We start from the raw sequence: 144,179 nt of genomic DNA, 5'->3' as shown, positions 1-144,179 counted from the left end.
TTCGCCAAGTGGCGTTTTTTTAATTTTGTCTTCTGTTAACCAGTGTTCAGTAATACAGAGAACATCTAAGTGTGGCTTTGTTTTTAGGAAGAGATCTATTTCTAGTAACTTATTAAACATTGACTGCACATTATGGTGTAATATTTTAAAGGATGATAGTGACTGTTTCCCAATGGAATGTTTTTTGACACCACTCACCGGGTTTTCTTGTAGTTTTGGTTCATGAAGATTTTGCTCTGCACCTGTTTTCCTTTGGTTTGCTGCTAGCAGGGAGCTACTGGTGTTCTTGCCCATAAAAAATCCTGGCTGTAGGCTGGAGGTCTGCGTTTTCGTGTTGAAGATCTTGTCACAGTTTCCAGTGGTACTGATTTGGAGTGTGGCTGCACATTTTTTGCTGTTTCCACTTGGATGTCGTGGGCTAACTGATTTGTGGCACTTGACGAGATATTTGCATAGGATGTTGGTGGTGACTTAGTGCTGACTGTGGATACCTTCTTCTTTTCTAAAACTGTTTCTGGTGTTTTCCTTGATGACCCTGACCGCATATTCACTTTTGTTGTTGTTACTGATGGCTCTTCAGCTCCTGGTGTTGCTGTTGGTTCAGCTGCAGTATTGCTCATTCTTCTGAGATTGTCCACCAATTTAGCTTCATTTGACCACAAATATGTTTGATGTCCTGGTGTAACACGTTTTATGGCACTTCTTGTTACCAGTGGGCTTTTGATGGCATTCAGCAGATTAAGACACAGTTTCTTTTTCCCATTTTTATGTAAGTGAAACCCATGCCTGGTGAAGTCTTTCCGTTGGAGGAAGCTATTTACATCTAAAACTCTGATGTGTTCACTGTAAGATGCCTTCTGCATCAAGTAACTGTTCATTTGGTAGATCTTGCAGTTTTCATTTGGCATGTCATATCTATACGGTATTGTACATAGAATTAGTTGTGTGTGACTAGTTTTTGCGATCGTTTCATCTAGTGATGTCATAAAACCACGTTTTGATCCATTAATATCGTTTGCACCAGCTAAGACGACAACATAATCATTTTGTCCTAGACTAGACGTTTTGTTTTGTATATTGCATGTTGTTTCTTTGAATATAGCATTTGGCTTTATCAAAGACGTACATTTATAGCTGGTTGTTGAAATTTCGTTCAGTACCTTTGCACAGTTCCTACCGTGGCTATCTGAAAGTAACAGTACCTGTTTTTTGTTATTTGTAAGCTGACTCATGTTCGTGTTTGTTTTCAACTTACTGCAGTCATTTTTCTTAACTATTTTTAAATTACACGAGAAGTGTTTAGAAGCTCTTTGTAGGTTGCCTGTATTTACTGTTTCACATTTTTCGTGTTCACTGTTACCTTTGTTTACTGTTTTACATTCATTTCTTTTGTTAGTACAAATATTTAAAACAACATCACTGTACAAATTTCGAACTTTTTCCTTATGTGGCGGTTCAGAAAGGTTTTTGATCATGCTTTCCAGTAGCAGAGCATGTTGTCTTGTGGCTTGAAGTTCTTTCTGCAGTGTTTCTAATACATTGGTTTCGCGATTTTCACGATACATTCCAGTCGCATCTAGATAACCGTTGCACTTTGTTCCACAAGCACACGATATGTTTTCGAGATTTACTTTCTCAAAGCAGTGTGGATGATACCACATATGCATCACTGGGCAAGTTCTAATACCTGTATAAATCCCTAGATTTAAGCAAATACTGTGATGAACAACATTTTGAGGTGTGTGGCATTGAGTTAACAGCAGATAGTGCAACTGTTATTGTTCTGGCTGTTTACAGGGCACCTGCTGGAAATCTAAATGTTTTTCTAAGACAAACTGAATCACTTCTGGCCCACCTATGTAGGAAAACTAAATCTATCATTGTTATGGGTGACTTCAATGTGGACCTTTTAACAGAAAATAGAAACAAGACAGATTTTGAACATTTAATGTACTGTTACAATTTAGTACCACTTGTGAACACTCCAACTAGAGTAACTGCCAGCTCTAGCACTTTAATAGATAATGTATTTGTAGATAAGGATATTTGCAATAATTTAACCATGAAAAATATTATAAATGGTCTCTCTGATCATGAAGGGCAATTCCTCACTCTAAACCAAATGAATGTACAAAGAAAAGAAAATTTCATTTGGAAAACATTTAGGATTATAAACAGACACACCACTGAAACCTTTAATCAGCAATTACGGCTTGTGGACTGGTCTCCTGTATATGCTACAGTCGATGTTAATTCAAAATTTAATATATTTATCAATGAAGTTACAAGCCTTTTTGAAGAAGCATTTCCTAAAAAAATCAGTGAGAGAAAACCTGTGCAAATCTGGAAACAAGCCTTGGATTACTAAAGGCATCAAAATCTCTTGTAAAACAAGAAGAGAACTATATGCTGCAGCCAGGAGTTCAAATGATAACAGTAGGATTACACGCTATAAAATCTACAATAAAGTTCTGAATAAGACAATTCAGGCAGCAAAGAACATGTGCTTGAAGGCAGAAATTGACAACTCGAGCAATAAAGTAAAAACTATCTGGAAATTTGTAAAGAAGGAAACGGGGAAAAATGCAGTTTGTAGTGAAAATATCCAAATCAAAAGTGAGGGTAATCTTGTTAGCGATCCAAAAACAGTTGCAGACACATTCAACTACAATTTTTTAACAGTAACAGAAAAAATAGGTTTACAAGGGTCCATGAAGCAAGCCATCAATCTTTTGAAAGCTAGAGTACCTGGTTTAGTGCAACACATGAAGGTAAAAACAGTCACTGTTCAAGAAATTGAAAGAGTTATTAAATCCCTGAAAAGTGAAAACTCTGCTGGAATTGACAACATTTCTAACAAATTATTAAAATACTGCTCCAGCCATGTAAGTAAAGCCCTTTGCCACATTTTTGATGCATCACTTAAGCAAGGAATAGTTCCTGAGAGGCTTAAGTATGCAGTTGTAAAACCGCTGTATAAGAAGGGGGATAAGACGGATACTGCTAACTATAGGCCAATATCACTACTGACAAGCTTTTCAAAAGTTTTAGAGAAACTAATGCATGCCAGGATAGTTAAGCATCTCAGTGAACACAATAGCTTCAGCAAAAGTCAGTTTGGATTTCAGAAAGGTTTGTCAACAGAAGATGCAATATTTGCATTTACTGGCAAACTCTTGGAATCTATCAACAAACAACTGAAAGTGATTGGCATATTTTGTGACCTAACAAAAGCATTTGACTGTGTAAATCACCAAATTCTTTTACAAAAAGCTGCACATCTCGGTATAAGTGGTGCAGCAGGAAAATGGCTCGACTCATATCTGTCAAACAGAAAACAAAAAGTTGTAGTAGATAGTCAAGATGGTGTCCCTATATCTTCAGAATGGGGTACCATCACATGTGGAGTACCGCAGGGCTCAGTTCTGAGCCCCCTACTTTTTATTATACACTCCTGGAAATTGAAATAAGAACACCATGAATTCATTGTCCCAGGAAGGGGAAACTTTATTGACACATTCCTGGGGTCAGATACATCACATGATCACACTGACAGAACCACAGGCACATAGACACAGGCAACAGAGCATGCACAATGTCGGCACTAGTACAGTGTATATCCACCTTTCGCAGCAATGCAGGCTGCTATTCTCCCATGGAGACGATCGTAGAGATGCTGGATGTAGTCCTGTGGAACGGCTTGCCATGCCATTTCCACCTGGCACCTCAGTTGGGCCAGCGTTCGTGCTGGACGTGCAGACCGCGTGAGACGACGCTTCATCCAGTCCCAAACATGCTCAATGGGGGACAGATCCGGAGATCTTGCTGGCCAGGATAGTTGACTTACACCTTCTAGAGCACATTGGGTGGCACGGGATACATGCGGACGTGCATTGTCCTGTTGGAACAGCAAGTTCCCTTGCCGGTCTAGGAATGGTAGAACGATGGGTTCGATGACGGTTTGGATGTACCGTGCACTATTCAGTGTCCCCTTGACGATCACCAGTGGTGTACGGCCAGTGTAGGAGATCGCTCCCCACACCATGATGCCGGGTGTTGGCCCTGTGTGCCTCGGTCGTATGCAGTCCTGATTGTGGCGCTCACCTGCACGGCGCCAAACACACATACGACCATCATTGGTACCAAGGCAGAAGCGACTCTCATCGCTGAAGACGACACGTCTCCATTCGTCCCTCCATTCACGCCTGTCGCGACACCACTGGAAGCGGGCTGCACGATGATGGGGCGTGAGCGGAAGACGACCTAACGGTGTGCGGGACCGTAGCCCAGCTTCATGGAGATGGTTGCGAATGGTCCTCGCCGATACCCCAGGAGCAACAGTGTCCCTAATTTGCTTGGAAGTGGCGGTGCGGTCCCCTACGGCACTGCGTAGGATCCTACGGTCTTGGCGTGCATCCGTGCGTCGCTGCGGTCCGGTCCCAGGTCGACGGGCACGTGCACCTTCCGCCGACCACTGGCGACAACATCGATGTACTGTGGAGACCTCACGCCCCACGTATTGAGCAATTCAGCGGTACGTCCACCCGGCCTCCCGCATGCCCACTATACGCCCTCGCTCAAAGTCCGTCAACTGCACATACGGTTCACGTCCACGCTGTCGCGGCATGCTACCAGTGTTAAAGACTGCGATGGAGCTCCGTATGCCACGGCAAACTGGCTGACACTGACGGCGGCGGTGCACAAATGCTGCGCAGCTAGCGCCATTCGACGGCCAACACCGCGGTTCCTGGTGTGTCCGCTGTGCCGTGCGTGTGATCATTGCTTGTACAGCCCTCTCGCAGTGTCCGGAGCAAGTATGGTGGGTCTGACACACCGGTGTCAATGTGTTCTTTTTTCCATTTCCAGGAGTGTATTTATAAATGATCTTCCTCTCTCTACGGAATATTGTAGATTCACCATTTTCGCAGATGACACTACACTACTTATTGATAATTCGGAAGATAAGCTTGAGGTAACTGCAAATAAGGTTTTAAATGAAACGGTGAACTGGTTCAACATTAATGGTCTTATTTTAAATTACTGTAAAACAAACTACATTCAGTTCCACAAAACATCCAAAGATGAGGAAATATTTGTAAACGTAGGTGAGCAGACAATAAACAGGGTAGATTCCTCAAAATACCTAGGCTTGCATATTGATAGCAAACTGAATTGGTCCAGCCACATCGTGGATCTGTGCAAAAGACTAAGTTCAGCAACATATGCATTGCGCATTGTTTCTTCTTATAGAAATATGGAAACCATGAAGTCAGCATATTATGGTTACTTTCATGCAATTATGGCTAAAAAAGTACTGTGTGTACAAGAAAGAGCCATAAGGATCATGTGTGGAGTCCATCCTAGAGCCACATGCAGGAATCTTTTTAAGAAGCTTGAAATACTTACATCCACTGCGCAATATATATTCTCATTGATGTGCTTCATAAGGAAAGAAAAATCCATCTTTAAGCTGAATAGTGCATATCACAGTCACAATAGTAGAAGGAAACATGATATCCACTATGAACAGCCAAATCTAAGTATGGTGCAGAAAGGAGTCCATTTCAGTGGCTGTAAGATTTTTAATGCCCTCCCTTCAAGAATTAAGTGTTTGATAGATGATGATCTGTTTAAAAAAAACCTTAAGGCAGTTCCTATTGCAGGGATCATTTTATACATTAGAAGAGTTCCTGAACTACAGTGTTTAACATCTCTTGTATTGTAAATTGCAAATGTATGCCCAAATTTGTATTTGTAATACCGAATATTTTTATTGTGAACATATATTTTGCAATATTTATTTCTTTGTAACACTTATTATTTTGTAATCTTTATCTCTCTCTAAAATGTATTTTTGAAGTGGGACCTAAGTTACTGTTCACTGTTTTTTGTTTTGTAATCTCTATCTATATCTAAAATGTATTTTTTTTTGTAGTGGGACCTAAGTTACTGTTTACTGTTTTTGTTTTGTTTTATGTATTACCATAAATTCTGGCCAAAAGCTTGTAAAATTGACATGTTCCATATCCTGTGATACTGTCACAACATGAATCACCGGAACAGGAGATAAATAAATAAATAAAAATAAATAGTGCATTGTGATAATGGCTGCAAAATGGGGAGGATGGAAATTCAACACTGACTACTGTAAATGATGTAGCTGACAATTCCACAATTGCATTTCACAGTTCTTTATTTATTTATTTAGCATGCGTGTCATCGTGCAAACGATATCGGACTTGTCATACATAGAAATTAACAATATAGAATATACAAAATGAAATTGTCTACAGTTGAATTTGTCATACACAGAGATTAAAGTATAGAATGTACAAAATGAAATTGTCTATATTTTACATGGTGTTTCCAATTCATAGCTTCATCTATATGCATTCCTAACACTTTTGCAAATTACACCCTGTCTATTAGTCTGTCATCAAGTTCTAGATTAATGTCTTCATCCTGAATCATTTTACCCAACTGTATGTAATTTGTTTTCTTTGCATTGAGTGTAAGTTAATTTGCACTGAACGAAGTCTCAATACGTTTTAGGATTTTGCCAGTAGTTGACTGTAACGAGTTTTTAAAGTCACTCACTATCAGACTTGTGTCATCTGCATATAGTACAATTTTGCCTGTTACATATTGTAACTGTAAATCATTGACATATATGAGAAAGAGTAGTGGCCCTAAGATGCTGCCCTGGGGTACTCCTAAAGGAAGTTCTTTTGCTTCTGCAACTAACCTTATTTTTTTATTTGAATTTACAGAGGTGAGCTCTACAATCTGAAATCTGTTTTTGATATATGGCTCAAACCACATTTTAACTCTTCCTCTAATACCTACTGCTTCCAGCTTATCAAGGAGGAATTCATGGCAGACCATATCAAAAGCTTTAGATAGATCTAAATTGATGCCTACTACACTTTTGTGTTGCTCCAAATTTTTAATTATTTCTTGGGCGTAGTCTATGACTGCAGTTTCTGTGCTTCGTTTTGCATAAAAACCATGTTGATTACTATTCCAACAGGTAACTAGTGACTCTCAGTTTCATCGGTATCTCTAGTATTTTGGAGGAAGCAGGAAGAAGTAATATGGGACGGTAGTTTTCTATTTTATGTCTGTCTCCATTTTTAAATAAAGGCCTCACTTTTGAGATCTTCAGTCACTGAGGAAACACACCTTCACTAAAGGATAAATTTGCAATATGTGCTAAAGGTTTTGTAATCTGAACTGCAGTCTTATTATGATTGAAACTGGCACTTCATCAACACCTGCTGCCATTTTTGGTTTTAAGCTTCTAATCACTCTAATTACTTCCTGTTCATTTGTTGAAGGAATATTCATGCTGCAGGCAACCCTTGGAGCATGTATTATTTTTTGTTTTGTGAAGTTTAAGGTTAGTGAATGTGGTACATTTAAAAAAATAGTTATTAATATAGTTTGCCATTTCCTTCTTTTCTATACTGCAATTTTCACTGCTTTTGAGTATTATTTCTTCCTCTTCTCCCAAGGTAGTAGTTTCATTCCTCACAATGTCTCATATAGTTTGTGGTTTGTTGTCTGAGTTACTGATTAACTTGTCATTATATAGCAACTTTGCATTTGCTATTGCTTTTCGGTATATTTTTCTGTATGTTTTTACATATTCCACAAACTGGATCTGATCAAGTTTTAATTTCTTGGTTCAGTCTTTTCATGTCTTTTCACTGTTCACAACCCTCCAATATCGCACAATTATATGGCCAGTTCACTATTGGTAAATGTTGATAAGCCTAATTAATGGGTTGCTAGCAACATCACCACACTACTACAATAGTTTGCTGTTGAACATCTAATGAGCAGTGAAAACCTAACCACACAGTCCAGTTCTTGCAGAGTAACACGGTACATGTGACATTATTTCTCAAATAAGTAGAACAGACGGAGAAGTTATCAGCTAATTTGCCTGCGTTTTTTAACAACTTCCGTAATTGGCACCCCAGGTTATATAATACTTTGCACATTGAATTTTTTGCCTAATTCGTCTTGTAGTATACTCCCACAGTTTCTGCCATGACTGTCACTTAAAACAAGACCTTTATCTCCTTTTGTAGCAGTTGTTTGAGGCCTAACAGATCGCGAGTTTTCACACAAAACATGGTTGCAGTATTTCACTGCATTTTGCTCATTATGAGGTATTTGTGCTTCTGAATCCTTGATTGGAATCTTCAAAGCACTGTTTTCTTCTAGTAACACTTTTTTAACTTCAGCCTTGATCACTTGAGACCACTCGTCAGAAAAGGGCGTTGTTCTGGCGGAATTTTCGGCGCACTTTTCTTTAGCACCGGTTCACATTTTGGTGTTTGAAGTTTAGTATTTTCCATTTTTAGTGTATTGATAATAAACTGTAGGCTGGATACTCCTTCGTGTAGTTTCAATATTTCGTTGATTTGTTTTTATTGGCAATATTTACATTTTTCTGAGGAGATGCACGAACGACATACTTTTGCACTGTCTGCCATATTGGATGCATTAACAATTTCTGATTTCACCCTGTAATGATCTGTAGCAAAAGATATAACTAGGCATAGTCAATATAAATTAGGAAATTAATTACATACACAAAACTAAGCACAAAATTAAACCTGGTGATATATTCCTTAAGACTGAGGGCCAACTTTCTCTTTTATGGGGATTATACTCATGCATGTTAATGGTAATTAGGCAAATATGAAAATAAAATGAATTCGAAGAGGCAGGTGGAAAAACAAGGGAGGAAGTAAAGAGGTCCCAGCTTGCTTTGTCACAAGATTTGTTCTCACCTTTGATGTGCAGAATTTATTTTTGCAAAAAACTCATTATATAGTGCGTACAAACCACATGTAGCCAATGGATTTTCTAAGAAGAGCTTGATAGTTACAGGACAGCTTTGTCCCAATAAGAAATAAATTCCTAGGCAATCATACATTTGCAGTATCGTCTCAACTGCAGATGCAATTGATAAACATCTTGTTTTACAGTGGGACAAAACTGCCTTGAGTTCTGTTCCTACAAATTTACAGAATCCCATCAACTTCTGAAGTCTTACAGTGTGGCTTGAAAAATATGGAAATACTTTTTGTATGAATGCTTCCATGTCCAACTTCAGAATGTCACAGGCGTCCTTCTGCATTATGAAAAATATGACAAGAACACCCACTTCCCAAAATATGATCATCCAATTAATTTTTCAGTCTTCTGTACACATTACTTGATCCAACCTGATTAAGGCCACCAAAATTTGTACTAGCACACTAGCAATGTCTCCCCCAAAAGCAACTACCTTTCTTAGGAGACTGTGGTTATTATGGATCTCCAAAGTGTACTGTGTAACAGTGTTAGATGTTTCATCAAGGAGAGATTGCAAATCAGTAAACTTAGTCAACACACCACCATCAGATGGAGGAAAAAACTGCAGTACTAGGGAGAAAAGCTTTACACATCCATGATTACTGGCTTGAATGTGAAGAAGTGATTCCAATATCGTTTTTAGTTCATCAAGACAGTCAGGTCACTATTGCCTCATGTTTTATCCTTGCACATGCAGAATTTGCTGAATTATTAGTCACTAAAAGTTTTTTTTTTTTTTTTTAAGTAAACTTACAGATTCAGTCCACATGGTTGAGGCTCTGGTGGTGTTTAATGGTGTGAAATGAATGAGCTCCTCTTGCTGTTGCAATTTCTAGATCAGTTTCGCTGGATAAATTTGAGGAAGAGCTTGTTATACTTCAAGTTGCATCCTGTTCTGCTTTATTTTCCTTGTGTTTGTTTGCCACATTATGGTTTAAAGTAACAGAACATCCCCCATGTGAGATTTAAAAATATGAGCTGAAACATGATGAAGTGTAAAGTCCTCACTTAAAACAAAACTATTATTTATTTATTGTGCTGTATCACTATAAAATTATTTAGCTACTAGATGGATTGGGTTCTTTGTTTATAATAATTTACATACAGCACGTTCAGAATAGCAACATACCAAGTTAATAAGGATTAATGTATTGTCCACCAAAGCGAGAAAAAAATTTGTAACTAACAATATTTATGTGTGGATATCTGTATATGTTGTATTACAATATTAACAATGTAAAGTCTAAAATCGGATAGACAAATAACTAATAATATGATTATAAAAATCAATTACCCTCTTAACATAGTGTGCATTCTGCTTCTATGTCTGTTCTACCCTGGCACAGAAAAGGCAATTAAGTCTTGTAAAAAACTTTAAACTTGCACTTACAGTTATCTTTTGGCATCCTCCTTCTTATAATGATACACTGAATATCTTATTATACATTAGTCAGTCCAAATTCCAGTCAGTCCAAATTCCAGAATATGAAGGTCCACTGAAAACATTATTGTGAAGCTTCCCTTGTTTACCGTTTGTGCATAGTAACAAAGAGAAAACAAAGATCAAGACATAAAGGATTTAGTGACATTAGCTGCCAGTGAGCAGTGATTTCCATCAAGGGGAAAGTTGAAAGCTGCACCTGACCAAGATTGGAATCTGTGTCTCCTCTTTACTAGGCAGATGCACTTACCACTGCACCATCTAGATGCAGTGGTCATTGCAGCTCCAAGGACTACCCTAGCACATCTCCTGTCCGACCCAAATTCTCAACTTATCCACACACTTCTGATGCAGATACGCTTGCCCATTATCCTCATTACTTGTGGTATTTCTCCTACTCCCATAAGAGTTCAAGCGTCTTGTGTATACGCATTGAAGTGATCATTTGGTCATCTTCCCCTTAATAATATAAGTGATGTCTGTTCATTCAGACATGTCTGAAAGAACAGACACAATTTCGATCCCATAGCCATTTTGAAACAGCCACGATACAAAAGAATTGACATGTGCAGCCAGTGGTCACTGATTTAAATCAATGGGAAAAGTTGAAAATTTTTGCTGGACTGGGATTCAAACTACTATTTCTTGATGGTGCAGTGGTCAGTGCATCAGCCTAGTAAGCAGAAACCCAGATACGAATACTAGTCTGGCACAAATTTTCAACTTTCCACATTCATTTAAATCAGTGCCCACTGGCAGCGAATGTCATTAATTGCTTTGTGTATTGATGGATTCATAATGGCTGTGGGATTGAAACTGTGTCTGTTCTTTCAGAGTTCTCCAAAAGAACACATACAACATATTAAGGTGAGACTGACCAATTGGTCAATTCAGTATGCTCAACTTCTTATGGAAATTGGTGAACAGCCATAAGTAATGAGGATAATGGGCAAGGGGCACTACTTTAGTAGTGTGTGGATAATAAGCCGGAGACTTTGGTTCGAATCCCAGTCTGGCACAAATTTTCAGCCGGCCGGGGTGGCCGAGCAGTTCTAGGCACTACAGTCTGGAACTGCGTGACTGCTATGGTCGCAGGTTCGAATCCTGCCTCGGGCATGGAAGTGTGTGATGTCCTTAGGTTAGTTAGGTTTAAGTAGTTCTAAGTTCTAGGGGACTGATGGCCTTAGAAGTTAAGTCCCATAGTGCTCAAAGCCATTTGAACCATAAATTTTCGTTGTTGTTGTGGTCTTCAGTCCTGAGACTGGTTTGATGCAGCTCTCCATGCTTATCTGTCCTGTGCAAGCTCCTTCATCTCCCAGTACCTACTGCAACCTACATCCTTCTGAATCTGTTAGTGTATTCATCTCTTGGTCTCCCTCTATGATTTTTACCCTCCACGTTGCCCTTCAATGCTAAATTTGTGATCCCTTGATGCCTCAGAACATGTCCTACCAACCGATCCCTTCTTCTAGTCAAGTTGTGCCACAAATTTCTCTTCTCCCCAATCCTATTCAGTACCTCCTCATTAGTTAAGTGATCTACCCATCTAATCTTAAACATTCTTCTGTAGCACCACATTTCAAAAGCTTCTATTCTCTTCTTGTCCAAACTATTTATCGTCCATGTTTCACTTCCATACATGGCTACACTCCATACAAATACTTTCATAAATGACTTCCTGACACTTAAATCTATACTCGATGTTAACAAATTTCTCTTCTTCAGAAACGCTTTCCTTGCCATTGCCAGTCTACATTTTATATCCTCTCTACTTCGACCATCATCAGTTATTTTGCTCCCCAAATAGCAAAACTCCTTTACTACTTTAAGTGTCTCATTTCCTAATCTAATTCCCTCAGCATCACTCAACTTAATTCAACTACATTCCATTATTCTCTTTTTGCTTTTGTTGGTGTTCATCTTATACCCTCCTTTGAAGACACTGTCCATTCTGTTCAACTGCTCTTCCAAGTCCTTTGCTGCCTCTGACAGAATTACAATGTCATCGGCAAACCTCAAAGTTTTTATTTCTTCTCCATGGATTTTAATACCTACTCCAAATTTTTCTTTTGTTTCCTTTACTGCTTGCTCAATATACAGATTGAATAACATTGGGGAGAGGCTACAACCCTGTCTCACTCCCTTCCTAACCACTGCTTCCCTTTCATGTCCCTTGACTCTTATAACTGCCATCTGGTTTCTGTACAAATTGCAAATAGCCTTTCGCTCCCTGTGTTTTACCCTTGCCATCTTCAGAATTTGAAAGAGAGTATTCCAATCAACATTGTCAAAAGCTTTCTCTGTCTACAAATGCTAGAAACATAGGTTTGCTCTTCCTTCATCTAGCTTCTAAGATAAGTCATAGGGTCAGTATTGCCTCACGTGTTCCAACATTTCTACGGAATACAAACTGATCTTCACCGAGGTTGGATCCTATCAGTTTTTCCACTTGTCTGTAAAGAATTTGCGTTAGTATTTTTCAGCTGTGGCTTATTAAACTGATAGTTCGGTAATTTTCACATCTGTCAACACCTGCTTTCTTTGGGATTGGGGTTATTATATTTTTCTTGAAGTCTGAGGGTATTTCGCCTGTCTCATACATCTTGCTCACCAGATGGTAGAGTTTTGTCAGTACTGGTTCTCCCGAGGCCGTCAGTAGTTCTAATAGAATGTTGTCTACACCCGGGGCCTTGTTTCGACTCAAGTCTTTCAGTGCTTTGTCAAACTCTTCAAGCAGTATTGTATCTCCCATTTCATCTTCATATACATTCTCTTCCATTTCCAGAATATTGTCCTCAAGTACGTCGCCCTTGTATAGACCCTCTATATACTCCTTCCACCTTTCTGCTTTCCCTTCTTTGCTTAGAACTGGGTTTCCACCTGAGATCTTGATATTCATACAAGTGGTTCTCTTTTCTCCAAAGGTCTCTTTAATTTTCCTGTAGGCAGTATCTATCTTACCCCTAGTGAGATAAGCCTCTACATCCTTACATTTGTCCTCTAGCCATCCCTGCTTAGCTATTTTGCACTTCCTGTCGATCTCATTTTTGAGACGTTTGTATTCCTTTTTGCCTGCTTCATTTACTGCATTTTTATATTTTCTCCTTCCATCAATTACATTCAATATTTCTTCTGTTACCCAAGGATTTCTACTAGCCCTCATTCTTTTACCTATGTGATCCTCTGCTGTTTTCACTACTTCATCCCTCAAAGCTACCCATTCTTCTTCTACTGTATTTCTTTCCCCCAGTCCTGTCAATTGTTCCCTTATGCTGTCCCTGAAACTCTGTACAACCTCTGGTTTAGTCAGTTTATTCAGGTCCCATCTCCTTAAATTCCCACCTTTTTGCAATTTCTTCAGTTTTAATCTATAGTTCATAACCAATAGATTGTGGTCAGAGTCCACATCTGCCCCTGGAAATGTCTTACAATTTAAAACCTGGTTCCTAAATCTCTGTCTTACCATTATATAATCTATCTGATACCTTTTAGTATCTTTTCAGCTTCCCCAATTCATTTAAATCACTGCCTACTGGGAGTTAATGTCATTAATTCCTTTGTGTCTTGATTGATTCACAGTGACTCCAGGATTGTTATTGTGCCTGTTCTTTTAGCCACGCCTGAAAGGACACCACACATATAATCAAGGCAATGATCACCAATTGATCACTTCAGTGTAGATGCACACCACACTCAAACTCTCATGGGAATCAGTGAAATGCCATGAGTAATGACAATAATGGGCAAGAGGTGCTACATTAGTAGTGTGCATATAAGTTGAGAGTTTGGGTCCGATGGATGGCACGCAAGGATAATCCATGCAGGTGCAATTACCACTGTGTCTGGATGGTGCAGTGGTTAGTGCATCTACCTAGTAAAGTGGGAGAGCTGGGTTCAATCCTGAGCTGGCACAAATTTTCATCTTTCTCCATTGATTTAAAACAATGCCCACTGGCAGCCAGTGTTGCTAATTTCTTTGTGTCTTCACTGATACATAATGGCTCCACGATTGAAATTTTGTCTATTCTTTTAGACATGTTGGAAAAAAATATACACCACATACATAATGAGTATGAGTAAATGGTGTTGTAAACTTTAAGCAGAGTTGAGCAAAGTCTCCATAGAGAGCAAGCAAATCCTGGATGACTGTTGCCAGAGCCAGCATTCCAAGTAAATTCAAGTGATAAATAAATATTATATTTTTATTGTATACTAAAAAATTCCAGAAGTGAGAGGGAGTTGGGGAAAGGTCTCAGAAATGGTCAGCCCCCAGTAAAAACAGGAAATAAGGTAACCCTTATACAGGTGCACATGATGGATATTCATGAGTTCAAAACGTTGTTATGTTATCCAATACGCATAAGTAGAAATACGTTTTTCATTTCAAATGCCCTCAGTGATCTGAGTAGTTTGATTATTATATGTAAAATCTTGTGTCTTGATGAAAAACTCCAAAAGGCTATTGATTCTTACCCTTTCACCATCCAAGCTATAATTTTTTTCCACTAATACTTTCTACTGTTACAGGGGCAACCAAAGCTAAAATAGCTATATGTAATTTATTCACAATTTATACAGTGCAACAGATGTTTAAATACAGGTATTAAAATTATTGAAATATAAAACTGAATGAAAAGTCCAAAAGTCTATGGTAACTATATAAATTTAAGTCAATTAGACACCCATACAACCAGTTTCTGAATATCTGCGTTGACCCAGACAGCAGTCACTGCTCACACTTCAACAACACACAGGATGCCTCTTAGCTTGTGTTGTCAGCCGCTACAGTTATTATTATTATTATTATTATTATGTTAGTTACATACACGGGTAGCATGTTGCCTTTCTGATCCAATACTTTCCTGGATAAGATCTGCGACAGCATTGTCTGGCACTTGACGTAGTCTGACAAAAACATATTTTAATCAGTAAAGAGAAGAGAGTTTGTGATTTTAGCACAGACTGGACATTCATCATTGATGACAGTTTTTTATCAGTTGAGGAGGGCTGAGAACTTTGCCTCATCAAGCTAACTGTTACTCTACAGCATTCTGTAACTCTTTCTATAAATACTCACCCCTTCACAAAATTCTGGGCTTGGCAATATTAGTTGCAAATACACTCCTGGAAATTGAAATAAGAACACCGTGAATTCATTGTCCCAGGAAGGGGAAACTTTATTGACACATTCCTGGGGTCAGATACATCTCATGATCACACTGACAGAACCACAGGCACATAGACACAGGCAACAGAGCATGCACAATGTCGGCACTAGTACAGTGTATATCCACCTTTCGCAGCAATGCAGGCTGCTATTCTCCCATGGAGACGATCGTAGAGATGCTGGATGTAGTCCTGTGGAACGGCTTGCCATGCCATTTCCACCTGGCGCCTCAGTTGGACCAGCGTTCGTGCTGGACGTGCAGACCGCGTGAGACGACGCTTCATCCAGTCCCAAACATACTCAATGGGGGACAGATCCGGAGATCTTGCTGGCCAGGGTACTTGACTTACACCTTCTAGAGCACGTTGGGTGGCACGGGATACATGCGGACGTGCATTGTCGTGTTGGAACAGCAAGTTCCCTTGCCAGTCTAGGAATGGTAGAACGATGGGTTCGATGACGGTTTGGATGTACCGTGCACTATTCAGTGTCCCCTCGACGATCACCAGTGGTGTACAGCCAGTGTAGGAGATCGCTCCCCACACCATGATGCCGGGTGTTGGCCCTGTGTGCCTCGGTCGTATGCAGTCCTGATTGTGGCGCTCACCTGCACGGCGCCAAACACGCATACGACCATCATTGGCACCAAGGCAGAAGCGACTCTCATCGCTGAAGACGACACGTCTCCATTCGTCCCTCCATTCATGCCTGTCGCGACACCACTGGAAGCGGGCTGCACGATGTTGGGGCGTGAGCGGAAGACGGCCTAACGATGTGCGGGACCATAGCCCAGCTTCATGGAGATGGTTGCGAATGGTTCTCGCCGATACCCCAGGAGCAACAGTGTCCCTAATTTGCTGGGAAGTGGCGGTGCGGTCCCCTACGGCACTGCGTAGGATCCTACGGTCTTGGCGTGCATCCGTGCGTCGCTGCGCTCCGGTCCCAGGTCGACGGGCATGTGCACCTTCCGCCGACCACTGGCGACAACATCGATGTACTGTGGAGACCTCACGCCCCACGTGTTGAGCAATTCGGCGGTACGTCCACCCGGCCTCCCGCATGCCCACTATACGCCCTCGCTTGAAGTCCGTCAACTGCACATACGGTTCACGTCCACGCTGTCGCGGCATGCTACCAGTGTTAAAAGACTGTGATGGAGCTCCGTATGCCACGGCAAACTGGCTGACACTGACGGCGGCGGTGCACAAATGCTGCACAGCTAGCGCCATTCGACGGCCAACACCGCGGTTCCTGGTGTGTCCGCTGTGCCGTGCGTGTGATCATTGCTTGTACAGCCCTCTCGCAGTGTCCGGAGCAAGTATGGTGGGTCTGACACACCGGTGGCAATGTGTTCTTTTTTCCATTTCCAGGAGTGTAGCATGTATATACACCACAAGTTGCAACTCAAAAATTGTGAAACCATTTTTGTGGGTCTCTAATTGACTTAAATAAGAACAGTTACAGTTGGCTATAGTTGGCTATTGGACTTTTCATTCAGTTTTATATTTTAGTAGTTTTAACAATGGTCTTTAAAAACCTGTTGTACTGAATGAAATGTCAATCAATTATATTGTGGTGCCGATCAAATCGGCACCAACATCAATATGCATTTATCTTTGGACTCTAAGCATTATCTTTGGCTGTTCTGCCATGTTCATTTCAGTTCTTTGTGATCCTTGTATGTGTTAAGGTTGATAAATGAACTACTGCTAAAGGGGTGTGATTTTTGGTGCAACCAGCCCAAACACCACCTCACTGGTGACCCCGAGTTGTAATGTCTTCTGTTTTTGCCGTTTTACTGTGTCCGCGACCTACGTGTTGGTTATTTTCGCATGTATTACATCGACACAGCATTCGAACAATGACTTCGGCCCTGCGCCTAACACTGGATTTTGTGATCGACATGCATCGTGTTGCGGGCTGTTTACACCCGCCAGGACTGCAACACGATGCTTCTCACTCGATGATTCCGCCAATTTCGCCAGACGTTTTTGAGCCTGCAACAATAAGTGAGGTTAGGAGTGTGCATGGCTCTGGCTATCAAATGCTTTTGTTCCCGCCACATGTGCCCTCCCTCATCAATTGTGCACTTACCTCTTACGGATCTCCGTGCAGTGCAGGACCAATGCCGATTTCTGCAAATGCTTCGTCGGACAACCTACTACCGCCAGAACAATGATTTGCCATGCCGCAATCCATGCAGTACCATGTGGATACCTGCCATTTGGCCGCAACTGCTTCATTCACAGGTCAACCTCCTCAGCATCCGACCACACCCGCACCTGCCTCGGTCCAGCATCAGCACATGCCTTCCTACTTCGATACCTTGGCCTGCATCAGGAACAATAACTTGTTATCTGTGCCTGACCTGTGTTTTGTGCCACGACATTCACCTTATCCGCACACCATTTTGAGTGGAGTGACTATGAACAGTGAACATTCACACATTCTGTCCCATGTTCGACATCATTTCCCACACTGTGCTTCTGGACAGCCTGCACCTCCACAGCCTCCCTGCAACACAGGTGGCCCCGGCTCTGATCATATGTTGAGCTATTCCGCGGACTAACACGCATTCTCAAACTTTGAACTTTTTCTCATCTGTTGCCCCCACGCTACCTCCAGTCGAGCTTGCGCTAGCTCCAGTCGAGCTTCCGCTACCATTCTTGGCACATCTCGGTGCCTCATCCACGTCGGTCTTCTGCAACACGTCAATCCGAACACACCCACAACGTGCTGAGCTTTCACAACTGCAATTGACACATTACAGTGTCTCACCCGCGTTGGCCTTCCACATTGCGACAGATCACGCTCAACCACAAAGTGTCACCTTCAGGCTGCCACCCAAACAGCCATCATTGCCACATCCCTTGGAGGCACACTCTCCTGGAATACTACAACAACAGCTCGATTCAGACAGTGCCCTGATGAACTCAACTCAACCCGTTCTTCTGAACATTCTACAATGCTTACCGACGCTGCCGCTGATTAATCCCGACAGAGCTACAACCCGGTTAAAAATTGTGGACGAAGTGTTCGACCTTTACAAATTCTACGAGTCAACCAGGTTTCTGTGCCTCATCACCCACCTGCCGACCTGGTCAACGCCCCAGACTCTAGCTTACACGTTGAACTGAGGCCAATATGACAAGTGCTTCACGTCAAGCAACTAGGCAATGACAAACGTTCACAGCTCCGGAGACGGCTATGTGCCCTGGTCAGCGCCGATCTACGCTCTGACACAGCCCGAACCTGTCAAGCAAAGAATGACAATTGCTGACAACCTACACGATGCATCACTGTTCTATTTCGCCAGCATCTGCCTACCTGACCAGTCCGCCGCTCGTGGTCTCGCGGTAGCGTTCTCGCTTCCCGAGCACGGGGTCCCGGGTTCGATTCCCGGCGGGGTCAGGGATTTTCACCTGCCTCGAGATGACTGGGTGTTTGTGTTGTCCTCATCATTTCATCATCATCCAGGAAAGTGGCGAAATTGGACTGAGCAAAGACTGGGTAATTGTACGGGCGCTGATAACCACGCAGTTGAGCGCCCCACAAACCAAACATCATCATCATCACCTGACCAGTCTCAGGTTCAGGCTCATCATCCTGCGGCCGGACACGGTCTCGCCCCCTCCTGCAACTGAACTTGCTGTGGCCATCAAACCTCAGCCATCGCCACTAGCAACGAACGTTCCGCAGGAAATGCAACCGCACTACCCATACTGTTACTTCCACGCAGGGTTTGGTGAGGCGGCACGGAACTGCAGACCACCCTGCTACTTCCCAAACGCCAATCGCAGGTGGGTCCAGGCGCCGCCTCCTGGGCACAACATGACAGGCACCCCCCAGTGCTCCATTCTGTTTGGGAACGACCGGATAATTGCAGACGACTTTAAATTAAAGACATTTCGTCGGGATAACTTTTCCTAGTGGACACAGGCACTGATGTTTCGCTGCTGTCTACGTCCTTAGCGTCGTCAAACATCAGGAATTCAACTAAACTACAATGCTCGGGTTCAACTTCCCACATCGTCTCACTCTCCACAAACTACAAACTCAAGTGGGCTTTTTTAGTGTGCGAAATTGACGAACCTATACTAGGCATTGACATCTTGTGACACCACAAACTTTCACCGGACCTAGTGCGAAACACCGTGTTTCATCATCCATCCAAGACTCACTTCCCCTGTGCTCTGTCGAGCAAACCCCCCCATGACACATCAGTCCGGGCTCATCTCATCCGTACATAGTCATCTCTGTCGAGAACGTTACAAGAAATCACGCACAAGTGCCTTGTCGAGCTTGAACACATTGCTCACCTACGCAAGGAAAACTACGAGCTCTCCCTCCGGCTCCACGAAACACAGCTCCAGCTCTCCGATGCAGCAAAGGAATTACAGACACTACAGCAAGGACAAAGCAAGGTCAGTAAGTGCGCCGAATCTGCTTGCAGTCCTAGCAATCGAGCCTCCGAGTGTTTACCTCTGCGGTGGGCGAGCGGTTCTAGGCGCTTCAGTCCAGAACCGTGCGACTGCTACTGTCACAGGTTCGAATCCTGCCTCGGGCACGGATGTGTGTGATGTCCTTAGGTTAGTTAGGTTTAAGTAATTCTAACAAGGGAATGGTCAGACTTGTCATGTCGAAACCTGTGTTGCTTTTTTTACCACTGTGAGTTAACATTGCAAGAAGTCTGTATACAGAATTTTAGCTGCTGACATGACCTGGAAGACTGTAAACAATTTTATGAAGTAAGACATTATTGTCGCATGGTTTCCGCGCTTATAACTGCCTCTTGTACAACCCTGACCTCTCTCGCTACGTTATACCAACGCCATCTAGGGACAAGGTGGCGTTAGCTACGCGCCGCTCTCTTGCCACAGCAGTGAGAGAGCTGATTCCCAGTGAAAGCGATCGTATGATAATTAAACATTCGTTGACAAATATGGCTGATATGTTATCTACAACATTCTTTCCAAATAGCAATGAAATAGACACAAATAAATATACGGTTTAGAACATGTCCAAATTTTAGTTCTTGTAATTACCGCAAAAATGCAAAATATTGATACAATGTTCAAAACCTAGGTTTCTTGTGCACCAAGAACATAAGACGACCCTGCGAATCACAGACGTTGTTAGATGTCCGCAGACAAAACTGGGCTGGTGTTAGGGATGAATCAGGCCTAGTATCAGTATATTTCGAGGAGTGCCACGCATATTTAATCAAATTCTGAAACCGTGGGGAGGAAAATTGATAATGTACTACTGATTGCAGCTTGAGAATATTGTCACGGTGATAGACAGGAAATTGCAGTGAACTGCACACAATAATTTTCTCTGTTAGTTTTCTGTAAAATGCCTTCCACTGACGGAAAAATTCTCTGTCTAAAGGTTGGATTACGTTCGTCGTGCTGGGTGGAATCTGAAGTATCTCTACTTCTTTGTCAGGGTGCGCTCGAAATACAGCTTTTAATGAATCAGACCTTTTATGACCAGACCACGAATCTAGGAGAAGAGATTTGTTCCCGCAGATCGGAATAAAAGCATGACGCATGAAAAGTGTAACGTTTTCATTTCCCATTTTTCCAGACTTCGATGCGTCTACCGCAAGATTGTTTGCGTAGAACATTGTTCTTTTGACACGTGGTCCAAAACGTCCAGTTGCTTGTTGAAGACACACATATAGTTTAGGCAGCAATGAATCATGCAGGCATTATAGTGTATGAATGGGTGAGTGAAGTCGTGACTGCGCAATCGCCTAAATATGTTTTTCCCCTTTGAATGACAGTGTTCTTTTCGTACGCATTTCTTTTTGAAAACCTGACTGATCTGCATCATACACGTACGATTCACTAACACTAGCGATCTTACTTTTTTGCATTTGTAAGAAAAGCTTCTATCATTTCGATTTGTGTCACTTCATTTTCCGACCTGTTTCTCGATACAAATTTTGTTATTTTTCGTGCCACAATTTTATGTGATCTTTTGAAGTGACTAACCCAACTTTGAGAAGCTGTAAATTCTTTAGCGCCTATCGCGTTGGCAATCTCTAACGCCCAATTACGCAAAGTTGTATTGCTGACACTAAATGACTGTTGTCTGGCATCGGTAAACAGCTCAAAAAGTCGCGAATTTATCTCCGTCGCAATTTCCAGTCGACTCTTACATCGTCCAGTGACTTCCTTTTTCCATCTATGCAATTCACGTTCAGAACGGACAAAGCGATACTTATTTTGAACAGTACTGACACGTAGGCGTTTCTTACCACTTTCGTTCAATCAGTACGTCACCGCTTTTTCTTTGTCTGATAAGGTAATTGTAGTTGCTGGTGTTAATTTCGGAGATAACTGATGATGGTACGTGGCACTATCACTAGAAGAGTCTTCATGAGTGCAACTTTCGTCGGTGTCTTCGCCGTCTGTAGATTCACAGTCTGCAATATAGAGTTTTTCAGTTGTTTCTAGCCACATGTCTGCGCCATTTACATGCTCCTCTAGAAGTTTAACAACCATGTCGCACAACACATAGTCTTCACGCGTGTTTTCTGTTGATTGCTTCATTTGGCGTCTGTGGTATATCTCCATGTCAAGCAGCAAACTTGTGAGGGGAGATTGAATGGTCACCGTAAAGTGGCTTGCGGAGTATAGATGAACATGTACTGAACATCTTTCACATCTCTAACCAGTTTCAGGACGGTATGTTTCGAAATACGTACCAGAAATTAAAAGGACGCGCATGCCACAGAAACGAATATTCGTTTCCCCTTCCCACCAAAACCGTGCAGCGATATTCCTCTTTAGTGAACGCCGCGATAAGACGGCCGCACTTCCCGACCATGCGCACAACGCTCGCGACTCGCCATTTCCAGGGGTGGCCAGCCGTCACTGCAAGCGCCAAGCAGGAAACACAGCCATGTTCGTGATTTTTTTTAGGTGACTTCCAGTTGATGTCAGCAGTTACAATTTTGCATAAGGACCTTTTTGCACAGTTAAATAACAGTGCTAAAAAAAGCAATACATGTTTCGTCATGACAAGTCTGACTATTCCCTTGTAAGTTCTAGGGGACTGATGACCTCAGATGTTAAGTCCCAAAGTGCTCAGAGCCATTTGAACCATTTTTTGTTTACCTCCCACTACCCCTCGCAACTGTGCTATCAAGACTGCCATAACATATACTGACAGTTCCACAGGGCCACACCCTCCTAACATGGCAGCGTTTGACACTTGGCCAGACACAAGTGCGCATATGCAGCGAGCATCACGTGTTCCCGAACTGATGGCTCCTACCCCGCCCCTCGCAGACAGCACCTCAAACTATGCAACTTTGGCTCCTGCGCGCCGCTGTGCGACTGCCACTGACAACACAAACAGTGCACTCTGCCAAGCGTTTCGTCCGCGACCATGCTGCCACAGGCTGCCTCAGACAATGGACTCACTAATGGCTCACGAGCTCTACCGAGCTCACCCAACCATGGTGCCACTGCTTCGGGCCGGCGGCCATCTTGTCACATTGACTCCTGGGACACTATGCCACCTCGGCTCCCGTCGGATCCACCGAGTGGCTCCAAACACCATGACCACGCCTCGCCTGCCCCGCCCGCCACCCATTGTAAACAAACTGCCTCCCGTGCCGTTAGCAACATTTCCATCATCACCAACAGCACGGTTCACAAGCTTTGCCTCAAACCAGGTCCCCTGATCTCCAGTAAACCACATTGACTTTGTCCCGAGCGCCTCTCCGACCTTAAAAAATCACATTTCTGAACTACTAAGCTCCGGCGTCATTGAACCCTCTGCCAGCAGCTGGTCTACGCCCATACATATGACACCCAAGAAAGATTGGTCCTGACGCATGTGCGGAGACTACCGTCAACTAAATGCACAAACAATTATGGACACCTACCAACATTACTGACTTTAGCAGTTCCCTTGCAGGTGCGACCACGTTCTCTGTCATTGATTGCAAACGGCCCTGCCACCAGATCCCCATGGCACCTGAAGACATCGAGAAGACAGCAATCACCACCCTGATCGGGTTATTTCAGTTTCGATTCATGCCCTTCGGTCTGAAAAACGCAACCCAGACCTGGCAACTCTTCATCAACAAAATGCTATTCGACCTAAAATTCTGCTTTGCATATCTTGATGACATTCTTGTGTTCAGCTCCTCCGTCGAGGACAACATTCGACATGTGCAAACTGTTATGAACACTCTCACGGCAGCAGGCATTAAGACCAACCAGGACAAATTGCAGCTACATCAACCTGCTGTCACTTTTCTTGGTTTTCGGGTCTCTGCCGACAGCATTTCACTGCCTCCTGAGAAAGTGCAAACAATACTAAACCTACCCAGACCTTCATCATTCAAAGAGCTCCAGCACATTCTGGGGACAGTTAATTATTATCGCTGACATCTACCTCGGGCTGCAGAGGTTCAGGCTCCACTGACAGATGCCTTGGCAGGCGCCAACACTTCTGGATCTCGGCCCGTTCCATGGACCCCTGCTATGACTGACTCTTTCACTGCCCTCAAAAATCTTCTTGCCGAGGCCTGCATCATTGTGCATCCTCATCCCAATGCACAGCTTTTCATCACCACAGATGCAAGTGATACTGCCATTGGTGCAGTCCTTAGCCAGACAATCAATGGCCAAACTTTGCTTCTGCAGTTCTTCTCGCGCAAGCTCACTAATGCACAACAGAAATATTCCTCGTTTCTCAGGGAGTTGCTCGTGGTCTATGAACGATCAAGCATTTTAAGACTAATGTTGAGGGTCGCCCTTTCTACGTTTTAATGGACCACAAACCTCTGGCTGCTGTCATTACAAACCCACCAGCTGACCCACCTCCTCGCTACTTCAGATACATGAACTTCATATCTCAGTTCACCACCGATGTCAGACACATAAAGGATGCTGACAATATAGTTGCTGATTTCCTTTCATGAGTCGACGCCGTCCATTCGCTGTTAGACCTCTCTGAACTGCCTAACCTCCAACCCGCCGACGCGGAAACACAAAACCTGATTTCATACTCTACTTCTTCACTACACTTCATCCGCACCACCTTCCCTGGTATTTCTGGTGAGATCTGGTGCGACGACAGTATGGGCATGTTACGACCCCTCATCCCAACCACACTCCGTCAAGCTGTCTTCAACACATTGCATAATTTAGCCCACCCCGGTGTTCATGCGTCCGCATGCCTCATAGTGGAGAGCTTTGTGTGGAGAAATGTTGACAAGAACTGCCAGCAATGGGCATGCTCCTGTGTCATGTGCCAATGCTGTACAGTACACAAGCACACTTCACCCCTCCTCAGCGCCTTTTCGAACCCTCCTGGGTGTTTCCAGCATATTCATATTGACATTCTCGGCCCTCTCTCCCCCTCTAAAGGCTTTCATTATGTTCTCTTGCTTATCGACCGAACAACTCGCTAGATCGAGGCTGTCCCCCTCCCCAATATTACGGCAGAAACTGTCGCTATAGAACCACATGCTTGACAAATGTTATTACAGCATACGTGAATATCTCTGCGCAACTGTATAAGAATATATGTTTAAATTAATGTGGCAAATGAAATTACATCAATGAATATGTCTGTCAAGCACATAAGAAGATTAAGAACCACATGCTTAACAAATGTCACTACAGTATAAGTGAACAGCTTTGCTCAACTGTATAAGAATATATGATATCATAAAAGTGACAAATGAAATCACAACATCAAGGAATAGGTCTGTCAAGCACATAAGAAATTATGTTATAAAAACACTTATTAGTTGTATATTGTATTAAACATTCAGCATAGAAAAAAATTCTGTAAAGATATTATATAGTTGTTGAAATGTGTCCTGACAAATCCAATATCACAAATGTGATCATTGGGATGATAATAAATAAATAAATAAAACTGAACAGGCTAACCTTAAATATTTCAAAAACTCATTATATACATTACAGGAAAACAAAGTCTCATCATGATGAGAACCTCAAAATTCAAAATAAACAAATTGAAAGGGTAGCTGCCACAAAATTCTTAGATGTGCAAACTGATGAAAATTTAGGCTGGAAAGCCCACATTCTCTACCTTACTAACAAGTTAAGCTCTGCTTGCTTTGCATTACACATAATTAGTACTGTGTGTAGCAGAGCGTAGCAGAACTGTCTACATTGCTTACATCCATTCTGCTATCACCTATGGCCTAACCCTCTGGAGTCATAATAAGGCAAACATGAAAACCATCTTCACCTTACAAAAACAGGCTGTCAGAATAATTTCAAACAGTACAAGGCTAACACCTTCCAAACAGTTATTTCAACACCTAAATATTCTACCCAAACCATGCCTCTACATTTAAAAAAAAGTGTTGTTAATATAAAAATGCGCATTGATAATTGTAAAACCAACTCAGATCTTCATTCCTACAATAAAGTATGTGCAATGACATCCACATAAAAAGAGTAAACAAGGCTTTAACACAAAAATAAACCAACATTCAGATTTTGTACAACATACTTCCAACTCAGCTAAAAGAAATAAAAACATTGTCTACATTCAATCAAGCAATATTTTGCAGTAACCTTATAGCAAGTAACTACATTCATTTACTATATAATAATAGTAACATAAATCAAATGCTTGCCACAGCCTCAACATTAATTTTTCTGAACAAAAGCATTAAATCAATTATTTACTTGTAATGTATTTCATGTAAAATGTCATGAACAAAAGTGTTAAATCAATTATTTACCTGTAATGTATTTCATGTAAAAGATCCTTCTCATACTTTTATATTGTTACAGAAATCAAAGTTGTATTGCCCAAAAATATTGTGATGGATACAATGAACCACAGTATTATGTAGGAAACTGTACACCCTTATCTTATTTTTGTTATACTATGTTCTTTGATGAAATCCATACAATGTACACTATCACTGGATGAATTAACTACTACTACTACTATTACCACCACTACTACTATCTATGTATCTTTATATTGTTTTTCTTGTACAGAAAATTTGAAATATAACCATTTTATTTTTTCTTCTTCTTTCTCCCTTTACGCTTTGAAAGCTTTCTTTGTTTGTATTCTCTCCAGGCATGCTGAATTCTGCGTGCACATCTGTTTGTAATGAAAATGTATATTTTATGGTCCAGTTCGCGTTGTTCATCTTCAGCTTTTTCAGTCATTAACCTCGTGTACTCCATTTCCTGGATGTTAAACAGCTCCTGAAAAGTGATTGTTAGTATATTGAATGTATGTAATTCAAATGGACAAGACAAGTCTACAAAGTATTTATCATAATTATATTGAGAATAGTGAGTACGTGCTTCAATTAAAAAACTTTGTGGCTCATGTTTCAGATAATCAAATGGTAGGGGGCTAGCCACCAGCCATTAGTGCTTCTTTCTCAAGCACCACATGTTTGCTGTGTTGCAAGCAAGCAAGGCAATCACTTACAATACAGTTAAGAGATCAGCAGCACATCATCAAGATTGAAATTATATTGTTAATATTTGCCGCCATTCTGTGTCAGTTGCTATGCTTTTGAACAATGCCCTTCCTCAGCTGGGGAAATTTTGCTCTCTCTCTCTCTCTCTCTCTCTCTCTCTCTCTGTGTGTGTGTTTGTGTGTGTGTGTGTGTGTGTGTGTGTGTGTGTGTGGGCGCGCACTGTGTGTGCACACACATGTGTGAGCATGCTAGTTTCAAAAAGACCTTCCAAGTTTTAATGTCATTAAATGAAATAATGAGCATGAGTGGACTGGCAGAGGCACATGAATTAATTTCAGGCTTTTAAAATTGAGGTTTCCTTTATGTATAAAAGAAGTTACTAGGATAGCCATAAAGAAGATATATATGGGACAAAAATCCCTGACACTATGGATTGGCATGTATGTGACAAAAAAATCTGAATATAACTGAAGTGATTTAAAAATGGGAGATCACTTAGTACAGTGCTGCAACAGGAACTTAACAGGATTGTTACTGATACTCTGGGGATACAGTACAAAGAAAGTAGTTTAATACATTGCTCTGTCACACTCCATGGATCCTGTGACAATGGTCTCTTGGTGTGTATAAAGGTCAAAGACGTACATTTTGTTCAACTGTAATACAATGTAGTGACTTATCCATTATGAAATATTATTGTATTAAGGTGCTAGTTTGAACTATAAAACAATGTAAAACATTAATTTCAAGGGTTTAAGACACTCTTCAAAGCAATTGGAAGAATTGCACAGTGGAAAGTTGTTTAATTCCATCTTAAAAGCCGCCGTATTCCCCAAGACATTTAATATGCTCTAGCAAATTGCTAAATACCTGATTGCCCTTACAGTGATTCGTTTTAAGTCCCTGGATTCTTTATGGAGTTTGTTTTTGAACCTAGTATTATATTCATGTTTTCCCATTTTTTAAAACAGAAATACTGATAACAACAAAGGACATTAGTAAATGTATATTTCCTGTGAGTCAGCTGTCAAAATACCACGTCTTTCAAGTTGTCTCTGCAGAATGTTACATAAGAAGCACCAGGCATAAGTCTTGCTAGCAGGGAGCTGCGTCAGTGCAACCATAGGCTTGATGGCCAGAACAACACATCACTCCAGAACAAATTAGTGTCTTTATACCATTCTTGCTACAGAAGAATGCTGAAGATTAGATGGGTAGATCACGTAACTAATGAGGAGGTATTGAATAGGATTGGGGAGAAGAGGAGTTTGTGGCACAACTTGACTAGAAGAAGGGATCGGTTGGTAGGACATGTTCTGAGGCATCCAGGGATCACTAATTTAGTATTGGAGGGCAGTGTGGAGGATAAAAATCGTAGAGGGAGACCAAGAGATGAATACACTCAGCAGATTCAGAAGGATGTAAGTTGCAGTAGGTACTGGGAGATGAAGAAGCTTGCACAGGATAGAGTAGCATGGAGAGCTGCATCAAACCAGTCTCAGGACTGAAGACCACAACAACAACAACAACATACTACTCTTAGAATCATCACTCTTAGTATTATCCAATCCAAGACAGACACAAAGCTAAGACCCACCATAGCAGTAGCAGTGTACATGCCTACTAGCTACGAAGATGATTAACAGAGTGAATAAATATATAACCAAATAATACAAATTATTTATATAATGAAGGGAGATGAAAATTTAATTGTAATGTGAGAATCGGCATCGATAGTAGGTAAAAGTAGAGAAAGAAAACTAGTAGGAGAACATGGACAGGGGGGAGAGGAATGAAAGAAGCTGTCTGGTAGAATTTTGCACAGAGCACTTTTTAAATATTCCAGTTATTATTATTAATATTATTATTATTAAGGATTATGAAAGAAAGTTGTATGCATACAAGAGACTTGAAGAGGCTGGAAGGTTTCAGATAGAATTATAACAGTGTTGTTGCGGTCTTCAGTCTGAAGACTGGTTTGTTGCAGAGCTCCATGCTACTCTATCCTGTGGAAACCTCTTCACCTCTGAGTAACTACTGTAACTTACATCCTTCTGAATAAGCTTATTGTAAACATCTCCTGGTCTCTCTCTATGATTCCCCCCCCCCCCCCTCCCCACTCTTACCTCCAATATTAAATTTGTGATCCCTTGATATCTCAGACTGTCATATTAACTGATTCCTTCTTTTAGTCAGGTAGTGTTACATGCCACAAATTTCTTGTCTCCCAAATCTAATCTTCAGTATTCTTCTGTAGTGCTACATTTCAAAAGCCATTTATAATGGTATGGCAGGGGTTTTTAAACCATATTTTAACCTAAAAAACATGAGTGATGCAATTACAGCTGCCTTGAATGTCATCTTTCTTGCATCCTCAGATGGGCCATTGAGAGATCTGGCAATTTTGTACCAACCATATTTCATTTTGTTTGGAAATCTGTACTGTTGATCACCTGGATATCACAAGCACCTATAATGACTATATTCTTCTATTAGCAATATTACATTCTCTTCTGACCACTCTGTCACTCACATAACTCACATCAGTAACAAAGTAGCAGACAAAGGAGGTCTGTGCAGTGAGCACCAAAGCAGAGAGCACAGGAATTTCCTTCTGTGAAACAACCTTACTACACTGACAGCCTTGGGTCTTTTCAGCTGAAAGTTTCTGTTTGACAGTCTTTTTGTTGCAGTTATCTGCGACTCAACTTCCGCACTAAATTTTGATTAGCAGTCAGTCTATTTCATAATATTATCATTGCTCCATCCTGGACATTCCATCATTATATTAAAAAATGTGGCATTTTCATGACTAAATAAAGACTGTTATTACATACTGTGCAACATCCACAAACAACAGAAAAGTAATATTACCTGTAACTCTCTCATCTGTTGCTTCTCTTTGTTGAAACCTTCAATAATCTCTTCAAGTGTAGCCTGTAGCTGTCCCATATCTTTATCGTATTTATTCAGCACAGTGAGCAACTGTAATTCAACATTTTGCCTAGAGGAAGAGAGAGAAAGAGACCAACAAATTCATGTAGGTACTGGTTTGAGTTAGAGGCATAAAATTAGTATATTTTTGTAAGAATTATACACACATCAAAAAAAGTTTTGCATCACCTCGGTTCCCAAAACTGAGCATAGACATTGACTGCATATATTGCATCACAGACACAGCCCCTTTGACTGTTCAGAGATGTTACTAATCCCACCCAAAGATATAAACAATCATGCATGAGCAGCACCTATTTGATGGAGGCGGTTCGACAGCCGATCAGTTCCAGTCATTCCAGCAGGAAGGGAGTACATGTCTCATATTGTCTGTAGTTCAGCCATGCCTAGGCGGTCAATACCACGGTTTGATCATGTCTGCAATGTTGCTTTGTGCCAGGAAGGGCTCTCAACAAGGGAAGTGTCCAGGCATCTCGGAGTGAACCAAAGCAATGTTGTTCAGACATGGAGGAGATACAGAGAGACAAGAATGGCTGAGGACATACCTCGCTCAGGTCGCCCAAGGGCTACTACGGCAGTGGATGACTGCTACCTACGGATTAAGGCTCGGAGGAACCCTGACAGCAATGCCACCATGTTGAATAATGCTTTTTGTGCAGCCACAGGACATCATGTTATGACTCAAAGTGTGCGAAATAGGCTGCATGATGCACAACTTCACTACCAACGTTCATAGCGAGGTACATTTTTGCAATCATGACACCATGCAGTACGGTACAGATGGGCTCAACAACATGCCAAATGGACCACTCAGGATTGGCATCACATTCTCTTCACCGATGAGTGTCTCGTATGCCATCAACCAGACAATCATCGGAGATGTGTTTGGAGGCAACCCGGTCGGGCTGAAAGCCTTAAACACACTGTCCAGTGAGTGCATCAAGGTGGAGGTTTCCTGCTGTTTTGGGGTAGCATCATGTGCAGTTGACGTATCCCACTGGTGGTCATGGAAGGCACCATAACAGCTGTACAATACGTGAATGCCATACTCCGACTGATAGTGCAACCATGTCGGTGGCATACTGGTGAGGCATTCGTCTTCATGGATGACAATTCGCGCCCCCATCATATACATCTTGTGAATGACTTCCTTAAGGATGACTACATCGCTCGACTAGTGTGGCCAGCATGTTCTCCAGACATGAACCCTATCAAACATGCCTGAGATAGATTGAAAAGGGCTGTTTATGGGCGATGTGACCCATCAACAACTCTGAGGGATCTAAATCGAATTACCGTTGAGGGGAGGGACAATCTGGACCAACAGTGACTTGACGAACTTGTGGATAGCATGCCACAATGAATACAGGCATGCATCAATGCAGGAGGATGTGCTACTCGGTATTAGAGGTACTGGTGTGTACAGCAATCTAGACCACCACCACTGAAGGTCTTGCTGTGTGGTGGTACAACATGCAATGTGTGGTTTTCATGAGCTATAAAAAGGGTGGAAATTATGTTTATGTTTATCTCTATTCCAATTTTCTGTACAGGTTCTGAAACTCTCGGAACCGAGGTGATGCAAAACTTTTTTTGATCTGTGTATTAATTTGAGTGCAGATGCTGTGAAAAAATATAGAATTTCTTCTCAAAAATAGTCCAGCCTCTTTCATTCTCAGCTTGAAATATAAGTAAAATAAAGGAAATATATTACACTCACTGAAGTTCCATTTAGCAAGGAGGATGCATTAATTATTTTAATGACATTGATTGTGATGATGATATGAGTTTTAAATTTGTTGTTTGAACACTGCCCTGCATTGTTGCAGAACTGTTAGTTTGTAAGTCAGAACCTAATCCATCCTGGAATACTGCAAACTATCAGTGTCTTTAAATTAGCATTATTTATGATTTGGTGTTTGTTCACTTTAGAGAAGCAATCTACATTGGATCTTCTCGCTGTAAATATATCAGTTCACTCATTCCACCTGCATGAAGGCTTTCCCTCATGCTAGGATTTATGAAATACAATGTATTATCGAGTGGAAGATTTTAGTATTTGTTCTAAGTGCTTGATTCATTCATCATCTGTTTATTGTCTACAGGTTAGCAAACTTATTTGTGTAAAATATTATATGTTTATATCTAAAAACAAAGATGATTTGACTTACCAAACGAAAGCGCTGGCACATCGATAGACACACGAACACACACACAAAATTCTAGCTTTCGCAACCAACGGTTGCCTCGCCAGGAAAGAGGGAAGGAGAGGGAAAGACGAAAGGATTTGGGTTTTAAGGAAGGGAGTGTTTGTTTGTGTGTCTATCGACGTGCCAGCGCTTTCGTTTGGTAAGTCAAATCATCTTTGTTTTTAGATATATTTTTTCCCACGTGGAATGTTTCCTTCTATTATATTCATATTATATGTTTATTTATAAATATTACAGGAAAGTTCTGGTAGAAAGTAAATATGTAAGTTGCACATGTTACTATGTGTGATCAGATCTTTATTTAAATATAAGAATTTTTGCAGCCAAGATTGCTTGTTGAAATATTTTAATTTTGTTGATGATTGGCTTGGAAAAATCTAGCTATCATCTATGGAGCTTCTGGAAATAATATTATTGTGCATGAATCATACAACCATAGCAAGAGCATACTCTATTTATAAAACACAGTGCCAGATTGGCTTATCAAATATATAAAACAGAGTAAAAAATACATAGCATCAACAGTGTGCACCAGAGTGGCTGCAAGTTCATTTGTGGAGCTGTTTTAGCTGCGTCACTCTGGGGCACGCTATCAGTGCTATGTACTCTCTTTGTGTATCTGAGAAGCCAACGTGGTGCCTATGTTTTATAAATGGAGTTTCCTCTTCTTATGATTGTGCAATTCCACAGAATTTTCAGAGGATCCAAATATGACAGCCAGACCCACTGAAACCAGTTATTGAGGAAATAAAAATATTTCAATACATTATCTTGGCTGCAAAAATTCGTATTTATCAAGAAAGTAAATAGTTTTGGATTAAAGGAGACCACTCACTGAAAAACAGAAGTGTTGAGTTTTCAATAGACAAACACACAAAGAAACAAAACTCCCTAGCTTTTGAAGTAACCCTTTTACAAGTTAGAGCAAAATATTAGAGCAAAATATACATGGAAAACTCTTTCTCTCTCTCTCTCTCTCTCTCTCTCTCTCTCTCTCTCTCTCTCTCTCACACACACACACACACACACACACACACACACACACATACGCACACACACAACCACACACACTCACATGCACACACCTGCCTATGTCCCTACACGGTGCCAGATCGACTAACAATGCCACACACAAATGTGAGTTTTGTGGAGGTCCTACAGCACCATGCCCAGTGCTGGGTTAACACTGCTGTGAGCCACGTGAATGAGTTGAGTAGGCTTCTGCTAACTGAAATGAAGTCTTATATGAGTGCAGTGCCTGGTGCTACAGTTGGGAGATGTGTATATACTAGACACAGCCTACACCTGAATAAGAGAGGGAAAGATAGGTTCGCTACCTTCTTGCAGAAAATGTACAGGGGATCAGCTTCATGCAAAGCAAGATCCATGTGGTTACTGGTGTTAAAGAGGTAGGTTTTGTAGATTAGAGTTAGAATTCACACATCCTCTATTGAAAGGAGCCAGAATAACAAAAGAGACCAATAAGATGCTTAGGAATACTCAGAAAAGTCAGGTTAGCTTATTTCATCAAAATCTTAGAAGATTGAGTAACAACAAAGTAGTGCTTCTCTCTGTTTGGGTAATTCTAAGAGCTGAAAAAAGATAGACATCCTTTGCCTATCTGTGCACCATGTTTGAAAAGTTATGTATAGAAAATTACACTTTAGCATCTTACTCATGCAGAACTAATAACGAAAAATGAGGAATTGTTACACATATTAAGACAGGACTCAAGTTCAGAAACACTGAAACAAGTAGATTTTGTAGTGATTAGCACAAAGAAGTATGTGCTTGTGAATTAATGCTGAGAAATAGTTCATTTTTAATTTTGAACTGATTATTAGGGATCTGAATGCCTTACTGTGCTTTCTGTCAAACAGCAGCAACTAGTTGATAGTCTGCAATGACTTAAGTGTAGATTTTTTAAGGGATTCTGATATGAGAAATAATCTGGAAACCTTATTTGGATTCTACAGTTTGATCTCGGTAATGATCTTTTCAACAAGTGTGGATAAAGACAATAGGTCCCTAATTGACAATTGTTCTTTTATGAAGCTCAGAGCAAGAAAATAGTTGTTTACCCAGTAATAAATGGTTTCTCTTATCATGATGCACAGTTAGTTAGAATGAATAAAATAGTGAGTTACAGTACTGATGTTCTTCGGTGGATATCACTCTTAATACTCAATGACACCAGGATAGATGCTTTCAGGAATAATTTACAAGAGATGACCTGCCATGAAAGTTATAATGAACCAAATGCTAACATAAAATTTAATCTATTACATGACATATTCACATCATTGTTTGAAAATAGTTTTCCAAATAAGCTAATTAGAACAGATATTAAACAGCCATGTAAAAAAACAAGGATCACTGCATGCAGGGATTAAAGCATCTAGTAACAGGAAAACGGAAATGTATCTGTTGGCAAGAACAAGTAAAGATCATGCAGTAGTTGCACACTACAAAAACTACTCAGAATTACTAAGAAAAGTTATTAAAAAAATCAAGTAACATGCATGTAATCTCAGAAATCAGTAATTCCAACAAGAAGACTCAAGACTATATGGACTGTAGTGAATATATATACAGGGTGTTACAAAAAGGTATGGCAAACTTTCAGGAAACATTCCTCACACACAAATAAAGAAAAGATGTTATGTGGACATGTGTCTGGAAACGCTTAATTTCCATGTTAGAGCTCATTTTAGTTTCTTCAGTATGTACTGCACTTCCTCAATTCACCACCAGTTGGCCCAACTGAAGGAAGGTAATTTTGACTTCGGTGCTTGTGTTGACATGCGACTCATTGCTCTACAGTACTAGCATCAAGCACATCAGTACGTAGCATCAACAGGTTACTGTTCATCACAAACATGGTTTTGCAGTCGTGCAATGTTTACAAATGCGGAGTTGGCAGATGCCCATTTGATGTATGGATTAGCACGGGGCAATAGCTGTGGTGCAGTACGTTTGTATCGAGACAGATTTCCAGAATGAAGGTCTCCCAACAGGAAGACGTTTGAAGAAATTGATCGGCGTCTTAGGGAGCACGGAACATTCCAGCCTATGACTCGTGACTGGGGAAGACCTAGAATGACAAGGACACCTGCAATGGACGAGGCAATTCTTCGTGCAGGTGACGATAACCCTAATGTCAGCGTCAGAGAAGTTGCTGCTGTACAAGGTAACGTTGACCACGTCATTGTATGGAGAGTGCTACGGGAGAACCAGTTGTTTCCGTACCATGTACAGCATGTGCAGGCACTATCAGCAGTTGATTGGCCTCCACGGGTACACTTCTGCGAATGGTTCATCCAACAATGTGTCAATCCCCATTTCAGTGCAGATGTTCTCTTTACGGATGAGGCTTCATTCCAACATGATCAAATTGTAAATTTTCACAATCAACATGTGTGGGCTGACGAGAATCCGCACGCAATTGTGCAGTCACGTCATCAACACAGATTTTCTGTGAATGTTTGGGCAGGTATTTTGGTGATGTCTTGATTGGGCCCCATGTTCTTCCACCTACGCTCAATGGAGCATGTTATCATGATTTCATACGGGATACTCTACCTGTGCTGCTAGAACATGTGCCTTTACAAGTACGACACAACATCATGCACGATGGAGCTCCTGCACATTTCAGTCAAAGTGTTCGTACGCTTCTCAACAACAGATTCGGTGACCGATGGATTGGTAGAGGCAGACGAATTCTGTGGCTTCCACGCTCTCCTGACCTGAACCCCCTTGACTTTCATTTATGGGGGCATTTGAAAGCTCTTGTCTACGCAACCCCGGTACCAAATGTAGAGACTCTTCGTGCTCGTATTGTGGACGGCTGTGATATAATATGCCATTCTCCTGGGCTGCATCAGCACATCAGGGATTCCATGCGATGGAGGGTGGATGCATGTATCCTCGCTAATGGAGGACAATTTGAACATTTCCTGTAACAAAGTGTTTGATGTCACGCTGGTACGTTCTGTTGCTGTGTGTTTCCATTCCATGATTAATCTGATTTGAAGAGAGGTAATAAAATGACCTCTAACATGGAAAGTATGCGTTTCTGGACACAAGTTCACATAACATATTTTCTTTCATTGTGTGTGAGGAATGTTTCCTGAAAGTTTGGCCACTCCTTTTTGTAACACCATATATAAACAAAGATGATGTAACTTACCAAAATATTATATGTTCTCTCAAAAATAAAATCTCACCTCAATTTGATGATGTTTCCAATAGAGTACTATACATTTTTTCCCATACAGTAAGCCCTGTATCACCTGACATATGTAATGCATCACTAACTCAAGGCATTTTTCTAGAGAGGCTGAAATATGCCATTGTTAAATCCCCATTAAAAAAGTTGACACGAGAGATGTCAATAACTACTTAAGTGTTTCACTACTGACATCATTTTCCGCAATTTTTGAGAACCTGAGGCATTTAGAACAGTATCTCATCTGAGCAAATCTACAGCAAATAACAGCTAGGATTTAAGAAGGGTTGCTCTACTGCAATTGCCATTTACATGTCCACTCATCAAATCTTACAAGCATCAAATAAGAAAATAGTGCCAGCTGGTATTTTCTGTGACCTATCTAAGGCATTAGATAAACTGAAGTTTTATAGGATTGATGGTATAGCCAACCAATGGATAATGTCATACCTAATGAAAAGCATGCAGAACTTTGTGCTCAATAATTCAACCAATGTAATCAGGGAAGATTCTTTAGACTGGCGAGAAATCACGTACGGAGTTCCCCACGGCTCAATCTTGGGTCCACTATTGTTCCTCATATATGTAACTGATATTTTGTCTAATATACAACAAACAGAAGCAGTTCTTTTTGCTTATGACAGTAGTATTGTAATCAATCCAAGCATACATACAGCAACTGAAGAAATGGTAAAAGTATAATTGACTGGTTTTCTTTGAATGGTTTCATCCTCAATTTTAAAAGGACACAACATATTCAGTTCTCCACATCTAGTTGTACCATAAAAATGATAAGTATAGCACATGGTGAGGAAGTAATAAATAGGGTGGAAGCTTCAAAATTCTTAGGTGCTCATATTGAAGAGGAATTACACTGGAAACAAACATATTTTGGAGCTCCTAAAACAACTTATTTCAGCCACATTTGCACTTAGAGTCATTGCAAATCTTAGCAAGAGACAAACCAGTAAGTTGATGTATTTTGCGTATTTCCATTCAATAATGTTAATGTGGAATAATGTTTTGGTGCAAGTCATTTTCAAGAAAATCAAGCAATGGGAGGTCCAACTTGGAGTATCAATAATATTATGAAAATGGCAGATTGTTACTTGCCATAAAGATTACATGTTGCAGGCAGGCTCAACAAAAAGGCTACTAAACATTGAGCTCTTGGCCAAATCCTTCTTCATAAAAGAAAACACACACATATTCACACAAGCACAAGTACATCACACACACACATTACTTGCTATCTAGTGGATTAGGAGAGGAGCATAGGATGTGTTGGCAGAAGAGTAGCATACAATGAGAGTGAGTGAACGTGTGCTGGGAGGAGGTGACAGGACAGAAGGGCGAAAAATGTTTGATGGAGGGTATAGGGACAGCAGGTTACTGAAGGTTGAGGCCACAACAATTTCAGGGGTCGAGAATGTATTGTAAGAATAACTCTCATCTGAGTAGTTCAGAAAACCTGGTGGTGGAGGGAAGGACCCAGATGGCTTGGGTTGTCAAGCAGCTACTGAAACATGCATGTTGTGGCACAGGGCGGTCCACTTTGCTCTTGACCAGAGTATGGCAATGGCCATTCATCCTTTCATACTGGTATAAAATGCTGTGCAATGATTTCAGCAGAGCTGGTATATGACGTACTGGCTTTTACAGGTGTTTTGGCCTCTGATGGGCTAGAATAATCCTGTGACAGGATTGGAATATGAAGTGCGGGATGGGTTGATTGGGCAGGTCTTGCATTTGGGTATTTCACAGTGACATGATCCCTGTGGCTAGAGTTTGGTATTGGGAGTGGCATAGGAATGGAGTAGGATGTTATGGAGATTGGGTGGGTGATGGAACACCATTTTACGGGGAGGGGAGTGCAGAATCTTGGATGGGATGTCCCTTATATCAGTGCATGATGATATGTAATCAGAATCCTGATGAAGGATGTGGTTCAGCTGTTCAAGTCTGGCAGGTATTGGGCAACAAAGGGAGTGCTCCTTTGTAGCTGGTCCTTGGGAATAGAGGGAGGATTGGGTGTGTGGGAGCTGTGGCACAGGAAATCTGTTTATGGACTAGGTCTAGGGGATAGCACCTGTCTGTGAAGACCTTTGTGAGACCCTCAGCATACTGGGCAAGGGAGTTCTTATCACTGCAGATACACCATCCACAGTTGGCTGCACTGTATGGGAGGAATTTTTTGGTTTGGAAGGTATTGGTAGTGGTTGGTTGGTTTAATGTGTGTAGAATAGGGATGAGTCATTAGAGAGGACAAGGTCCATGTCCTGAAAGATGGCACTATCAGTTGAGGAGCACCAGGTGAAGAAGATGGAAGAGAAGGTCTTGAGGTTGTGAAGAAATGAGGATAGGGTGTCTTGGCACTGAGTCCAGATCATGAAGATATAATGAATGAACCAGAACCAGATGAAGGGCTTGGAGTTTTGGGAGGCTAGATGTCCTATTAACAAATCAGCATAGTAGGGCACCATTCAGGTGTCCTCAGCTGGACATCTTATTTATTTGTATATCTTCCCTTACAAGAAGAAGTTGTTGGGTGTTAGCATAAACTTAATACAGTGTCTGAGAAATGAGGTTGTGGGTTTAGAGTCTGAAGGATAAGACCACAGGGATGAGGGATGTTGGGTATAGGGAAGTTAAGTCAACAGCAACAAGTAGGAATCCAGGAGCTAAAAGGATGGGGATGGTGGAGAGTTGGTGAAGGAAGTGGTTGGTAACTTTGATTTGGGAGGCTAGATTTTGAGCAATTGGTTGAAAGTGTTGGTCAGTGAGGGCCGAAATTCTTTCAGCGTAAGCACTATAACCAGCTAAAATGAGTGTCCAGACTGGTTGGTTTATGGATGTTGGAATAATGAGAAAAATGTCAGTGTTCTGGGTGTTATAGGTGTGAAAATGGAAAGGAATTCAGGGCAGACATTCTGGGAAGGGCCTAACACTTTAAGCAGGGATTGGAGGTTAAGCTGAACATCTGGGATGGGATCATGTTGGCAGAAGTTATGGGTGGTGGACTCAGACTATTGCCAGATGCCTTCTGCCAAGTAATCAATGTGATTCATAATGACTCTGGTGGAATCATTGTCTGCAGGTAGGACGTTCAGGTCAGGATTAGTTTTGAGGCTGTGTATGGCTTTCCTTTCCCCTGCTGAAAGTTTGGTGTTTCTAGGAAGGGATGTGGGGAAGGATGGTGAGGCTATGTTGGAGGTAAGGAATTTCTAGAAGATGACCAGGGAGTGATAAAATGGGAACAGCGGAGGACTATGGGTGGATGATTGTATGAACTGGAAGAGGCATGGTTCAGTTTTCAGATTAGGTGGCTTTAGTTGGAGGGATTCATGGCAAAGAAGTGTTTTCATTGAAGGAATCATGAGGACAGTACATCTTTGACAAGTCCAACATGGCTATATTTGGATGGAGGGTCGAAGGTGAAACCTTTGGATAGGGGACTTCTGGAGGGCTAAGGATTTTGATGGAAAGGTTAACAACAGTTTCAAGGATTGTTTTGGCTCTGGAGTTAGTGGAATGTTGGTAGTGAGTTTTAGGGGATGTGGCACGTTAAGGTCAGCTAGGCAGTGTCTGGGTGCTATGAGGGACTGTCGAGGAGTAACACTGTGGTTAAGTTAGGGATTGGATAGTGGTGCTCCAAGGTGGCAGTGGGATGTCAGCAGGTTGGGTCTGGAATGCTCTTTCAGGTGCTGCAGAGCAAGGAATTTAATATCAGAGGCATGATGTATGTAGTAGGGACTGCACAGTAATGGTATATTGTGTAGGAAGCATTAGTGTTTCTGAGATGCCTGTACCATGGAGATGTGTTTTTGCAGTACTAGATTTGTGAGGGACTGGGATTGGTGAACTCTGAAAAAGTGAAGGTCACTGTGAAAGGAGGGATGGGATCCTGAGGAAGGCTACTGGGAAGGAATCCATGACATAGGCAGCATTTAAGGAACAGGATGTGGGACTGTGTTATAGGCAGGAAATGGGATACTATTCTGAAATGGTGCAGAAAGAGGTAGCAGTGGTCCACTGTGGTAGAGATGGCATTGGGGAAATGGGAAATGATGTAGGAAATGGGCAAATGAAGGCATTATGTGGTTGTCAGGGGGGCTTGATAACAGAAACAGACACATAAAAATAGGGCAGACATGCCTAACCATAAAATTTCTTTCTCTGGATCCCACCCCTCCCTGCACAATGATCTTTACTTTTACAGATTCCACAAGTCCCTGTTCCTCACAAACTGGGTACTGCGAAAACACATCTCCATAGCACAGGCATTCCAGAAACACCTCCACTCCCTCTACAAGATATTTCTACTTGGAAATCCCTACTACATATATCACATCTCTGAAATTGAATCCCTTGCTCTCAAGCAAGTGCAAGACAATTCCAAGCACCACTTTCATAAGTCACCCAACCTGCTGACATCCTACTGCTACCTTGGGGCACCAGTATCTAATACCTAATCTACCCACAGTGTTCCTTCTCTTCAACTTGTCAGACTACACAGACCCTGCCTAGCTGACCTTTTCAACTTGTCACATTCCCAAAAACTCCCGACCAACACTCCATTAACTCCAGAGCAGAAACAATCCCAGAACATTGTTGTTAACCTTTACAACAAAAAATCTCAGCTCCACATCAGTTTCAGTCCTATTCAAAGGCCTCATCTTCAGCCCTACACCCAAATTTAATCATGTTCAACTTGTCAAAGACCTGCTCTCCTTCTCCTGATTACTGCAATGGAAACACTTCTTTGCTGTGAATCCCTCCAACCAAAACCAAACCCATTCCAACAATGAACCCTGATTCTCCCAGTTAATACCACCATCCAGGTGTGATCCTCTGATCTTCCTCCACAACCATCACTGGTCATCTTCCAGAAATTCCTATCTCCAACTTGGCCTCACCATCCATCCCCAGTCCATTCCTAAGGACACCAACATTTGAGCAGGAGAAATTACAGCCATATACAGCCTTGAAACAGATCCAGACCTTATCGCCCAACTTGCAGACAAAGGTTCCACCACTGTCATTATGAATCGCAGTGACTACCTGGCAGAAGGCACATGCCAGTAGTCTGACCTCTACACTCATAGACCCTGCCAGAGAAATCCCATCCTAGAAGTACAACATAACCACTAACCACTATTTAAAACCTTAAGTCCTTCTCAGAAACTCTGTCCTGCATCCATTCCCCTCCTCATCACTATGATACCCCAAACACCCACATCCTATGTGCTCTGAAAATCTCTTCTATTCCATAGAAGAATTTCTATTGTTGTAATGTATAAAAGTCGGTGGGCAGGAATTTTTTATTACATGAAATCCTGTACTTTAATCTACTTTTCTATGTAATTCCTACCAGTATTAACACACTTATCATATCATAAGATCAGCTTTTGAATACCACCCTCATAGAAATCTGTCACTTGATTAGAAAACGAAATGCAGGAACACGTAGTAGTCACTTGGTACTATATCAGGGCTGCACAGAAGGTGATCAAGTTGTTCTCATCAAAATATTTGATCAACTCGAGTTCAAATGATTGTGTGTGGAGAGGTATTGACATGAAGCAAAAGTGATCCCTTTACTCAGAATGCCAGGCATTTTGTTTCAGCAAAAACTCCAAGAGCACTGCCTCTTCCAGTGCCAATAAACAGTACACATGATTTTCTGGGCTGAAACCATTACCTTGAATTTCATTTTCTTGAGTGATGTTGAATGCCATCATTCCACAAATTGTTGCTTTTATTCATATGTCACATAAGCCACCCACATATCATCACCTGTGACAGTTTGGCTTAAAAACCCACCATCTTCCTCATTGTACTGCTCTAGGAAAGTCAAAAAACTGGCTAAATGTTTGGTTCTGTACAGCTCAGTCAGTATTTTCAGTACCTGCATGAGCATAACTTTTCACAATTTAAACGGTTTGCAACAGTTGCATAAAACATGCTTCTTGACACTTGAGGAAACACATCACATAATGTTGACATCATTAAGCTGTACAGGATGGGCAGTTGGGAAGGCGGTGGGCATTATGGAATGCATAGGATAATATTTAGACCAAGGCCATTTATTGGCGAGAGCATGTTAAAAAGGGGTCACATAGCCAGGCCTAGGAAGGCGAGGGTGAGCCAGAGTGTAGAGTTTGGTGAAACATAGTTCACAAAGCTAACAAAAGTTAGCGTCGGCCAATTGGACCAGTCCGAGTGGCATTCCAGCTGCAAAAACTAAGTCCCCAACGCCGCAGCACCAGGTGAAGTGGGAGATGTTCACCGCTACGGGGCGCACATCCAAGAGAGTGAGAAGACAAGAGCATAGGCTCAGCAATGGGCAGCTGGGTATATTCAACGCACCATGTGGCTTCCTCCGCCCTGATTGGTCAGGATCGAGAAACCCGCTGGGGCGGCAATGGAACTTTCCAGAGCATGGCTTGGTCAGCGATGCCTGGGGTGGCGTTACTTCATCAGCTCATGAGGGAGGCATGTGATTGGAGTGTCCTTCCTCAGTGCTGACATCCTGTTACTAGACCGTGGGACAAAAGAATTTACAGGCAACCAACACTGCTGGTCGTGGCCTGGCCTTAACAGAAAAATGAAGTTACCGTTTGAAAGCTCATATAATAAAGTAAAATCCTCTACTGTCTGGCTCATCCTTTACAAAGCATCTCTTCTCTCTCACTTTTACATCACTTTTCTGCACCAAATCATCAGTAATGACTGAAGGTCTCCTACTTTGTTCCTCATCATACACTTTCTTATAGCCATCTTTCAAAGCTCTCACTCATTTCTGTACCATCCTATTGCTCATAATGTTTTCTCCATGCACTTCACTGATCCAACAATGAAGGACAGTCACTTTCAACTCTTAGCACTAAGAAAACGAATCACAGCACATATTTCACAGTCAGTGGGCCTCTCAATCTGAGCAGGCATTTCAAATACTTGCAAACAACTGTAAACATGTCAAACAACTCTGTAATGGCATCTGTGGCTTGCCAGCAGGATGTGGTATGCAGTGCACATCTGCCAAATGCCGACTACAACACTGCAATGGCAGAATTTCAAAACAGTGCTTACTTTAAAAACACGCCATGTACTAGCTCACATCTGTATATTTAATTAAAGGAGAAAAGAAAATTATAAAGCATGTAGGCATATTTACAAAACATTTTGTGGTATGAAGGTAAAATGACATTCCACATCATTAAGGTTTATCTTGCAAATGATCCACAAAACATGAAACTAGCTATCCAACTAACTAACTAATTGCTTCAAGTTGGTTCTAGAAACTTTGTAAGTAGCCTTTCACTGTATAGTTTGCATCCATCTTAAAAGTCTGGCAATTCAGTTCTTCCAACATTTCTGTGACACTGTACCTTAGGACAGACAAACTCGTGCCCATTCCTGCTGCCCTTCTTCGCATATATTCAATTTCCCCTGTTATTCCTATTTTGTACAGGTCCCACACACTTGATCAGTATTCTAGGACTGGCCACATGAACTTTTGTATGTAAATCACCTTTTCAAACTGGCTGCATTTCTCTATTATTCTACCAATGAACCAAAGTCTGCCAGCTGCTTTACCTACAATTGAGCCTTTCGATTTCAGAATCCTGCACATCGTTACACCAGGTGTTTGTATTGAATTTGTGCTGGTTGCTATGGAAGCAGTCATTCATTTTGAGATCTCACACATGTTCTAAAATTCTTGAAATGTCACAGACATTTTGGATCACTTCTGCTACCCTTATTGTAAAAGGTGCAACCTGTACATATGAGGTTTGGAACTTTAATAGTGGCAACTACTTATTTACAGCTTGTACAAAATAGATTCATGCTCCAAACTCTTACTGACCTTCACAGTAGCCACCAGCATTGTGTATACCTTGTTGCCAGCGATGTGGAAGTCATAGGATACTCTTAGTAGTGTCAGTTGTGCTGACAGTTTGAGCAGCGCAGTCTACTACCCAACGAATTTGTAGCAGTTCTGAAGCAAATGCCATGAAGTGTTTCCTTCAGTTTAGAAATTGAGTTGAACTCTCAAGGGCTTAAGTCAGGGGAGTACAGTAGGTGGTATAGCACTTAGCAGCCCCATCAGTCAAACAAATTAGTAACAGCTTGTACTGTATGTGCTTGAGCATTGTCCTGCAAAATGATGGTCAGGTCCTGCAGAAAGTGTCATCACTTCTGTCTCTAAGCTGTTTGTAGGTTGTGTTCCAAAAATGTGCTTATGTATTTTAAACCTTTTTGCACCAGAGACTCATTTTTCAGGTCACAGTGTATGTCACATTTCCTTCTTGTATTATGATGATGGTACGACACCTTCGTTTGATACTGAGAAGGATTGTTAAGCCTGAATGTCATGATTCAAAAGAGATATTGAGAGGTAGAGACTAGTATCCCTATTTGCTTAAAAAGATTATGACATGAGGTTCTTGAATCTGTAATGGGACACCCTTTTCTAACATAACCTTTTTTTATAGAAATATGCAATACCAAAAAGTATTTTAAATCTTGTAAGGTTAAAATTATTTCAGCTATTTCATTAACAGAATTTCATATGATTTTGTATATGGTGTATTATATTTGAGGCTAAAATGTATAAAAAGAAATTAATTTATGATGATACTATTTTATGATTGATACTAACAATGTAATATGCAGTGTGGTAGAAGTGGGAAGTGTAAAGATGGTGTGAAATTGAAAAATGTGACAAAGAATAAAATTCAAGAGTAATACAGGAAAATCTTCAAATCTTCATCAATTATTTAGTCACATGGAACACACAAAGTTATAAAAAAATTACAGCCTCAAGAATGTACCCATAGATGCAAGAACTGCGGCCAACAAAAACAAGAGAAAATGAAGATAAGTAAAAATTTCTTTCTTTTGTATATTTTATGCCTCTTGAAGCTTTCAGAACTTGTGCAGAGGCAGAGAATTTTAATAGTGATATTTGGGAGAGTAAGATTACGAAGCACACCACACAAAATGCAGACAACCTTCTTCTGATCTGCACAAAGACTTTTTTTGACAGTGGCAAATTGCCCAAGAAGTTTATTCCATAACACATAAGTAAATAGAAGTAGCCAAAGTAGGCAAATTTTGCGACACTGACTCTCCAATTTTGGTCATTACCTGGATAGCAAATGTTGATGAACTAAGCCTTTTCAGGGTAGCCTATGCTGGATGTGCAGGGTAGCCTATGCTGGATGTGTTGCTCGCAGTTAAGCCTGCTATCTGCAGGGTGTGGCATATAAACTGGCTCATAAAGGCAAGTTTGAATAAAACTCCTCCAGGATTCCCAATACATGTCACTGTTCACTGACATCTCAAAGAATATGGGCCCCATAACACAGGTGGGAGAAAAGGTACACAAAACACCAATTTTCTTGTCATGCAATGGTACCTGGCGCATTGTATGTGGATTTTCTGTTGCCCAATAACTGCTGTTTTTTTGGCAATTTATATACCCAGAAAGGTGGAACCATGCTTCATCACTCATGATGAGCCTTAGTGGGTCCAGGACACCTCTGGCAACATTTTTCAACAGCCATGAACAGAAGTGCACTCTCTTCTGCAGGTGAGGCTCCTTCAGTTCTTGCAAAACATTTATAAGGTTTAGTTTTAACTTTAGTTCCCTTATTGACTTACGAGAGAACTTCTTGTCATTATCTCCTGAATCTTCCCCTTTAATTCTGGTGTGCAGACAGATGGTGGTCTGTTCCTGGCAGCATTCTGAACCAATCCTGTATGCACTCATTCAATTCCCATATGATGCTTTTTGCAGGCACAGAACGTCCTGGAAATTTCTCCTGTAACAAATTCTTTGTTTTCAGAAAAGATCCAGTGTGACTGAATGCTTCAGCAATGACAACATGCTCAGGTAATGAATATTGCATTATCGCACACTCACACTAACCAGACTTCACACAAAGAGGTCTTTTTCTCAACTGGTTTTGACAAGTTTCACTGATTGCAGCTGCAGCTGCTTCACACAATGATGAAGTTCTGTGCAGTGTTGGTACATCGGAGGAAATGTTTCGTTCATGTGATACCGTTTGGACAGCATTTCCAATTTTCCATTATTATTGATGCACATGCACACACTGGAATGTTATCATTGTGTATGACAGGCCAGTTTTAAATGTCACACACTGAATATGGGTGCCTTAGAATTTCAAACACTTGGCCATCTGATCCTGCTGGTTCTTAAGTGCAATATTGATTCCTGTAGGCTTTTGTGATCATAATGGTAATGAATGTAATTGGTTTTTCTGAGGTTCAATGATGGACAATTTACTGTGAACCAGTTCAGAACATTTGCAAATAAGTGGTTGGCATTTAGCTCTAGGTCAGTGGGTATTTTATTGTCTATCACAATACTTATGCCATCTACTTTCATACTTATGAAAGAGTAAGCCACCTGATAGTATTTCGCACAGAGCACAACTTAATCACAGCTAACACTTGGTTCAAGAATCATAAAATAAGATTATATACATGGAAGAAGCCTGGAGATACTGACAGGTTTCAGATAGATTATATAATGGTAAGACAGAGATTTAGGAACCAGGTTTTAAATTGTAAGACATTTCCAGGGGCAGATGTGGACTCTGACCACAATCTAAAGGTTATGAACTGTAGATTAAAATTGAAGAAACTGCAAAAAGATGGGAATTTAAGGAGATGGGACCTGGATAAACTGACTAAACCAGAGGTTTTACAGAGTTTCAGGGAGAGCATAAGGGAACAATTGACAGGAATGGGGGAAAGAAATACAGTAGAATAAGAATGGGTAGCTTTGAGAGATGAAGTAGTGAAGGCAGCAGAGGGTCTAGTAGGTAAAAATACTAGGTCTAGTACAAATCCTTGGGTAACAGAAGAAATATTGAATTTAATTGATGAAAGGAGAAAATTTAAAACTGCAGTAAATGAAGCAGGCAAAAAGGAATACAAATGTCTCAAAAATGAGATCGGCAGGAAGTGCAAAAAGGCTTAGCAGGGATGGCTAGAGGACAAATGTAAGGATGTAGAGGCTTATCTCACTAGGGGTAAGATAGATACTGCCTACAGGAAAATTAAAGAGACATTTGGAGAAAAGAGAACCACTTGTATGAATATCAAGAGCTCAGATGGAAACCCAGTTCTAAACAAAGAAGGTAAAGCAGAAAGGTTGAAGGAGTGTATAGAGGGTCTATACCAGGGCAATGTACTTGAGGACAACATTATAGAAATGGAAGAGGATGTAGATGAAGATGAAATGGGAGATACGATACTGCGTGAAGAGTTTGACAGAGCACTGAAAGACCTGAGTCAAAAGAAGGCCCCGGGAGTAGACAACATTCCATTAGAACTACTGACGGCCTTGGGAGAGCCAGTCCTGACAAAACTCTACCATCTGGTGAGCAAGATGTATGAGACAGGCGAAATACCCTCGGACTTCAAGAAAAATATAATAATTCCAATCCCAAAGAAAGCAGGGGCTGACAGATGTAAAAATTACCAAACAATCAGTTTAAAAAGTCACAGCTGCAAAATACTAACACGAATTCTTTACAGACGAATGGAAAAACTAGTAGAAGCCAACCTTGGGGAAGATAAGTTTGGATTCCGTAGAAATGTTGGAACACATGAGGCAATACTGACTACGACTTATCTTAGAAGCTAGATTAAGGAAGAGCAAACCTACGTTTCTAGCATTTGTAGACTTAGAGAAAGCTTTTGACAATGTTGACTGGAATACCCTCTTTCAAATTCTGAAGGTGGCAGGGGTAAAATATAGGGAGCGAAAGGCTATTTACAATTTGTACAGAAACAAGATGGCAGTTATAGGAGTCGAGGAACATGAAAGGGAAGCAGTGGTTGGGAAGGGAGGGAGACAGGGTTGTAGTCTCTCCCCGATGTTATTCAATCTGTATATTGAGCAAGCAGTGAAGGAAACAAAAGAAAAATTTGGAGTAGGTATTAAAATCCATGGAGAAGAAATAAAAACTTTGAGGTTCACCGATGACATTGTAATTCTGTCAGAGACAGCAAAGGACTTGGAAGAGCAGTTGAACAGAATGGACAGTGTCTTGAAAGGAGGATATAAGATGAACATCAACAAAAGCAAAATGAGGATAATGGAATGTAGTCGAATTAGGTCAAGTGATGCTGAGGAAATTAGATTCGGAAATGAGACACTTAAAGTAGTAAAGGAGTTTTGCTATTTGGGGAGCAAAATAACTGATGATGGTCGAAGTAGAGAGGATATAAAATGTAGACTGGCAATGGCAAGGAAAGCGTTTCCGAAGAAGAGAAATTTGTTAACATCGAGTATAGATTTAAGTGTCAGGAAGTCATTTCTGAAAGTATTTGTATGGAGTGTAGCCATGTATGGAAGTGAAACAAGGACAATAAATAGTTTGGACAAGAAGAGAATAGAAGCTTTCGATATGTGGTGCTACAGAAGAATGCTGAAGATTAGATGGGTGGATCACATAACTAATGAGGAAGTATTGAATAGGATTGGGGAGAAGAAGAGTTTGTGGCACAACTTGACCAGAAGAAGGGATCTGTTGGTAGGACATGTTCTGAGGCATCAAGGGATCACCAATTTAGTATTGGAGGGCAGCGTGGAGGGTAAAAATCGTAGAGGGATACCAAGAGATGAATACACTAAGCAGATTCAGAAGGATGTAGGTTGCATTAGGTACTGTGAGATGAAGAAGCTTACACAGGATAGAGTAGCATGGAGAGCTGCATCAAACCAGTCTCAGGACTGAAGACCACAACAACAACAACAAGTAATTAGTTAATTAGAGTTTTTTACAAGTCTAAGTTCACTGCCAAATTTCCATATTTTTGTGGTTGTCTTGTGTAACTTGCACACTGGTCAGCCACAGCTAGACAGACACACATATGGTGCGTGTAGTACCAGTGAGTGTGCTGTCTGTGCATATCTGAGTTTGACCAAGGGCAGACTGTAATGGGCCAGAGGCTCTGTAGAAGCATTTCGGAAACTGCAGGACTTGTCAGGTGTTTGAGGAGTGCTGTGATGAGTGTCTTCAACATGTGGCAAAACCAAGGTGAAACCATGTCCAAACATTGTAGGGTTTGGTGGCCACCATTCATTACAGTTGTTGAACATCATAGGCTGGGCAGACAGTTCTGTGGCAGAACTAACATCAGACGTTAATGCTGGAGAAAGTGCAAGTGTGTCTGAACACACAAAGCCTCTGCAGCCGATGACCCACATGTGCCAATGATAACATCACCACATCAGCAACTACAACTGAAATTGGCATGTGACCAGTGGCACTGGATGTTGGCACAGTGGCAGAGCGTTGCATGTTCTGATGAATACCAACACCTTCTTCATCATGCCAATGGGAGGGCATGAATCCATTGTCTTCCAGGGGCACAGCTCCTTGATACCTGCACTGTGGGACAGAGATAAGCTGGCAGTGGCTCCATAATCCTCTGACAAACATTCGTGTGGGCATCAATGGGTCCAGTGGAGCCTGTGCAAGGCACCATGATGGCCAAAGAGTATCATACACTGGTTGCAGACAAAGTACAGCCCTTCATGAAAATCATGTTTTCTGACATCAGAGGCATTTTGCAACAAGATAATGCACCATGTCACAAGGCCAGGGGTGTGATGGAATGGTTTGAAGAACACAGTGGCAAGTTTCAGTTGATGTGCTGGTTCTCCAAATTACCAGATCTGAACCCAATCGAGCACACCTGGGATGTGACTAAACGTGGCATCAGAGATCATCAAACCCCCCTTTAAATTTACAGGAATTAGGCACCTTGTGTGTGCTGATGTGCAGCCAACTCCCTCCAACAAACTACTAATGTCACATTGTTTCCATGCCATGACATACTACCACTGTTATCCATACCAAAGGTGGACATACCGGCTATTAGGTACATTGTCATAATGTTATGGCTGATCAGTGTATATGTCACAAGACTGCAAGTAGACACAGTCCATTCTGAGATCAAAAATGCATATATTTATTAATGTTTCTTGGCTTCTGGAAAGTGTGTATTCCAGCCATTTTCCCAATTCATTATAATTGGCTCTCATTATAACTGAATCACATTAATAGTTTCATTTGTTCATATTTTCAGGTATTTTTTAATCACAATGAAAATTAAAGGCTTTAATGCCAGTAATTTAGAAGGAAAGGTAACAACTCACTGAATAGTGGAGACACTGAATCATCAACAGGCATATGAACAAGACTGAAAATGGGTTAGCTTTCCAATTAATCCCTTATGAAGCCAGAGTATACACACACACACACACACACACACACACACACACACACACACACACACACAAACACACACACACATACTCACCAGTACAATTACACTGTGCTGGCTGATTAAACATTTCTGTCCAATGGCTGATTATGCATTGCAGTTGATTGTGTATTCAACCAGCACAATGTAAAGGAACAGGTGTGTGGGGTGATTAGGTGCATGGGTGGGTTGGTGTGCATGCAAAATGTATGTTTAGCCATCAAGTATATCTCTGAAGAATGATTTCTCCAAAACATAGCAACATACTTACCCTATTGACTACTCATTGCCTAGGCTATATGGTGAGTTTTTAGAAATTACTCCTTCCATTATTTGTATTTACATAATTACCTGTTTGTAAGAAAGATATCTCTCTCTCTCTCTTTCTTTCTCTCTCTCTCTCTAATTCTTTCTCTCTCTTCTATGGGAGCAGAAGGAGAGGAGGATGTGGGGTAGCTAGTAAACAGTGGTTTCAGTTGACTCAGACTGCAGTCTTGTGTGTGTGTGTGTGTGTGTCTACATCTATTGTTGAAGAAGGCATTAATGACCAAAAGCTTTATTTGTGACAGTTTTTTTGTTGTGCCTATCTGTGACTCAGCATCTCTGCTATATGGTGAGTATCAACTTTCGTTTCATAATATTGTTACATTCCATCCTGGATTTTCCATTGTTTTATAAAAATGAACATAGATTCCCTAGACAGAGATCTTGCACTACTCAGCTCCCATTGTACTTCCAAAAGGTCCACAGCGTTGTTAGTATTGGTGCTCACATTGATGTAATGTTTCTTGCCTTCAGGATGTCATTTTATACAGTTCCACATTTATATTTAGTGAAAAAAAAATACAAAGTTACCAAGCATCAGATCAAATTTATGACTGTATTCAGTTCCTTGCAGAGAGAACTCAACACATTGCTCTCAGCAGAACAAAATCTACAGATGTAAAAGTAATTTCATGAGTACCCCACAGAAGTGTGGCAGAACTTACAATATATAGAAATGATTTAGTGAATAAAGAAAAATCCAGGATGGAATGTAACAATGTTATGAAAAGAAAAGTTGCCACTCACCATATAGCAAAGATGTTGAGTTGCAGATAGGCACCAATAAATAGGCAAATAAAGATCAATTTAAAAGGAGCCTGAAAGACTTACTAGTGGCCAACTCCTTCTACTCCACTGATGAATTTTTTAATAGAAACAAATGATGTATTGTGTATATTCATACTATTAGTATTGTTATTTCAGGTTAAAAAAAAAAAAAAAGTTGACATGTTCCACATCCACAAGGATCTCCTCAGCATGGATCTATGGAACGAAAAACTAATCTAATCTAATCTAATCTATTACACTATGTGGTAAACTAGCTGTTAGCTACCACTACCAACAAAATCTAAATACTTCTGATGTCATATGAATTTTGCTAGTGATTCTTGTTGTGCACCAAGTAAGTCAGTCTGCATAAGGAATGTGCAGTTGGTAAGAAGGTCTGAACTTCATGTCAGCTGTGCTCTTGGTTTTCAGTATCATACGCAACTAAGTGTATTAGACTGAATAATTGAAAATTATTATACAGTGTTTGTCAATAAACGCTCTGTGATGACATACTGGACCATTACTTAAAGTAGATTTGTTACTTGCACATCCAATCACAGCCACATAAACATACCTTGGTAAGTCAGAATGTTTCCAGTGCACTACAATATATCAGTGAGAGTACCACATGAAACAGGAAGGAGGAAGCCCGGTGTGTTGATTCACAAAGGTAGTCTAAGAAAGATTTATCTTTTCCTTGCAGTCTCAGGTGAAAAGGCAAGCTCGGTGTATTTGTACAACTCATAGATCACCCTCTATAGATTTGTGGCTACTCTGAGAAAGATCTAGAGAGATTTAGTGCAACCCTTCTGTCTGAAGAAGGAGCCACAGGCTCTGAAAGCTTGCCAATTACAACCACCCTTTGTGTGTGTGTGTTCTGCCGCCACTTGGTGAGCAGATTTTTTTATCTATCCAATATATATGGATAACATATGTTGCACTTTCCACACTGTGCATATGTTGAGAAAAACCAGCTTGTAGCATTTTGACATTCATGTATGCTGATGGTGTAAACTGAAAATTGTATTTAGGCCTCACTCTAGAAATGAGTGAGAGGTACAAATCTTGACAGATAAATAACATGAATTTCTTTTTGTCACATCTCTCTCATCATTCAATTTGGAATTTCTCATTCATCAAATGGAGTTTCTCCCTCTCATTGGTTAGCATTTTCTACTACAATCACAGTACCAGAGAGCATCGAAGTTTGAATTCATTTTTAGTTCCTTTCTCCTATTTCCCTTCATTGAGTCATTGTTCTCCTGTCTTGTGTCAATTGTGGTGGATTCATTTCTGTTGGTTGTCCATCATATATAGCAAATTAGTGTTACAATCTAATCCAAACGCAAAACTTTTTTATTGCTGTAAGTACCCTAGCTTTATGTAAAAACATTTTACAGTATATTAGTTATTTTTGTGTAGTATATACTCACTTGTTTGCTTTCAAGTTCTTTTCACACTGCAAGTGTTCTGAGAGCAAGTTCTCAAACTTTTTTTCAGCATCCTTAAGCTCTATCTGAAGTCCCTCTTGTCTGCATTCACTCTGTTTCCAATCACTTATCATATTTCTTTCTGATTCATTTCTGAAATAAAAAATATTTTAAACAGCTTTAGTTTGTAAAATGGCCCATAAATCTTATATCTTCATGAAGTAGTGATACCATATTTTAAACTGCTAACAAATGAAAAAAAAAAAGAGTCTGCACACATATTGTGTCAAAACTAACAACTTATGAAATATAAAACTGCCAAAGCACACCGTGGTTATGTTGATATACAAAATAAGAACAATATGTAAAACTACGTAAATTATGATACATATAAATAAATTAAACATGTCAAACAATGGAAAAAATCCAGGCTGGAATAACAATAATATGAAAGGATAGATAACAATAATATTGTCGCATTCCATCCTGGATGTGCCATTGTCTGAAAGGACAGATACCTGCCCATGACATAGAGGAAGTATTGAGCAGCAAATGGGCACAATGAAAAAGACTCCTAGATATCGTTCAGCTATTAGACTGAGTTCTTCATCAGACTTAGGCAACAAAACATACACAGTGATGCCCTGGGAGCTTGCAGCGACAGGATGGTTGACTGTTAAATGCAGCATTGGTGGTTATGCTGGAGGGAGGGAGAGGGGAGGAGGTAAATGGGAGAGGAGAGTTGTAGAGCAGGGGAAAAGACTACACGGGTCTGCTAACAGGATACAAGGCATGTGCAGGGCTCAAGTGGGGGCAGTAAAGGTCATAGAGGCAGGTGGAACAGAGGGACTAGCAAATGGGTTACATAAAAGAAGGATATGTTGCAGAAAGAATTCCCACTTGTGCAATTCAGAAAAGCTGGTTTTGGTGGGAAGATCCTGGATGGCAAATGCTGTGAAGCAGTCACTGAAGTCATTGAACCACGTCATGTTGGGTAGCCAACTCAACAATTGGGTGGTGCAGCTGTCTCTCAGCCACAGTTTGGCAGTACCCATTCATGTGGACAGACAGCTTAATATTTTTCGTGTCCATATAGCACACAGCACAGTGGTTGCAGCTAAGCTGGTAGATCACATGGATGCTTTCAGAGGTGGCCCTGCCTTTGATGGGGTAGGAAATTCCTCTGACATGACTGGTATAGGTGATAGTGGAAGGACATAAGGAACAAATCCTGCATCTAGGTCCATTGCAGATTTTGTGAACTGCACAGGTGGGTACTCTCCCTCAACATATCTTTTGTTCCCATAATCCTCTGGCCCCAATCTTCACTACTCCCTGTCCTTCACCTGCCTACCACATTCCTGCCCCCACTACAGCCCTACAGGTGTCTTCAATCCCACCTGTGCTGTTGCATTTTCCTTTCCCCTTCTCTTCTGCACATATCAAACAATTTTGCATCACCTCGGTCCCAAGAGTCCTGGAACCTGTACAGAAAATTGGAACAGAGATCAATATAAACATCATTTCCGCCCCTTTTATTGCTCATGAAAACCATATGTTCAAGTTGTACCACCATACAGTGAGACCTTCAGAGGTGGTGGTCCATATTGCTGTACACACCGGTACCTCTAATACCCAGTAGCACGTCCTTTTGCATTGACGCATGCCTGTATTTGTCGTGGCATACTATCCACAAGTTCATCACGTTGGTCCAGATTGTCCCACTCTTCAACAGTGATTCAGTGTAAATCCCTCAGACTGGTTGGTGGGTCACATATCATCCATAAACGGCCCTTTTCAATCTATCCCAGGCATGTTTGATAGAGTTCACGCCTGGAGAACATGCTGGCCACTCTAGTCGAGTGATGTCGTTATCGTGAAGGAAGTCATTCACAAGATGTGCATGATAGGGGTGCAAATTGTCATCCATGAGGATGAACACCTCGCCAATATGCTGCCAATATGGTCACACTATCGGTTGGAGAATGGCATTCACGTATCATACAGCCATTATGATGCCTTCTGTGACCACCAGCAGTGTACATCGGTCCCACATAATGCCACCCTAAAACAGCATGGAACCTCCACCTTGCTGCACTCACTGGACAGTGTGTCTAAGACATTCAGCCTGACCAGGTTGCCTCCAGACATGTCTCCAACAATTGTCTGGTTGAAGGCAACTGTGGCACTCATCCGTGAAGAGAACGTGATGCCAATCCTGAGTGGTCCATTCAGCATATTATTGAGACCATGTGTACCGCGCTGCATGGTGTCGTCATTGCAAAGATGAACCTCGCAATGGACACCAGGAGTGAAGTTGCACATCATGCAGTCTATTGTGCACAGTTTGAGTCATAGTATGACGTCCTGTGGCTGCAGGGAAAGCATTATTCAACATGGTGGCATTGCTGTCAGCATTCCTCCGAGCCATAATCTGTAAGTAGCTGTCATCCACTGCAGTAGTAGCCCTTGGACAGGCTGAGTGAGGCATGTCATTGACAGTTCCTGTCTCTCTGTATCTCCTCTATGTCTGAACAATATTGCTTTTGTTCACTCCAAGATGCTTGGACAATTCCGTTGTTGAGAGTCCTTCCTGGCACAAAGTAACAATGTGGATCCAAATGAACTGTAGTATTGACCATCTAGGCATGGTTGAGTTACGGACAACATGAGCTGTGTACTTCCTTCCTGGTGAAATGACTGGAACTAATTGGCAGTCGGACCGCCTCCGTCTAATTGGAGCTGCTCATGCACAGTTGTTTATATCTTTGGGTGGGTTTACTGGCATCTCTGAACAGTCAAAGGGATTGTGTCTTTGATACAATATCCACAGTCAACATCTGCCTTCAGGACTTCTGGGAACCAGAGTGATACAAAACTGTTTTTGATGTGTGTGCTCCTTTCATCATCATTTTGCACCACCCTGCCCCCCTTCTCCAGCATAACCCCCTAACACAGAAGCTAGCACCACACCATCCTGTCCCTTACATGGCCCTGCACGCTCCCAGGGCAGCATTAGCATCTTTCGCCCACCCCTAACCTGCTATCCCTCCCTGCCACATGTCTCCTCTGCACCCACTCTACACACCCCAGAAAAGCTCAGTGCTCACCTCAGATGTGGTTGCAGTCAGGCCTTATCACACGGTGGTTGTGTGTGTGGGAGTTGTGCTTGTATAAGTGTGTGTGAGTTTTGTTGTCTATGTCTGCTGAAGGAGTAGGCGCGACAGCTGAATGATATCTAGCAGTCTTTTTCATAGCACCTGTCTATTACTCAGTACCTCTATGTGGCAAGTAGCTACTTGCACATTCATAAATTAAACATATGATATAAATTTAGCTTCATGTTGTGCATTGTAACTTATATTTATGAGCAAGGCAAAATACCCTTAGACTTCAAGAAGAATGTAATAATCCAAACTACAAAGAAAGCAGTTGCTGATAGGTGTGACAATTACCAAACTACATTTTAATAAGTCACGGTTGTAAAATACTAACTCAAATTCTTCATAGTAGAATGAAAAAACTGATAGAAGCAGACCTTGTAGAAGATCAGTCTGTATTTTGTAGAAATACAGGAACACACAGGGCAACACTGATCCCATGATTTATCTTAGAAGATAGGTTATGGAAAGGCAAATCTATGTTTATAGAATTTGTAGACTTAGTGAAAGCTTTTTACAATGTTGACTGGCATACTCACTTTGAAATTCTGGAGGTAGCAGGGGTAAAATACTGGGAGCAAAGGACTATTTAAAACTTGTATAGAAATCAGACAGCAGTTGTAAGAGTTGAGGGGCATGGAAGTGAAGCAGTGGTTGACAAAGAAGTCAGAAAGGGTTGTAGCCTATCTCTGATGTTATTCAATCTGTAGTTTGAGCAAGCAGTAAAGGAAAAAAAGAAAAATTTGGAGTAGGAATTAAAGTTCAGAGAGAAGAAATAAAAAAAGCCTTGAGGTTTGAAGACAACACTGTGATTCTGTCAGAGATAGAAAAAGACTTGGAAGACAATTCAGTGGAATGGACAGTGTCTTGAAAGGAGGATATAAGATGAACATCGATGAAAGAAAGACAAGGATACTGGAATGCAGTTGAATTAAATCATGTCATGCTGAGGGCATTGGATTAGGAAACAAGACACTTAAAGTAGTTGATAGGTTTTGCTTTTTGGGCTGCAAAATAACCGATGATGGTAAAAATAGAGAGGATATAAAATGTAGACTAGCAATGGCAAGAAAAGCATTTCTGAAGAAGAGAAATTTTTTAACATTGAATATAGACTTAAGTGTTTGAAAGTGTTTACTGAAGGTATTTGTCTGTAGCATAGCTATGTATGGAAGTGAAACACGGACAATAAACAGTTTAGACAAGGAGAGAATAGAAGTTTCTGAACTGCGATGCTACAGAAGACTGCAGTAGATTAGATGGGTAGATTGCATAACTAATGAGGAGGTAATGAATAGAATTGGGAGACAAGAAATATGTGACACAACTTGACTAAAAGAAGGGATCGGTTGATAGGACACATTCTGAGACACCAAGGGATCACCACTTTAGTATTAGTGGGAAATGTGTGTGGGGGAAGGGGGGTGGAAGGGGAGGGGCTAAAAATTGTAGAGGGAGTCTAAGAGATGAATACAGTAAGCAGATTCAGAAGAATGCAGGTCGCAGTATTTATTCAAAGATGAAGGGGCTTGCACAGGATAGAGCAACATGGAGCGCTACATCAAAGGAGTATTTGGACTGAAGACCCCAACAACATATATATCCAAGTATTCATTCAATGCCGGCCGCAGTGGCCAAGCAGTTCTAGGCACTACAGTTTGGAACCGCACAACCGCTACGGTCGCAGGTTCGAATCCTGCCTCGGGCATGGTTGTGTGTGATGTCCTTAGGTTAGTTAGGTTTAAGTAGTTCTAAGTTCTAGGGGACTGATGACCGCAGAAGTTAAGTCCCATAGTTCTCAGAGCCATTTGAACCATTTATTCACTCAATGAGCAAAAACAATTTCTATGTATATGTGACTGTCAGAATGTGTAAAGGACTTTGTGTTCTGAATAAGAATAACAACTGTGTATACAGAGACAGTGCACTTTTTCTATTCTAATACATGACCACAGATAACAATGTTGTTTATTTAGATTTCAGAGGAGAGTTGTATAATACATATGGTTATAAAAGATTCTTTTCTTTTTCAGAACAATTAATTCCATAAAAACATAGAAAACTCTGTGGCTGTTAAATAATGTTGTTCATTTATAGTGTTTCTGTAAACTTCTTTGGGTAAAAGTTGTTTTAACAAAACTAGTTTCTACCTTTTAGCTTCAATGTTAAATATGGTGGGGCTGTCCTAGAGTTTTTTAATGAGTGTCTCTTTGGGTACATTTAGTCTACAATCATAGTGGATTTTTCATAGTGATTCAGTCTAAAAGCATTAATGTGTTTTATATACCTGACTATATTGTTTTGGGATGGTGAGAGAGCTTGTGTTAACTTTGTGAGGGAAGTGGTGACAAAGTTTGTTGCCCTCTTTTGTAATACTGTTCCTATGTGTGGGATGCTTGTGTAGTTTTGTTCTGTATCTCGATTGCCAAAGCAAGTAAAACAGAACTGGGAGCACAGGACTAGCATGATCACGGAAGAAAGAAGTGAAAAGGTGATAAATACAATGAATGGAACGAACTACAGCAATAAAAGCAGTTTCAGTGTCCTACCTACAATAAATGAGTGCTCTGAAGTGGATATAGGCCTAAAGGCAGAAACAACAAGGCAACAAATGTTTACTAGGCCAAAAAGGGTTGGTCGTGTGAAACACAGTGACTGTAGAATTCCTGTGGTAACAAAAAACCATTTTCATGCACTAGATTCAGATATAAATGTGGACTCCACGGAAAACTGTGATGACAACAACATGCCGAATCTATATAGTGACAAGCATATGAGCAGAAACTTCCGCAATAAAAGTGAAGACAAACTCAAAGTGAAAATATTCTCTGATAGCCATGGATGTATAATTGCAAAAATACTACATTACAGTCATTGTATACAAGCAACTAGTATTGTCAAACCTGGAGCACCCATCCAAGAACTCATTAGAAACATAGAAACTGAAAATGATCATCATATTGTCATCATAGCTGGAGCCAATAATGTATATAAAAATGATCTCCACAGTGCAACACGAAACCTTAAGGCAATACTAAAATCAACAGAAGAAAAATCAGTTTTTGTTGTTGGAATTCCACATTGGCATGAACTTTCGGAATGGTCATGTCTGAACGTGGAAATCATAAAAGCAAACAGGCAATACTCAAAGATTTGCAGGGCCTACCAAAATGCATATTTTATAAGTATGGACTCTTTGCAAAGAGACTGTTACACGAACATGGCATGCACCTTAATAACAGAGGCAAGAAGATTCTGTGCCAAAACATCAGCATGATACTGAAAGCATCTGACAACCAAGAAGTAATTTCTGCTCTTCCAGTTCCTTGCTTGACACAAGCAGAGCCTGAAGAAATGGTTACTTCTATAGCAGCAGTAGAGGTGGAAGCAGCAATTGTACCTACACACATAACAAACGCTGCAGCAGCAGTACCTACCACACTTCATCTACAGGATTCAATAGCAGCAGAAGCAAATCTCCACTGTCACCAGTTGCCACAACAATGCCTACAGCAGCAGCAGCAGTAGCAGTACCTATCACACTTCATCAGCAAGATTCAACAGCAGCAGAAGAAGAAGCAACAACCTTATCTCCTCAGTCACCAGATGCCACAATAGTGCCTCCACACACAATAACAGCAGTTCCATCAATTCCTGTAGTAGCCACCTCATCTACAATATCATCACAAGGAAGAAAGAGTAGGCATACGACAGTAGATGTGCTACCACTCCAAGTGAACAATTTTTTAGTAAAAGGCAACAAGAGGCAGAAATCCAAAATATAAGCCTTGTAAAAGGTTTGAAAACCAATCACCATAGTGTTCAGTGTGTAAGCAATAAGAGTGTGGATCTTAAAATATGTTACCTTAACATTCAAGGACCGAAAGATAAAGAACTTATCATAAATGAGTTTGGTCTTGATAACCAGTTTGATATTTTCTGTCTGAATGAACACTGGGCTAATGAGAATGAACTTGCAGTTACCAAATTTGACAATTTTATTATAGTAAATAGCTATTGTAGGAAAGAGCACATTAGAGGTGGTGTGGCAATTTATTCCAACCAGTCACTCAATTGTACAATAACCAAACTAGACCCAAATTCCTTGTGTGATGAACAGCACTTTGAAGTTACGGGTATAATCATTAATAGTCATAAGCTAATAGTAGTATCCATCTACAGATGACCAAAGGGAAGCATTAACATATTTTTAGAAAAATTGGACATGCTACTGAGTGAATTAAGTAATATTAAATGGCTACACTATGATATTGCAATAGGAGGTGATTTGAATGCTGATTTTGATGTTACTAAATGTAAGGGTAGTGTTGTAGATCTGGAAAACTTACTAAGACAATACAATTTACATCATGTCAATAACAGGCCCACAAGAAACAAAGCATGTTTAGATAACATCTTTATAAACTTCAAGACCACTGAAAACATATGTGAAGTTGTAGTGTTCCCATTCTCTGACCATGACTCCGTATCTCTAAATTATGCAAGCAAAATTCCCCTCAATAGGAGCAATGCAAACAGACCTGTCCCAACAGTTGTGATTACCAGAGCTGTAACTGAGGATAAAATTAACACATTTCGTAATTCCCTTGCTGACAGAGACTGATTTGGCCATTGTAGTGTCGATGGACATTACACATCAAGTAATGACCTGCCAGCCAAAATAATATTTGATAGATTTTTTAGTGCATTCTTGACCCTATTTAACCATAGTATTCCCACAAAGAAAATCAAAATAATGGAAAGCAACCACAAACCCAGATCTCAAAACAGACAAAATATATGGTGCACTAAACAGCTGACAGATCTAAGGAAACAAGTTTTGTTACTGTACAACATATACAATAGTATGAAGTCTGACTATGCCAAATCAGCCTTTGTGGAATGCATGAATGAATACAAAAAAGCCATCCTGCAAGCCAGAAAAACCTACAATGCCAACAGCATACATAATTCCACCAATAAATGCAAAACCACTTGGAAAGTAATTAACAGTGCTGCCACAGATACTAAAAAAGACAAAATTAATATCCCACCTCAAACACTCAATGAGTTTTTTATTAATTCAGTGAAATAAATAGGAGATGCAATTATCAAACCAGACATTAGTCCATCAGAGTTACTCTCCCAAAATTGAGTTACACAGTCACTAAATACAAGCATGCTAACCTTCTCCGAAGTATCGCCTAGATTTGTACAAGGGGTCATAAAACAACTGAAATCATCTGATAGCTTAGATATATATGGGATATCATGCAACCTGCTAAAAAAAGTGTGTGACTGCATTCTGTACCCTTTAACCCATTGCATAAACAAGTGCTTACTTGAGGGATATTTTCCTGATGAGTTAAAACTGTCTAGGATTGTCCCAGTATACAAAAAGGGAGATAAAGACTTTCCATCTAGTTACAGGCCTATTTCAATAGTACCCGCATTCGCCAAGGTAATAGAATGCATCATGTACCAACAATTATCATCTCACATTGAGAATCTAGGAATAATTAATGCTACACAATACAGGTTGAGGAAGAATGTGTCGACCATTGATGCAATCAACACGGTAGTCAGTTACATCCTCAAAGTTTTTGAAAACAAAGGCTTTGCTCAGGTCCCATTTTGTGACCTAAGCAAGGCCTTTGACTGTGTTGAGCACACGCCACTACAAGAGAAACTAGAATTCTATGGCATCAAAGGAAAGTCTCAGACTATTAAAAGCTTATCTCAACAACCATAAACAGGTAGTTTGTGTTGGTAAGGAAATGTCAAACATAGAAAATGTTAAAGTAGGTGTGGCTCAGGGATCTGTACTGGGCCCCTTCCTGTTTCTGATAATGATCAATGACATCCCCTCATTTGATCCACCACTGTATTGTATGCAGATGATACAACTTTTCTTCATAGCAGTAACAATCTTAATGATCTTAAAACCTGTGCTGAAAATACACTCACTCACGCAGCATATTGGTTCAGAGCAAATGGTTTCCTGCTAAATGAAAATAAAACTCAGCAGATAATCTTCACTCTAAGAGACAAGCCACTATCTGGTGCCCCTAGTTCTGTTAAATTCCTGGGGGTTTATTTAGGTGAAAAGTTATCCTGGGGCCAACATGTAAACTATATTAGTAGTAAGCTATCTAGAGTAATTTATTTATTAAGACAACTAAGAAATTGTGTACCTGAAACATACATCAGATCATCTTATTTTGCATTTTTCCAAAGTATAATATCCTATGGCATTATCTTGTGGGGTAACTGTAGTCATATACATGACATCCTATTATTGCAGAAGAAAGCCATTAGGATAATTACAAATTCTTCATATAAGGCTCACTGCAAACCCTTATTTACTAAACAAATAATTATGACAGTAATAAACCTCTATACACACAATGTATTAATCTTTACAAAGAAGAACCTACAAGATGTGAAACGTAGAGAAAATGTACATTGTTACAACACAAGAAGCATCAAACACATATAGAAGCCTTACCACAGATTATCAAAATCAATAAATAGCTATGAAGTCACAGGGCACAAACTATTTAATAAGCTACCACTTGTTATACAGGATCTTCCTGAACATACATTCAAAGAAAGACTGCATGAATGGTTTATTGCCCACCCGTTCCATGATATCAATGAATTCTTCAACTGGAAAATGCAGTAATCCAACAGATGACCCACTGTACATTTATTGTAATATAAGCTAAAATATTTCAGTAGTCAATACCTTATCACACTGTATTATAAACTGTATCTCCATCTGACGTTGTTAATTGCTGTAATGGCCTAAAGACAATAAAATCTTTATTATTATTATTATTATTATTGTATCTGTTGCATCTTGCAAAGGCATGCTCATACTAAATTGATATTACATAAATGACTGCAGCAAACAATGGCTACTAAATAAAAACTATTATCAGATTGTCCAACAGAATGCAGTTTGAAGGACAATCTCTTGAATTGCAAAGAGAGAGGGAAGTGACTGGTGAGTATTTTTTATGCCTTCGCTATCACAGGGCTCAGCCACAACAGAAAGTCATTACCGCAAATCTATCACATAAAATTTTCGCACAAGTACCCTCTAGTGATACCTGGACCAGGCTTCACTGTAACTGCCTATGTATGTTGCTGCTATTAGATGCTCAGACCCTTTTATCTTTTCTCACAGTACTGTGCATGGACTAATCTCTATGTACAAATATATTTGCTGTTATACTGGATTATTCTTGTGGATTGTTTTTTGGATTGTGTACTATGTTGTGATACTTGTACTGAACTTGAACTGTAGAATATATCAGCTGATTGATATGGTGCACTATTATTTATGTTGCTAGCTACAACATAAGTGTGATAATAGTAGTTGAATCTCATGTTATGTTGTGTGGACGTGGACACAGAGCAGCATCAGCTGCTATCAGACCTATCCACAGAGGTCATTCTTCAACAATTCTTACAACAGCAGCTGGAAGAACAGAAGTAGCAGGAGGCACTCTTGGCCAAATTGCTTACCAATCAGACTGCAATGCAGCCACAATTGTTCCTGCCATACATTGAAATGACTGAAGAGTGAGATGTGTATGAGAAGCGACTCCAGAAGCATTTAACCCTGTGTACAGTAACAGATCCTGCAACCACTAAATTGCTCTTCTTGGCTTGCATTCTGCCCCAAACATATTGGCTGCTTTGCAAGCTTGTCCCCCTCACTGAATTGGCTCAGTATGATTTTGATGAAATGTGTGCTCTCTTACATGCCAACTTTCATTGTAATTGTCATGTTACATCATCATGAGTGGAATTCTGCTAATGTCATAAACAGCACAGCCAGTCGTATTGCACCTGGATGGCTGGACTACAGGGGCTCAGTATAAGGTGCCATTTCATCACTCCAAACACTAAGGAATCATAAGCAGAGCTGAGGATCTGGTTCATTTCTGCAATGTCTTCCCAATTATTGTCACTCTTGAAGCATTAAATTTCTTTGTTCACTCTAGAAATGTCCAGTTGAATACTGGCAGCATTGAACAGATGACAGGATGTTTATTGATTCACCACCATCTTCTTCTTCTGCAGCGTCCACATTTTGTGAAGACTGAAAACAAATTAATGAAGCACTTTCTAATTGTTCCATTTTTCAACTAATTTCACTCATTCTTAATCCAACTAACAACATTACTTACAGTCACAGACTTAGGTATGTCATGCATGGATGCAGAATGCAAAAGCTTCTTTTGGTTATTTAATTTAAAAGACCAGATCACTCATTCATTAAGATGTTGAACACACAAAGTTTTGTTGGCAGGAAAAAATTTTACTTCCACATTCAATAACTTTTAGCCACAATGACATGGTGCATTTTACATTTCATAATGCTCATTTTTTTAATTTAAGTTGTTGTTGTTGTGGTCTTCAGTCCTGAGACTGGTTGGATGCAGTTCTCCATGCTACTCTATCCTGTGCAAGCTTCTTCAACTCCCAATACCTACTGCAACCTACATCCTTCTGAATCTGCTTGGTGTATTCATCTCTTGGTCTCCCTCTACGATTTTTACCCTCCACGCTGCCCTCCAATACTAAATTGGTGATCTCTTGATGCCTCAGAACATGTCCTACCAACCGATCCCTTCTTCTAGTCAAGTTGTGCCACAAACTTCTCTTCTCCCCAATCCTATTCAACACCTCCTCATTAGTTATGTGACCTACCCATCTAATCTTCAGCATTCTTCTATAGCACCACATTTTGAAAGCTTCTATTCTCTTCTTGTCCAAACTATTTATCGTCCATGTTTAACTTCCATACATGACTACACTCCATACAAATACTTTCAGAAACGACTTCCTAACACTTAAATCAATACTTGATGTTAACAAATTTCTCTTCTTCAGAAACGCTTTCCTTGCCATTGCCAGTCTACATTTTATATCCTCTCTACTTCGACCGTCATCAGTTATTTTGCTCCCCAAATAGCAAAACTCATTTACTACTTTAAGTGTCTCATTTCCTAATCTAATACCCTCAACATCACCCGACTTAATTCGACTACATTCCATTATCCTCGTTTTGCTTTTTTTGATGTTCATCTTATATCCTCCCTTCAAGACACCATCCATTCCGTTCAACTGCTCTTCCAAGTCCTTTGCTGTCTCTGACAGAATTACAATGTCATCGGCGAACCTCAAAGTTTTTATTTCTTCTCCATAGATTTTAATACCTACTCCGAATTTTTCTTTTGTTTCCTTCACCGCTTGCTCAATATACAGATTGAATAACATCAGGGAGATGCTACAACCCTGTCTCCCTCCCTTCCCAACCACTGCTTCCCTTTCATGTCCCTCAACTCTTTATAACTGCCATTTGGTTTCTATACAAATTGTAAATAGCCTTTCGCTCCCTATATTTTACCCCTACCACCTTCAGAATTTGAAAGAGAGTATTCCAGTCAACATTGTCAAAAGCTTTCTCTAAGTCTACAAATGCTAGAAACGTAGGTTTGCCTTTCCTTAATCTAGCTTCTAAGATAAGCTGTAGGGTCAGTATTGCCTCACGTGTTCCAATATTTCTACGGAATCCTAACTGATCTTCCCCAAGGTCGGCTTCTACTAGTTTTTCCATTCGTCTGTAAAGAATTTGCGTTAGTATTTTGCAGCTGTGACTTATTAAACTGATAGTTCAGTAATTTTCACATCTGTCAACACCTGCTTTCTTTGGGATTGGGATTATTATATTCTTCTTGAAGTCTGAGGGTATTTCGCCTGTCTTATACATCTTGCTCACCAGATGGTAGAGTTTTGTCAGGAATGGCTCTCCCAAGGCCGTCAGTAGTTCTAATGGAACGTGTTCTACTCCCGGGGCCTTATTTCGACTCAGGTCTTTCAGTGCTCTGTCGAACTCTTCACGCAGCTAAGTTACTCAGTCAAAAAGAAAAATATCACACATCATCGATGCGTTTTTATTTTCATGTCAAGAAACACCAAGTTAGGAAATATTGTTTTTGAAGCACTGTGGACAATTTGCTGTTTGCATCATTAGTGGTTCTTCTTTTTCACACAGGAGTTATCACAAAGACCAATCATTAATCTTTGTTTCACCATTTTGCCTTTGCACTGATAACCCTTCACAGTTAGTGTTTTGTCTGGAGTAGCTCTAAAAAATAAATGAGTTTCATCCCTGTTGTAAATGTCACTATCACAAGACTCACTTGTACTTACACTAAGTCTCAGCTTATGTTGAATCATTTTGATTAACTTCTGCACTTTCTCCATAGACTGCTTGGAAAACAATATTGTTCAAACAACAGATCAATCCAACAAGTCATTTCTTGCACTGAAATTAGGAATTCTGAGATCAGAAGCAAATTTAACAGCTTCTCTTGTAACATCAATCCACTAATATGCAATACTTTGGTACGTGCTCTATTAAACCATTCTAAAACAACATTATATTAACATCTCTACAAATGGTTGTCGCCACCTTTTATTTGAATTTTTGTTAACTTATCTTTTTTTTCATTCCTTAACACACCTGTCACAGTTTGCAATTGTATTCTATACTTGACTTTTTCCACAGTCAAACTCGCTCACTAACTGACACTGAGATTTTCCTTTTTCACTCTCTCTAACAACATAAACTCGCTGTTCTAGTGAAAAACAACAAGTTTACATTTATTTGAAGTAGCCATGACTTGTCACTACATAGTAAAAATTGGAACAGTTTACTATTATAAGTACCAATGACAATGAAATTTTAGAGACTGTCATGTCACATTGTCAATGAGAAGTCTTACAGTAATACAATGTTGTAACTCCCTGTTCCATGATTGTTTGTGGTCATCTTAAAGGGATGACATTGTCAGTTAAAGAGTGGTCATTGGCTGGTAGAGGGGTGATTATCTTACAGAGGATAAAGATGCATTGGTCTTAAGGAAGTTTATGTCCATTCTTTGAAAATATGGTCATTTAGAGAGGAGGTTGGCTTGAAGGGTTGGTCTTCTTGAAAGGTTTCACTTTACAACAAAAAGCTTTGCAATCAATAACCCCCACCTTGGGGGTGGTCTTGAAATTGGCTCAATTGTTTTAAGTCTCCCAGTCAGCTAACCACCATATAGACAGATGTGGTGGCCACATTTCTGATTCAGGTAATACATATAGCATAGTGTACAATGAGAAAGTAGCTATGCCCAAATGTAAACACTGCTGAGCTATTGCTTCACCTCACAAAGGAGGGTCAAAGTCTCAGCCACTCAGTGGGAACACACACCTGTCACGTCCAGACTGTCTTCACAAGCATTCCTCCGGCAACAGCTCCAATATATGGTCACAATGTGTTGCTTGTAATATTTCACTTCTGTGTGTCAAGTGTTCTCATTCTGGCACTCAGCAGGACCAAATGGATATTGTAGTAACCAAATCCAACCACAGGAACGCCTTGGGCTGCGGATCAGAGCCACCAGGTGGGGAAGTCGCCGGCGGTGGAGCACGCACCACCAGATAAACACAAGGACGAGTCGGACGACAAACCACCGACAACCAGACAACAACCGACAACGACCGACTATGACCGACATGACAAGGAAGAGATAAACATCGGAGGCTTGTAGAAATCACAACACCAAACACCAACAGTAAATCCACTCAGAACCAGAGCCAGGCAAATGTCAACAACGAGCAACGACCAGAACGCAGTACCGCCAAGATAGAGACACAATCCAGAGCGAGTACCAGACTGACTGGACTAGGGCAGAGCGGGTCCCTATATACGAAACCGGAGGGAGCGGCTATTGGCCGCGGTCTGCAAGTGGTGTAGCGGTGGCGCCCTCGCTGCGTGAGAGCCGCTGTGCAGAAGAGCCGCCGCGGATGCGGAGCCCTCTATGGGCTGGCCACGTCCATTTGTTCTGGCGCGTGTTCGACTTCCGCGGCAGGAGGTACTAGAGATATTAATGCAGTTACCTTGAACTCTCAAAATGCAATGGTGACACCAAAGAAATTGTTCATTATGCTTACAATGTGCAACATAAATGTACAACAACAGTAATACACCAAAGATCAGCTCTCTTGTTGAACATACCTCCAACTTGGTGCACCATCACATCAATCCAACTGCTCACCACCTAGTGACGAACAGCAAGCAGCAGGTTCTGATTAAAAGTCAATTTACTATTGAAGCAGCATCTAAAAACATCATACAGCATCTCATCTTCTTCTTGGTATACAGTGCAAGCATGGCAAACCTTTCTTGTGATGCACAGTGCAAATGTGGAAAACCTTTTCAGCTTGGATGCATTTTTCACTTTTGAATTTGGCACTGACATCCTCTCCAACCACAAATCTTTTAAGGAGCTAAAAGACATTTGTAAGGAGTGCCCAGACAATGTTTCCATAGGCTTCAGCAAAGCAAAGAACATCACAGTGCACATCACATTAAAGAAATCAGCATGCCCCACTTCTTTCATAATTGGCTTATACCTTTAGCACTGTGTGTATCAGTAAAAGATGAGTTGGACAGACACAAAACTTCCTGTCACTGAACTCATTTTTGTTAGCAAGCAGGAAATACTACTGGTAATTGTTGAGAAACGTTCAGGAAAACTTTGGTTATGTGGTGATTTTGCTGTCAGAGTAAACTCACAGTTTTAAATCAACATTTATCCCATTCCAAAGCCGGAAAAAGCTTTACCACACTCTCGGATGGGCAGTATTCCTTAAAACTGACCTGGCCAAAGCTTACTTGCAGCTGCCCCTTCATGAAGAATCACAAAAGGTATTGCTTGTCAGTACATGGCCTTTATAAGTTTAAACATTTACTTTTGGGAATTGCAGTGTCCCAGTCCTTTTCAGGTGGTTCTTTGAACAACTGCTTACACATTTTCCAGTATGTATTAATTATTTAGATGATATTGTTGTCACTACGGTCAGAACAGAGGAACATTTTCAATACCACTGGAAACTCTTCAGCACTCTACAGGCCACCAGCCTTGAATGTAATTTAAACAAATTCAAGTTCTTACAGCCATCACTGGAATATCTCAGCCATGTCATCTTTCAAGATGAACTTCAGCCTGCGAAGGATGTAGATGTGATCACAGGATCCCAGTGGTCATCTGGTAGCAGAGGGCCACCATATGTGTATCCTGGACACAGGTGACAGGGCAGTGGAGTGTTATCATAACCAATTCTGCACACATCAAGGTGACCAGCCACCTCCATCCCCAGTCGTGCTCCAGGACACTCGTCACAGCAACACTGTGCAATATTCCTTTTTTACCCCATCTCCTTACTTTCCCATTCCAGCTCTGGAGCTTTTCCTTCTTCTTCTTCTTCTTCTTCTTCTTCTTCCTCCTCCTCCTCCTCCTCCTCCTCCTCCTGCTCCTCCCCGACAACCCAGCACACCACCCCAGCTGTGCAACCATCATTTTCCTTTTCTAGGTGACCCATTTAGGATGTGACATCAGAGGAATCACAGCAGGAAGTGCTAGACCTTCCCAAGCAGCACTTCCAACTGGGGTTCCCTCACCTTTTGAGCTGGACACGGAAATGGAGTACTCTCTGGAGTGTCTGGCATCACCTCTACATTGCCACAACCCAGACACCACCACCATGTGAGTTTCTTCCAGCTGCATGCCCCAGTGCAGGTCAACTGGGAACCAGTTAAGTCCATCCTACACTTTCATAGATGTCACTCTTGTTCATAATGTCCCTTGGCATCCTGCCAGGTGTGGGGCCACCCATGCAATGTTGCTCATACCCCCATATGGGGGAAGGACTGTGGTACAGTAACCCATGGAACTACCAGCAGCTCAGTGGGTATTCAAAGGAATTGACACCACTGCCACTGACCAGATGATGTTACAACTCAACCATTTTTCCACATTTGCCACATTTGGGCTCAGCTGCCAGAGAGAGAGAGACCCTTTTAGTCTTTGCTCAAAGATCTGGACACAGACTGTTCCAAACAAACACAACTATTTGCTTTCATACTGGATTATTCCTGTGGCATATTCTTTTGGACTGTGTACTATGTTGCGATACTTGTACTGCACTTGAACTGTAAAATGTATCAGTTGAATGAAGTGATGTACTATTAGTTATGTTGTGTGTTACAACAGAATTACTACATCCTTCTCGAAGCCTGAGGGTATGAGATACATATCTTGTACACAAGGTGCTGTATCAGTTGAATGAAGTGATGTACTGTTAGTTATGTTGTGTGTTACAACAGAATTACTACATTCTTTTTGAAGTCTGATGGTATGAGATACATATCTTGTACAAAAGGTGGAATAGCTTCGTCATGGCTGGCTTTCACAATAAACTCCAAGATTCTGAGGGAGCCTTGTTCTGAATTAGGTCTTTCAATGCCTTGTCAAATTCTTCTTGCAATATAAAACCTCACATCTCATTTTCATTTACTTTCTCTTCTCTTTCTACAATATTGCTTTTAAGCTCTTTTCCCCTGTGTAGCCCTTTTATATTCCTTCCACCTATCAGCTTTTCATTTTTCCTTTAGTACTGGATTGCCACCTGAGCTGTTGTTAGCCACACAACATTTCTTCAAGGCAGCATCTATCTACCCCTAACTATGCATGCTTGTACGGCCTTGCATTTGGGAATGAGCCACTATTGTTTAGAAAATTTGTTCTCTCTGTCAAGTTAGATTTTAGATGGTATATCCTTTTGTCTGCTTCATTTGTTACACTTTTATATTTTCTCCTTTCCTAATTTAAATTCAGTATCACCCTTGTTGGTTAGGGATTTCTAATAGTCCTTGTCTTTTTTCCTATTTGCTCATCTAATTGGTATTTAATCATTCGAAGCTATCCATTCACCTTCTATTGTATTCCTCTCCAGTATTTCAGTCAATCATTGCCTAATGCCTCCTTTGAAACTCTCAAAAACATCTGGTTCTTTCAGTTAATCCAAGACCCTTCTCCTTAATTTCCTGCTGAGTGCCATCAAGGCCAGGAGCAACAGAATCTTCCTCCACCAGTATTCTGACTATCTCTCATGCACTGAAGAGAAATATTTTTCCCACCATCCTTCCCACACCATCCACGGTGGTATCCCACAGCATACCTGACCTATGCAATATCCTTGTCTGTCCCTATACCACTGATGCTCCCAACCCTTGTCCTGTGGCTCATATCCCTGCAACTTAGAAACAAGACCTGTTCTATACATCCTAGCGGGTGGATCTTGGGCCACACATGGTCAAATACCTGTTGTCATAGGAAGGAAAAGTAGGTCTTTTTAGGATAAATCCCAACAACAGGTTCCCCTGGCTAAAGAGTATCTCGAGCACTTTAAAAAGTACTGAAACAGTCACTCACAAGACAGATTTTAACACTTCAAATATCAGACATACCAGATGTCACAAAGAAAAACAAACCATTGGAAAGAGTAACATGGGGCATTTCACAGACTTAACAATCCTCCATCAAAATATGCAATCATAAAAAAATAAAATACAACTACTAGGAGCTGAGCTCCAATCTTTGAACTGCACAGTAATTTGTATTACTGAGCACTGGTATAGAGACACATAAATCCAACATGTAGTATTATCATTGTATGGAAGGGCAAACTCTTACTGCAGAACTACTTCAAGCATTTATATCAGATAAAGAACACAGTTCAAATCAAGACATGACCTCAGTATAGTAAGTGAAGACAAACACTTTGAAATATCAGCTGCTGAATTAACAGGGCTTGATATCGCCAAGAAATTAATCCCAGTGGTAGTGTGGACACATTTTTCAATAAATTAACAGAAGTTCTAGATAAAGTCTCAGGTACAAATGTCAACATAATTCTGTGTGGGGACATTAACATCGACACTAATATAATAAATGAATCCAGCAGAACCTCCATAAACATCATTCAAAGTTTTGGCATCTCCCTATTGGTCAATAGTGCAAGTAGGGTTACTATAATGAATGCATCAGTAATTGACCATGTGGCCAAAAATATGGACAGGGAAAAATGTGATGTAGCTGTAAAAGATCTCGAACTAGCAGACCATCTCTGTCAAATAACAACAGTAAAATTAGGCATTGAATCATTCTCTAAACTACAAGCCTACAAACATCCAGCAGAAATCAAAATAAAAGATTTTTCAAAAGAACTAGAAAAACAAAGCTGGGATGAAGTGTATAAGTAAACCAATGTGAATATGAAATTCTCTAAATGCTCCACATTGTTTAAATTGAACTTTGAAAAGGCATTTCCAAAAGTATGCATGTCTGTATCAACATCTCTCAAAAACAGATGGATACAGCAGGTATTGAGAAGTCCTCCCAAACACGTTAACACCTCAGTTCCATGAAAAAGATTTGCAATGATCCAGAATTCTTAAATTTCTATCGGAGATACAAAAAGATCTATAGGAAAGTGCTGGTTGCTGCAAAAAAGCCATTTAATGACAAAATAATATATAGTGCAGAGAATAAAAGCAAAGCTGTCTGGGATGTTACAAAAAAGGAAACGGGGAGAGGCAAACAATCGCAGAATAACATACTGCTAAGGGAGGGGGATAAGGTAATAAATGATCCACAACACTTAGAAAACTATGTAAACAAGCATTTTTCAAGTATTGCAGAGAAGTTACAGCAAAAAATCCCCAAAACAAATATAACAACTGTAAATAATGTTGCACTAAATACAATGATGTTACTTCCAACCCAGAGAATGAGGTCAATAAAACTGTTGAAAAACTAAAAAATAAAAAGTCAGTAGGCTTAGATGAAGTACCAGTGTGTGGACTGAAACAATGCATAGGGATTATATGAGGCCCCTTAACAAATATAATAAATGAATCCTTCACATCACGGACATTTCCAGAGCAGTTAAAACAGGCAAGAGTTGTACCTTTATTTGCAGAAGACATAGAAAATTACCAGCCCATTTCCCCACCGTCAGCATGCTCAAAAATAATAGAAGCAATTATGAAAGACATATTAATGAATTACCTGAATAAATACAATCTTTTAAGCGAATCACAGTTTGATTTCCAAAGTGGCAAAAATATGGAGTCAGACATAGCAGAATTCATAAAAGTTGTACTTGATGCTCTTGATAAAGATGAGTGTGTCACAGGCATACTTTTTTTTATTTTTCTAAGGCATTTGATACAGTTAACCACAAGATTCTATTAAATAAATTAGAAGCATTAGGAATAAGAGGGGTAGCTAATGACTGGTTTCGATCATACCTAGCAGATAGGGTACAAAGAGTAGAGATAACACATATGTCAAATAGATCTAAACATATAGTAAAACACTTACCAGAACCAAAATACAATAATATAGGGGTTGTGCAAGGTAGCATATATATTCCTGATATACATCAATGATTTTCCCACTAGTGTAACTCAGGGTGAAAAAATTCTCTTCGCTGATGACAGCAATATTATAGTCACTGAGAAAACAAGAGAACTCGTTGCTGAGAAAGCAAATGAAACTCTCAAGAAAGTTTATGATTGGTCAATAAGCAATGAAGTGACATTGAACATAAAGAAGACTAATGCCATGAACTTCAGTTTGAAGAGGAAAACTGACAATGTTGAATACTGATTCTCAGTTGAAGTGGTGTGAACACACAAAGGTACTTGCAAACAGAATGTCATTAGCATGTTATGCCCTTACAATCCTATGATCAGTGTGTAACATGCACTGTCTTTTAGTGACATATTATTCATATGAACACTCAATTATTAGCTATGGCATTCTTTGTTGTGGAACAAACGCACAAAATATGAACACAATTTTCAAAATCCAGAAAAGAGTCATAAGAATAATAACCAAAAATACTAGTCAAGGTCATTGTAAAGATCTGTTCAAAACACTGGGGATTTTAACTGAGCCATGTGAATAACATTGGTAATTACTGCACAAACAGCTCTGTCCATGACCATGCAACAAGAGATAGACTCAACTTACATTTACCAAGAAAAAATAAACATAAAACTCAAAACAGCATTTTCTACCAAGAAATAAAACTGTACAATAAATTACCAAAAGAGATTAAAGAAACTGCAAAAATACACTTATTTAAAAGGGCAGCTAAAAAGTACCTGCCATGCAATACATTTTATATATTGAAGGATTACTTAGATAAAACAGAGTAGGGGTTTGATGAAAAAATGTTGCACACATAAATCATAATAATAATGATTATAAAACATCCAACATTCCACATAACACCTTCACTTTATGTTTTTTCCCCTTCTTTTTACCTTTCTAGAAATAGTTACCCCCAAGCTATGCATAACACAACACTAACACCTCTTCCTCATTCTGAACTCAACATCTCACTCATTATGGAGGGATGCTGACTCAGTTTTTCAGGATAGCAAATGGGAAGTTGCGGTACAGAAAATGGCCCAGAGATCACCAGTGTGTGTGTGTGTGTGTGTGTGTGTGTGTGTGTGTGTGCAAAGTGAGTGAAGCATTATGAAACATGTGTGTATAGTGTGTGTAGTAACTGATAGTAACATACGACTGAATGGTGTGGCATTACATTATTTAATAAGTTATTTGTAAAAAAAATATTGTATACCAGGAGTAAATCTAATGATTAAGTCTAACTAGAAGTCTGTAAATATATTTGTATACGAATAAGCTTATTTTAAATTGGTCTAAACTTGTAAATATTTTGACATGTCATATATCTTTTTAAAAAGAGATCTACGGATCAATAAAGCTACTACTATGACTACTACTACTACTTCTACTACTACTTCTACTAGTACTCCCACTACAACCTACTCCAGTCCTGTCACAGCATCTCCTACTCTTTGAAACATATGGCTATCTGTAAAAACAGTCATGTGATCTACCAACTAAGATGCAATCACTGTGCAGCATTCTACTTGGGCATGACCGCTAATGAGCTGGCCATTCACATGACTGTCTTCTTCCTGACGGTGCCCAAGGGACAGCTGCACCACACAGTTGTTGAGCATACCAGCCAACATGATGTGCTTGATTTAACTACTGCTTCACAATCTTTGCCATCTAGATACATCCTACCAACACTGGCTTTTCCGAATTTCACTGGTGGGAACTCTGCCTGCAACATATCCTTCTTTCCCATAACCCCTGGTCTCACCCTTCCACAGTCCCTGCCCTCGACCTGCCTCTTTCCCCTTCCCTATTCCATCTCTTGCCCTATACTTGCCTCTATCCTGCCCTTTCTTTCCCAGTATAAACTCCTGATGCTGCACCTAGCAGCCCACTATCCTGACCAACCACATCCTTCCACACCCCCACAGGCAGCCCTAGCACCTTCCCCCACATCAATCCTTCTATCCCGTTCACCTTAGATGCAGTCACAGTCAGGCCGTAGTGATCAGAGGTGACCATGGCCATTTGTATGTGAGTTATGCATGTGTATTTTGTCTGCAGCTGACACAGGACTTAGTCCAGTAATTGATATTAACTAACAGGTTTTTTTCAATGTGCTAATTTGCCACTCAACACCTCCTTTATATGGTTAGTAGCAATCTATCCATTTCATATGCTCAAATGAGTTAACACGTGGAAACTGTGATTTACAAACACTGACATTTTTAGTGGATTCTTCTGTGCAAGACACATGAATAAAAAGAGATATGGAACAACTGATTATGACTGATATATAAAACAAATAGAAAATTACTGAACATTATACTGTCTCTAATGACTGCATTGTCGATGAGAGGTTAAACTCTAATCTTTCTTCCTATTTTACTTTAAATTATAGATGAATGAAGACTTTTATGATGACTCTATAATTTAAATATATTTATAGCATTTTTGTTGTTCTTTGTGTTTCTGAAAATACAGTACCTGTAAGAGAATATTTTACTTTACATATACAGAAAAGAGAAAGAGGTGTAAGTAAATGCTCTGCTAGTAATAACTATACTAATCTGATTAAAAAGTACTTGGATTAGTATCAATTTTTATAATGAGATACAAAAAAATCTTAAATTGTTTGTTTTAACAATTTCACACATGAATTATTTTGACCATATGATGAAAGAGAAATGCAGGCTTTATATAACACAATCTGAATTTTTCAATTATGTTATTGATAAATAACTGCAAGCTCAATTTTTTTTTGTCTAAAGACAAGAAATTTGTGTTTTTTATGTGTAGTGTTAGTCCAGTACATCCTAGATTAATCTAATGGTCCATTTCTGTCTCTTAGATAGATGATCAAGCCATACCAATGAGCTCTGGGCTGCAGTTTTATATTAATGCAAATGACCATTCCACAAAACTTCCTGACAGATTAAAACTGTGCCAGACCAGGACTCAAATCTGAATCCTTGCTTCACCTGAATATGATTCAACTAACAGAACCATCTGACACATGATTCAAACCTTGAGTTGCACGGTCACCTCTATTACTTTCACAAAGACCACACAGGATCGCATGCACACCTTATTTAACTAACATATTGGAAGATTTTATCTATTCACAATTCACATTGTATTATTTCAAATGCAAAATCTGTCTGTCACAAAAGTAGGAATTAATTTTACTCACATTCTTTTTTTAATGTTATCCTTACAGTGTTTTTTCAATTTATCAATATGTTCCTCATTCTTCTGAATTGAGATATCTTTTTCTGCAAGCTGTGCATTACCTTCATTCCTCTGAGTTTCAAGTTCATCTCTTAATCTTATTATATCAGCCTTAGCTTTCAGGTTACGATGCCATATGCGGTGCAAATTCTTTTGTTTTTCCAGTTCTTTTATGGGGGTAATGGCCAGTCTCTGTGCAATACAGTTACGTAGCTGTTTCATGTATCCAATGAAGATGATACTGGCCTCTGAAACCTAAAGACATTTGGGCGGTCATTCATATTATTTATCCCTGAGCATAACAAAAGTTTATGAAATTTTTTAGTGTCTCTGCATATCACTTCAAATAATCCTCAGCCCAAAATTAAATGAACTAATGTTATGTGAGACGTAAAAAGAGCAACAACTGCTACACTCTGCAAATAAGAGCAATTGTAACAAGGCTCACAAATTTATGAATGAAGAAATCAAAGGCTACATCTCAAATTTCCCTCCTCTGAATCCCTTCTTTCACTTTGTAAGTCTATGTACACATCTGCATTTGTACTTTGCAGACCACTGTAAAGTGCACGGCAGTGGGTACATACCTCTGTACAACATATAATGTCTTACCATTCCATTAGTTTGTATAGCACTGGAAGAATGACTGCTTTCACTGCAATCAATCTAATTTTGACCTATACTCAACATGTAGGAGTCGGTAGTATCTTTCTGTATTCCTTACTTAATACTGGTTTTTGAAACTTTGTAAGCATGACTTCATGAAACAGTTGGTGTCTATCTTCAAGTGTTTGTCTATTTAGGTTGTTTAGCATTTCCATGACACTCTCCTGTGGGTCTTGAAGCTGTTTCTTTTAGTAGCTGTTCACAGCTATCTTTATGCTGTCTCATTTTTCAGCTAATTTTCTGTTCCTTTCTTCCTTCACCTACTTAATTTAATTTATCTTATTTACTTTTTATGTCAGTACAGAGTCCCAAGTCATTTTTGAGAAAATTACGTGTGTGTTAAAGACAGTTAGCAGTTGCAAAGGAAACAATAAAATATTATTGAGTGGCGGCGTTAACACTGATTATACTCGTAGTAAGCTACCAAAATTGAAAGAGGGTCTCAGCTCACTACTGATTTCACACAATTTGCAACACACAGTCAACAACTATATTAGAATTACTACAAACAGTACCTATGCTACAGATTATATTGTCAACAACATACAGTCAGACAACCATGCAGTAACTGTAACTCAAAACTGTCTGTCTGATCACAAAGAACAAGTGATCTCAGTAGAACAAAGTTTTAAGCCCAGAAAGCTCTGTCTTAAACATTAAGAAATCCATGACAACAACATAAGTACCTTTAATCACAATATGGTTAATGAAGACTGGACTGAAATCCAAAATGACAAACAAAGTGTAAACAGCTTCACAACCAAATATTGTGAATATACTAAGGAGCACCCCTGTCAAAAACAGATGTGTAAAAAGTAAAGAGAGACTGAACAAATGGATTATAAAGGGCATCATTATTTTTTGGAAAAGTCACAGTATCATTAAACACGAAACTAATTGTTCACATTTCAAATGATATTATAAGGAATATAAAAAAATCTAGACCAAAGTTACAAAATTTTCAAAGGAAATGGCTGTTGAAGATAACATTATCAGCTTAGATAATAATGCAGAAACAGTGTGAATAATGATAAATTCAGAAACAGGAAAGGCAACTTTTAAATTAACAGCCCCAAGGAAATCAGATAGGATAATTCATTACAAGAAAACACGGAAAATATAGCCAAATCATTTATGACTACTTCATAAATGTATGCAAAAAACCTAACACAGGATATGTCAACTCCAACAACATGTGAAACACTATGAATGCTTAAACAAAAAGGATGTCCACTACAAAGTTCTATATTCCTATATCCAGCTAGTGAGAAAGAAATAACAAGAATCATACACAAGTTGACAAACACCAAGACCCAGGACATCTAAGTATCTCACATAGGATTATTAAACTATCATTTGATTTATCATTAAGCACCTGACCAACATGATTAGTGCAGCCATCACAGTAGGACTGTATCCAGAGAGTCTAAAAGTTGTTAGGGTGCTCTTCTCTAAAACAGAGGTGCCTCTACAGAACACGGAAACTACAAACATGTTCATATTATACCAATAACACCTACAATTTTCAAATTTACTCTGTATAACAGATTAATAAGCTTCTTTACATCACAGAATATTCTATCAAGAAGCCAACATGGGTTCAAATCTATTACTTCAGCAACACAAGAGCTTGTACAGGAATACTTGACAAGAAAAAGTCAACAATGGGGATATGCCGCAACCTATAAAAAGCTTTCAGCTAAGTGAATCATAAGATTATTTTGAAAAATCAAAAATTATATGCAGTGAGAAGCACTACATTCAATCTGATAAAAAATTTTTTAGTGAACAGATATCAAAAAGTAGAAATACCAGATGAGGAGACAAGATTATTTTGGAAAATTCAAAATTATATGGGGTGAGAAGGATTGCATTCAGTTTGATAAAATCTTTCTTAGTGAACAGATATCAAAAAGTAGAAACACCAGTTCCTCAGGGAAGTGTCCTAAAATCACTACTATTCCTGGAATACAGGCTGTTCCAGGAAGAATGGTCAGTATTCAGGAATACGACAGGACTTATAAAAGTGAAAAAGGCTTACAAACATGAGCTCTAAAATGTATCCCTTACGAGCTATGAGCACTTCTTCATCTTCAGTAATATGAAACAAATCTCTTCTTCGGCAAACTCTTTACTTTTCATATTTTGAGAGGTGATAGTATGGACCCAAACAAGGAAAAATTGACCATAAACAACAGGTTTTAGGGTACACTTTAAGAGTTATGAGCACTTGTTCATATTCGCTACTGTGAAACACGTCTCTAGGTATGCGTTTTTAAAGCCAGTGTTTACCAGACATATTTTTCTTGTTTTAGACAGTACTGCCTCCTCCTAAAATATTGAAAGCAAAGAGCCTGCAGTAGAAGAGCTCTGTTTCACAATGTCAAAAGTAAAGAAGTGTTCATAGCTCTTAAGGTACACATTTTAGAGCCCATGTTCACCAGTACAAAACATTCTTTCATATTCCTGAATATTGACTATTCCCCCTGGGATATCTTGTATATTAATGACCTTCCAGATGAAACCCTACAAAAATCCATACTATTTGCAGATGACACCAATATTTTAATCACAGGAACGGATCTAGGAGAAGCTACATGTGGAGCTGAAAGTGTATTACATAAACTAGATAACTGGTTGAGAAATAATCAACTTCTATTAAACTACAAAATGTATAGCCAAGGTTTAAAGATTTATAATATTCCTGATTTTATAGGCTTCTGAAGATAGCAAATTAATTTGTTGAAACTGTTAAAATGCAATAAAAATATATTTGGCAACTGAATACTGAATTTTATTCCCAAAAAATTAAAAAAATAACAAATATTATGTACTTTGTAAAAAGATGGGTTAGTGCCAAAAATCAATGAGAACAAACTTGAGCAAGTACCTTAATGATAAATTAACATGGACAAAGCACATCAATAGCAAAAATAGTAAATTAAACTCAGGCTGCTATGTGTTACAGTAGTTAGCCAAAACTGTTAGTGTTGAAATCCTCAAAACATTTTACTTTGCAAACTTTGAAGCCATAATATCATATTAAATAGAATTATCAGGGAGCTCAATAAATATGAGGAAGATAATCATCATACAGGAAAGTGCTATTTGCATAATGACCAATGAGAAACATCAGACAAGCTGCAGACCAAAATTTAAACAGTTAGATATTTTAACACAGACTATAAGTACACCTAAGAAGAACATTAGCAGTTTTAGGAAAAATCATGGAGTTAACCAATAGCAAATAAGAAACTGTTGGAAACTGAAAACAAACCAACACAGGACAAGTCTTTATGAGAAAAGTTTAACATACATAGGGGTGTAACTACCCAGTTTCCTTCCAAACACTATCAGCCAAATAAAGAATGTTAATGCATTTAAGCACACAGCCATGTATGTAATCTGCAGCATTGTGTAATTGCACTAAACTGTAGTATACACTATGTAACAGTCATTGTATAATCAAAATCTGAGACATATATGTAATGATACAAATATATCACTCAAAATAAATTGAAAGGCTGAATAAAGAAATAAATATGATTATTTCATTTTTACAGCCATTAGTTTAATTCTCTCCTTTGGGTGATAACTTACTGTGGTGTAGAATGTGTCAATAGTTTTACAAATGCGATACATTTTCTCTTTGTAAACATGACTATATTTATTTATTTATTTATTTACATTTTTTGAGTGTAAGCCATCAAGCTGTCTTTTGCAAATGTCATACATAGGTAGAGTAGATTACTATAGACAGCACTTACATACAGTAATGGTACATACATTCATCTTACTATACTAATTATATTACGTGTTACAAGAGAGGGCAAGTAGATTAGAATTCATTGAGTGAATATAAACATTTATTTACTAAGAAGACTTTTAACTTCCTTTGCAACAGATTACGTTCACAAGTTTTCAAAGCTTGTGTCAGCTTTTTGAACCATATCTGCCCAGTAATTTAAGGACTATTGTCAGTTATTTTTAATTTTGTTCTCTGCCTGAAATAGTTCCTCTTACTTCCAGTATCACCGCACTTATTTAGTTTGCTTTTACTAGTCAGAAAAAATATAATAAGTTTATACAAATACAAGGAATGTACTGTCAGATATTTTTTTGGACAAAGGTTTCATGACAGGACTCTCTGGGCTTTAGTCCATGCATTAACCTAATGGCTGTTTTCCATAACACTAATATTCCATTCAGGTGCAGGTCTGTTGCACAACCCCACAGCTCAATACTATAATTAAGAAATGAATAAACTGTTCCACAGTAAACAATTTTCAGTGTTTGGATTGGCACTATTTTTGCCAACTGATTCATAAGATACAAGCTACTGCTGATTTTCTCACACACAGAAGTAATGTGGTTTACCAACTGAGATTTTTGTCCAGGTGGACACCAAGAAGTTTAATGTTATCTGTTTCTGCTGATGTAATACCACAAATACTGTTGATTTCAGCCTCATGAGAAACAGTTGTTTTAAATGTTAGTAGCTGGGATTTACTGATGTTGGTGTTTAGACCCTGGTGTAGAAAATAAATGGTTACTTCCATCACACCCTTAGTTGCAACTGGGTGCAATTTCATGAAATAAGAGGGAGGTGTCATTAACATAGGTTACTAGATGTGAGTTGGAGGGTTGTGTCACGTCATTGACATAAACCAAGAAGAGAAAGAGACCAACAATCGATCCCTGCAGTACCCTCTGGATTACTGTATCTCTAGAAGATTGGAAATCTTACATGAAAGTTTAGTACATTGTTTGAGATTTCTCAAGTACATGGTCAGTAATTGCATAGATGAATCCTTAATGTTGTAAGCCTTCAATTTCTTAATGAGCAACCCATGATTGACTGAGTCAAAGGCTTTGAAAAGATCTAAGAATATGCCAGCTGTCTTCATATCCTGGTCTAGGAGTGTGTACACTTAATGGAGAAATTCAGCAACTGCAGTAGTTGGGCGCCGATCTTTACTAAAGCCATGGTGTGTTTCTGTGATCAATTTGTTCTTTGCAAAATAAGCAGAAAACTGAGAAAGGATAACCATTTCAAAAATGTTACTAAAGGTAGCGATCAATGATATTGGGTGGTAGTTTAACCTCTTTTGTACTGCCCTTCTTATGCACTGGTTTAACAATGCTTATTTGTAAACTACTATGATAAGGGCTTTTCTAATACAGCAGTTTATGAGGTGTGTTAGTGGTTTAACTATTTTTTTATATATTTTTTCACAACTACACTCGGCATATCATCCCATCGGGCTGAGTACTTGTTCTTTAATGTGAGGATTATCTTTCTTATATCATCTTCTTTACTCTCATTAAATTCAAAACTCACTGCTTGAGGGATATGCTTTGGTATCCCTCAGTACATTTCTAAAGTGTGGATTGGATTTCCTGTTGGTGATATGAAATATTTATGAAAAATGTTACATAATGCTTTGGGTTCTTTTAAATTACCACCCTGTATAATGCATAAGGGTTTACTGTCCCTAGTTGTGGAGGTTTTTTGATACTTGTTGATAAGTTTCCATGACATCTTGCTTACATTTGTAGCTTGAGAGATTTCATTACTGTGGACTTGTTTTCTAAGTTTTGAAAATTATACTTAAAAGGAATCCTTAGCTGTGTTTTATTTTTGTTTGAAAATGAACAGTCTTTTTGATTTGTACAGGACATCCAGGTCATGAATTTATTTCTGAGTTTAACAAGGCTGGAGGGAAGTCTGAGTTAGTTATTTCTTCCAATCTGACTGCGCATTGGCCCTGTCAGCATTTCTTTAATGGGACAACAGGAATGAAAGTCTCTCAAAAGGATGTTATAAAACTCATCCCATTTGTTATCTGATCCTTCCATATGGTAGATTCGCTCCCGCTACTCCTCAGCTAGTTAAATTTTCGGGGAATTGATGTTACTATAAAGGAAACAAAAGAAAAATTCGGAGTAGGTATTAAAATCCATGGAGAAGAAATAAAAACCTTCAGGTTTGCCGATGACATTGTAATTCTGTCAGAGACAGCAAAGGACTTGGAAGAGCAGTTGAATGGAATGGACAGTGTCTTGAAAGGAGGATATAAGATGAACATCAACAAAAGCAAAACGAGGATAATGGAATGTAGTCGAATTAAGTTGGGTGATGCTGAGGGAATTAGATTAGGAAATGAGACACTTAAAGTAGTAAAGGAGTTTTGTTATTTGGGGAGCAAAATAACTGATGAATGTCGAAGTAGAGAGGATATAAAATGTAGACTGGCAATGGCAAGGAAAGCGTTTCTGAAGAAGAGAAATTTGTTAACATCGAGTATAGATTTAAGTGTCAGGAAGTCATTTCTGAAAGTATTTGTATGGAGTGTAGCCATGTATGGAAGTGAAACAGGGACGATAAATAGTTTGGACAAGAAGAGAATAGAAGCTTTCAAAATGTGGTGCTACAGAAGAATGCTGAAGATTAGATGGGTAGATCACATAACTAATGAGGAAGTATTGAATAGGATTGGGGAGAAGAAGAGTTTGTGGCACAACTTGACCAGAAGAAGGGATCGGTTGGTAGGACATGTTCTGAGGCATCAAGGGATCACTAATTTAGTATTGGAGGGCAGCGTGGAGGGTAAAAATCGTAGAGGGAGACCAAGAGATGAATACACTAGGCAGATTCAGAAGGATGTAGGTTGCAGTAGGTACTGGGAGATGAAGAAGCTTGCACAGGATAGAGTAGCATGGAGAGCTGCATCAAACCAGTCTCAGGACTGAAGACCACAACAACAACATAACTTGTTTCTTTTCAAACAGTTTTGGTATTATTTTAGGAGCTGTTTTCACATATTCTATCTGTTGTGCAAGGCAACCTGAGTAATGAAAGTCTATGTTACTAAACTTAGCAGTGTCTTCAGCAGTTTTGTTAATTATTGTAGAATCTATCCTGGTAGAACTAGAATCTGAGAATCTTGCTATCCATGACAACTATATTTCTAAGACTGTGAGAGGTTTTATGTCAGCAATGCTGTTTGAGTTTACATCAATGTTAAGATCTCCAAATATAGCAAAGTCATTGGGACCAGTCTGCATAATTATGAGAAAATGGGTTACATCTGCACAAAGTGGTCTGTATATTCCTATTACTTTATGTTTTACTACATTGCTTCCATTCTCTTTTAGCCAAATTGCAGTACCACTTACTTCTAATATACCCTCTTCACTGTATTGCTCAATAAATTTAAGTTCTTACATATAATATTTTCTTTCCCAAAGACTGCCAGACCTCCACCCTTATGCTGTTTCCTACAATAACTGTTTACCAGTTCATAGCCTTCTAGTTTATTACAGTTAATTTCATTACATTTTAGACCATTTTCAGTTATACTAACACTTGTGGCGAATGCTCATATACAAATACCTGCAGCATAGTGAGTTTCCTCCTACGGCACTGCACATTCAGATGTATCATGCTAAGTGATGTCTGAATTTCTTCTCTGTTTATATGTCTGTGGATGTTGTTGTGTTCTGTGAGAGTGGAACCAAGATCACCTTCACTGTTATACTTATGTGTGATCACACTGAGTGCACAGGGTTCACATACATCTAGTTTGCTGGTTGATCACTGCTGTAATGGTTCGTTTCTCAAAAAAAGCTTCAGATTATAATCTAGTGCTATTGGTTCCTTCTTGTTGGTAACTAGCCATTTATATAACTTTATTTATTACCCTTCTTGTTCTCTTCATTATTTTCCAAATATTAATCTACGTCAACTATTGTTGATGATTACCCAGTTACGTGGGTACTACCCATTCAGTATGTGCAGAGTAAAATTGGTTGTCAGGCATAAGTGACTTTGTAAATTTACAAGTAGGTGTCAGATACTTTATGACTGTATTCTTTGCTCTTTGTTGTGGAGGTTGGATAGGTGACAGAAAACCACATTAGTACAGGTGGAAAGGGTCCTCCCACCACCTCCAAGAAGCAGCTAAATAGGAGCACCCCCTTCATCACCCAGTACCATCTCAGAATAGATAACCTGAACCACATTCTCAGTTTGGGCTGTAATTATCTGTTATCATGCCCTGAAATGAAGAACATCCTACCCAACAGCCTTCTCACCCCTGCTGAAGTGGTATTCTGTCACCCACTGAACATACACAACATATTAGTCCAGCCCAATCCCAACCCTTTGCCACAGGGATCATTTCTCTGTGGAAGACCCAGATGCAAGACCTGCCCATTTCACCCATCCAGAACTTCCTATTCCAGTACTGTCACATATTTATCCTATGCCACCAGAGGCTGAGCAGCCTGTGAAAGCTGCCATGTCATACACCAGCTCTGCTCCAATCGTTTCACAGGTTTTTATATTGGTATGAGTAGCAACCAGCTGTCCTCTAGGATGAATGGCCACCACCAAACAGTGGCCAAGAGCAAAGTGTACCACCCTGTGGCACAACATGCAGCTGAACATAACAGGCTTGATTTAAATGGCTGCCTTCAACCAGAGGCATCTGGAACCTCCCCTCCACCACTTGCTTTCTTGAACTGTGCAGAGGGGAGCTACGCTTATAAGATATTCTCCACTCCTGCAATCATCCTGGCCTCAACCTACCATAACCTAGTGTTCCCTCACCATACACACAAGACCGCCCTGCTCCTCTGCCCCCCTTTTATCACCTCCTCCCTCACCCTCCTTGTCTGCCACTCTCTGCCAATGCACCCATCAGTCTTTTCCGCTTCTATGCTCCTCTCCTTTTCCACTCCTCATTACTCCCCTCCCTCCCCCACAGCATCCTGACACTGTCCCTGGCAACCTTGTCCTAACACATAGTCCCTGCACGCTGTGCCAGGCAGCACTAACTCTTCCTCCCCCCCTCTCCCCCTCCCACACCATCCATACTCTGCTATCCCTTCTCCTTCCCCATCCCTCTCCAGGCTGCTACTTTTGCTTGATGCAAGACAGTGACATCTTGGCTGGAGTGGGCACATATAGCAGTTGTATTTGTGTGAGGTGTGCTTGCTTGTGTGAATGTGTGTCTGTTATCCTTTCTAAAGATTAGTTTGGCTGAAAGCTCAGTTTCTGAAAGTCTTTTTGTTGTGATTCAACATGTCATCTTTAGAATGAGTAGCAATCTCTCCTTTTCATAATATTTTTGATATTCAGACCTGGACTTTCCATTGTTTAATTTTTTAAATAGTTGCCTATATTTAGTTTGAGGATGAACAACAGATATTAACCATACAATATGGTGCTGCACAACAAATACCTTGTATCTATGTATAGTATTGCTTCAGAAAATTATTCCATATGATCTCAATGAATGGAAGTACACAAAGTAAACTAATTTTCTAATGCTTTCATTATCAAAATTAGCAATTACACATAGAGAAAATATTGCTGAATGTGTTCCTTTGAAAATATCTGTACTATGTGATTTCCAGTTCAATATGCGCATCCAGGGATTCTGAATAACTGGTTTTACATATTTCCTTTCCCCCACATGGCATTTGTATTGATGATAATGAGCCAGACCTTCCAGCACATTTTAAATTTCCATTTTGTATGCAACTACAGTGTGGTCTTTGCCTTGTTACAACACCACCTGGTGTCAGTGAGATAACTCAGCCATCAGGACAGCATGAGGTGGGAGAGTCTGTATTCATCAGCAGCTCAGTGAGCATCCACCAGCAGCAAGAAAAGTGACACCAGTCCAAGGGCAATGGTTAAGCAACTGAGCAGGAAGCAACCATTTGAAATTGTTACATTAATGGGTTACCAGTCTGCCCCTTGTATATATATTTCTCTTGTCATCAAACAGAAGGCTTTCTTAAGCAACATTGTCATTTGGTTATAGATTGCAAGAGTGAGTGCGGCATCCTTTTGGTGGGCATGGAAGTTTAGACAGTATAATATGATTTTGCTCCTGGACTTCACTGCACAGCTGTTGCTCTGTTTGCAACTTGCAAACTACATTTCCTTGGAACACTTTACTCTGTCCTAGCCTTTGTAAGCATTGGCACATGCCAAGAGCATAGTCTGAGATATCGCCATGAATGTAAAATGAGGCTAACAAATTATTGTTTTTATAATACAGTTTCACTCCTTTCATTTGTGTACAATTATTTAGTGGCCATTTATACTGGAATCTTTACCTGAGTGCTTCTCATCATAATCTTATTTCTTCAAACCTGTTTGGCTTATTTGGAAAAAATGACTGGAGAAAACATTTACTGTTAGATTATGCAAATTATTTATTTAGAAGGTTATTATAATTTTATACATTTTATGCATCCACAAACAAATTTATTTTTTCTATTAATAACAACTACTATAAAGCTTCAGATGAGTTAAACTACAGCCTGCATCAACTTTGATATTTATCAATAAACTATTAACAGTAGCCTTCATCTATGTGTTTACCCCACACAACCAGTCCCTTGCTCCTTGCAAGTTTTGAATGATATATCTTGTTCTGCACATGACTGAATGAGCTGTTTATTGTACGTTAGGTGATGGACTGTTTACCAAGAGTAAGTGAACAATACTTTGGAATATTTTATTCTTGTGCCCCTTCCATTGTGGATGTGATTATGATCTTTGCATCAACAGAGAGCACCACTTCTGCTTTATCAGTGGAAGGTGGGAAGTCATTTATACATAATGAGGAGTGGTCCCAAAAATGAAACCTGTGAAACACCAATAGTAATTTGCCCCGTCTCAGAAGAAGATTCACCGTGAAAGCTTCATGACCTATCTAACAATACCCTCTGATTCCTATCAGCTAAAAATAAAGTGAACCCCTTACCCATTGTACCTTGAAAGTCAGAAATGGTGGCAGCTACTGTGTAAAAGCACAAGAGCACATGTATACCCTAACTTTTGACACCTTCCAGATTTATTGGTTATTTTTCTTTGAATGCTGATAAACATAACATAAATGCTCCAATCTGAAAGATATGGGACTTAAATCTACCATTGTACTACTCCTCTAGACTCCGTGAAACTTGGCATCAGGGCCTAGAGCACACCTTCAGTTGTGCACATTTTAAGGAGCTTTTGTACATGCACAACTCTTGTGACATAATTGCCTTATGGGCCAAATATATTCAGATTTGATAAAAAAAAATGTGCACAGTTCACGATGTGCACAGCTAGCCCTTGCCACTCAACTGGAAGTTTACGTCAGTGTCACCAGGTGGTAGCACACAGTACCAGACTTGTATCCCCATTTGCTTGGCATAAATCCTGCAAGATGATGGCATATTCCTCAGATATGGTAATTCACTCACTATGTACTATAGTAAAATTAAATTGGATGCAAAAGGCAAAGATCCCAAGTTCAAGACTCAGTCCGGCACACAAATCTGCCAGGAAGTTTCATATCAGTGAACACTCTGCTCCGAGTGAAAATCTCATTCTGTTAACAGAAAAGTAAATTACCAGGAAAAATTAGTTTCAAAGGAACTAGAGCTTTTGAGAACAGATCCTTTGATTGAGAGAGTTACAAACTCAAATAAGTGTGCCTACAAGTGAACACTTAACAAGGAAGTGCACAGTTAGCACAAGTTGTGTGGGTGCAGTGTACGAATTTCTGATTCTCAGTCCAGAAATAAATTTGTGAACTACTACATTTGTTAGGTATTTTGTACATTTGTGCAAAAAAATGGAAAAGCATGAAAACTCCCACTTACACAAAAATGTGAAACGCAGAGATGTAAAAGCTTACACATTATTTTGCTATTGCCCTAAACTGTACTTAATTATGTACAAAACAACAAAATTCCACAAAACAATTCTTTCTTTTGTCAGATAACTTACGCATCTTATTATTATTATTATTATTATTATTATTATTATTATTATTATCATTATTTTTACTGTTCTTTTTATTAGTGGCAGTGGCTGTAGTGGTATAAACTTGTAGATAAGCATAACTGTTATACAGCAGATGCTGTTAATTTCACACTCTCACATTTATCTGAATCAAAACCTTTGTAAATGTACACTCGTGAGCCACCACTAGTCATAAACTATGTTTACAAAAGATTGTTATGATTTGCACAAAAGACAGATCACAAAGAATTCCAGTAGGTACAATCTTGTGTTGCTCAAGGCTTTCCAAATGGACTAGTCATAGAAGTGGTTCTCAGGCGAGACGCCAGGTATTGTGAAATTCTCTCCATACTTCTTAATTATAACTGACCAATATCTTCTGGTGGGGCAGCCACACTGCTGACTTAGCAGTGTGTTCTCTACACCTGAAGATGTCAGTCAGTTATGCCAATGAAATATTGTGTGAATTTCAAAACATCATCAATGTCTCATCCAGGAACCAATTCTACATGAAAAATCTAGTCATTCCAGTATTCTAACACATTCTCAGCGAAATGCTGGACAGCATGTTCAGTGGAGAGGCTCTTCTGGAATCCAAACTGTGTGCAAAAGTACACACATCCACGCAAACAACCACACAGACACCCAAACATGCACTCTTGTGGCCATGTGAGAGCGATTATTGATACTCAATTATTGAAAGCAGTTGCCTGAGCTGATGAAGGTGAAGAGTGGTTAGGGAAGGACCTGAAGCACAGGTAGTAGGAAACGGGCAGGTCTTCCTTCATTATCTCTCCACACTTCCTGGCCCGTTACTATCCGACTCCTTGTTGGTCACTGCGGACGTGATGTCCTTCTATGTCAACCACAAGCTCATGGCCTTGCAGCCATGGAACATAACCTTTCCCAAAGTCCTCCTGATATCAAATCCATCAGTCCTTTTGATACCAAAACAAGCACCTCTTTCCCAATTTTCCCAGCCACCCACATCCTGATCTCCACTTATTTCACTTTCAAAGACCAAATGTATAAACATATCTGTAGTACTGCCTTTGGTACTCACATGACACCATCCTATGCCAACTTATTTATAGGCCATCTGGAGGAATCCTTCCTATCCAGTCAACACCTAAAACCTCTTGTTGGTTCAGTCATCGATGGGCATAATCTGGACTCACTGCAAGAACAACCTTTGCTCTTTCCTCCATAAGCTCAACACCTATTCCAAATCCACTTCACTTATCCCTTCTCAACTTATTGATACACCTTCCCAGATGTTAATCTCCACCTCTCAGATGGTTCCTCAAATATGTCTGTCCATATCAACAGCACCAATCGCTAACAATACCTCCACTTTGATAGCTGTCACCCATTTCATGTTAAAGTCTCTTCCCTACAGCCTCACCACCGGTGGATGTCACATCTCCAGTGGAAAGCAAGAGTTGTTGAAATAGACCCATAACCTTACCATATCCTTTACTGGCAGACCATTTCCTATCCAGATCATCCATACAGAAATCTCCCATTCCACATGCTCTTCTGGCACCAGTAAAACCGTTAACTGGCCACTGACCAGCATTCTTCTGATCATCCAGTATCACCCTGGCCTTGAAAAGCTCAACTACCTCCTTCACCAGTGCTTTGATTGCCTCTCATTGTGCCCTGAGATGAGTGATATCCTACCCAAACTCCTACCCACATAATCTTACATAGTGTTCCACCAACCAGCCAATCTACAGAATATACTTGTCCATTCCTATTCCAACCCTAACCTAAATCCTGCACCCCATATGTCATTCAACTGTGGACAACTACTAGAACTTTCCCATAAACCCACCCACCACCTCCCACCATAGTTCAGTTACAGGCATTTCCTACCTAATAAGAGACAGAGCCATATGCGAAAACAGCCATGTTATATATCAGCTATATTGCAATTACTGTACAAGCATTCTACTCGTATGTGAGCATGATGAGTAACCAACTGTCTATTCACATGAATTGCCACTGCCAAGCTGTGGTAAACCACAGTCTCAACCATCCAGTTGGTGAATATGCTGCACATCGCAACACAAATGACTTCAACAGGTGCTTCACTATGTGAGCCATTTGGATACTCCCTTCCTTTATAAGTTTCTGTGAACTAAGCAGATGGGAATTGTCTCTCCAGCATAACCTAGGTGCTCACAATCCCCCTGGCCTAAATCTTTGCTAACCTGTTACCACTACCTCACCTTACTTTCTCCCTTCTCTATTCTGTCCACACCACTTCTCAACAACCCGATCATGCACTGCTTTCTCCCATTATTCTCCCCCTCCCCCCACCCAAGAGGAAATTCTCTCCCTCTCTCTCTCTCTCTCTCTCTCTCTCTCTCTCTCTCTCTCTCTGTCTTCTCTCTTCTCCCCCCATCGTTTTCTCCCTCTTCATCTCCACCTTCCTCCCCTTTTCTCCCTCCATTTCCCCTCACTCTCCCTCTTCCTATATCTTGTTTTGCTCTATGCTCTGTACTCCTTTCATCTTATGCAGCCACAGAGTCAGCTGTCCAAAGACCTGCCCCTTTCCCATTAGCCCCTCTTTGAGTCCTTCCCTACCCCCTTCCCACTTCCATCAACTCAGGCAACTGCTTTCAATAATCAAGTATCAATAATCAGTCTCACTATGGGCAAATTTGAGAGCCTGTGTTGTTGTGTGTGCAAATGTGTGCACTTCTGGTAGGAAAAGAGCAAGAGCTTGGAAGCTAGCATGAATGATGTTTCCTGTTTCATGTCTCTGTGCTCCACACATTGAGTTTGGTGTAGGTGCGCTGTTGCCTTTCCCATATTTTACATATTGCTCTATACAGAACTTACCATTACTGTAGTACAGAATTCACTTACAACTGCATCGCTATATTGTCCTGGCTGTCTATAACACTTTTATTTTGACAACTCCTATCCCTTCCACACACAAAATTCTCTGCTGTACAGTCTTGTCACCTATAATGACAAACAATCCCTTGCTCAGCATGCTCAAGATGTTACTAAGGCCTACATAGGCAAGCAATATTTTCCATACTTAGTCCACAAGCAGGTCTCTTACATCCGCACATCCTCCTAATTTTCCAACTCTCCTTGTGAATTGGCTGCAAAGAAGCATCTACCATTATTCAATGTCATCTGGACTGGGAAAACTTAACTATACCCTGTCACTTATCATTGAACCTGAAAATCGGGGACATCCTTCTCAACTCTCTTAAAATAGTATTCTACCACACACCTATTCTACAAAATATCCTGATCAATCCTTATGACATCCTACTCCAAACACTTGTCAAAGGGATCATACTTCCATAGAATCCAAGTGCATTACCTATCCTATAAACTCACTCAGTGCATCCTATTCCAGTCCAGTCAAAGGCATATCTTATCCCATCAGAAACAAGCCAGCTGTGAAAGTAGTCATATGACATACCAGATCCAATATAGCTTTGCCAACATTTTATGTACATGTGATCACCCACCAGCTGTCCACCTGAATGGATGATCACCATAAAACTGTATCTATGAGCAGAACTGATCACTCAATGGAGGAACATGCTGCTTCATAATTACTGCCACCTGGATACTCCCATTAACAACAGCTTCTGTGAACTATACAATCAGAAAGTGTCCTTCCAAAACATCTTTCAATGGCTGCCTCACAATAACTGTCATTTTGGTGCTCACTTCAATAACAGCTTCTCTGAGCTACACAGTTAGAAGCTGTCCTTAAAAAACATCCTTCAATCTAACAATCCTTCTGGTCTCCATCTCTGCTTGACCCTGCCTCACAACAAGCTCCATCTCTTCCTCCAGTCTAACTCCCACACCCAGGCTACTCTTCCATATCTCTTTGTGCCACACACAGTCCTCCTGCCTGCATCACAGGTAGCTCATCAGTGTTGTATTCCTATTCCATGCACCTATTGCCTCATACTCCCCTCCATCAGCCACACTTCCATTCAGCCCTCCTTCCTTCTCTCCATTTCCTTTCTCCCCCACCCACTCCACCATGTGTGTGTGTGTGTGTGTGTGTGTGTGTGTGTGTGTGTGTTCTGTACTAGTTATGTCTGAAGAAGAACATCATCTGAAAGCTCAGCAATATTTTCAGTCTTGTTCATGTGCCTAAAAACCATTCAATGTATTGACTATAAAGTGAGTTGTTAACCTTATTCCTTTCATTATTTATCTTCTGCTATACAGTCAAACCCTCCACACTTTTCAGCAGACTGATCCAAAAAAGAGTGAAATGAAAGAAAGTGTAAAATACAGGGCAGCATAGGAAACATAACGAGCAAAAATAAATAAATTACTCTTATTGTCATTCTCTTTACATCAGCCAAAATGTGAAATTAAAACAATTTAAATTTTGCCTATCCAAAAAATCTGAGATAATTAATTGTGTTTGTTTCTGAAAGCAATAGCTCTACTTGTCTCTCTGCAGCATAAAAGCATTAATCACAGAGGTAGCAGCCAAGTGCTGACACACACAAATGAGCACATGGGTTGCTCTCTTTATTTTGATTATGTCCGAAGTTGTACATAAAACACAGAAGCAAAAGACTTCCATGAAACCACCTTAAAAAGATATTCATTTTCTAATGTCAGACTTGTTATTGATAATCATTATAAAATTATGGTAAATAAAACTTGAAACACAGTATTGATTAAAATAGTAATGTTGGCTCTTTTCATAAACAGAGAACAATAGACATGAACTTCACAACGTCTTCCCGACAAGGAGGTCACTCAGTTCAGGGCCATTCCTGGTGAGGAAAAGGGCAGAAATTGTGTTCATGTTACAGAGCATCTTGAGGAGGAATGTTTACCATCTGACATTACGTCATACGAACCTAAGACTGTGCACTTAGTATCAATTAGTATATTTCACAGGGAACTAACAATGATTTGTGAAAGCCCACTATAGAGGCAGCCATCTTCAAAAGCAGTGTTTATTTGTATAAATGACTGTGAAATTAAATTAAAGCTGTTATAATACAATGCAATGAGCAGAAGGAAGTTTGGTACTAGAGTCACTATCATGAGATCATGATTATCATTAAGGCAGTGACTATCCTTCCCAACACTGTGAACCTTTAGTACAGGTGGCCATGACCCAACACACCAACAATGAAAATCTTGCTTACCACAAGAACACTATGTTACACAATCAATAACTTTGTGTATGGTCTCTGTTTTCTGCTTTGTTCCAAGGCTGACTCTGACAGGAATATGATGCACTTTTTGCCGAAATCTGAATAAAAATCAATGTTAAAGACTGTGATAATGTCAAAGTAAACTTAAAATGTGGGAAATGCAACATGAAATCATTAATGACAGGAAAGCATTGTATTGAGAGAATAAGACTTATGTATGGACTGAAAAAAATGAATGTAAAAAGTGGGAAAATGTAAAATCTGGTTTTACTGTATATCACACCATCTGTTTACTGAGAAGTGACCATTCAACTATGGCTTTTCCACCTTACTGGTGCATCACAACATGCGTTCCTAGAATGTGAAAAGAATGTGGCAGGGGCCTGCTACCAGTCAGTTGACCACATCACAAGCTCAATCTGCTCCTGCAGTCCCTTCTGTTCTGTTGATGCTGAACTTAGATAACTGATGAACTCACTGGGCCCTTCTGAAGTCTTAAGTTCTGTTTCTATTAGCTTTCTCAACATGACATAAACTGCCATCTTCTCTCTTCTTCACAATTTTTCCTTTCCTCTACTTTATTCCTTTCCTGATCTCATGTACAGCAAGACTATTTTTCCCTCTACCATTTGGACACTTGTTTCTTATTTGTTGTCTTTCCCTTTCTGCTAAGAATGGACTTTTTGAAATGTACACATTCTAGAGATTCAAGGATGATTGTATCTTTCACCACAGGCCAGTTGTTTCTCATTAAGTGATTATTCTTTTTCTGATCTACTATTGTTCACTTAATTTTTACTTCATTTTGAACTGGATATTCTGTAATATATTAGCTATTACTACGCAGTCATGCTAGTCATTATCACACAGTTATTCATTTTAATAAACAAAATCTTAATGCTCAAAATATTCAGTACAGTACAAGAGATTTTATTTAACAGTGACAGAAACAGGGGAAGAGCTAACAGGCACACAAATGAGATCAATGACTGAGTCTATAGATTCTGAGACAGTTAAAAATCAATTTCTCAGCAAACACATGAAACAGAGAATTCAATTGGTGCAGGAAAGAGGGAAAAGTTATTCTAAACATACAATCAAGAGGTACAGAAGATTCAGGGAAGGAGAGGCTGAAGCAGCATTGTGATGACCACAAAAGTTGAAAAATTAATTTGGTTTTAGAGACTAAGATTACATTGTTTGAATTAGTGATGAAGGAAAGGGCCTTTCCTCTCTAATGCCATAAAAGTCACAATTTTTCCAAGATTTTTTTTCTGTAATCATGTAATAATCTTGAATAGAAATTTATTTGTCTCATAACACACAATTATTATTCATCCAATTTGGGTGCAGCTATATTAATAACTTATTTCTATAAAATTTAGACAATGAGATGGAGCATTGTTCTAAAATTAATATAATTTTTGTGAAAATTAGCAGTTATATTTATAAACCAACACTAATGATGAATAAAATTCAGACTTAAATCATCAGTTCATTCTTCATTAACTTATCCACCAAATAGTACCATTCCCATGTCATGTAGCTTCTTTTTCAGTAAACTTAGCTGCATATTTAGAATATTATTGTCTGTCAGTTTGTTGAAGATATTCATACTGGAGAGTCTGAACATATAATTTTAATTGAACCATAAAATTATCTTTATTTCTTGCTATGTATGAATGATAAAAATTATTTTTTGTGAATTAATTCTTGCCTGTTGTATAAAAAGAACTTCACTCCATGAATGTATTGGAAGTGGTTTGTTGCGATTTCCTGGTTTCCAATAATAAATGCCAAAATTCCTTTGGATGTACACCACACACTTTTTTGATATCTTATATGGAGAGCTTAGGTTATGAGATATACAGGGTAGTCAGAAACAGTCTGAAAGGCTTGTAAGGGTTTTGCAAGGTAGAATGCGCTGAGAAATAATTGTAAGAAAAAAAATTTGATATATTGCACTGTTTCTGAGTAAATTACCATTGAATTTAGCTAGTCAGGCTGTTGCATGTGCAAATTCAAATAGCCTGTCTGATACAATCTGTGTCATTGTTCTTATAGCATAGGTAATAGCATACAACACTGCTTGGTATTTGGCTCAGGTTCTATCTTTTCAACCATCCCATGTCCAATTTTTGTGTCACTCTCTTGTTCAGTTTTAGGAAACCACATGTTTGGTGACACAATCTGTGGTGCACCACTTGAATTTGCGCGTCAACAGACTGACTGGCTATAAGCTCACTGCATCGAAATCTTTTCTTAACAATTATTTCTCAGCACAAGCTACCTTGCAAAACCCTTACATGCTTTTCAGACTGTTTCCGACCATCCTGTATAAAAGCTAGAACTTCTCCAAAACACGATGCCATGTCTCATTACTGGTTCAAAACAATGTCATACACAATTTTTCACGTGTCCATGTCAGTGGCATTGGAACACATTTGCAATGTAAATGTGAAGCAACATATTTTACTTTATAAGCACCCAATATGCATATTCCATTTTAAATTATATCAATTTAGTCCTACAAATCTGACATTCCATTTCTGCTGTATTTTTATTTTTACAACTTCTTTTCATTTCCAGTATTTTGGCTGTTGCTTCATGAATTATACCACATGCATGTTTTAAATGTTCAGAGTCAATTCATTGGCTGGAAACATGTTTCGATGCTATCAAGTGTTTCAATGATACAGTCAGGAATTTTTTCTTCTTCATGATTTTCAATTAACAAACAAGTGAATCGCCTGGAAACATAACATGCAGAGATGGCACTGATGACCAAATCTCAAAGAATAGAAAGGAAATGGGACCAACAATAGAGCCTTGTGGCACGCCTTGAGCTGCTGTTCTCCATTTTGATCGATAACTTTTTATGCTTGAGGAGACAATTAGGCTCTGCCTTTTTTACATAGATATGAAGTAGGCCACTATAGCACACTGCTCCCAGCCCCATACTTATCTAGTTTGCGAATTAGATAGATGGGTAAAATAGCACTAATGGTGTCTGCACCTGTTGAAGTGCTTGCTGATGTTGATAATAACTCATGATGATAACTGGAACTGAATACACAGAATAATGAGTTGGTTGTCAGCAGCCAAGAATGCTCATTTGTAATTTCCTATGGTTCATAAATAAAGATAGCTGGCATTTTGTTCTATTAAGTCAGAATTATCTGAATTTGCAGAAAAACTGAAAATAAGAACTACAAACAGGTTATTGCTATGTGAAACATATATCTTGGGCTACATTTCTCCTCAATCTATTACTGAAATTGTATTTTCATGTTGAGATTCACTGGCTTTGCCAATTCACAAGAAATTGTCTCATTTCAACCTAGCCTAAGCTTCCAGTTATGCCACCAGACAGTCTGTGAGCATATCTAGTTTTCTTCCATTCACAATCATTGGCTTTGCAAACTCACAACCAAACTGTCACATTCCAACCTATGCTAGAACTGGAGCTTCACTACTGGTCAGTCTGTTAGCACATCAGGTTTTCCTCCATTCCCAGTTGTTGGCTCTGTCAACTTGCAACAAGACTGTCACACTCCAACCTAACCTAGACCTCAGACTCTGCTGCTGGTCAGTTAGTACATCTAGTTTTTTCTATTCACATCACCAACAAATGTAATCAATTCAAAAAGAAATCATTAGCTGCAGATATTCTCAATCACTAGCATATCCTATCACCCAATTAGTATGACCAATGTCAAGAAATTGCCTGTATCAGAATGCAATGCAAGAGCTTTGGACGCTGTAAGTACACTTAAGCTGTGAGGTGTCATTTACTGAATTGAAAGCTCTTGTGAGATCTCAGAAGATCACCGCTACTTTATTATTCTTGTCCAGTGAGTTGCCAACCTTGTCAATAAATTATTTATGGCATCTGCAACCCAAATGGTTGTTCAAAATAATAAATTTTACATCTGGATACTAATTACTGTCTCAAATGCTTTGCCAACACAACAAAAAGAAAAATAGGGCATTAATTTGAGATATCTTCCCTTCACCCATTCTTGAAGAATGGTTTTTTATTTCTGCATATTTTAATAGGTGACGAAAACAGCTTTTTTCAAAGGACTGATTTATTGATGTAGCTAGCTGATGACTTATTATTTTATACAGTGATTTAATCACCTTCACTGTTCTTCCATCCATATGTATGGTTTTTTTAGCAATAATACTTTTTAATGATAATTAATATATATTGCCTGTTTATGGCAAATATGTTTTAGGTAACCGACAGGCTAAGCAATTTACAACCATGTCCTACTTGAGGTTATCTTGAATTGTAGTGCACTGGGCTCACATTTGGGATTATGATGGTTAAAATCCCTGTGCAGTCATCCAGATTTAGGTTTTCCATTATTTCTCTACATCACTCCACACAAATGCAATTTCAAAAGCTACAGCTGATTTCCTTCCCCATCCTTTTGTAATCTGAGCTTATGTTCTGTCTCTACTGACAGTTCTGTCAATGGTATGTTAAGCTTTAATCTTCCTTCAGAATTGTCTTGTGAATTGGACTTGATGCAGGCCTTCTTGTGGTTTTATAAGAGCAGCAAAAAGATTATCTCATTTGAAGCTGAAACTCTGAATCAGTGCACAGTCAGTGTTGTAAGGAAGTTTGTTTCCTGTGTATTTGCAAATGAAAAACTTTGTGAGAAAGGTGTGGTAAGTGACAGATCCCTATGAAGAAGTAGAGTAAAAGGGTGATGTGTATTTGGAACTACTGATAGAAGCATTGAAAAGAAAAGCAAAGGATACACCTGTGTCATAAAAGAAAGCATATTAACATTCCGTGGATAACTGTAATATATCATTGAGCCCTGAGGGAATATGGTCTGCTATAATTTAAAATTTCGGATCTTTACAAGGAATGAGTTAGCGTAAAATCTTGTTTGGCTCCTGTTTATTTGAATACATCTGGAGAGGGTAATATACAGAAGAAACGGACTTGGCTCTTATTTCATGAGTAGTGTAGCTTTTACACACAAGAGCAGCCAGTAAGTAGTGTAACAAGCATTCAAAGAAATTACACTTGATAACCTTTCACTTCCTTATTTCCTTTTTCTGCAGTATTTGTTTTCTTGAACTCTAACAAGTGATTTATTCAGAGGTCCTTTGCTGATTCCAGGGCCACATTCAGCAGAGCACTGGAGAGAGCAGTCCCCCCATCTCAAAATAGAATAAAAGTCTTTCTTATGTAAATTGAAATCTATTTCACTGTTCATTGCAAAACATATTTTTAGTCAGCTGTTATTCATATTACATGCTGATCCAGCATTATGAATGGTTGGATCATTTCTATTTCCAAAAGAATCCACTGCTGCCGACAACCTGCATTCGGGTCGCGTCATTGTTGCTCACTTGCTACTTTGGAGACTCCAAATTTGATTTCATTGTCTTCCTGTCTTATGACAGTATACCATTTTGAGATATTGGCCTACTGAAGATCTATCACAAATGTCGCACTTGGAACAATTTATTACAATTAAATGTCAATTAACAACACGTTTACAGCAAAAATCTTTTAGGAGATCTGAAGATAAACAATACCAATGCTCCAAATTGAACATGGTTAGCCACAGGTGCCCATTTGATAGTTTTTATGGGGTGGGGGTGGGGATAGGCAAGTCCTGGGGTATGGAGTATTTTTAAAATATTGGAAAACAAATGGTGACCTATGACTAACCATAAAAAAGTTCCAGTTTCAATCCTATTAAAAACCTAAGTAATACCAATCTTTAAATCATTTTAGTGAAATAAAAACACACAACCACATTATAGTTGCCTGAGAGCTAGGGGTCCACAATGGCCCTGCTTGCCCCCAGGTATGGGTGCACTTGTGACTAGCATGATCTTGTGGTTAGAGATGTGTGGTTATGGAGTCAAAGGATGTAGGTTCCTTCACATAATTATGGAACATAATCTGGTTCTTTCTTATTCATGTGACAGAAGTATGTTCAGCAGTATTGAACCTAATTTACATACAACACCATGCTCTCTCAGAAATAGTTCCTTTGATTTTATTACTTCAACCTGATTGAAAAGCAAAAGATGAAACTTCTGCAAGTGAAACAACCAGCAATGATATCTGTATTCTTGATTCTCACAAATATTTGGCTGTTTTTTCTGAATATGTCACTATTTCCAAGGGTGTGGTTAGACAGGGAACCTAAGAGCACAGCTTAAAGTGCTGCAAGTAAAACAGCAGCAATGGCATTTATATTCTAGCATGTCACAAATACTCTGCTGTTTATTCTAAATATGTCACAGTTTCTGAGGAACCTCAGAGTACAGCCTAAATTGTTGGAAGTGAATCATGCAACATTTATATTTGTAGTCTTGCTTGTCGGAAATACTTTGCTGTTTATCCCGAATATGTCATGATTTGCCAGGATGTGGTCAGGCAGCAACCTAATAGCACAGCTTAAATGGCTGCAAGTGAAATTAGCAGCAATGATGTTTAAAGACTTTCTTGTCAAAAATGTTAAGTGTGATTGAATTATTAACAATGGTTTCATAAATTTGGCAGTCAACACAAAGATCACACCACACAGTGAGTGAGGGATGTTACATAATTTGAATTCCAGGCAAATGCTAAGTGCTGGTTGTAGCTCCCAAATTTTAGTCACTCGTCATTTAACATACATCACTTTAAATAATGAAAAATTAATGTAACGTCAGAAACGTTATATTACTTGATGACTGTTTGGTACATACCACAGCCCTCAGTTATCATTGCTGACTATCCTTCCATTCAGACTAAAATTGATGTTTAGCCAAATATTACAACTTTGACATATTGTAGGCTTGGACATCAGTGCTTACCTGTTAATAATACCTATTAAAAGAACAGGAACATTGGTGACAGAAATATGGAAAGGCAACAGATAGGAAATCTAATCTATTAGTGGCTGGAAATACAAAATATGGGAAAATATTGTGTTAAAGATGTACAAATGGGACAGAATGGGAACATCACTCATTCATGCCTTATTCTACAACAGCGGTTCCCAACCTAAGGGCAAATGCCCCAAGTGGGGTAAAATGAAATTTTGTGAGGGGTATAAACAAAAGGACTCAACTGTGTTTCAGTCAAGAAAGTAAACCATTTTGTAAAGAAATTGCTATTTTGTAAGACCGTAATACTGATTACCTACGCTATGTTTTTAATTTCCAATGCTAGTATTATTGGGTGTGACAATAAGGTGGAGGTTGCAGCTTGAGGAATGAATGTATGAACATCCACTTCACATAGTCCACCTATTACACACATATTTTGTATCATGCATCTATGACAGTAGAACTGAGATATATGTATCACATATCCTTAAATATCTCATGAAAAGTCTTCTCTGAGCTGTAGGTAGATCCTACAATGAACCAGAAATTGCTTTGTTATTTACTTCATAACAATAAATGATCTAATTGACACGAAAATACAACAGTAACAATATAATGGCTACTGCATTGCTGTAGGCCTACACTTTATAGTTATTATTATTATTATTATTATTATTATTATTAGTGGAAGTGGTCAGGCACAAAGCATTAGCAGCATTTAAGTCTTCCAACTTTTATCGCTTCTGAAGTACAGGAGTTCAGCAATCAAGTGATTTACAAACAGTAGCTTAACTATAGTATACACATTTTAACTTGGTTTGTTTTAAATATGGTTTAGGGTGTGGGTGAAGCAAATGTGGCTACTGAAAGAAGCTGTACAGTGTATTGGTGGATAAAGCCCATTGGAATCCAGTGGTGGTAAAACTAAATGAGAGCCCAGTGCACTTAACAATTGCTGTGTACCTTTCGTAAAAAATGATTAGTGTAAATGTAATTCCTTACCAAAAAAAAAAAAAATCAGGTATTCATACTGCGTGTACTCTATGCTCTAGTAATTGTAATATACATACTTAAACATTAAGTGAGAAATTTAGAATACAAATCAGTTTTTAAAACAACAGCCCTCATGTGGGATGCAAAGCAATAAAAAACAATAGAATAAGAAAATTACCGTTCATTTTATGTGTCTGCAAAGAAATCTTATAGAATTATTGTGTCAGTTTCATAACCTTGGTGTGAGATAGTAACTACAGAAATTATTGCAGTAGATGTTTTCATTCCTTTATTTCACTGAAATTCTCAATAACATCATCGGAATATATTTCATTTCAAACTTTTCTTTCAGTTAATAAAATGGACAAATTGGCTAGTAGTCCTTGATTCATTGCAGAATGAAGGTAATTTTTTACTAGTCAGTTTAGAAAATCATCATAAGCTAGTTCACCTGGCATTGTTTTATTTACCCTTCTTCTTCCTCATCGGGCATTTTTAATGTTGATATCATTGTACCTTTTAGTGCCAAAAGTAAAAGTATTGTCTACACTTGTAGTTCACACCATCGCTAAAAGCTCATTTAGGATTTTTAATTTGGTGAATCATTTTTTAAAGCCAATTGTGGAGATTGTAGTTTTAGTTGATCTAAATTTTCTTCTTCCAGTATCACGAGCCAAAAGTTGATTTAAGCCAAAAGGTAAAATCACATATAGCTGGAAGTAGCAAACTCATTGTTGATCTAGTGTCAATGTTTGCTTTGGGCAGTTCTTGCATAAATTCTAAAGTGCTCACAATTGTTCACATGTTTTCTTTTATGACTTTAACCGAATTGTAATGAGGACTTCGGCAAGTATCAGATGGTCATTTCAAACTCATGAGAAACACATTAGACTGCATGAACTCCACAAAGATTTAAGGAAATATTACCATACGGCCTGAACAGACATTTTGATTGGCTTATTGAATTTTTCATTGTACAATTCCATGGCAGTCAAATGATGACAAGACAGGCACAGAAAAATAAGTAAACTGTTTACGATTTCCACAGTGATTGCAGTCCCACTGTGAAAGAAGGTGGTAAGTGCCTTAAGGGAGAAATATTCGTGGTTGTCTACAGGACCATGATTGTGCCCAGATGTACACCTCTTCGTCTAAAGCATGCAGGCGAGCCCATTTCTGTAGCCGTACGCGACCTTGACAACATGTGGGCGGACTCACATATTGCCTAGATTGTTTCGACTATGCTGCTGAAGTTTCATTTGGAAGGCCTTACACATTCTCCATGCAGTCCCAATTTCTCTCCATGTGATTTACACATTTTTAGAAGCCTGAAGAAAGACATCTGTGTCTGTAGATTTGCTTTGGATAAAGACGTGCTTGTCAGGGTACAATCATGGTACCCTAGGCAACCGCAAACATTTTTCCGTGAAGGCACTTGTCTCATAGTGGGATAAATGTATTAACCGTTATGGCCATTACTTTGGAAATAATAAATGATTTAATTACTTTTTTCCACCTGTCTCGATTTCATTTGACTGACGTTGACGTGAATTGTCAAAACCTTGATATCTGCACAACGCAATATCCGGTCCATGTTTTTCCAGTTGCTGTTGAATATACTTTTGACATATCCTCTGTAGTCTTTCCCGATATAAAAAAAAAAAAGGCTACGAAGGATTCTCGAACTTCCACTATGTTGTTTTCTATATGGACCTATCTATTTATATGACTCATTTGGTTAGTTCTGCTCTCATAGGGAGTGTTATCAAAAATTATTATGTAATATTTCGGTTTTTTTTTTATATCCCGCAGGGACTATTATCTTCATTTGATCACCCATGTAAATTTACTACAATAAGGTTTAAATTGAGTGCCCCCGTTGATATTCCTTAATACGTACATTGTTCCTTTTATGAAAGAAATCGTCACATAATTTCTCTGTTGTTCGGATCTATTATTTATGTTTCGCGCCGAAGACGCCATAGAGCCAGTAGAGTGCACCCCAACAAGCTGACTCTAAGTAGACAAAAATGTATGCGATACTGGGTGTGTTCAGCAGAAAAAAATGGTTACAAAACGTTTTCTATGATCAGTTACAGCATATAAAGTCTAGATGACCCCGGTGTTGACCTTGGTGTCTTCAGCTGGTAAAAACTGTTGGTTCACTCTAGATTACTCTACTTCATCTAGTTGTATTTTCACATTAATAAAATAAACTATATAATAATTATGTACAAACTTTTAAAAATTATTTTTAAGATGTTATACTATAGTTAAAAATTTAATAAATCATTGGTAAGCTCGTCACTGCACTTTTGCACATATTTTCAAACTGTAATTCTAGTACACTTGTGTGGTTGGCCTATGTATCAAAAAAAATTTCGTGGAGAAATAAGTTTCGTGGAGAAAAACTGCGTCTGGAAAACAACTGGCTTCTAGAGTTTTTAAGTTTCATGCAAAGTTTTACAAAAATGCTACAAATTCTGAACACGCAAATTGAGAACTGTCATGGTTTCATATTAAGTAAATTGGTATCTGGTTTTTCTGTTTTACATACGTAAGCGGCTTGGGACTCCGAAAAGTAGCTCTCGCTACGCATTGAGAACTTTCTGTGAAAAAAATGTTAGAAATAAGGAGCACAAATCGTCTCATTAGTAAATGTTTTATTTTGAAACATTTACAAAAACTAAACATGATTAATTTTTCATCTTTTTAAAAACAAAATTGTTCAAAGAAAATTATTTTTCATTCTAAAGTCTAGTCTAGGCACTGACGTTGATGGTGGGGGCGGACAGGGGGGTGGGGGGAGGTGAACTTGATAACACCTGATTTCACTAATGGGTAATGGTCTCAGGAACCGTTGTTCTAAAAGGTTTTTTTTATTTATTACTATTATTGGCTGTTTCAGTGCACAAGTGGAGGGGGCAATGTTACACCCACTCACGTAGTGTTCTACCTATCTGTGGTATGGTGTATATAGTTGGCACTACGACTCACTATGTAGAATTTACGAAACACTCTGGTTTGTAAGTGTTAACACACGACTCTGTTGAAGATGAGAATACTTAAATAAATACAAAATCATACGATAATTTTAAGTAAAATGAAAATGGACAACAAAAAGGAGTTAATGCTTAACTTCTCCGAAAATAGCATAAAACAACGAGGATAAAAAGCAGCGCAGCTATGCGTAAAATATTGCTCTGTACCCTACTCACAACTAATTCCATGTTACGTATGGCGCTGTCCAGCACACCGAGTATACGATCAGATTCTATAGAAACTTCGGGCTGATAATGGATTTCTGCATTCTCCCGTGCAACACACGAATTCTTTGATTTTGCCCCAGCCATTGTTGTAGCGGACGCCCACTCAACTGCATCTGTCACCATGGTAACGTTGTATCCATACTTACCCTAGCCACAGGCATCGTCCTGGGGGCTGCAGTCCGGACTACAACGGAGAGATCCGAGGAATTCCGAGAGCCAAACAACGCCAACAGCAATTCTTCTACTCGCTATGGCCAACAGCGACGCGGGAGACAGAAGTCAGGCGGGGAGGTGTGTTCTCAGACTTCCGCGCTGCGTTCAGTTGCTTCGTCTCGATCTAGCTGCAGAGAAACAGCTATATTGTGTCTCTTCAATTTGTCAGGCCTTGAGAGTGGAAAGCAACGACAGGTTTTCTTCTTTTCCGTTGAAAACACTCTCCGTTCGTTTCTAATCTTACATATTTCCATTTTTTAGGTGAGTGACTTCTCGTTCTCGTTGGGATCTCGAGTTTAGGTTTATGTTAAAGAAACTATATGCTTTACGAGAACTTATAGTTTCTTAGGTGTAGAGATATCCCTAATTTAACACTGCCAAGGCGATTCTATCCCTTCATTCCGTCAAGGTCACAAGACTTTGGTTTTTATTTATTTATTTACTGTTTTCTTTTAGTCTGTTACCAATATAAAACAACAGACAAAACGTTGCACATGAATTGGCATGAATAAAGAACGTAATATTTTAACAGAATTTCAAACGTGTTTGTATTGACTAAGCATTATGCTATTTAAGGGGGGAATCTACATAGAATAACTACATTAAAACCAATAGTAATAATAAAAACTAAAAACGAAATCTACATACTACCATTTGGCATTCTGCCGCACAAATATCTGTTCATCGGGAATCGTAAGGGCACACACTAGTCTTATTACATTACCATTGGCATTGGCAGATAACAAATTTTGTAATTTATAATTCTTGTTGTGAGTGCAAATTCAATGATCATATCTGTGATTTACGTAAAATAACTTCAAAGACGAAACGCTTTGGTGCCATCGTTATTCTGTGGTCAATTGTCTTTAGTTATTTTTTCAATTTAATTAAACCAACTAATAATTGTCTGTAACAATTTATAAGTGTTATTTGAGGATAGTTTCTAACATTTTGTTGGCGTCATTTAAGGGTGAGAAACTGAAAATTTATCGGGTTACGGGCCCAGGTTTGTTTTAAAACGGAATTTTTAATAAAATACGTGGCCACGAGTAGTCGCTGACATAAAATGTTTCAAGATGGCAACTGAAGTGGAAAAATATAGTATTCCTTCAATTGATGGAACAAATTTGAACAACTGGAAATTCAGGATGGAAACTCTTCTCAAGGAACTGGAACTTTTACTGTTTGTGCAAGCGAATGGTCTCACAAACGTGGAATTTGTGGATGGACACGCAGCTTATAAGGTAACCTATTTAGAGTTATGGGCATTGCTCTGCAGTACGTTTGAGAGAAAAGCAATTGCTAGTCAACTTCTGTTGAGAAAACAGTTGTATAAAATTTAATACAACAAATGGTATGCGAGTTAATCACTTTCTTGATTTTGACAAATTGATTCGTCAACAGGCTATTTGACTGTTTCTGGGAATTGTCTTAAATGATTAATTATGTCATTTTATGCGCCAACATGATTTTTCCCCCTTGAATTTCAATTTTTTTTTATTAAAACGGGAATGAAATTCAAATAATTTGAACGCCAATTGAAACGCTCCATTCGAGTCATGTGATGCCTGTGAAGTCAACGGCTAGCTCGCTGCCCCTACTGTCGTAATGCTAATTCACAGTGATGTCGGTAAATGTGTTACAAATGGCGTGTTGAACCAAACTGTAGAAATACAACTTCAAAAATTCCTGAAAAATTGTTTCTGAGTTTTCCAGAGGATGAGATTATGTGTAAAATGTGGTTGCACTGTACTGGCAAATTGCCATCACGTCGACGCACAAGTTCACTTAGGGCTGCGATCACAGTGGCTCCGATATCGGTGGATTCTGCCGACGACCGACATCGGTCGGAGACGACCGATCTTTCCAAATCAGTACGCCACTACGTGCGCGGTGACACTATAGCCGATCCTATCTCTCGGCAGACTTCGGACGGCAATCGGTGAAATTCAGATAAGAGTGTTTTCTTCGGTCAAATCGACCGACGTTCTCGCACAAGGAATACGGAGCGTGAGAAGCTGATAAGTTTAGTCCAAGACAGAGTGAGTTTGTGGCATCCTGAGGGTGAAAATATCATAATAGCGATATAGTTCGGAATCTGTGGACTGAAATCGATGTTTGTTCGAAACCTCAAGTAGGCAAAATCGTTATTGGAAATTTTAGGCATAGATATAACATAAAAAATTAATGTGTTTTAGTGAAGAGGGTGGCGTATCTTACATGCTTGTAACTACTGTACTGGATCTTTTTTGTGGTAGGTTGTGTACAAATTATTATTACTGTTCACTGGCGTTCTATGCCAGTAGGGTAGAGATAGTATTAATATGAAGTAGTTTGCAAATGTGGTGCACGGTATGTATTTCCACTTTTAAGTGCTTTAGGTTTTCAGAGAACCTTAAACCACACTTTATGCTTGCCTTTCACTCGTTTGCTAAATGACTGTCACAGAAGATTAATTGACGCACGTCAGCACAAATTTAAATACATACAGCGAAACAGTGTTTACAACTTGGGATTTCAAGGCCACCTCGAATTATCTTTGAGTATGTAACAGAACGTTTCCCCCGTCATCTCATATATTCGTAAAACTTAGCTGGTTATTCCGAGAACTGAGGACGGAGTGTGTAGTACTCGCAATGTTCTTTACGAAACAGAAAAGCTTTTTAGGTGTGAGATTATAACTCGGAAAAAATAATTTGTTCAAATGACAAGAAGAGTTAACTGAAGAACTGGATACAACCCGTCGGCTATGACCAATGACGTCATAGTTTATTCGTAGATATTAATGTCTTTATTTTCGAGCCACAGATAATAAATCTGTTATCTTCTGTGGCGAGGCGTCGTCATTGTAAATTGAAGTAAATTAATGTGTTTTTAAAAGGCAGCGCAAGACATTGTGTACGATTTTCGTCACTTGTATTAATTTAAATCATTTGTTTATTCTAATTCATTCAGTACTTATTTTCATTCTTAGTGAGTCTGAGATATTTTGGTAGAAGTGTTTTTCGTTATGGACAATTTTTAATTTTTGGTTTTCGTTTGTAGGTATTGATTTATCTCTTCGTATGAATATGGAAGACTCGAAGCAGGATTCGCCAACAGTCCGGAATACATGAAACTTCCTGGCAGATTAAAACTGTGTGCCCGACCGAGACTCGAACTCGGGACCTTTGCCTTTCGCGGGCAAGTGCTCTACCAACTGAGCTCCCGAAGCACGACTCACGCCCGGTACTCACAGCTTTACTTCTGCCAGTACCTCGTCTCCTACCTTCCAAACTTTACAGAAGCTCTCCTGCGAACCTTGCAGAACTAGCACTCCTGAAAGAAAGGATATTGCGGAGACATGGCTTAGCCACAGCCTAGGGGATGTTTCCAGAATGAGATTTTCACTCTGCAGCGGAGTGTGCGCTGATATGAAACTTCCTGGCAGATTAAAACTGTGTGCCCGACCGAGACTCGAACTCGGGACCTTTGCCTTTCGCGGGCAAGTGCTCTACCAACTGAGCTACCGAAGCACGACTCACGCCCGGTACTCACAGCTTTACTTCTGCCAGTACCTCGTCTCCTACCTTCCAAACTTTACAGAAGCTCTCCTGCGAACCTTGCAGAACTAGCACTCCTGAAAGAAAGGATATTGCGGAGACATGGCTTAGCCACAGCCTAGGGGATGTTTCCAGAATGAGATTTTCACTCTGCAGCGGAGTGTGCGCTGATATGAAACTTCCTGGCAGATTAAAACTGTGTGCCCGACCGAGACTCGAACTCGGGACCTTTGCCTTTCGCGGGCAAGTGCTCTACCAACTGAGCTACCGAAGCACGACTCACGCCCGGTACTCACAGCTTTACTTCTGCCAGTACCTCGTCTCCTACCTTCCAAACTTTACAGAAGCTCTCCTGCGAACCTTGCAGAACTAGCACTCCTGAAAGAAAGGATATTGCGGAGACATGGCTTAGCCACAGCCTAGGGGATGTTTCCAGAATGAGATTTTCACTCTGAAGTAAAGCTGTGAGTACCGGGCGTGAGTCGTGCTTCGGTAGCTCAGTTGGTAGAGCACTTGCCCGCGAAAGGCAAAGGTCCCGAGTTCGAGTCTCGGTTGGGCACACAGTTTTAATCTGCCAGGAAGTTTCATATCAGCGCACACTCCGCTGCAGAGTGAAAATCTCATTCTGGAAACATCCCCTAGGCTGTGGCTAAGCCATGTCTCCGCAATATCCTTTCTTTCAGGAGTGCTAGTTCTGCAAGGTTCGCAGGAGAGCTTCTGTAAAGTTTGGAAGGTAGGAGACGAGGTACTGGCAGAAGTAAAGCTGTGAGTACCGGGCGTGAGTCGTGCTTCGGTAGCTCAGTTGGTAGAGCACTTGCCCGCGAAAGGCAAAGGTCCCGAGTTCGAGTCTCGGTCAGGCACACAGTTTTAATCTGCCAGGAAGTTTCATATCAGCGCACACTCCGCTGCAGAGTGAAAGTCCGGAATACATATTTGACAGCAGTCGCTTTTCTTCGCCTTCACTAGCACTAGTATTACTACGGTGTTTTTCACTCAATACTAGCACCAGAAGGCGAAAAGACCGACATATGAAAAATTTGTATCCCGTACTTTAGTTCACCTATATAGGTCAACTGAAATACCGCAAAGACGAAAAAAGCGACATATTGTACGTAACACTGGCATCCTGTACCTCAGTTGAAATACGAAGGTAGTATCCTGTTCTTCAGTTGACTTATATAGGTCAACTGAAGTACGGGATACAAATTTTACTCATGTCGAGTTTTTCGCGTCCGTTAACACTAGTATCCTATTCTTCATCTGACCTACAAGAGTCAGCTGAAGTATGGAGTACAAATTTTAATGTTGTAGGTTTCTTCGCCGTCGCTAGTACTTCTATGATAAATTTCAGTCGATACTATTAGTATCGAAAACGAAAAAAAAAATTGTATCCCATCTTCACTAGCATTAGTATCCTACTTTCTGTTAATCTGTATATGTCAGCTTAAGTATGGGATACAAATTTTATGTTTTTTTTTCGCCTTCGTTAGTACTAGTATCAGTTGAAGAATAGGAGACTAGTCAGTCTGGAACCGCGCGACCGCTACGGTCGCAGGTTCGAATCCTGCCTCGGGCATGGATGTGTGTATGTCCTTAGGTTAGTTAGGTTTAAGTAGTTCTAAGTTCTAGGGGACTGATGACCTCAGATGTTAAGTCCCATAGTGCTCAGAGCCCAATAGGAGACTAGTAGTAGCGGAAACGAAAAAAGGACCTGTAAAATTTGTATCCCGTACTTCAGCTGACCTACATAGGTCAACTGGAGAACAGGATACTAGTGCTAGCGAAGGAGAAGAACGACATACACTAAATTTGTATCCCTTACCCAGTTAACCTAAACAGATCAATTGAAGTTCGGGAAACAACTCATACATGTCAAGTGAGGCATTCCGTGCTAACTGCTGTCGCTGTTTTGTTTCTTTTTTTGCACTAGTATCCCATTCTTCAGTTGAACTATATAGGTCAACTGAAGAATAAGATACTAGGACTCAAAGAAGCGATATACTTAACGTTATGTACGAAATATGGATTTACGTGATAATTGTCTACTATCTGTTTTCCCTGTGCTGCATTCCTTTGTTTCACAACATTCGTCTTTGCTATTAAATCCGTGCAATATGTCGTCTCTGGTAACTTCTGACGTCGTTAGTCAAAGTCGATGGGTTGTATCCCAATCTTCAATAATCCCTACAAGAATGGCTTAAAGTTGCTGTAGTGGATCTTTTTGGGTTGTGGTAGGCGACATCAGCTGTCTACAAATTATTATCACTGCTTACTGATGTTGTTATGGCAGAAGGCTGATGATCCTGTTACATGAAGTGGTTTGCAGATGCGGTGTTTACATGTGTTTCCATTTTTTCAGTGCTTTAGGTCTTAAGAATATCTTACACTTAACTTTGTTGTCTTTCACACGTATACTGAATGACAGACACTGAAGGTTATTTGGCGTATGCCTGCACAACGTTGGAAAACCCAGCAAAACAAATTTGGAGTAGGCCCCTACTTGTAGAGGTGTGATTCGAGGTCTATTAAAAAATCCAGTTCTCACATTAAAGATGCAGTTTTGGTTCTAGTAAAGCCAGAAGTGACACTTTGATTTTGACATCCGTCGATTACATCTTTCTAATAATTGTGCCTGTACCACGTTCTGAAAAGTATAATTTCAAATTTTTTGCGTGATATGTTAGATTTTATTTACAGTGTTCTAAATACTAATTTAAAATCTGATATTTTCACTTTTGCACCTCAATTGCCTGTCCTACGAAATTTTTAATCATTTCTAAACCGATTCCGATTTTGAAACTCTGCATGAGCACTAAAAGACACTTAGTATTGATTTTCTTTATTAAAAGAAACACTCAATCTGAAATAATACTGCCATCAGGAATATTGTTACTTTCTCAATTCCACTAGACAAATGTTTTGAGAGCAGTGAAGTGTACTAGAATCTGATTATCAGAATAACCAGGCAGTACTGCATTAATTTCCATCATTGTTACAATAAAGTGAGCTGCTGTGAAACCACAAATCCATCTTTCATTAATTAGATAATCCATGCATCATGTTGTTGTTGTTGTTATGGTCTTCAGTCCAGAGACTGGTTTGATGCAGCTCTCCATGCTACTCTATCCTGTGCAAGCTTCTTCAACTCCCAGTACCTACTGTAACCTACATCCTTCTGAATCTGCTTAGTGTATTCATCTCTTGGTCTCCCCCTACGATTTTTACCCTCCACGCTGCCCTCCAATACTAAATTGGTGATCCCTTGATGCCCCAGAACATGTCCTACCAACCGATCCCTTCTTCTGGTCAAGTTGTGCCACAAACTTCTCTTCTCCCCAATCCTATTCAATACTTCCTCATTAGTTATGTGATCTACCCATCTAATCTTCAGCAGTCTTCTGTAGCACCACATTTCGAAAGCTTCTATTCTCTTCTTGTCCAAACTATTTACCGTCCATGTTTCACTTCCATACATGGCTACACTCCATACAAATACTTTCAGAAATGACTTCCTGACACTTAAATCTATACTCGATGTTAACAAATTTCTCTAGAAACATATACTTTCACAACGTAAATTAATCATTATGTGCTCATAACCTCATTGGCAAAAACTTTACAGACCGAAGTCGCACATCCTGGCACTGTAGCACAATAAACCGCGCTCTGAACAACGTGTTTTGGGGAGATCGTTAGTGCAGTGTATCGCTGAAACAACATGATTTAGTAATACTCTAACGTTTTGACGACTTACCAAGTACGAATGTGGGTCTGGGTTATACTGCTTTATTTCCCTAAACCACCTTCCACTTCTTTAAGAGATGAGTTACTTGGGGTTTGCAGCACCTCTTCTTTACTGGATATCCGGCTGCTGGAAACTCTCTTGACTTCTTCTCCATCGAATAACGCTAGGTACAGGAACTTTCAAGCCTCTTTGTACTAGTGAAATAAGTAGCCATACAAACTTTACGTTTCGTCAATCAACGATGTATTTGACTTTCAAGCACAATAAAAATTCTCACTTTCAACATAATATGTAACTTCAGTAAGTCTCTGGTACAGTCGTATGTTAGAAACAAATTGGTTTACATTCGAAAGGAAGTCTGCTTAGACACCATGACTTTCAGAAAAGGAGATTGGAAAAACGTCTTGCCTCTAACAAGGCTGAGTCAACAGTCTATGAGAGTACTTTTTCAACTATTACTGTTTTAATAACAATAGTCAATGACACAATAAGCACAGAACTGCGTGGTTCTTTCTTATACACTCACTAAAACATCTATGGATTGCCCGACAGGTACTTGTCGGTTTCCGCCCGACCGCCGCGTCTACTTTCTTCCCACGATTAATTTTAGACCTCCACACACAAACATGTGACGCGCTGTAAGTAGGATTTTACCATCATACACTCGTATCTAGAATATCGTGTGTTCGAGACTGTAGAAGGCTGATTGGTTCTAGAATTTATACAGAAATTCTCGAATCACTACAATACACACATCTAAACAAGTGATAGTACTTCCTGATGCTAATCGCTGGTGAGAGGAGGACAATGGCGTCACAAAGTTAAAGCATAATAACATGAGACTTGGGGGTGCGCTGATGACAGAAGGCATGGGTCACATTTCAGTGATGTCGGTGGAGTCTATCAGCTGGACGGGTTTCACTAGACGTGGCCTGAACAGGTATGTGAAGGGGAGGTTGGCAAAGCTTATAGGTGACAGCATAGGTGGGGGTGGTGGGATCACTCATGCGAAAATTCCTGCAGTAGTGGGTGTTAGAGCTGCACCTTTTTTAGATTGAAGTCAGCTGATAGGTATTCCTGCTTAAGGGAAGTCTCTCTAACAAAGGAACCACTTTCGACAAAGCTTAGGTATCCGAGTAATGAGGGAATTAGTATATGTCATCAAAATATACAAGGTATTGAGAGATAAAGTTAGTGAACTGCTTATAGATGTTGACTCTGAAATTATTGGTATATCTGAACACGTCTTAAATACCAGGATACAGGTTGGCTGGCAGCTTTTCTAGGAGCTCTTTGCAGTGTGGGGGAGTATCCATGTATGTGAAAAACGGCATCCTATTTGAGTCAGTTGATGTTTCAGAGTACTGCACTGAAAAGGTGTTTGAATGTTGTGCAGGTGTGATTAAATTTAGTGAAGCTAAACTTCTAACTGTTGTAATTAGAGATCCCCAGACTCCAATTTCACAACATTATTGCTAAAGCTAGAGGGGGTTCTTGGTTCACTTTATAGGAAATACAAAAAGTTAGTTATATGTGGTGACTTCAATATTAATTGTATAAGTGATTGTGCAAGGAAAAGGATGCTGATAGACATCCTTAATTCATATAATCTTATGCAAACCGTATTCTTTGCAACGAGAGTGCAAGGGAACAGTAGAACAACCATAGACAACATTTCTGTTCATTCCTCATTAATAGAAGGGCATTCTGTTAGCAGAAAGCTGAATGGCCTTTCAGATCATGAGGCACAAATTTTAACTCTAAAAGATTTTTGTGCAGCAACACATGTTAAATATAGTTATCAACTGTTTAGGAAAGCTGATCCAGTTGCTGTAGAGACCTTTATAAACCTTATCAAGGAATAAGAGTGGCAAGATGTTTATAGTGCTGATACAGTAGAAGATAAATATAATGCTTTCCTCAAGACTTTTCTCGTGCTCTTTGAAAGTTGCTTTCCGTTAGAACGTTCAAAACAGGGTACTAGCACGAACAGGCAGCCTGGGTGGCTGACTAGAGAGATAAGAATATCTTGCGGAACTAAGTGGCAATTATATCAAAACGTTAGAAACAGTCAAAACCTAAAAGCAGCAGCCCATTACGAACAGTATTGTAAGACGTTTAAAATGTTATTAGGAAGGCAAAAAGTTAGTGGTATGCAGATAGAATAGCTAAGTATCAGGATAAAATTAAAACAATGTGGACAGTCGTAAAGGAAGTGGCTGATACAATCAGTGCGTAGTGGGAATGTCCGTGTTACTGATAAGTCGCATATATGTACAGTATTTAATAATCACTTTCTGAATATAGCAGGTGAACTAAATAGAAACATAGTCCCAACAGGGAATCATATAGCGCTCTTAGAAAAAAGTGTTCCAAGACTGTTACCTGAAATGCTCCTCCATGATACTGACAAGAGGGAGACTCAGTTAATAATTAAATCACTAAAGACCAATAACTCTCATGGATATGACGGGGTATCTAGCAGAATACTGAAGTATTGTTCTATGTATGTTAGCCCAGTACTTAGCCATATCTGTAACTTTTCCTATAGGAGTGGTCGGTTTCCTGACCGATTAAAGTACTCGGCAGTGAAGCCACTTTATAAAAAGGGAGACAGGGATAATGTTGACACTTTAGACCTATTTCTATGCCATCGGTGTTTGCTAAAGTTATCGAGAAGGTTGTATATACAAGGTTACTGGAGCAGTTAAATTCACATAATTTGCTGTCAAATGTACAGTTTGGTCTTAGAAATGGTTTAACAACTGAAAATGCTGTATTCTCTTTTCTCTGTGAGGTTTTGGACGGATTAAATAAAAGGTTGCGAACGCTAGGTGTTTTCTTTGATTTAACGAAGGCTTTTGACTGTGTTGACCACAAAATATTATTGCAGAAGTTGGACCATTATGGAGTAAGGGGAGTAGCTTACAACTGGTTCGCTTCTTACTTTAAGAACAGAAAGCAGAAGGTAATTCTCCGCAATATTGAGAGTGGTAGTGATGATCAGTCCCAATGGGGCACTGTTAAGTGGGGCGTTCCCCAAGGGTTGGTGCTGGGGCCACTGCTGTTTCTTATATCTAGTATTACAGGTGATTCAAAAATATTTCTGTTTGCTGATGACACCAGCTTGGTAGTGAAGGATCTTGTGTGTAATATTGAAACAGTATCAAATAATGTAGTTCATGAAGTTTGTGGCTTGTGGAAAATAATTTGATGCTAAATCACAGTAAGACTCAGTTTTTACAGTTTGTAACTCACAATTCAACAAGAAACGATATTTTGATCAGACAGAATATTATAAGCGAGACGGAACAGTTCAAGTTCCTAGACGTTCGGATAGATAGTAAGCTGTTGTGGAAAGCCCATGTTCAGGACCTTGTTCAGAAACTAAATGATGCTTTATTTACCATTAGAACCGTATCTGAAATAAGTGACAGTTCAACACGAAAAGTATTCTACTTCGCATATTTTCATACGCTTATGTCGTATGGTATTATTTTTTGGGGTAATTCTTCTGATTCAAGAAGGGTATTTTTGGCTCAAAAACGAGCTGTTCGAGCTATATGTATTATTTTTTGGGGTAATTCTTCTGATTCAAGAAGGGTATTTTTGGCTCAAAAACGAGCTGTTCTAGCTATACCTCTTGTCCACCCCTATTCAATAGTCTGGGAATTCTGACATTGCCCTCACAGTATATATTTTCTTTAATGTCGTTTGTTAGCAATACTAGCTTATTCCCAAGAGTTAGCAGCTTTCACTCAGTTAATAATAGCCAGAAATCAAATCTGCGTGTGGATTGCACTTCCTTGACTCTTGTGCAGAAAGGAGTGCAGTATTCTGCTGCATCCATTTTCAATAAGCTACCACAAGAACTCAAAAATCTTAGCAGTAGCCCAAACACTTATAAGTCCAAACTGATGAGTTTCCTCATGCCTCGGTCCTTCTATTCTGTCGAGGAGCTCCTGGAAGAACTGAAAAATTAAGCAAATTCCAGTGTTACATTGTTGATTTTCTTTATTTAAACTTACGACTTGTCGCCTGAATATGTTTCTTATATTTCATTTTATCTGTTTCTACTACCGTGTTATAATTTCATGTATTGACTCGTTCCATGACCATAGAGACTTCTCCTTAATTTGATCCCACGGAATAATAAATAAATAAATGAATAAATAAACTTTTCGGCATGGTGTTTTCCCTTCATCACGTGTATTCGTAAAACTTGTCAGGTAATTCCAGTAACTGAGGGCAGAGTGTACAGTACTCGCTCCGTTCGTTTCGAGACAGATACAGCTCATTTACATGCATCTTACAATAGGAATACACTGCAGCACTCTCTCCAAGCACAGAGCCGTTGTGGTATGTCCCGTCCTTGGAGGTTAAAATATAACTTACTTCATATGTAAGTCCCGTCAAAGACCGACGAATGAGATTGGGCGCACTGTGACCAAGCTATCGGCCGATATTATCGTGCGACCTCTAGCGACAGCCTCTGACGATCGTTGTCGGACTCACTCTGACCGCAGTCTAAAAGGTGTTGCGCTGTGGAGTTAACATTAACTCATCTCCGAGATATGCTGTTCCACTGCTACAACGAAAGATAGCGTCATTCAACGAAATTAAACTCCTAGTGAAAATTGTCTTTTTACGTTATTACACCTCAATTATTCGGCAAAGCGTCGAAATTTATAAGACGATGTCCATAGAGCGCTGGTTCGAATCTAACCCGAAGGAACATTTTAACTGATTTGTAAAACGATTTGACAGTCCACTCATTTGAAAACCAAACCGCAATTACAAAACTTCACCATAATCTGAACAGCCGTTTTCGGTTGTTTGCAGATGACGCTGACGTTTAACGACTAATAAAGTCATCAGATGATCAAAACAAACTGCAAACGATTTATAAAAGTTATCTGAATGGTGCGAAAAATGGCAGTTGACCTAAGTAACGAAAAGTGTGAGGTCATACACATGAGTGCTAAAAGGAACTCGTTAAACTTCGGTCACACGATAAATCAGTCTAATATAAAAGCCGTGAATTCAACTAAATATCTAGGTATTAAAATTACGAACAACTGAAATTGGAAGGAACACATAGAAAACGTTGTGGAAAGGCTAACAAATGGCTGCGTTTTATTGGCACGACACTTAGAAAATGTTACAGACATACTAAGGAGACTGCCTACACCACGCTTGTTCGTCCTCTTTTAGAATACTGCTGCGCAATGTGGGATCCTTACCAGATAGGACTGACAGGGTACATCGAAAAAGTTCAAAGAAAGGCAGCACTTTTTGTATTATCGCGAAATATGGGAGAGAGTGTCACAGAAATGATACAGGATTTGGGCTGGAAATCATTAAAAGAAAGGCATTTTCCGTTGCGACGGAATCTTCTCACGAAATTCCAATCACCAACTTTCTCCTCAATGCGAAAATATTTTGTTGTCACCGACCTACGATAAAATAAGGGAAATCAGAGCTCGTACGGAAAGATATAGGTGTTCATTCTTTCTGTGCGCTCCACGAGATTGGAATAATAGAGAATTGTGAAGGCGATTCGATGAACCCTCTGCCAGGCACTTGAATGTGATTTGTAGAGGATCCATGTAGATGTAGATGTAGATATCGATGAGAAACAGAATATTATTGTGTTTTCCTTGTTGTTTACATGCGCTTACATTTGCAATCGCTTTTGATAGACGTCACGTTCAAAGCGATATTTTCTAGTTAACGTGACCACACACTCTTTACTTTAGCAGAAACAATGTTTTTATCTTCGTACTGTCGGGCCAGGATCCTTATTGTTTAAACTTTTGCAGTTTCATCATCTTACGTAAAGAGGAAGTAAGTTTGCTTCAGACACTAACGTTAGTTTACACTCACAAACATCACAGCCATTACGGTTGTGTCACCTGCATGTTATACACGCTTTATATCTCTCCATATAACCTCATCGCCCTACACCTCGTGTACTGTGGATGTATGGTTGTATCCTCACTATGAGAAATGCTTTCCCAAAAAGTGAATCGTTTGTTCGCTAAGTAAATGCATTTATCCTTTGTTGTACGTTTCTCAGACTAAGACTGGCCTGAAGCTATATACAATACATCCCACAATCGAAACAACATTTACAATCCGTTCTTTCTAACGTAATTTTCGTATTTCGTGTAAAATTTTTAAAAATGTATGTCCCTTCCAGGATTCAAACATGTGATCTCTTTAACTACAATCGAATGCGCTATCTACTATGCGACAGAAGCTATCGGATGCAAGCTCTCTGCTGAGCGCCTTCTACAAAGAAAATCAGCTTAAAGTTTTGCTAAGAATAATTTTGTTGTGCTATGAGTCGTAGCTCACGACTGATAGTCGACAGTCTAGTTATAATATATGGACCCACTTGCAAAATTTCTACAGTTCCATAGGTTTGAGCGAGTTTAATGACGCTGCAGGGAGCAGAGAAAAGAATGTCCCTCGTTGCACATGTCGCCGCTCTAAATGGGTGGGGCATAAACACATAATTTTCGCAAGGCTTCCAGTATCTTCATTCACAAAATTACTTTGTATTGTTACTTAAAAGTTGCAATGGCGTTTTCCGGGACCTAATAGCAGTTTGGAATAAAAGTACGCAAAAACCTCGTAGCTTCGGTTAACGCTCCTATAACACAATAGCTTCGTGTTACTCCTAGCCTGTGACACCACCACAGCATCAGCCAGTAACAGAGCATTTTCGATCACGAGACCAAATCTTGACTATTTAATTATTTTTAAGCTTTAATTACATAAAGTAATATACTTTTGTGAGAATACTGACGGTAAATGCTATTTCAATATTATAATCAATCAGAATAACAAGAATCCTAATAATATTTTTGACACAGGAAAATAGCCTATTACATTCGACTGGAACTACTGTCAAGAAACCGACATCATATGCCATCTACTTTTAACGAGTCTCCAGAATACAACGTTGTGGTCACTGCAGTCGAAACGCTCTAAATAAAGACTTGACGCTGAGGTTCGTGAGACTACTAAACGAAGAGTCGAAGCGGAAGGGAGCCGTTGGGAGAAACAAAAATGAAGATACACCACCTCTTACAGCTTTTCAGACTTAAACAGTATCAGAAAAATGGTTCGTCAGACGCCTGTAAAAAGAAATAAAAATAAAAGACAAATACAGCAAGGAACTGCAGGAAACTCATTTAACTTTACCTGTCACCGTTGTGGAAAGCCTGGTTACAAAAGAGCTAACTGCAGAGTTAAGTTACCAAACATGAACTCAGAAATCAGCAATTCATTGGTCGCGACTAACGTCAAAGAGGAAGATGGTTTTTGTTTTGCAGCATCAAGTGAAGATCAGTCAGCGAAAAACATAGATTGGTTCTTGCACTCTAGAGCAACGGAACACACGATTAATAATAAGATATATCTCACTAATTTAAAGAAACTGGAACAACCAATTAAAGTAGCAAAGTCAGACATTTCTCTTGAGGCCAAAGTAAAACGTGAAATTAAAGTCAATAGTGTTGTAAAAGGAAAGGAAATTCAGATAAAGATGAAAGACGCTTTGCCTGATTTTAGTTATAATTTGCTGTAAGTTACAAAATTGCAAATTAATGGTTTTAGTATCACGTCTGAAAGAGCTCGAGGTTTAATTAAAAGGAGAAAAGAAATCATTGCCAGTGCAAATAGAAACAAATCTCAGTATACAGGATGTTTCACTAGATGTGTTTGCCTCTGTTAAGTTACGAAGTAATAGGCAACGGAAATATTTATTGCGGTAGGTCACCATAAGAAACGTTACACTGTCTGCGGAGCTATGAACATACACTCCTGGAAATTGAAATAAGAACACCGTCAATTCATTGTCCCAGGAAGGGGAAACTTTATTGACACATTCCTGGGGTCAGATACATCACATGATCACACTGACAGAACAACAGGCGCATAGACACAGGCAACAGAGCATGCACAATGTCGGCACTAGTACAGTGTATATCCACCTTTCGCAGCAATGCAGGCTGCTATTCTCCCATGGAGACGATCGTAGAGATGCTGGATGTAGTCCTGTGGAACGGCTTGCCATGCCATTTCCACCTGGCGCCTCAGTTGGACCAGCGTTCGTGCTGGACGTGCAGACCGCGTGAGACGACGCTTCATCCAGTCCCAAACATGCTCAATGGGGGACAGATCCGGAGATCTTGCTGGCCAAGGTAGTTGACTTACACCTTCTAGAGCACGTTGGGTGGCACGGGATACATGCGGACGTGCATTGTCCTGTTGGAACAGCAAGTTCCCTTGCCGGTCTAGGAATGGTAGAACGATGGGTTCGATGACGGTTTGGATGTACCGTGCACTATTCAGTGTCCCCTCGACGATCACCAGTGGTGTACGGCCAGTGTAGGAGATCGCTCCCCACACCATGATGCCGGGTGTTGGCCCTGTGTGCCTCGGTCGTATGCAGTCCTGATTGTGGCGCTCACCTGCACGGCGCCAAACACGCATACGACCATCATTGGCACCAAGGCAGAAGCAACTCTCATCGCTGAAGACGACACGTCTCCATTCGTCCCTCCATTCACGCCTGTCGCGACACCACTGGAGGCGGGCTGCACGATGTTGGGGCGTGAGCGGAAGACGGCCTAACGGTGAGCGGGACCGTAGCCTAGCTTCATGGAGACGGTTGCGAATGGTCCTCGCCGATACCCCAGGAGCAACAGTGTCCCTAATTTGCTGGGAAGTGGCGGTGTGGTCCCCTACGGCACTGCGTAGGATCCTACGGTCTTGGCGTGCATCCGTGCGTCGCTGCGGTCCGGTCCCAGGTTGACGGGCACGTGCACCTTCCGCCGACCACTGGCGACAACATCGATGTACTGTGGAGACCTCACGCCCCACGTGTTGAGCAATTCGGCGGTACGTCCACCCGGCCTCCCGCATGCCCACTATATGCCCTCGCTCGAAGTCCGTCAACTGCACATACGGTTCACGTCCACGCTGTCGCGGCATGCTACCAGTGTTAAAGACTGCGATGGAGCTCCGTATGCCATGGCAAACTGGCTGACACTGATGGCGGCGGTGCACAAATGCTGCGCAGCTAGCGCCATTCGACAGCCAACACCGCGATTCCTGGTGTGTCCACTGTGCCGTGCGTGTGATCATTGCTTGTACAGCCCTCTCGCAGTGTCCGGAGCAAGTATGGTGGGTCTGACACACCGGTGTCAATGTGTTCTTTTTTCCATTTCCAGGAGTGTAGTTTATTGTGTTGTTATCCAAAGAGTTACAGCATAAAGATACAATTGTTTAAATGGAACAATAGTTGTTTCTATCATGCACACCAGCTGTGCATACATCAATTTAAATTACATTCCTATCACTGTTAGTTTGGGGCAGATACCACACACTGTACATAATACATGGCTGTATGGTGGGTGATAGAAGTTCCGGCGGTGGGAAGTTGATTTAAATGAGATGTTCAAATGTGTATCCATGTTCCTGAATGCACAATGCAATGCGCCTTCTAAAGTATCTGCAGACGAGATGTAACATCGCCGGTGTCGCGGAGCAACATGTGTCCTCGATGCGCCGTTTTAGATCATCTGGAGATGTGAGCTCAGTGACATAAACACGATCCTTTAGATATCCCCACAAAAAGAAATCTAATGGTGTTAAATCGGGCGACCTTGCGGGCCATGAATGAGGATCATGGCGCCCCAACCACCTTCCTGCAAACCTGTTGTTTAGTTCTTCCACAACAGCATGCACAGAATGTGCTGGGTGACCATCGTGCTGCATCCACATATGGACTCTCGTGTGTAGACACACATGTTCAAGGAGACCACCCAAATTGTCGACTATAAACCCGCGATATAACTCACCTGTCAATGTACCTGGGAAGTAGTGTGGACCAGTGATTTCATCCCCAAGGATTCCACACCATACATTAATATGTATGAGGAGCTGGCCACTGTTCGCGAACAGCTGAGCGTGTTGGTGGCCGCGGTCAGCCGTCTTCAGGCTGCTGCCTCGGAGTGTAGCGGCAGTGGGGAGTCTGGTGCGTCGCAAGGTACACCCCAGGTGTTACATGCTTCACCCACTGTCCCTGCTGTCGAGACATCTTCGCGTGTACCGGGCGCGGTTGGGCCACCCTCTCCCCAAGGGGAGTGGCGGGTTCAGCGGCGTTCGCGGCGCACGAGGCGGAAGGTCAATGTGGGGGCTGGCCGTGTGGCATCGCCCGCTCTGCCTGTGAGGGGACATGTGGCTGCTCCTTTAGCAAGGTCCGAGCAGGCACACGGGGGGAGGGGTTTATTAGTTATTGGGAGCTCCAACGTTAGGCGGGTGATGGAGCCCCTTAGGGAAATAGCGAGAAGGTCGGGGAAGAAGGCCAGTGTTCACTCTGTCTGCTTGCCGGGGGCCTCATCCGAGATGTGGAGGAGGCCCTACCGGCGGCGATAGAGAGCACTGGGTGCACCCGACTGCAAATTGTTGCTCATGTCGGCACCAATGACTCCTGCCGTCTGGGTTCAGAGGTCATCCTCAGTTCGTACAGGCGGTTGGCGGAATTGGTGAAGGCGGAAAGCCTCGCTCGCGGGGTGGAATCAGAGCTAACTATTTGTAGTATCGTTCCCAGAACCGATCGCGGTCCTCTGGTTTGGAGCCGAGTGGAAGGCTTAAACCAGAGGCTCAGACGATTCTGCGGAGATCTGGGGTGCAAATTTCTCGACCTCCGCTATCGGGTGGAGAAATGTAGGGTCCCCCTGAATAGGTCAGGCGTGCACTACACGCCGGAAGCGGCTACAAGGGTAGCGGAGTACGTGTGGAGTGCACATGGGGGTTTTTTAGGTTAGAGAATCCCCTCCCTAGACCCGACAAGACGCCTCCTGAGACGCGGCAAGATAGGAGTAGGCAAAATGCAACAGGGAATAACAATATTAATGTGCTAATAGTAAACTGCAGGAGCGTCTATAGAAAGGTCCCAGAACTGCTCTCATTAATAAACGATCACAACGCCCATATAGTACTAGGGACAGAAAGTTGGCTGAAACCAGACGTAAACAGTAACGAAATCCTAAACTCAGATTGGAATGTATACCGCAGAGACAGGCTGAACAGTGAAGGGGGAGGCGTGTTTATAGCGGTAAGAAGTGCAATAGTATCGAAGGAAATTGACGGAGATCCGAAATGTGAAATGATTTGGGTGAAGGTCGCGGTTAAAGCAGGCTCAGACATGGTAATTGGATGTCTCTATAGGCCCCCTGGCTCAGCAGCTGTTGTGGCTGAGCACCTGAAGGATAATTTGGAAAATATTTCGAGTAGATTTCCCCACCATGTTATAGTTCTGGGTGGAGATTTTAATTTGCCGGATATAGACTGGGAGACTCAGACGTTCATAACGGGTGGCAGGGACAAAGACTCCAGTGAAATTTTTTTAAGTGCTTTATCGGAAAACTACCTTGAGCAGTTAAACAGAGAACCGACTCGTGGCGATAACATATTAGACCTTCTGGTGACAAACAGACCCGAACTATTTGAAAAAGTTAACGCAGAACAGGGAATCAGTGATCATAAAGCGGTTACGGCATCGATGATTTCAGCCGTAAATAGGAATATTAAAAAGGGTAGGAAGATTTTTCTGTTTAGAAAAAGTGACAAAAAGCAGATTTCAGAGTACCTGTTGGCTCAACACAAAAGTTTTGTCTCAAGTACTGATAGTGTTGAGGATCAGTGGACAAAGTTCAAAACCATCGTACAATATGCGTTAGATGAGTATGTGCCAAGGAAGATCGTAAGAGATGGAAAAGAGCCACCGTGGTTCAACAACCGAGTTAAGAAAACTGCTGCGGAAGCAAAGGGAACTTCACAGCAAACATAAACATAGCCAAAGCCTTGCAGACAAACAAAATTTACGCGAAGCGAAATGTAGTGTGAAGAGAGCTATGCGAGAGGCGTTCAATGAATTCGAAAGTAAAGTTCTATGTACTGACTTGGCAGAAAATCCTAAGAAATTTTGGTCTTATGTCAAAGCGGTAGGTGGATCAAAACAAAATGTCCAGACACTCTGTGACCAAAATGGTACTGAAACAGAGGATGACAGACTAAAGGCCGAGATACTAAATGTCTTTTTCCAAAGTTGTTTCACAGAGGAAGATTGCACTGTAGTTCCTTCTCTAGATTGTCGCACAGATGACAAAATGGTAGATATCGAAATAGACGACAGAGGGATAGAGAAGCAATTAAAATCGCTCAAAAGAGGAAAGGCCTCTGGACCTGATGGGATACCAGTTCAATTTTACACAGAGTACGCGAAGGAACTTGCCCCCCTTCTTGCAGCGGTGTACCGTAGGTCTCTAGAAGAGCGTAGCGTTCCAAAGGATTGGAAAAGGGCACAGGTCATCCCCGTTTTCAAGAAGGGACGTCGAACAGATGTGCAGAACTATAGACCTATATCTCTAACGTCGATCAGTTGTAGAATTTTGGAACACGTATTGTGTTCGAGTATAATGACTTTTCTGGAGACTAAAAATCTACTCTGTAGGAATCAGCATGGGTTTCGAAAAAGACGGTCATGTGAAACCCAGCTCGCGCTATTCGTCCACGAGACTCAGAGGGCCATAGACACGGGTTCACAGGTAGATGTCGTGTTTCTTGACTTCCGCAAGGCGTTCGATACAGTTCCCCACAGTCGTTTATTGAACAAAGTAAGAGCATATGGACTATCAGACCAATTGTGTGATTGGATTGAGGAGTTCCTAGATAACAGGACGCAGCATGTTATTCTCAATGGAGAGAAGTCTTCCGAAGTAAGAGTAATTTCAGGTGTGCCGCAGGGGAGTGTCATAGGACCGTTGCTGTTCACAATATACATAAAAGACCTGGTGGATGACATCGGAAGTTCACTGAGGCTTTTTGCAGATGATGCTGTGGTGTATCGAGAGGTTGTAACAATGGAAAATTGTACTGAAATGCAGGAGGATCTGCAGCGAATTGACGCATGGTGCAGGGAATGGCAACTGAATCTCAATGTAGACAAGTGTAATGTGCTGCGGATACACAGAAAGATAGATCCTTTATCATTTAGCTACAAAATAGCAGGTCAGCAACTGGAAGCAGTTAATACCATAAATTATCTGGGAGTACGCATTAGGAGTGATTTAAAATGGAATGATCATATAATGTTGATTGTCGGTAAAGCAGATGCCAGACTGAGATTCATTGGAAGAATCCTAAGGAAATGCAATCCGAAAACAAAGGAAGTAGGTTACAGTACGCTTGTTCGCCCACTGCTTGAATACTGCTCAGCAGTGTGGGATCCGTACCAGATAGGGTTGATACAAGACATAGAGAAGATCCAACGGAGAGCAGCGCGCTTCGTTACAGGATCATTTAGTAATCGCGAAAGCGTTACGGAGATGATAGATAAACTCCAGTGGAAGACTCTGCAGGAGAGACGCTCAGTAGCTCGGTACGGGCTTTTGTCAAAGTTTCGAGAACATACCTTCACCGAAGAGTCAAGCAGTATATTGCTCCCTCCTACGTATATCTCGCGAAGAGACCATGAGGATAAAATCAGAGAGATTAGAGACCACACAGAGGCATACCGACAATCCTTATTTCCACGAACAATACGAGACTGGAATAGAAGGGAGAACCGATAGAGGTACTGAAGGTACCCTCCGCCACACACCGTCAGGTGGCTTGCGGAGTATGGATGTAGATGTAGATGTAGATCACCTACGTTTGACAGTCGACAGGTCGTACCCACCGAGGATTGTCTGCGGCCTAGCAGTGCACGTTATGGCGATTCACTGAACCATAATTTGTGAACGTGGACTCAGAGAACACAACACCTTGTAAAGACTCTAGCGTTAAATTACGCATGGCTCATATACAGAATGTATCTCCCGCACGGAACGATCGCATGCTGCTCCTGGATCAGTGATAGGCAGTACGGGTGAGACCTGTGACCGTGTACTATACGCCACACAGATGTGAGACTGACGCCAGCGACTGCAGCAATGGCTCGTAAGCTGACATGAGGATCGTGGTTTACTGCAGCTAAAACAAACACCTCCGTCTCCTCACTTCTTGCAGTTCTTCGTCTGTTCCTGCGGCGCATTACGAAGCTGCCTGTTACCCGAAGTCATTGTTCGTCACATAAGAACATAATGGCTACCGGAGCTCTTCGCCTAGGATACCTCAGGCGAACGCCATGGCTGCTTCAGTCGCATCGCGTCGGCACTCGCCGAGCATCAGCAACATGTCAACGTATTCGTTGTTCGTGTATGCCATCTTGATCCGATGTCAGTAACTGTGGTATGTTGAGCCCCGTTTGTCTGTGTGGCTCGAACTGTGCCGTGTACGGCGACAGTCGGCAGTCTAACAGCGCGTTTTTAAACCAAAAATATCCTTTTAGAATGGGAAGAGTTACCCCAAAATATAATACCATATGACACAAGCTAATGAAAATAAGCAAAGTAGACTAATTTTCGTGTCGGACGATCACTCACTTCAGATATTGTTCGAATAGTAAAAATGGCAGCATTAAGTCTTTGAGCAAGACCCTGAACGTGGGCTGTCCATGAAAGTTTACTATCTATCTGTACACCTAGAAATTTGAACTGTCCAGTTTCATTAGTCATATGCCCATTCTGTGAAATTAAAACGTCAGGTTTTGTTGAATTGTGTGTTAGAAACTGTAAAAACTGAGTCTTACTGTGATTTAACATTAGTTTATTTTCTACAACCCATAAACTTAGGTCATGAACTGCACTATTTGAAGCCGAGCCAATGTTACATACAACATCCTTTATTACCAAGCTTGTGTCGTCAGCAAACAGAAATATTTTAGAGTTACTTGTAATACTAGAGGGCATATCATTTATATAAATACGTAACAGAAGTGGCTCCAACATTGATTCCTGGGGCACCCCCACTTGACCATACCCCACTCAGACCCCACATCAAAGCCACTCTCAACATTGTGAATAATGACCTTTTGCTGTCTGTTGTTAAAGTAAGAGGCGAAACAATTGTCAGCTACTCCCCATATTACATAATGGTCCAATTTCTGGAGCAATATTTTGTGATCAACACAATGAAACGCCTTAGTTAAATCAAAAAATATGCCTAGCGTTCGAAACCTTTTGTTTAACCTATCCAGTACTGCCCAGAGAAAAGAGAATATAGCATTTTCAGTTGTTAAACGACTTCTAAAGCCGAATTTGATAGCAAATCGTGTGATATAAAATGATAAATTATCTTTAAATTCACAGCCTTTTCAATAACTTTGGCAAACACTGATAGCATAGAAATAGGTCTAAAATTATCTACATTATCCCTTTCTCCCTTTTTATAAAGCGGCTTTACTACTGAGTACATTAAACGTTCAGGAAACTGACCATTCCTAAAGGAAAAATTACAAATATGGCTAAATACAGGGCTAACATGTGCGACACAGTACTTTAATATTCTGCTAGGCACTCCTTCATAACCATGAGAGTCCTTAGCCTTCAGTGATTTAATTCTTGATTCAATCTCCCCCTTGTCTGATCAGAAGCTGTTCATGCCGCTGTATATCTACTAAACAGAAATCCTACTGCGACTTTGTAACAGGGAAATTTGACAGCAAATCTTTGAAGTTTTGCTTCGCTGACTACAGTCTTTGGTGCCCAGAGAAAGGAAGAAACATTGTTCTCTACGAAGGAAGATTTGACTTTGAACGTATAATGATTGAGGACTGAATTTCGGAATCTGTACAGGAATCACCAGAGAAGGAAAACAAAGACAATAATAGAGGTGCTCTCACTGAAGACGTTGTTAAATCAAATTATGGAGGTCATGAAAGAATTCCCCTACCAGAACTGACCAGTGACGAAGAGGAAACTGAAACTGAAGCTGTTTTGAACTACCAGGAAGAGCAACCCTCCCAAATACCTAGATGGCTATGCTGTTCTTGCTCTGAACGTTGAATCATTTCAAATACCTAGATGGCTATGCTGTTCTTGCTCTGAACGTTGAATCATTTGTTGTTGATGTATCGAAAAGGTACAAGGAAGTTGCAACTAGTGAAGATAAGGAATACTGATATAAAACTAAACTGCATGAAACTAAGTCCATAAAGGAGAACAAGGCTTAGATCTTTGTTAAATTACCCCTGGAAGGAAGACCATCCGCAGTAAGTGGGTATTCAAATTGAAGAATGACAAGGATGGAAATATCATAAGACATGAGCCTAGACTTGTAACTGAAGGATGTTCACAGACAAAAAGAGCTGACTACGAAAAAATGTATGTACCAGTGGCTCGACTTGCAACTGGTCCTGGAACATATTGATGTTTCTTTAGTAGCGACCCCTTATTGTTAGAGGGCCCGCAGACCCTAACGCAAGATGGGTTGCTAACCTCGTATCAACAGCACGGAGAGAAACATCGCCAGCGGACAGAAACAGTAACAGACTTTCAAAATAAACGCGGAACTATTTCGCCAGACAACATGTGACCGTGTTCCTCCAATCGAATTGGAACTCACATGACTGCTGTAGCACTCCGCCGACCTGGCTTTATAAGCACACCTACACCATCAGACCAGCATTGTTTACCAACCGCCAGGAACAGCTCCGACCAGTTCTTACACCGGCCCTAGCCTTGTATTCACTCGCCATAGTCCTGTAGTAGCACGTTGTATTTTGTAGGGTAATTTTGGTCAGTATTTTCTTCCATTGTCTTGTTTCCTTATCTGTTTTGCTACCGCAGAATTGTGGTTTCTTCTATTTGTTCTGCATTTACAACTTTGTGCATGCCAAGAAGGCGTCTTTTCTTTAATTGTAATAAAGTGTGTTCAAATTGACTGTTAGTTCTTTCCTGCCGACTGCAGGACACTACAGTTATTAGCGACGAGGATAAAACTTTCATTTTAGAACAGAATGGTCTCCTCAGAGGAGCTTCTTCAGTCCTTGGTGGAAACTCTACAACAGATTCAGGCAACGCTCACGCGTTCAGAAATTCGCTCTCATTCGTCAGCGTTACAAGAGGTAGCCCATAGGGTCGATTCCATCGGAGGAAGCCGTTTCCGGCTTTCGATAGGTCAGTCGAACCATGGTCAAATTATGTCGAACGGTTGGAACAACATTTACTGGCACATGGGATTCACGACGAAAATCGAAGCCGGGCTTTTTTTTTTTTTCAGCAACAGTCGGTCCACAGGTGTATCGTTAATTTAACAATTTAACCCTGAGCAGTCCCCTCGAGATCTTTCATTTACTCTCTTTAAGGGCTGCCTTTTGAATACTCTGACGCACAAACACACGTTACCTCCGCCTGTCAGACCTTCTTTTCTTGTCGAAAGTCTCCAGGTCAGACTTACCGGGAATGGATTACGACGCTCCAGTGCCTCTCCCGCGATTGTAAATTCCGGTGCGCCAAGGTTGCCTGTAAGCAGTCTTAGGCCTCTTTGTTGATTCGCAATATGGTGGTGTTTCATACAACAGACGAGGGTCTTCGGGCTGATATTTTGAAGTTACAGGACCCGTCCCTCGACACCTGTCTGCTGATCATTCATGTGTTTGAACAGTCTCACTGGCTACAAAAAAATGGTTCAAATGGCTCTGAGCACTATGGGACTTAACTTTTGAGGTCATCAGTCCCCTAGAACTTAGAACTACTTAAACCTAAATAACCTAATGACATCACACACATCCATGCCCGAGGCAGGATTCGAACCTGCGACCGTAGCGGTCTCGCGGTTCCAGACCGTAGCGCCTAGAACCGCACGGCCACTCAGGCCGGCACACTGGCTACAACCACCACGTCTTGCTCCAGCTATTTTCGCGACTCACCAGTTGCCTAGCGCCGAGCAGGAGGCTCCTCCATCCGTTGGCCCACTCTGGCCGACTCTGGTGGCCGAGCGGTTCTAGGCGCTTCAGTCCGGAACCGCGCGACTGCTACGGTCGCAGGTTCGAATCCTGCCTCGGGTATGGATGTGCGGGATGTCCTCAGGTAAGTTAGGTTCAAGTAGTTCTAAGTTCTAGAGCCATTTTTTTGGCCCACTCCGTGACAGGAATTCTTTCACCCAGCTTCCATCCTGTCCAGACTGTTTCTGGGATCACCAAAGGTCGGAATGCACCCGCCAGTGAGCAAGATGCACGGCTTGCAACTGAGCAGGCCTTTATCGCCGTGGTGTGTCAGGCTTCGCAGACACATCGCATCTATGCCACGCTTCCTGTGGATGCACAGACTCGTCACAAATCGTCATCTCAGGACCTGGAAGCGTCGTATTCCATTGACGGTCAAGAAGCGTCCATCATTCCCCAGTCGGGTGCCCGTTTTCTCATTACCTTGGAGGTTGCACACACTCTGATGGTCTTCCAAATAGACATGGCATCATCCATTGCTATTGTGGATGGTGCCACATACCAACATTTGGGCTCGCCGGATTTATCCTCATATTCTCGCATCTCCCTCATCACTTCATATCCGTCGATGACGTTTTTTCCACACAAATCTCTTACAACAGTCCTTGCCTCACCACTCAGTTTTTGGTGGTTGGATCCCCTGGTGCTACTAATCTTCTGGGTGTGGACTTGGACATTTTTGGTCATCTGGGTTTGTCAGTGCAGGACGTGGTACAGGCGGTGTCAATTCGCTCATCAGATACCCTCTTTGCCCCATTGCTCAGCAAATACGACACATTGTTCTCATCCTCCACACCAGGGGTGAAGGGGTTCAGCGTGCATGTTCAGCTTCTTCCCGCTGCTGTTCCTCGTTTTTTTTAGGGCCTGCCCGGTCCCCTTTGCTCTCTGAGACAGATTCCAGGTGGAACTTCGCCACTTACAAGATGAAGGCATCGTTTCTCCCGTCGCGCACAGTCGCTGGGCGACCCCTATCGTGAAAGTCGAGAAGCCGAATGGTGCTTTACGAAACTGTGGTGATTTTAAGGTCGCGATCAATTCTCAGCCTGTCATCGATGCCTATCCTGTCCCATCGGTGGATGACATACACGTCTTGCGGGCTCGACAGTTTTCGCCAAAACTGATTTGCGCAGTGCTTATTTGCAGCTGCCATTGGATGAGGAGTCACAGAAAATCCTAGTCAGCAATACCCCGTGTGGCCTTTTCCGGTACAACCGCCTCCCGTTTGGCATTCCAGTGCCCCCGCCATTTTCCAACGTTATTTGGAACGCTTCACAAGCCAGGTGCCAAGGGTGGCCCATTATCTGGACGACGTCATCGTTGGTGGCTCGTCTGCACTGGACCTTGCAGACAAGCTGGATCGGTTGTTTCATGTTTCTTCCATGGCTAACCTGTGTTGCCGGAAAGAAAAGTTTGACTTTTTTGTGCAAAAGGTCAGCTATTCGGGTTCACGATTGATGCCCGCAGCCTATATGTCTCTAAAGGAGTATGTCAAGGTGATTCAGAACCTGCCTCATCCCACGAATGTAAAGCAACTGCAGTCCGTCCTCAGTCAAATCAACTATTATCGGCGTTTTATACCCCACGCCGCCGAGATTTCGGCACCCTTGACGGGTTATTGCCCAAAAATGCGTGTTGGGTTTGGGACATGGCATGTGAGCAGGCTTTCTCACATGTCAAGTCAGCTCTCTTACGCCCGCCTTGTCTGGCCGCCCACGATCCTTCCCTGCCCCTCATCATCGCCGCCAATGCCTCAGACTATGGTCTGGGTGCAGTTCTCAGGCAAGTGATCGACGGCGTTGTGAGGCTGGTGGTTTGCGTATCCAAAAAATTGACCTATGCTCAAACCAAATATGATCAATTTGAAAAGAAAGTTTTGGCGCTGGTTTTCGCCCTGACGAAATTCTACGTCGTCATTTCACACTGCAGACTGATAACAACCCTTGGTTTTTTTGTTTCACCCAGATGCTGCAGCGCCCGCCCGGACAGCGCACCACCTACAGTGGTGGGCGATCTTCCTGGTGATGTTAAACTTTAATAATGTCTATCGCAATTCTGAACGGCACGCAAACGCCGATTTTCTGTCCCAGCTGCCTGCCAGGGCGGCTCGTGAGTTTGACACTTCCCTCTTGGTTTGTTTCCATGTGGACCCAGATGCGGTCCAGTGGGCCACTGCTCAGGATCAGACATGGCGAGCTCTCTACCACCAAATCGCTGGGGGTTTGCATAATGATTCCGACATTCCCTGGGTGTTCATACCACATGCGTCGACCTTCTCCATGCTGGCCATTGGGGCATCGTCCTCACCAAACAGGTGGCCCACCGACACTTCTATTGGCGTGCTATGGATAAAGACATTGCCTCCCTTGTGTCAGCCTGCACCACTTGCCAAACACGTCAGGCAGCACCCCTGCGCCAGTATTTTTCGTGGACAGAAGCTGCTGCTCCGTGGGAAAGTCTCCATTTGGATTTTGCAGGGCTGTTTCATGATTCCCAGTGGCTCATACTGATCTACTCTTGGTCACGATACCCTTATTTCTCCCATATGATGAACACCACTTCCGCCGAGACTATCAAAGTTCTCCAGCGCCTCTTTGCTCTTGAAGGATTTCCCAAAACGGTTGTTACAGATAATGATCCACAGTTTACTTCGACCGCGTTTAAGCAATTCTGTGCTGCCAATTCAATTTCCCTCGTCCACACTGCTCCATTTCACCCTGCATCAAATGGCCGGGCAAAACGTTTTGTGCAGACATTCAAGATCTAGCTTGATAAGCTGCTAAGCCATCACCCACTGGAGGAGCTCGTGCTTCTTCTCTTGACTACATATATCTCGCCACCCCTCTTGCCAGTAAAAGACCAGCGGAGATGCTTCACAGTCGACCATTCTGCTCCCCCTTATCTGTCCTGGTTCCTGAGGCTTCTCAGCCTCTCACCCTCACGCCGACACACTCCTTTCGCATCGGGCAGGGGGTCTGGGCGTGGACCTTCCTCATCCACGAGCGCCCTAGGTGCCTATCATCACCATCGAGCTCCGCAGCCGTGCGATGGCATCTCTCCGGTGGGCCGACGCTTTCGCCACCCAGTGGCACCTCAACCAGCTCCGCCCCCATCTGGTAGACCACGACGCCCCAGGGGAGCTGCCAGTGGCTTTCGCCGACCGCCCTGTGGTGGAACCTCCACTTCCGCCTCAGCTGCTGTCTCTGCCGCCAGCTGCCCCTGCTGCGTCGCAGTCTCCCGCCCCTACTGGCCACGAACCCATGGATGTCGACCAGGCCGCCAGTACTCCTATGAACATATGTGGTGCTGTGCATTTTTTTCCCAGGGGGAGAAATGTCGTAGTGGCCCCTTATTGTTAGAGGGCCCGCAGAACTGACACACAAGATGGGTTGCTAACCGCCTTTAACCAACACAGAGAGAAACATCGCCAGCGGACAGAAACGGTAACAGACTTTCAAAACTAACACGGAACTATTTCGCCAGACAACATGTGACTATGTTCCACCAATCGGAACCCATATGACTGCTGTAGCACTCCGCTGACCTGGCTTTATTAGCACGCCTAGACCGTCAGACCGGCAGTATTTACCAGTCGCTAGGAACAGCGCCGGCCAGTACTTACGCCGGCCCTATCCTTTTATTCACTCGCCGTAGTCTTGTAGTAAATGGTTCAAATGGCTCTGAGCACTATGGGACATAACTTCTGAGGTCATCAGTCCCCTAGAACTTAGAACTACTTAAACTTAACTGACCTAAGGACATCACACACATCCATGCCCGAGGCAGGATTCGAACCTGCGACCGTAGCGGTCGCGCGGTTCCAGACTGTAGCACCTAGAACCGCTCGGCCACCCCGGCCGGACGTCTTGTAGTAGCACGTCGTATTTTGTAGAGTAGTTTTGGTCATTTTTTTCTTCCATTGTCTTGTTTCCTTATCTATTTTGCCACCACGGAGTTGTGTTTTTTTCTGTTCGTTCTGCGTTTAAACTTTGTGTATACCAAGAAGGCGTCTTTTATTTAATTGTAATAAAATGTGTTCAAACTGACTGTTACTTCTCTCCTGCCGACCGCAGGACACTACAGTTTCCAGTGCTTTTCGTCATGGATTACTCAAGGGGGAAATATACGTGGTTATTCCTGAAGGAGCGGCTATTCCTATAGGAGTGGCTACTCCTGAAGAACTGAAAGACACAACTGATTTTGTTTGCAGGTTACAGAGGTCTTTATACGGCTTAAAGCAAGCACCGCTAGCATGGAATCATGTCTCTATAAGGTTCATTAAGTCAGAAGAACATGCATGTCTGTACTATATGATTTTAAAGCAAGTTGTCGTGATGATATTCTGAGGGCAGGAAATAATAGAGGAAATGGACAGAGTGAAATTTAAGTTAATGAAGACGTTTAAAATAGAGGAACTAAGAGAGCCACAATCAAACCTGGGAATAGAGATTTCAAGGGACAAAGAAGGAATGTATCTGAGCCATACGTCATATTTGACGAGTTTGTTACAAAACACTTCAACATGGAAGATTGCAACCTGGAAGTTAAATTGGAAATCAAGGAAGGAAAAAGGATCGATAAGCCATGCAGAGAGCTGATTGGATGCTTGATGTATGCAGTGACAGCAACAAGGCCTGATATGTGTGCTGCAGTCAGCTCCTTAAGCAGATACCAAAAACATCCGTCGGAAGAACTCTGGGGATGCTTGAAAAGAGTTTTGATATATATCAAAGGGACCATCTATATGAAACTGTATCAAAGGAACCATCTACGTGAAACTACATTATCGAAAAGGGAACCAAGGAGTTCTTCTGACAAATGCAAATTGGAACAAAAGGGAAGGCGCAAGATCTACCTGTGGTTATCTGTTACAACTGTTTGTAAATACCGTCTGTTGGGCACGAAGAGACAGACTAGTGTCCCCTACAGAGGGAGAATATGTAGTTCTGGCAAAAGCTGCTGCTGAGTTACTCTGGCTGAAATACTTGATGGCTGGCATTCAAATTCCACTCCAGGTACCAGTTCGTATATTCGAAGATAATCAGTGCTGTATACGGTTATTGAAGAAATGGGAACATCGTGGATTGAAGCATGTCAACGTTAATTATAACTTTGTGATTCAGCTTCACCACCGCAAAATAGTCCCTGCCGAGCATTTACTTTCTGAGGACCAAGTTGCAGCCATCTTTACCAAAGGCTTACCAGCTCCTACATTCATTGCTTTGAGAAGCTTGTTGGGTTTATCTTAATCTTTGTTAATGTTAAATTTAAAATCACTGAACTGAGGGTGGTCGTTGAGAGCGCAAATTCAATGATTACATCTGTAATTTACGTAAAATAACTACAAAGATAAACAGCTTTGCTGCCATCGTTATTCTGTACTCAGTTGTCTTCAGCCATTTTTTTTCAATTTAATAAAACAAACTAACAATAGTCTCTAACATTTTGTGAGTGTTATTTAAAGATGTGAAACTGAAAATTTATTAATTCTGGACAAAACTACTACAATACTATACTACACAGCATTACACTACATAACACTACGCTACACTAGTGTACTTGGTATTACAACCACGTTTGATCTCTCATTGCCTGGTTGGTTTGCTCCTGGCACGCTGAGGTGCAACTCAGGATTCATAGGGATTGTACTGATGTGCCACCCAGGGTGTAGAGATTAGGAGATGGCTGTCAGGGTCTCCTGGACCTCTCTGAGGCTCGTCTCCTCACTACTTCCAGAAGATGGTTGTAGGTGGGTGTTCTGCCATGAGGCGTCACCTTATCATGATGTAAGACCTCTTCTTGGTTATCTCTCAGCCATGTAGTCTTGCAGTTCATAAGCTGATATCTTATCTGTAAGCGAGTCCAGCTTATGCTGCAGTTCGTCGTTGCTTATTGTATTACAGAATGTTGCGTTTCCAAATGCATTCTTGTCGTGGTCTGTAACATCTTGTCTAATGGCCCACTCCCAGGTGGTGTGATCGGGGGTACCGATCGCTCAATATTCCCAAGTTTCAATGGCTCACGGTCGTATTTTTAGTAAGTAGGTGGGTTACGGGCAACGTCCTGGCAGGTAGTGTATAGGTCCCTTGGTCGGAAGGAAGAATGTCATTCTTTTTCTTTCTTTTATGTTAGGAAGGAACTCGTAGGATCTCCTCCCCTTGTCTGCCCTGCCCCAGATTTCTTGCCTTTTTCTATCAAAGCATGCTTTTACGTATTTCGTTATTCCATATGGCCCTTGCGCCCAGTATCTCCTTTACCTTATCATATTCGCGCTTTTTGAGCAAGCCAATATTGTGCATCTCTCTTTCTCACTGCCAGTCTAGTGGTAGGGATCCTAGTATCAGGAGCAGCACCTCAGTCGGTGATGTTCTATACGAGCCTGTCAGGCACAGGAGTACACTCCTCTGCGCTCGCCATACAAGCTATACTGTCCTTACCTCTGACTCTATGAGCCCAAATGCTCAACCCGAAATTGCTTTGATACGTATTGGTCTTCGGTAGTATTTCGTATCTTTCGTTGGGTTCTGGTCTACATCTACATACGTACTCCGCAAGCCACCGTATGATGTGTGCTGCGGGTGCCTTGTGCTACCATCAGTCATTTCCTTTCCTGTTCCACTAGCACATAGAGCGAGAAAAAATTACAGTCTATATGCCTCTGTATGAGCCATAATTTCTCTTATCTCCGTGGTCCTTGCGAGAAATGTATGTTGGTGACAGTGGAACTGTTCTGCAGTCAGATTCAATACTGGTTCTCTTGTCGTTTGTCTTTTACCTATGTGTGTTCATCTCGCGTTGTCTATTTGGGCTGGACATAGTGTGTTGCAGAGTTTATTTTTGTGATCAGTCAGCCCAGACTCTCTGCTCTATCGTTTTAATACCTTCCTCTACTTTTCCTTGTGGTGTAAGTTTCCCCCCTTTTTTCGTTTCCTTCGATTTCTCTTTCGGTGTGGTTCGCCATTCCTTTTACTCCCCTTTTGCTTCCCCAAACTAAATATGAGCGTTTAACCTTGCCGAGCGGTTCTAGGCGCTTCAGTCCGGAACCGCGCGACCGCTACGCTCGCAGGTTCGAATCCTGCCTCGGATATGGACGTGTGTGATGTCCTTAGGTTAGTTAGGTTTAAGTAGTTATAAGTTCTAGGGGACTGATGACCTCAGATGTTAAGTCCCATAGTGCTCAGAGCCATTTGAACCATTTTTTGTTTTACCTTGAGCCTTGTTTGCGTCAGGAAAAAGGGACTGATGACCATGTAGTTTGATCCAATTATGCTCTAGCCCAACCAACTAACCAACCGGTTATCTAAATTTCTCGATAGTGTACAGTAGGGCAATGTCTGTATTTCACAGTGTCTCTACAGTTCGATGAAACGTTCCTTCAGATGTGCATGCTTGCCCGAAAGTTCAAACCCTGCTGACTGTTAACAGCTATATTAAATTATGAATATATTTTCAAACTGCGAATACAAGTTTACAATAGGTATACGATTTGCTAGTAACATAACCAAAATTTTTGCCAGACCAGCACTCGAACACGGATTTCTCGTTTTAAGCGAATGGTCGCGTTAACTGCCTTGGCCATCCTAGCATGCCCCAAGACTAACTCAAACTACCAGATGTCCTAGAGTCTAAATCCCACAGTGCTCACATACAAATCATGTGATTGTCGCACAGGGAGAGACGTTGTTTTGCTCATCAGATTGTCTTGCTTTGGCATGAACTACAGTACGCCAATGCCTGTATAGTTCAGTGCAGTGTTCCTTGGGTTATACATGCATGACCGAAGGAACTGACACTGCTTATTTTTTAATGCCGTATTAAATTACGATACGCATTCGCAAATAGCGCATACGATTGTACAATGGCTGGCCAATTTGCTAGTAACTGCTCCGCATTGTGTGCTTTTTCTACCCGCAAGTATCAAGTGGTTCAAATGGCTCTGAGCGCTATGGGACTGAACATCTGAGGTCATCAGTCCCCTAGTTCTTAGAACTACTTAAACCTAACTAACCTAAGGACATCACACACATCCATGCCTGAGGCAGGATTCGAGCCTGCGACCGTGGCGGTCGCGCGGTTCCAGACTGAAGCGCCTAGAATCTCTCGGCCACTGCGGCCGGCCCTCAAGTATCAAAACAACATAGAGGAAAACCCTCGAGTATCAAAACAACATAGAGGAAAATATAACTTTATTAGCTAGGCTACCACCCTCATTCAGGGAGTTTATATGCGATTATGTGATAGCTGCAATGATAAACTTCAAAGTATTAATTGAAAACATATTATAACTATTTTCAATACTTGTAAAAGTATAAGAGCTAAAACAAATTATTGGAAACATACCGTATTCTGCCTACTTACAATACTTGTTTATAAACAACATTTCTCATATTGTTATCCAGGGAATCTGTGTACAAATTTTTCGAATTTCCTACTCGAGAGCAAGCTACATATAATTGACCATAAGAGAAGCACTACTCTTTGAGGTTGATGTAAATTGGAATGGCAATTCAGTAGAGAGAAAAGTTATTCTGGGGATAAATAGTGTGTGTCCCTTATACTTTTCAGTCATAACTTCGGCTACGATGATGTTATTCAATAGCTGATTGAAGATCATCCTTGTTCCATTACATAGTTTTGGTGAGCTGAGATATCTGAGTAGTATGATTGGAGCTCCAGTTTTAAGTCAAAGGCAGTGCAATGGCATTCCTGGTGTTAGTAGAGAGTTTAGAAATTCTATAGGCAAGTTCACACTTTCTTCACTAAATTTATTAGAAATGTTTTCCCGGTGCCGCCTGCTGCGTCCAGACAAATAATCCCGCCAATGCTGTTGTCGATCCTATCCGTAATAACGTTGTTCATTTCCTTTTGATTGTCATTGAGGAGTGGTTTGTTGTGAGCACGTCTTAAAGTAGTTCATTGATGTAGCTTTTTTCTTCTGTGTTTTGCACAATGGTAGCATGTTTCCGTGGTGCTTGCATCCCAAGTTGTTCTAAGGCCTGGTTGTTTATTGCTAAACTTTTATCTTCTAGGCGAATGAGTGTTTCATTGAAAATGTCGCCGTTCAATTCGATGATCAATTCAGGATGAGCTTGTTGGATATGGTACAGTATGTCATCACCCATACTCTCTTTGAAGGCGTTACATGTTAGAATTATGGACAATAAGCTTCTCACTTGTCCAACTGAGGCTTTGAGTGTATTGTTAATTCCCAGCGGTTGTCGTTTTCCAGTAGTCCTAAGCGTTGGCCTGCTTCTCTGAACGCTTTTCAGAGGTAACCATCAACAGTCTTGAGTAGACTTGGCCACTGTTTCTATGTTTCGATACAGTGTATCGATACATGGAACTGTTTCAGTGTTTCGAAACAGTGGTGTTTCATTCCGCTCTGTCTCAGATAATGGGACCAGATTCGATATCGAGCCAGACACACAAACTGTATCGTTGTTTCAAAATAACGCTGTTTCAGTCCACTTGTGCTTGGAACGGACTAATTGTATCGAAACAGTGATTTATCACTCCGCTCTGTCTCGGACGAGATTCGGGCGCGGCACAGATACTGAAACACGTTTAACATATTAGTTCATAAAACACTTTCAAGAGTGTCGAAATCTTTTTGACACACAACAGCACGAAGCTTAAGATTTCCGAAAATAAATCTTTGTTTCTGATTGACTGCCCTATTCCGAAAAGGCGTTATATCTACTTTCTTAACACTAAATAACAATAAAATAACGCACTACTCACATTCAAAATAAGAAAAGCCTGAAAAAAACATCTAGTTAAATCACACGTCTCTCATACGCTTCTCTGTTCATGTACAGTAATCATATTAAAAAACCTAGTAAACCTACAACATTTTTAATAAAAAAAGGCGTAGACATATACATAAATTGGATGTACGTATACTTGCAAGCAATCCGATTGACGGATAGTTGATGGTGTAATGGTGAACGGGAAGGGCCGGGAAGCATGGTGCATATAGTAATGGTTCGAAACACCTTCTCTTATATTTTGTTATTTATTCGGATTGCGTGGCGTTATTAGTGAGTCTATAGTCAATGTGTCTATTCTCCACAATGATTCCTTTTGTGTGCATGGAAAGTAGTTGGACGTCTACATCATCCATACTAACGGAATGTAGGAATCCCAGTAGCGTATCCGTTGTTTCTGCAGTACGCTCCCGCCTCCAGTTCCGTTCGTGTTGGTTCTTCTGTCTTCAGCTATGGCGTATGAAGCCCGGTGTCGGATTATTTAATGAAGATTGATCCTGAGAAAATGAAATGTAACTTGTGCTCGGCAGTGTTGTCGTTTAAAAGTAGTTCAACTTCTTGCTTAAACAAACATTTGCGACATAAGAATCCAACAGTTAATTTAAGTGAAACTCGTTCGAAACCAGTTTTTATGAATCTGGGCAGTGACGAAGCCAGTTCAAGCCAAGTCAAAACTATAGAACACAAAGACAGAGAGGAGCTAAAAAACAACTATACATCAATCCAAGTTGGCATAAGAGAAGACAGCTAAAATAGAGACGTGGAGAAAGGGCTACAAAAGACACCATACAGAAATGGAGGTCCAAAACTAAAAATTAAATGGCCTGCGCCACATTGCTTTGACGGATAAAAAGTAAAACGCGGTCGACAGCCAGCATCATTTGCTAAAATGGCCAGTAACTCAGGTGGCAAACCCAAGCGGGAATGTAAGCATTTAAAAAATGGGCATTCCGGTGGGAATTGGCGGACAATTAAAACTTGGGAGCAATGCGTACTAAGTGGTGGGGGAGTGCTACTTAACAAATGACGATGGCTAAAAAGGCAGTGCCCAATACGCAACCGAGTTAAAATGACTTCCTCCTGGCGGGAGGGTCGAGAGGTCATCCAAGCCACTGGGAGAAGCTTAATAATCCAGAGTTTATTCCCATGAAGCGAGGACCAATGGTGATGCCAAAGAGACACCACCTCCTGACAGACGGCGTCACAGAGATCATTGGAGGGAATATAGGAAGTAGTGGGCTGAGGTACTAGGACTGCAGCCTTGGCAGCAGCATCAGCAGCCTCGTTTCCTGACAGACCGATATGACCAGGAACCCACAGAAACCTCAGAACAGCTCCACCAAGAGTGTTCAAGTGACAGTTTTCCTGGACCGGTTGCACTAATGGATGGGCAGTGTACAGCACAGATAGACTTTGAAGGGTGCTGATAGAGCCTGAGCTGAGGACACAAAAAGTGTGTGTCACCGGATGTACTCTGTGGCCTGATACAGGATGAAGAGCTCGGCTGTAAATACTGAGCAGTGTGTTGGAAGCCAATATTGAAAAATGTGGGTGCCAATGATGAAGGCACACCCGACACCATGGTCAGTCTGAGAGCCATCAGTTTACACAAAGGTACTATTGCGAAGTTCGTGAAACTGAAGGCAATAGAGAGAGGCTAGACTAGTGTCCTTAGGAATTGAATGAAGGCCAAGGTTAACATGGGCCGCTTCACGAAGCCAAGGTGGTCCGGGTTCACACTCACTGGGAAAGTTGCAGGTAGTGTGAAGTTAAGCTGCCAGAGCAAGTGCCGAAAGCAGACTCCAGGGGGTAACAGAGAAGAGGGACGCGCCCCATACTGGCAATCAAAGGAATCATCAAAGGCATAGGATGGGTGGCCACGCATGGCAGACAAATGGCATGCATACCGGCTGAGGAGAAAGTCATGGCGTTAGGACAGTTGTAGTTCAGCAGCTTCAGATTACAGGCTCTCAACCGGGCTAGTGTAAAAGGCACCAGTGGCCAAATCGATGCCACGGTGTTGGATAGTGTTGAGATGGCGTAAGAGGGACGGACGTGCAGACGCATAAACAAAGCACCCATAGTCTAGTTTTGAAAAGACAACGCACTGGTACAAACAGAGATGGGTGGTTCGATCTGCACCCCAGGAAGTACCATTGAGGACACGTAGGACACAGAGAGACCATGCACAGCGGGCTGCCAGGTAAGACACATGGGAGGACCAAGAGAGTTTCCTATTGAACATGAACCCAGGAATTTCGTAGTTTCAATGAATGGATGAGCAACAGGCCCAAGATGTAAAGATGGTGGGAGAAACCAATTGTGCTGCCAGAAATTCATACAGATGTTTTTCTCAGTGGAGAAACAAAAGCCATTGTCGATGTTCCAGGAGTAGAGACAATCGAGACATCGCTGAAGATGCCACTCAGTGAGACAAATCCGTGGAGAACTGCAATAGCTGGCGAAATCGTTAAAAAAAAAGGGAGCCAGAGATTCCCGGTGGGAGACAGGCCATTATGGGGTTAACAGCCATAGCAAATAGGACGACGCTCAGGACGGAACCTGAGGCACACCGTTTCCCTGGATAAGGGTGTCCGATAAGGCAGAACCACATGCACCTTGAAAACTCAGTCTTTTAAAAATTCCTGAAGGAAGGAGGGCAGGTGGCCGTAGAAGCCTCACATGTAAAGAGTACAGAGGATGCCAGTTCTCCAGCAGGTGTCATAGGCCATCTCCAAACCAAAAAAATGCGCCCACAGTCTGGGATTTCCACAGAAAACCATTCATGATATGGCTGGACAAAGTCACGAGATGGTCAACTGCAGAACGGCGGGCTCGAAATCCACACTGTGCAGTAATTAGTAAATTGTGAGATTCGAGCTACAATACCAGCTGGAGATGAATTGTAGGTTCCACCGTCTTGCAGAAACAGCTAGTGAGAGAGAGGGGGCAGTAGCTAGAAGGAAGGTTTTTGTCCTTACCAGGCGTAGGTTTGGGTATGATGGCAGCTGTACACCAACGTCTGGGAAATGTACCCTCTGCCCAGATGTGGTTGTACGTATTAAGCAGAAAGTGCTTGCACACAAGAGAAAGGTGCTGCAACATCTGAATGTCGACAGCATCCGGCCCTAGGGTGGAGAATCTGCATGAACTGAAAGCATGATTTAGCTCCCTTGTAGTAAAGACGGCATCGTATACCTCCCGATTCTGAGGAGAGAAGGGTATCACTCAAGCCTCCTCCATTCATTTCCATTGGAGGAAGTCAAGGTGATAGTAAGAAGAGCTCGAAATTTCTGCAAAATGGCCGCCCAGGCTGTTGGA

General features: G+C 40.6%; 1 protein-coding gene across 1 annotated transcript; it reads right to left on the bottom strand.

Moving 5' to 3' along the window:
• Positions 1-26,426: 26,426 nt before the first annotated feature.
• On the bottom strand, positions 26,427-131,781 carry LOC126151058 (putative leucine-rich repeat-containing protein DDB_G0290503). Its single transcript, XM_049915917.1, has 5 exons — positions 131,518-131,781; positions 76,880-77,172; positions 53,175-53,324; positions 29,812-29,941; positions 26,427-26,713 (listed from the first exon to the last, which is right to left on the bottom strand). The coding sequence occupies exons 1-5, from the start codon at positions 131,779-131,781 to the stop codon at positions 26,519-26,521; spliced, it is 1,032 nt and encodes a 343-aa protein (XP_049771874.1). The 3' UTR covers positions 26,427-26,518.
• Between the last annotated feature and the right edge of the window lie 12,398 nt (positions 131,782-144,179).

This window comes from Schistocerca cancellata, chromosome 2, assembly GCF_023864275.1.
Source record: "Schistocerca cancellata isolate TAMUIC-IGC-003103 chromosome 2, iqSchCanc2.1, whole genome shotgun sequence".
Taxonomy (NCBI): domain Eukaryota; kingdom Metazoa; phylum Arthropoda; class Insecta; order Orthoptera; family Acrididae; genus Schistocerca; species Schistocerca cancellata.
Note: the sequence above shows the minus strand (reverse complement) of the source record. Positions and strands in the feature narration are given on the sequence as shown.

Excerpts from the sequence above, each read along its gene's own strand:
- LOC126151058 (XM_049915917.1), bottom strand. The coding sequence starts at position 131,781 with ATGACCAAAAATGTCCAAGTCCACACCCAGAAGATTAGTAGCACCAGG. Across the intron at positions 29,942-53,174 it reads AAGAACTTGAAAGCAAACAA|GCAAAATGTTGAATTACAGT; the intron begins GTGAGTATATAC and ends CTCTTCCTCTAG. Across the intron at positions 26,714-29,811 it reads AACAGATGAGAGAGTTACAG|GAGCTGTTTAACATCCAGGA; the intron begins GTAATATTACTT and ends ATCACTTTTCAG.